Raw genomic sequence first — 133394 nt, forward strand, 5'->3', positions numbered from 1 at the left:
TATATCTTGACGGCAACAATTTTCTATAGTGAATAGCCTCACAGGTTGAAGCTCCTGTATGTTGTTGGTGATACACTGTGTGTGTGTGGAGACTGCAGAGCCCAGGTGTACTGTTTAGAATAATGTAAGTGGTGATGGGGTTCAGAGCAGGACATGGCAGTGGGGTGGCTACTGCTAGCTTCTGGCTTGGCTAGGCTTTTGACCAGAAGGACGAGACACAGGTGGGCAAACCCCCACGCCTCCGCTGTCACTAACCACTCCATCCTCTCTTCCTCCTCTTTTTCTCTCACTCTCTCACTCTCTCACCCTCCTTCGCTCTCTTTCTTTCTAGCTCTCTCTTTACAGTCCCTTATTCCCTCAATCTCCTTCGTTCTCTCTCCCCTGTCTCTCTCTGTCTCTCTGTCTCTCTCTCTCTCTCTCTCTCTCTCTCTCTCTCTCTCTCTCTCTCTCTCTCTCTCTCTCTCTCTGTCTCTCTCTCTCTGTCTCTCTCTCTCTCTGTCTCTCTCTCTCTCTCTCTCTCTCTCGCTCTCTCTCTCTCCTTGTGCCTTCTTTCTTTGTCTTTTTATTTGGATCACTAATATCTCAAATTATTTTTAATGCTTAATTCCTCATAATGAGAGAAGTCACAGTATTTTACAGATTAGTGAACCCGTCACAACACCTATCACACCCTGTGAGGATTTAGCTGTATAACTGTGATGCTCTGCCATCATTGTGCCCTGTAGGCCAGGGGTGTCAAACTCATTCCATGGAGGGCCAAGTGTCTGCAGGTTTCTGGTTTTTCCTTTCAATGAAGCCCTAGACAACAAGTTGTGGGGAGTTCTTTACTAATTAGTGACCTTAATTCATCAATCAAGTACAAGGGAGGAGCGAAAACCCGCAGACACTCAGCCCTCCGTGGAATGGGTTTGACACCTGTGCTGTAGGCCTACTCAGTGGAGGCATGGGGAGCTGTAAGCTGCAATGGCTTTACATCACACTGTGTAACATTTACTGCAGTGCAGTCTGGAAAAGTGACTGTGGGAAACTCTGGGAGGACAATAATCTCAGTGAAGCCAAGGTGAAAATACTTAAGAATGCAGGTTTGTGTCTTGACAGGGAAAGGGGAAGGCAGAAAAATGTGTTGCAATACATATGAGCTGCCTTGTATTGCTTTTGGCAGCAAAATTAAACTCCTGCTATCAGAACCACCACCATTTTGACTGTCTATAGCCCCGTTTATACCTGGTGCTAACATGAGTCCTTTGTCCTGATCTTGTCTACATTCTGATTGTGCCCACATTTCCAGAAGTGTGTCTACACATGGTGTTAAAATGAGTCTGTTATCCATCCACTGTGTCTGCATTGTGACCAGAGTTCCTGGTCCCTTCCTTTATGCAAATTATTTCACAGCTATTCTTTCAAAATAATATTTATTTATGTATTTACTGTAAGACACATATTGATGTAATCAGCCATGATTTTGGAGGGCGGAATAATTATTATTTAAATGGTTTCTCTGTCCAGATCTCTCTACACTTGTAAGATGTACAGACACAATGAGAACACAATCAGATCACAATGTGTCTTTTGATTGTCTACACCTGTTAAAAACTGTTGTCACAATCAGAATGTGGACAAGATCAGGACAAAAGACGCAAGTTAGAACAAGGTATAAATGGGGCTTACTTCACCTCGTCTCCCCACCTTTGACCTTCAGTGTAGCTATCTCCTTTGTTGAAATATCCTTGTTAACTCATTTGGAATAAAATATGAAACGTAATGTAAACTAACTGTAATAATGACTGATCGTGGATTGGCACAAATTATTATTTTAAGGTAACTTCTGTCCAAATACATGGAGTTAAACTATGTAATGAAAGACTTGTCAGTAATGCAAACGGTGTCTAAAACTTCCATTTTCCTATATGCTGAGTATATTACACGGATGCTAACTTGTATGTTTGTTTCATTAACAGTCATTCAACGTGCAAATAAAAAGTTATACTCCAGTGTTTGCAGCAATTTTTTGAAACAGCTTTACATCACCAGAATCTTGACACACATGCATGCAGGCATGCGCGCACACAGGCTTGTACGCATGTGCACACACTCACACACTCCTCATAACTGAGCTATAATAAGCACAATATGCAACATTGATATATTGGAAATATTATGACAATCAACACCCTCTTGTGATGTAATCTAGTTCTAAACCCTGTGACTGAAGCAGCACTAGTCATCTGTAATGTAAGAAAGTTGTCACATAGATCAGTGGTATAAAATTGTTGATCATCGGTCCGTCACAATGTTTTTTTTTAACCGTTACAATCAACAACAAAAAACAACCAACAATATTCATACAACTGTAATAGAGTAGCAACGAGGATAACTTCAATGATCATAGAAGCAGACATCAAGGTCAAATTTAACAACAAAATAATCATGCAGCAACAGGATGTGAATTATTTTGTGGATTATAATCAAGGGGTTATTACATTTTTCCTTAGTGTAAATCAAATCTGAAATTTTAAAGCTAATTTAGCCACACCCGTTGCTGACAGGTGTATAAAAACGAGCACACAGCCATGCAATCTCCATAGACAAACATTGGCAGTAGAATGGCCTTACTGAAGAGCTCAGTGACTTTCAATGTGGCACCGTCATAGGATGCCACCTTTCCAATAAGCCAGTTCGTCAAATTTCTGCCATGCTAGAGCTGCCCCAGTCAAATGTAAATGCTGTTATTGTGAAGTGGAAACATCTAGGAGCAACAGCGTCTCAGCCGGGAAGTGGTAGGCCACACAAGCTCACAGAACGGGACCACTGAGTGCTGAAGTGCGTAGCGTGTAAAAATCGTCTGTCCTCGGTTGCAACACTCACTATCGAGTTCCAAACTGCCTCTCGAAGCAACAGCACAAGAACTGTTCGAAGCAACAGCACAATAACTGTTCGTCGGGGGCTTCATGAAATGGGTTTCCATGGCTGAGCAGCCGTACACAAACCTAAGATCACCATGTGCAATGCCAAGCGTCGTCTGGAGTGCTGTAAAGCTTGCCACCAATGTTCTCTGGAGTGATGAATCACGCTTCACCATCTGGCAGTCCGATGGAAGAATCTGGGTTTGGCGGATGCCAGGAGAACGCTACCTGCCCCAGTGCATAGTGCCAACTGTAAAGTTTGGTGGAGGAGGAATAATGGTCTGGGGCTGTTTTTCATGGTTCGGGCTAGGCCCATTAGTTCCAGTGAAGGGAAATCTTAACACTACAGCATACAATGACATTCTAGATGATTCTGTGCTTCCAACTTTGTGGCAACAGTTTGCGGAAGGCCCTTTCCTGGTTCAGCATGACAATGCCCCCGTGCGCAAAGCAAGGTCCATACAGAAATGGTTTGTTGAGATCGGTGTGGAAGAACTTGACTGGCCTGCACAGAGCCCTGACCTCAACCCCATCGAACACCTTTGGGATGAATTGGAACGCCGACTGCGAGTCAGGCCTTATCACCCAACATCAGTGCCCGACCATACTAATGCCCTTGTGGCTGAATGGAAGCAAGTCCCCACAGCAATGTTCCAAGATCTAGGGGAAAGCCTTCCCAGAAAAGTGAAGGCTGTTATAGCAGCAAAGGGGGACCAACTCCATATTAATGTCCATGATTTTTGGAATGAGATGTTCGACGAGCAGGTGTCCACATACTTTTGGTAATGTAGTGTAGCTATGGTGATTAATGGCAATGCCAAGTTGGAGAGGAGGTCCAGGAAAATATATATCATTGTGGATGCGGCGGAGCGGTTCCTTGGACTGAAAGATTTCTCGGTGGAGGAGTTGCATGGAGTATTGTCACAAGCCGTACCACCCTCTCAGGCCCTAGAGCCTGAGAAGGGATATATGGAGATTGGAAGTGGGAGTTATTTACTTTTATTTTGTATGTACTATTTTTATTTGGAGTGATTAAGTTAGTTTTCTTTTAAGTATGGATATTCTTTTTATGTTGTTTTTTCAACCCGTCCAGTTAGTGGCGGCAATACACCTTTTTGGGTTGTAGTCCGCCATAAAACCCACAGAAGAAGAAGAAGAAAAAGTAGAAGAAGAGTCATGGGGCGTGAACAATGTTCCCTCTAGCGGCCGTGCAGCTCCCCTCCGACTGCCACGCAGAATAAATATGAGCCCCGGCAGAGAAGCACGAGATTGAACTTCACTCAACTTTCTAAAGTTTCCCCTTTAGTTAACACTATCAACTTATGTGGGAATTGTGATCGAATCAACGCAATATTAGCCACTTTGAATGTAATATACCAAAACAAAACGAACTATGCAAGATTTAGCATGCAAAACTAACTGCAAGAGCTTTTCTTGTAGGCAGAGCGCATTGGAGTAGGATTCTATTGCATTGACAGGCACGACTCGGGCCTGTACTCGACACAGACTGGTGCCCTTAACCAATCAGAGCTGCAGTAGCCATCTTTGAAAAGGTCGTCAGGTAAAGAGGTTTTTTATGTCTTAAAGGGGAAGGGTTGTATTTTTTCTTGAATGAACTAAGTAGCCAACAGGCACAGCGTAGCATAATTTGTCTGATTCTCTGTAATAATGGAATTGGAATAATGATGCATTTTCTTTTGTAAAGTAGTTTTTGCATCAAACACAACATTTTCAGTCACCTCCTTGTCTGAAGGACAAGTGGATAAACAGGTTAATGTCAAGCCCTGCATTTTTTTCTCCAAAAGTCTCATGGAAGGTAGGCATTGAAGACCACACATTGGCTGCTACTGTAGGCTGAATGATAGAACAGATATTTCCAGGTTAAAATGTTATGGGATGCATTTTTCTCTATTGTTTTTGATGGTAGGCCACTCTGGTAGGCCTACATTATGATCAAATAGCCACAGTAGCCTACTTGACCACTGTTAAAACTGTAACTTAAAGCAGGTACAGTGTCAGTGTTCACAGTAAACGTGCGCTGGAAGTTTCACAGAATTTTCAAACATTCAAGTTTGCGGTCAGCAGACCTGAAATTTGCTCAGAGGGAACATAGTATGTGAGTAGCTCTGTTTTGTACAGACAAAACTGTGGTTATATGTAGAAACCAGACAACAAAGTTTAAATTAAGCCTCTAAAATCGATAAATCAACATACAGTATCCCCAAGCAACTAGGAGAGAATGAGCGGTCAGTTATTTACAACAGTGAACCAATCAGTTGGTAAAGCGGCGCGGCGACACAAGGCCAACAAGCCATGGTTTCCCCCAGAGGAAAAGACAAGGAGCAACTAGGAGATGCCATCAAGACTAATGAATAGTTAATCGATATCCAGTAAAACATAGCTAAAATTATCTCAATGCACACCAAAACAAACAAACTGCTACAATCTGTTGTTAAAAAAGTAGATTCGCTCAAAGAAAAAAAAAGTAGAGGCTATCGTGTCAGACACGCACAAACAAGGCGTGCGTATGAACAAACAAGACAACAAAATGTGCCTTTTGGAAACAAAGTTGCAAACTTTAGAAGATGAATTGGACCAGCAAAAAAACAGAAGCAGCATGAGAATATTGTCCTTACCAGAAGACGAGGATAAAGGAGACCTTTCCAGCTACGTGGTCAAGCTGATATCAAAGGAACTTGGCATGGGTATATCACCAGACAATCTGGAACGATGCCATATGATCAGCGTGAAACAGAAGAACGCTAAATACCCTCTCATGGTAATCTTCAAACTGTGGAACTATCAGACCAAAATCAACATTCTGAAGGCACAACGGCGAAAGGAGATCAAAATCCACGGCCAATCCATTCAATTCTCACAGGACCTGTCTGCTAGGCTGAGAATAAAATGCAAGGAATACATTCCGATCAGACAATCACTGGAGGAAAAGGGGATCAAGTCTCAGCTCCGCTTCCTGGCAGTGCTGTGGGTATGGAAGGAAATGCAGAGGATGGAACGCACAAGCGCCAATGAAGCCCTAGTCAAACTGCAAGAAACCTTTCCAGTTAAAAGAGGAGAGCCCCCCCCCCATACTGAGGAGAGGACGAAGAGGGAAAAAGCGATAAACAAACTAGTCTAAATACAGTGATGCCTAATAACAGATTATCGTAAATTGAGACAATATTCTTTCCCGCTCCCTCCAATACAGTATACTCTACTTTCCCCAAGTAACTGTTCTTCTCTATGAAGTAACAATAGAAGTAGCCGATGCCAATATGGACACCGAAAATACAATAGAAAGAGGGAAATATCAACCAGCTCTCACAGTCTCATGTCAGAATTATACGTTCATACATGTTTGTCAAACGTCAAATTTCGAAGTGTTTAAGGTTAAGTTCAGGCATTTTTAAGGTTAGGGTTAGTTTAGGCATTAACTCTGAAATCTTAAGGTTGGGCATAAACTCTGAATGGGTAAGGTAAGGATTAAGGTTTGGGATAGGCTTAAAAAAAAATTGTCTATCGCTGGATTCAAACTTGCAACCTTTGGAATCAAAGGCAGATGCTTACGCCCATCCACCATCCCCATTCACAACACGCTTGCAAAATCGAAAACCTACTTGAAGGTAACAGCGCTCACTGTTGCTCCTAGCGGCAGGTTTCCACGTCATCTCCCGATGCCCACAGACATGGATGGATGTCGAATATTGACTTGTATCACGGATTACCTGGATGGAAATATAGCATGTATGTCAATAACTCTTCTATGTGTGTGTGGGTGTGAGTGTAGGTGTGTGTGGGTGTAAGCGTGTGTGTGTGCATGAATGGGAGTGTGAAGGATGGTGAATATGTGTAGGAGGGTGGGAGAGAATGGGTGTGTGGATGCATAGAGTATATGTTGTGTGGGAATGAATGAGAAGGGATGAGTTAGTAGATGGATGGATGGGTTTAAGTGTGTCTGAGAGGAAGGGAAGGTGGGAAAAGATGGGAGGTTGGGACAAGCTTGGCTTGGTTGGGCAAGAGTGGGCAAAGATGGGAGGTTGGGACAAGCTTTGCTTGGGTGGGGTAAAGGGGGAGGAAAACTGGGAGGGAGATGGGGAGAGGGATAAGTTTGGGTTGGGAGAGAGGGAAGGAAGGATTTATCTATACTGAAATGTATTTGTATTTATTTATGTGACTTGAAAACCTGCTGTAAAATGAATGAGTTTTGGACAGATTAGGAGAGGATGTCGAGTCATTATTATTCCTTGTTTTGCCTTTTATAGCTAAGATTCAATGGTGGTTATTGGTTATTGAGTGGAGATGGGTTCTATCCAAGGGATTGGGACGGGGTGGCTGGGAGGGCATCAGACACTTATTTGAAGTACAGTGGGGAGAACAAGTATTTGATACACTGCCGATTTTGCAGGTTTTCCTACTTACAAAGCATGTAGAGGTCTGTAATTTATATCATAGGTACACTTCAACTGTGAGAGACGGAATCTAAAACAAAAATCCAGAAAATCACATTGTATGATTTTTAAGTAATTAATTTGCATTTTATTGCATGACATAAGTATTTGATCACCTACCAACCAGTAAGAATTCCGGCTCTCACAGACCTGTTAGTTTTTCTTTAAGAAGCCCTCCTGTTCTCCACTCATTACCTGTATTAACTGCACCTGTTTGAACTCATTACCTGTATAAAAGAGACCTGTCCACACACTCAATCAAACAAACTCCAACCTCTCCACAATGGCCAAGACCAGAGAGCTGTGTAAGGACATCAGGGATAAAATTGTAGACCTGCACAAGGCTGGGATGGGCTACAGGACAATAGGCAAGTAGCTTGGTGAGAAGGCAACAACTGCTGGCGCAATTATTCGAAAATGGAAGAAGTTCAAGATGACGGTCAATCACCCTCAGTCTGGGGCTCCATGCAAGATCTCACCTCGTGGGGCATCAATGATCATGAGGAAGGTGAGGGATCAGCCCAGAACTACACGGCAGAACCTGGTCAATGACCTGAAGAGAGCTGGGACCACAGTCTCAAAGAAAACCATTAGTAACACACTACGCCGTCATGGATTAAAATCCTGCAGCGCACGCAAGGTCCCCCTGATCAAGCCAGCGCATATCCAGGCCCGTCTGAAGTTTTCCAATGACCATCTGGATGATCCAGAGGAGGAATGGGAGAAGGTCATGTGGTCTGATGAGACAAATATAGAGCTTTTTGGTCTAAACTCCACTCGCCGTGTTTGGAGGAAGAAGAAGGATGAGTACAACCCCAAGAACACCATCCCAACCGTGAAGCATGGAGGTGGAAACATCATTCTTTGGGGATGCTTTTCTGCAAAGGGGACAGGACGACTGCACCGTATTGAGGGGAGGATGGATGGGGCCATGTATCGTGAGATCTTGGCCAACAACCTCCTTCCCTCAGTAAGAGCATTGAAGATGGGTCGTGGCTGGGTCTTCCAGCATGACAACGACCCGAAAACACACAGCCAGGGCAACTAAGGAGTGGCTCCATAAGAAGCATCTCAAGGTCCTGGAGTGGCCTAGCCAGTCTCCAGACCTGAACCCAATAGAAAATCTTTGGAGGGAGCTGAAAGTCCGTATTGCCCAGCGACAGCCCCGAAATCTGAAGGATCTGGAGAAGGTCTGTATGGAGGAGTGGGCCAAAATCCCTGCTGCAGTGTGTGCAAACCTGGTCAAGATCTACAGGAAACGTATGATCTCTGTAATTGCAAACAAAGGTTTCTGTACCAAATATTAAGTTCTGCTTTTCTGATGTCTCAAATACTTATGTCATGCAATAAAATGCAAATTAATTACTTAAAAATCATACAATGTGATTTTCTGGATTTTTGTTTTAGATTCCGTCTCTCACAGTTGAAGTGTACCTATGATATAAATTACAGACCTCTACATGCTTTGTAAGTAGGGGAACCTGCAAAATCAGCAGTGTATCAAATACTTGTTCTCCCCACTGTATGTGTGGTGCCGCCCTCCACTCATCTCACTTCGGTCTCTTGGTGGACTCACTCTCCCCAAGTAGAGCCCACCAGCCACTATACTTTAATTTAATTCACAAGGTATTACAAACTGACCAAAGTACTTAAGTGGCAGTCTTTCTCCAATGTATTTACAATGACATAATTCACAGATTTTTGTTACATTAGGAGAGGAGTTGGAGCTTAAATGCCCTAAAAAGGCACAGCGGCTCAAAGTACAAAGAAGTACTTTGCTTTATGTTTTTTGTTTTTGTTTTGTGTGTTCTCGGTTAAATGTCTGCCCAGCCTATATGTTCACATGTTCTATATATGTAAAGTATACAATAACTATTCATTCATACTACACTACCAGTCAAAGGGTTTTTCTTTATTTTTACTATTTTTTTACATTGTAGAATAATAGTGAAGACATCAAAACTATGAAATAACACATATGGAATCATGTAGTAACAAATCAAAATGTATTTTATATTTGAGATTCTTCAAATAGCCACCCTTTGCCTTGATAACAGCTTTGCACACTCTTGGCATTCTCTCAACCAGCTTCATGAGGTAATCACCTGGAATGCATTTCAATTAACAGGTGTGCCTTGTTAAAAGTTAATTTGTGGAATTTCTTTCCTTAATGTGTTTGAGCCAATCAGTTGTTGTGACAAGGTAGGGGTGGTATACAGAAGATAGATCAAGTCCATATTATGTCAAGAACAGCTCAAATAAGCAAAGAGAAACGACAGTCCATCATTACTTTAAGACATGAAGGTCAGTCAATATGGAACATTTCAAGAACTTTGAAAGTTTCTTCAAGTGCAGTCGCAAAAACCATCAAGCGCTATGATGAAACTGGCTCTCATGAGGACCTCCACAGGAATGGAAGACCAAGAGTTACCTCTGCTGCAGAGGATAAGTTCATTAGAGTTACCAGCCTCAGAAATTGAGTTCAAGTCACAGACACATCTCATCATCAACTGTTCAGAGGGGACTGTGTGCATCAGGCCTTCATGGTCGATTGCTGCAAAGAAACCACTACTAAAGGACACCAATAAGAAGAAGAGACCTGCTTGGGCCAAGAAACACGAGCAGTGGACATTCGACCGGTAGAAATGTGTCCTTTGGTCTGTAGTCCAAATTGGAGATTTTTGGTTCCAACCGCTGTGTTTTTGTGAGACGTGGTGTGGGTGAACAGATGATCTCTGCATGTGTAGTTCCCACCGTAAAGCATGGAGGAGGAGGTGTTATGGTGCTTTGCTGGTGACACTGTCTGTGATTTATTTAGAATTCAAGGCACACTTAACCAGCATGGCTACCACAGCATTCTGCAGCGATACGCCATCCCATCTGGTTTGGGCTTAGTGGGACTATCATTTGTTTTTCAATAGGACAATGACCCAACACACCTCCAGGCTGTGTAAGGGCTATTTTACCAAGAAGGAAAGTGATGGAGTGCTGCATCAGATGACCTGGCCTCCACAATCCCCCGACCTCAACCCAATTGAGATGGTTTGGGATGCGTCGAACGGCAGAGTGAAGGAAAAGCAGCCAACGACTTCTCAGCATATATGGGAACTCCTTCAAGACTGTTGGAAAAGCATTCCAGGTGAAGCTGGTTGAGAGAATGCCAAGAGTGTGCAAAGCTGTCATCAAGGCAAAGGGTGGCTATTTGAAGAATCTCAAATATAAAATATATTTTGATTTGTTTAACACTTTTTTGGTTACTACATGATTCCATATATGTTATTTCATAGTTTTGATGTCTTCACTATTATTCTACAATGTAGAAAATGGTACAAATAAAGAAAAACCCTTGAATGAGTAGGTGTGTCCAAACCTTTGACTGGTACTGTATGACTCTCCAATTCCATGGAATGTCCACCACCCTTATATGACATGTCTGCTAAAATGTTTTATCTGGTTCTTCAATGATAAATGGAACAGACAAGGTTAACTTTGATTCTATAGAAGTAAAGACAAACAAAATCCAACTTATTACATGGAATGTGCACAGGCTCTATGATTGCAAAAAAAAGCACAAGGTTCTTGAATATTTAAAGAGATTGTCAGCAGATGTGGTTTTTCTGCAAGAGTTACATAAAAAAAAGAGAAATTGAAGATTTAAAGAGGAGCTGTGTTGGAGAGGCTTATGCTGCCTCCTACAGTAGTAACAGCAGAGGGGTAGGCATCCTGATGAGAATAAGAATACACCTTTTTCCCTTATATCCCAGCACACGGACCAAGAAGGCCATTTTCTAATGTTGAATTGTACCTTACGTAGTGAAAAAGACGCATTGATTTCATTGTATATCCCCCCAGGGGCAAATCTGGTGTTTTTAGATAGAATTCAAGCTATATTCGATCAAATCCAGACTGGAGCTATTATTTTATATGGAAACCTAAATCACACATTTGACCAGTTAAACCAACATAGCAATAAAAAAGGCAAATTCAAGGAGCCTCCAACGAGGCTGAAAAATGTAATATCTTCAAATAATTTACAGGACACCTGGAGATTATTATTCCCAACTACAAAAGACTACTCCTCTTTTTCTCAAAGTAAGAAAAGCTATTCAAGAATTGACTACATTATTTTTCTCAAAAAATGCACTCAACAATTTACTGGGTTAAAAATCCATTACATTGTGATATCGGATCATTCTCCTGTATCATGCTTAATTATACCAACAACAAAAAAAGACACTTAGCTACAGATTATGGAGAATGAACAGAGCACATCATCAAGACCCGAAATGTATTATATACATCAATGAATACATTTTAACCTTTACAAATATAGACATAGAGGACAGAGAAAAGCCCAACCCCAACATAATTTGGGAAGTTTTTAAGGTGTACATTAGGGGAATGATAATCTCATACAGCAAAAATTTAATCTGAAGTAGAAATTCAATAAAAATAAAAATATATCACTATCTTATAATTTTAAAAGATAAGGATACAAATTCTTTAATTAGAAACAACAACACTATTAATAACAATTTTAAAAGCTTCTACGAAAATCTATACAAATCAGAATTAAACAATAGTTGGACTGATCCTACAGCCTTATTAGATTCAACAATCCTGAAGCAACTATAAGCAGACAAAAACTTTGCACAAAAAATAGAAATCACCCAAAAATAAATATTAGACACTGTTAAAACATTCGCATGGAGAAAATAACAAGGTGTGGACGGCTTTCCCATAGAATTGTATTTAACATTCTGGGACAAAGTAGTGCCCCTATTTAAACAGTTATTTCAGCTATATTAAAACCAGGAAAATCTGCAGAGTCCACTGCAGACTACAAACCCATAAGTTTAATAAATTTGTCACTAGAGATCCTGGTTCGAATCCAGGCTCTGTCGTAGCCGGCCGCGACCGGGAGACCCATGGGGTGGCGCACAATTGGCTCAGCGTTGTCCAGGGTAGGGGAGGGAATGGCCGGCAGGGATGTAGCTCAGTTGGTAGAGCATGGCGTTTGCAACGCCAGGGTTGTGGGTTCGATTCCCACGGGGGGTATAAAATAAAATAAAATAATGTATGCACTAACTGTAAGTCACTCTGGATAAGAGCGTCTGCTAAATGACTAAAATGTAAATGTAAAATAATTACAAAAGCTTATACAGTGGGGGAAAAAAGTATTTAGTCAGCCACCAATTGTGCAAGCTCTCCCACTTAAAAAGATGAGAGAGGCCTGTAATTTTCATCATAGGTACACGTCAACTATGACAGACATATAGAGAAAGAAAATTCCAGAAAATCACATTGTAGGATTTTTTATGAATTTATTTGCAAATTATGGTGGAAAATAAGGTAAGCAGCTTGGTTTGAAGAAATCAACTGTGGGAGCAATTATTAGGAAATGGAAGACATACAAGACCACTGATAATCTCCCTTGATCTGGGGCTCCACGCAAGATCTCACCCCGTGGGGTCAAAATGATCACAAGAATGGTGAGCAAAAATCCCAGAACCACACGGGGGGACCTAGTGAATGACCTGCAGAGAGCTGGGACCAAAGTAACAAAGCCTACCATCAGTAACACACTACGCCGCCAGGGACTCAAATCCTGCAGTGCCAGACGTGTCCCCCTGCTTAAGCCAGTACATGTCCAGGCCCGTCTGAAGTTTGCTAGAGTGCATTTGGATGGTCAGATGAAACCAAAATAGAACTTTTTGTTAAAAACTCAACTCGTCGTGTTTGGAGGACAAAGAATGCTGAGTTGCATCCAAAGAACACCATACCTACTGTGAAGCATGGGGGTGGAAACATCATGCTTTGGGGCTGTTTTTCTGCAAAGGGACCAGGACGACTGATCCGTGTAAAGGAAAGAATGAATGGGGCCATGTATCGTGAGATTTTGAGTGAAAACCTCCTTCCATCAGCAAGGGCATTGAAGATGAAACGTGGCTGGGTCTTTCAGCATGACAATGATCCCAAACACACCACCCGGGCAACAAAGGAGTGGCTTCGTAAGAAGCATTTCAAGGTCCTAGAGTGGCCTAGCCAGTCTCCAGATCTCAAAGTTGAAAGTCCGTGTTGCCCAGCGACAGCCCCAAAACATCACTGCTCTAGAGAAGATCTGCATGGAGGAATAGGCCAAAATACCAGCAACAGTGTGTGAAAACCTTGTGAAGACTTACATAAAGAGAAAATGGCCTTCAACAAAGGGTATATAACAAACTATTGAGAAACTTTTGTTATTGACCAAATACTTATTTTCCACCATAATTTGCAAATAAATTCATAAAAAATCCTACAATGTGATTTTCTGGAGAAAAAAAATATTCTCAATTTGTCTGTCATAGTTGACGTGTACCTATGATGAAAATTACAGGCCTCTCTCATCTTTTTAAGTGGGAGAACTTGCACAATTGGTGGCTGACTAAATACTTTTTTCCCCCACTGTAAGCAACCAAATGGCAAAAGTCTAACCAGACAATTATTTTCGGTAATACCAATTACCCCACCGAAGACATTCTTTAAAAAAGTATACTCGGCCAACAGACTTTACATGGGCAAATAAAATCTTCCAACGTCTGAGGGTGGTTTTAACCTCCCAGACTTGGAATTGTATCAACTTGCCACCCAAGGCTTTTACTTGAGACATATTGTTAAATGCACTAAAGAAGACTAATGCGTAAATATTGAAGATTTGCATGCTCACCCCCAGAATCATTTCACTTGTCTATTTTCAAATGATAAAGCTAAGAACATTAACAACTTCAAAGTTAAGAACACTATAACAATATGGAAGAAGATTAAATGGATTATACAAGAACCAATATCACTCCAAAATATCACAGTCCTATGGAACAATCCTTGGAGAGCTTTTCAGAATGCACCAATAAAATGGTCCACATTGAATACTAAAGGCATAGAAACCGTAAATGACTTGGGAATAGGAAATACATTTATTTCCATAACAGAATTAAAAGCCATTTGCACTGACCAAATCAAATCAAATTGTATTTCTCACATGCGCTGAATACAACAGGTGTAGACCTTACAGTGAAATGCTTACTTACAAGCGCTTAACCAACAATGCAGTTTTAAGAAAGAATATCCAAAAAAATCACACAAAAATACAATATAAAATAATGCTAAATAAAAGTAACAAATAACCAATGTAACAAGTAACCAATGTAGATATTTTCAAATACATACAACTTAAAAGTTTAATATCACAAAATGTCAATTTGTACATCAGAACAATCTTGAGGGTATCCTATTGAAGTCAGAATAATATATTCATATGATAGGTAAGATATCTTAGAAAAAAATATAACCAAGACCTAAAAATAACTGATATTGGCACACCATTGAGGGAATGTTGCAACATAACTAACGAAATTACAGTAATGACAATTTTTGCTGAATCCAGTATAAACTGATTTATAAACTGAGTGGTTCCAGCCCTGAATGCTGATTGGCTGAAAGCCATAGTATATCAGACCATATACTACAGGTAAGAAACAATTTTTATTTTTACTGCTATAATTATGTTGGTAATTAGTTTATAATAGCAATAAGGCACCTCGGGGGTTTGTGGTATATTGCCAATGTACCACAGCTATCGTGCTTAAGAACAGTCCTTAGCTGTGGTATATTGGCCATATACCACACCCCCTCGGGCCTTATTGCTTAAGTATAGAATGTATTAGACAACATTCACAAATTCTACAGCACAACGACAGTCATGTCTTAAGTGTGAAACTAACAATGACTCAATAATCCATGCCTTCTGGGAATGGTAAAGTCCAAAAGTCCAAGAATTAGGGGCAGAGATAGAAATGGGGCTGTCAGAAGTATTACAATGTAAATGTAGGCCTACTTTTAATCTGTCTGTCTGCATATTTCAAGACATGCCATATGAGGGGGGCAGTGAGATAGCCGATGGGTTGGACGATACTCTTCTCGTCAATTGTCTTCAAAAAACGTATACTTAAAAACTGGAAATCAACCAATCCTCCATCATTAAGACAATGGAAAAATAAAATGCTTCATTATCTGAATATTGAAAGAACGTGGGCGACGGGAGAGGAACAAAATGGTGCAATTTAAGGACATGTGGCGGAGAGTAGTGTAGGCACTGGAGATAACGGTGAGAATAGGTGGGTCTGGGAAGGAGTGATGTTGTTGATGTTTGTGTGCTTCTGTATGTTGTTTTTTATAGGCTCTGTGTATGTTTTGTTTTGTACTATTTGAAGAAAATTAAGATAAGACACCTGTGTACATGCTATTTACCTTCTCATGCCAAAATGAATCTGTAGTGTACAGTTCCTCTTTTTTTTTGAGCTCATAAAGAATGTTGGTCTTTTGACTCTATTTACCCCATAAAAGCACACAAATGAAAAATGTCTGTGTTAATGCGTTTACACCACTTTTTACAGTCATGTCACATGGACTTTATTGCATCTTCATTACTTTTAAGGAAGAAGCTATTATGTGCCCTGTGGATATGCTTAAGGTTACCCATGTGTTGCATCAAGGACATCTTCCATGCTTTTTGGGGGGATGGAGTCATCTGTGAAAGTCAGCAGGGCTTCTGGGAACTTCCACTATACAGAAGTCCATTCCTGTAAAGTGCATTCAACTCCTTGGAAATGTAAATGATCAAAATTTCAGATTTGGCTTGAAATAAGAGAAAGTGTATTATGTGAATAACCTTTGCCTTAAGCTAGCATCTTGCCCTCTAAACTAAGAATCAGTCTTCAACTGTGATAGAAGGATTTTATTATTAGAAAGAAAATATGAAAATGTTCTTGAATGTGGGAATGAAGTTCAATAAAGATGCCTCCTTTGCTCTATAATGGACGAGATCGGGGAAAGTGGCAGTAACAGTGTTGAAAAAAGTTTTACCACAGTTTCTTTGTTCAGGTCAAGTAGTTAAGCCTAATCAAATCCAATTTTACTTGTCACATGCGCCGAATACAACAGGTGTAGACCTTACCCCTGAAATGCTTACTTACGAGCCCTTAACCAACAATGCAGGGTTTTAAAAAAGTAAGTAAGAAAAACGTGTTAAATAAACTAAAGGAAAAATAGTAACACAATAAAAATAACAATAACGAGGCTATATACAAGGGGTACTGGTACCGAGTCAATGTGCAGGGTTACTGGGTAGTTGAGGTAATAAAGGTAATATGTACATGTAGGTAGGGGTAAAGTGACTATGCATAGATAATAAACAGAGAGTAGCAGCAGCGTGAGTGAAGAGTGTATAGGAATGTGAATGTGTGTGTGTGTGTGTGTGTGTGCGTGTGTGTGTATGTGTGTGTGTGTGTGTGTGTGTGTGTGTGTGTGGCATCAATATGCATGTGTGTGTGTGTCTTGTGTTGTGTGTGTGTGTGTGTGTTGGAGTGTCAGTATAGTATGTGTGGGTGTGTGGTTAGAGTCCAGTGAGTGTACATCGAGCCTGTGCAAGAGAGTCATTGCAACAAATAATAATAGAGAATAATACAATAAGGGGGTCAATGCAAATAGTCCGGGTAGCCATTTGATTAACTGTTCAGCTGTCTTATGGCTTGGGGTTAGAAGCTGTTAATATCAGTGAAACTCTGTTCAATGATATCTGTGGCATTTCGTTGAAATTAGCTTCGGGAAACTAAGAACATGCAAAGACTGTAGGTTTCACACAATGTATCCTCTGTTAAAATTTGGAAATGCCCGGAGATTAGTTAACCGGAAAGTTTCTTGGGTTGTTTTTCCCATATCGTCAGACGTCATTTCTAAACTGGTTCACAGAATTGAGTCAATAGAGCTGACCAACTTTAATAGCCTCCTCAAGTGGGGCTCTGTGTACATTGATGGTGCTGTCAATGTTAGCCTACCAACCAGGACCCCTAGGTCATGGGGTTAACCTCTTAAGGATCTGACCCTTTTTTTCAATTTTTGCCTAAAATGACATACCCAAATCTAACTGCCTGTAGCTCAGGACCTGAAGCAAATAATACCATTTGAAAGGAAACACTTTAAAGTTTGTGGAAATGTGAAATGATTGTAGGAGAATATAACACATTAGATCTGGTAAAAGATAATACAAACAAAAAAACATGTGTTTTCAATATTATTATTTTTTCATCATCTTTGAAATGCAAGAGAAAGGCCGCAATGTCTGCCCAAATGTGGCGAATTGGTCAATGAATACATTTTCAAGTACATAACTATAGAGAACATACAAAAATGATATGGTAATACAAAATGTAAGTTTACACACTCCCAGGAATGTCATACATGATGGATCATTAGCTTATAACTTTCACACATCTAGATGGCCGGGCGGGGTGGGTGTGGAGCCAGAGACAGCAAGGGTTCAAACTGTAGAACCCAGTTCCTACATTTGAGTATAAAAATTGATTTTATCAACCAAAACTATGCTACATTTTATCTCTAGGACCCTCAGGATGACAAATCAGAGCAAGATTACTGAATGTAAGTACATTATTTACCTTCAGAGGTGAATGTATCAAACCAGTTGCCGTGATAAGTTTTTTGTTGTTGTGCACTCTCCTCAAACAATAGCATGGTATTTTTTCACTGTAATAGCTACTGTAAATTGGACAGTGCAGTTAGATTAACAAGAATTTAAGCTTTCTGCCCATGTAAAACATGTCTATGTCCTGGAAAGTTTGCTGTTACTTACAACAGTCATGCTAATCACATTAGTGCACATTAGCTCAACCGTCCCGTATACGGGACACCGATCCCGTAGAGGTTAAGCGGCATAGCTATAGTTGGCCATGTTTAGCTAGACATTAATCAATATATTAGTCTACCTAGACTACTAATAGGTTTGTAGTAAGCTTTCAGACACTTTTAAAATATTTTCAAAAGTTGTAACCATCTACTATGTCAAGGTCAAGCCCTTTTAAGACCTTGAGCAACTTAATCTCAAAACAATTTCAGTAGTCACAGAAACTTGACTCAATCTTGTGCCTGTAGGCCATTTTATGTTTTCTGGTTGAACAGGTGTATGGGGTTTCCAATGATGCTTTGGAAATCAAATCACTTATGCATGTTTAATTTATTTATTCAGTGACTGTTGCAAGGGATAGGAGATTAAAAGCCCCTACTTCAACATTAAGTTTCTAGTACAGTTTTTGGAGGGCTAATTAGTAGGCCTAGGCTATAATTTAGACTGAGCACTCAGGCTTTATAATCCTGTTCAGACGTCTTGGAATACCTGATGTTCAAATGCCGACTCTTCTACCTCCCGAGGGCGTTTTCAGCGGTTATCGTGACTGTTGTAGACATTCCACCACAGAACAAGAAAAATAACAAACTCGCACTTAACGAACTGTACAAGGCTATAAACAAGCAAGAAAACCTACATACAGAGGCTGCTTTTTCTGGTGGAGTAAAGCTTAATGCATGAAATATCAGTGCAGAAGCAACGTATCCGTCAATTTGCTATGCTCTGCTAATTGCTGTGAGCAAAACTGTGATTCTCAGTTTGATCACATGCGCATCCTTTCCAAATTGCAAAGATGTCATAACCCGCGCACTTCAGCAGAGACACTTATTTCGTGCTGAACGGTTCTGGAAGCTCAGGAGTTGATAGGCCTAATTGAAAGTTTTGCAAGCCAGACCTACATAAAAACTTGGAGAAGAGTTTGTTAAATTTCATATTATACTTCAAATCGTTAAAACTACAATTTTCTGAGGTAAGAATGTTATTCCATCGTTTTTATCAGCCTTCAAGACATTTTTGCTTATTTGCCTAGGCAAGGCTACCTAGTTGGTCAATCTTGAGGCAGATTGAGTCATTATCCCAGGCTACAGCAAGGTGTTAGTGGTAGCCTATGTTGGCATATAGTTTTATATACAGTGAGCTCCATAATTCACTGGACAGTGACAATTTTTTTGTTATTTTGGTTCTGTACTCTAGCACTTTGAGTTTGAAAGGATACAATGACAATGAGGGTGAAGTGCAGACTATTAGCTTTAATTTGAGGGTATTTTCATACATATCGGATGAACCGTTTAGGAATTATAGAAGCTTTTGTATATGCCCCCCCATTTTCGGGCATAAAAAAACATTGGACAGTTTAACATAATGTAGAATAAAGTCATCATTGTTAATATTTGGTCGCATATCCTTTGCATGCAATGACTGCTTGAAGTCAGCGATGCATCGCCATCACTAGACGCTGGGTATCTTCCCTGGTGATGCTCTGCCAGGCCTGTACTGCAGCCATCTTCTGTTCCTGCTTGTTTCGGGAACTCCGGTGATTGACTCGGCCAGTCAAGGATTTTCCACTTTTTGGCCATCAAAAACCCATTTGTTGCTCTAGCAGTATGTTTAGGGTCATTTTCTTGTTGCATGATGAAGTGCCGTCCAATGAGTTTGGAGGCATTTGGTTTTATCTGAGCAGATAAAATATTTCTGTAGACTTCAGAATTAATTGTTCTACTTCTGTCTGCAGTCACATCATCGATGAAGACAAGTGAGCCTGTTCCACTGACAGCCATACAGGCCCAAGCCGTAACACCTCCTCCAACATGTTTCATGGATGAGGTGGTATGCTTTGGATCATGGGCATTTCTTTTTTTTCTCCACACTTTTGTCTTTCCATCACTCTGGTACATGTTAATCTTTGTCTCATCTGTCCACAATACTTTTTTCCAGAACTCTTGGGGCTCTTTTATGTGCTTTTTAGCAAACTGTAATCTCGCCTTTCTGTTCTTCAGGCTTATCAGTGGTTTGCATCTTGTAGTGTACCCTCTGTAGTCCTGCTGGTGTAGTCTTCTACGTATGGTAGACTTTGACACATCTACACCTGCATCCAGGAGAGTGTTTTTGATCTGTTGGGCTGTTGTCAGGGGTTTTTTCTTCACCATAGAGAGTATTCTCCGGTCATCCACTACAGTGGTCTTCCTCGGTCTACCGGGTCTTTTGACATTATTGAGTTCACCGGTTGTTTTTTTCTTGTTAATGATGAACCAAACTGTTGACTTGGGCATGGCCAGGGTTTTTGCAATGTTCCTGAATGATTGATTTTCATTTCTGAGCCTTATGACGGCCAACTTCATTTGCATCGACACTGCTGTCTTCCTCATGTTGTCACACCCCAACAACAACCTCCAAAGGCAATAGCAAAGTCTAGAATCATTACTATTCATCAACAGCTCTCTTACATTCACTAACGACACAAATGAATACACCTGCCTAACGACACACATCTGTGAAGCCAATTTAACAAATACTTAGTAGTACCTTAAAATGGGGGGACCATGTACAAAAGGTGCTGTCATTTCTAAACGGTTCATCCGATATGTATGAAAATACCCTCAAATTAAAGCTGACAGTCTGCACTTCACCCTCATTGTATCCTTTCAAACTCAAAGTGCTAGAGTACAGAACCAAAATAACAAAACAATGGTCACTGTCCAATGAATTATGGAGCTCACTGTATATATATAATTGACAGTAATTCTATCCAAAGCTCTGCTTACTTGATCTCATTCCAAGCATATACATGCCTTGTCTTTCAATATTCTCCTTTACATTTGATATTCTGAGCAGAATTGCTTTCTGTGGTCATGTTTCTGGTCAATACCACTAGGCTGTGGCTTAATATTTGATCATACTAAAACATTGATGTAAGGATGGATGACCTCTGGTTTATGTAAATATTTATTGAGTTCCTTACTGTTGCTTAAATTAATTAAATAATTGTTTGAAATTGTTTCATCATTACAGCACTGCTGAACAGTTCATTCCCTAATCATGACTCCCATTGTTCACTGTCATCTTCCTTGGGTATGGTCAGCACCCATTGAAGGGATAACTAGATTTCCATGCTAGGAGCATAGAACAGCCGTTGGCATTGTGGCACCCTAGCAGCTGACATTACCATGTAAACAGGATGCTAGATTCAAGATAAGGAAGTCATTATGAAACAGATGTGGGAAAGACTTCTTGGGGCATTCTGCTTTGCCCCCTGTGTCCCTATGAGGTGTTTGCCTGACAGTCACTAAGGTAATTCACTCTTTCTACATATTCTGTTTCACAGGATTGGTGAAAAGGACATGTCGTACACAAATAATCATTACATTGAGGTGAGCTGGGAAATATATAAAAACAATAACCAGGGGTTAAACCTTTGATTCCAAAATTGTCCTCTCGGCTCTCCTCCTTTCTCCAGGCCAACGCTGTGAAACGGGTGGCTCGTCTGCCGCTCTTCGACTCCGCCCTGAAATCTGTTGTTTCAGTTTACACGGATGTGAAGGGCCGTTACCCGCTCCTGGGTGTGGTGGGTGGCGTGGCTGAGATTGGGGTGCGTAATGTGTCCCAGGCTGCCATTCTCCGCGCCACCCCCCTCCTACTTAGTCTGGAGCCCCAGAGTGAGTCCACTGAATACTGAAAACTCTACTGATTGATTCTACCCTATTGCCTTATAACTCTCATCTGCCATCAAATATAAAATGTAAATAACTTTAACATGGATGCCACCGCTGCCACCAAATAACTCTAACTTTTGGATCTCATCCCTCACCATTGCTTCCCTCCTCCATATTGCAGTTGAGGTTGTCAATAACTATGCTTGTATGGGCTTGGACCAGCTGGAAAAGAACTTTCCCGTCCTGCACCAGTCTACAGAGGAGGTGGGTGTCTCCTCTCTTTGTCTCTGCTCTGTCTGGCCCAGTGGGTGATGATACAGTGTGTGAGCCTGACTGACTGGTGTGTCATCGTAGACACATCCTGCTTGTTCCAGCATGTTGAATTGACCTTTCACACAACTTTATAGTCTATTAGATGCATTACCAGAGTTTCATTCGTTTTGGCATTGACATTGAGTTTTAATGGCGGTAGACTATGTTGGAGGTTACTGCTACTGATCATTAATCATGTTGGATGGATTCCATTTATAATATCCTACTATTGCTCTGACTGATTATTCTTCCTTTTTCTAAATTCCAAACTGCTCCTCTCCCTTTCTTTCTGCCTTATCATTAGATTAGAGGCTGCTGCCTATATACATAGATTAGAAATCACTGGCCGCTTTAATAAATGGAACACTAGTCACTTTAATAATGTTTACATATCTTGCATTACTCATCTCATATGTATATACTGTATTCTATACTATTCTACTGTATCTTAGTCTATGCCGCTCTGACATTGCTCGTCCATATATTTATTTATATATTCTTAATTCCATTGCTTTACTTAGATTTGTGTGTATTGGGTATATGTTATAAAATTGTTAGATATTGCTTGTTAGATATTACTACACTGTTGGAGCTAAAAACACAAGCATTTCGCTACAGCCGCAATAACATCCGCTAAACACGTGTATGTGACCAATACCATTTGATTTGATTTGATTATCATCTACAACTATTCTACCACTCCCACCTCCCCCTTTTTCTTCACTCTCTATCTTTCACTTCTTTCATTATCTCAACACCCTGCTACCTCTTTATCACCCTATTCCCTGCAACCCTCCTCTCCTCCACACCCCCCCCATCCTCCCCACAGGTATTGGGTCACCTGAAGGATGCCTTCTTCTTGACCCTGGATGACGTGCAGCTGCGTGTGAATGATGAGCTGGACGGGATGCAGGAGCGCTGGGACAAGCTGACCGATGCCACCTGGTACTACCTCCTGGCTCTGCAGGAGTCACAGCTGGGTCAGATGGCCACCTCAGGCCTGGACGACATCCTCACACGCTCAGAGGAGGCCATGGCCAAGTACATGCCCCTGACGTCTACACTGCGTGAGTTTGGGTGGAGGGTAGTGGAGGGGCTAGTGCACTTTACACAGTCTTTGCCGAATGGTGGGTTGGGAGGCTGTCTTTCCACTGAAGTGTATTCATGAATGCTTTATGAGGTCTTTGGTCTAAAGTCAGGTTACAGTATACAGTGTACACCACAATCGGCATCGTCATCATATTGCTGCTTCCTGAACTTTACCACAGGGGGGCGTTAATGCTCTTCAAGTGTTTGATAATGTCCCAACTAATTTTCTTTGAGGCTGTTCTAATACACAATGATATCCATAATAACAGATTAGAGAATAAAAACGTATTTTCAAATCTTTCTATTGTGTTGTTTTGTAAATATTTTAATCATAGGAAAAAATATAAGAAATAACTCATTAAAATAGAGTAGAATTGATATCCTGCTGTCTGGAAAGGAGATCAAATCAACATGAAAACGGTATTGGTGTGATGCACTGTCTTGGTAACATTGCAGTACAATATCAAATCTCGCCCTCATATCCTCACTTGAAATATAAAGTGTGCTTGAAAATTAAATTTATTTTCATCATTCATAAACTTGTAAACAATCAAGCATGTTTTTAGATGATGGTGTTTAATTGTAGTGTGCACAGACTGTGTTGATCAGACAGTGTGTCACACTGATGATGCTCTGTGTGTGGGGGATGAGGTGTTTGGAAGGGGTGATAGGAGTTGTGATGTCTGTGTGAAAGAAATGACACAGCCTACCGTGCAAATACAACCAACTACAAGTAACCCACTGGGCACAGACGTCAATTCAACGTCATTTCACATTGGTTCAACGTAATTTCATTGAAATGACGTGGAAACAATGTTGATTCAGCCAGTGTGTACCCAGTGGGAAGTACAGTGGCTTCCGAAAGTATTCACCCCCCTTGGCATTTTTCCTAGTGTGTTGCCTTACAACCTGGAATTAAAATGGATTTTTTGGGGGTTTGTATCATTTCATTTACACAACATGCCTACCACTTTGAAGATGCAAAATATTTTTTTGGGTGAAACAAACAAGAAATAATACAAAAAAAACCTGAGTGTGCATAACTATTCACCCCAAAGTCAATACTTTGTAGAGCCACCTTTTGCAGCAATTACAGCTGCAAGTCTCTTGGGGTATGTCTCTATAAGCTTGGCACATCTAGCCACTGGGATTTTTGCCCATTCTTCAAGGCAAAACTGCTCCAGCTCCTTCAAGTTGGATGGGTTCCGCAGGTGTACAGCAATCTTTAAGTCATACCACAGATTGTCAATTGGATTGAGGTCTGTGCTTTGACTAGGCCATTCCAAGACATTTAAATGTTTCCCTTAAACCACTCGAGTGTTGCTTTAGCAGTATGCTTAGGGTCATTGTCCTGCTGGAAGGTGTACCTCCGTCCCAGTCTCAAATCTCTGGAAGACTGAAACAGGTTTCCCTCAAGAATTTCCCTGTATTTAGTGCCATCATCATGAAAATCTCCCCACAGCATGATGCTGCCACCACCATGCTTCACTGTGGGGATCGTGTTCTCGGGGTGATGAGAGGTGTTGGGTTTGCGCCAGACATAGCGTTTTCCTTGATGGCCAAAAAGCTACATTTTAGACTCATCTGACCAGAGTACCTTCTTCCATATGTTTGGGGAGTCTCCCACATGCCTTTTGGTGAACACCAAATGTGTTTGCTTATTTTTTTCTTTAAGCAATGGCTTTTTTCTGGCCACTCTTCCGTAAAGCCCAGCTCTGTGGAGTGTATGGCTTAAAGTGGTCCTATGGACAGATACTCTAATCTCCGCTGTGGAGCTTTGCAACTCCTTCAGGGTTATCTTTGGTCTCTTTGTTGCCTCGCTGATTAATGCCCTCCTTGCCTGGTCCGTGAGTTTTGGTGGGCGGCCCACTCTTGGCAGGTTTGTTGTGGTGCCATATTCTTTAAATTTTTTAATAATGGATTTAATGGTGCTCCGTGGGATGTTCAAAGTTCCGATTTTTTTTTATAACCCAACCCTGATCTGTACTTCTCCACAACTTTGTCCCTGACCTGTTTGGAGAGCTCCTTGGTCTTCATGGTGCTGCTTGCTTGGTGGTGCCCCTTGCTTAGTGGTGTTGCAGAATCTGGGGCCTTTCAGAACAGGTGTATATATACTGAGATCATGTGACAGATCATGTGACACTTAGATTGCACACAGGTGGACTTTATTTAACTAATTATGTGACTTCTGAAGGTAATTGGTTGCACCAGATCTTATTTAAGGGCTTCATAGCAAAGGGGGTGAATACATATGCACACACCACTTTTCCGATATTTATTTCTTATAATTTTTTGAAACAGTTATCTTTTTCATTTCACTTCACCAATTTGGACTATTTTGTGTATGTCCAGCACATGAAATCCAAATAAAAATCCATTTAAATTACAGGTTGTAATGCAACAAAATAGGAAAAACGCGAAGGGGGATGAATACTTTTGCAAGGCACTGTTTATAACCCTAACACCTCGCTCTGTCTATATGGCTATGTCCAGTCTGCTTACTACAGTTACGAGGGCAAGTTTTGACAACAAAGACACATCTTTCTCTTGAGTTGACCTTTGGCTTGCCTCTGTGTGTTCCCCAGGCCTAGAGTGGGAGAGGAGGATGCAGCAGTATGAGGATGAAGATGGGGAGGATGAGCCTGGGTTGTGGACGCGGTTCCGAGGCCTCCTGCTCTATCTGAGCCTGCAGCTGTACCACCGCCTGCTGAAGCTCAGAAACAGGCTGGAGTGGGCCATGGGGATGCTACAGGATGCTGCCGACAGGGTGAGAAATACCTAGAACCCTCTCTATGGCTGTGTCCCTAAAACTAACCTTTGTCTGCTTTCGTCCCCTGTGGACTCAACTACAGGCCTCTTGCTTTTCACTTATCACGTCCTAGCCCAGGTCAATCTGCTCTCTCCTCTTCGTATTTTCACACACTCTCACTCTCATTCGTTTGAACCACCCATCCTTTGCCACCCTCCGTGTCTCACTCCCCTGTGTTTTTTTACACCTTTCTCTTCTCGTTTTCCTCCACACACCCATCTGTTCCTCATTTTTGTCAGACCTCTCATCCATCATGATAAACTATACCGCCTCCTCTTTACTCAATCAAGGTACAGCACAAAATCAAACAAGGTATTAAATAAATTTAGATGTACAGTTATAATAGTCTAACATTCAGACAATATATAATAATTTATACTAAAAGTGTAACGTAATGATAATAACAATGTAATAATAAAATAACGAAACAACAGAATAACTTTAAATGGATGAATAAAACAGAGCATTTTCAAATCACTTGATGCTAGGTCCTTCGGGAGGCTCTCTAACCACCACAACACCCTCTGCTGTCTCTGTCTGCCTTTATTGGGTTTGGCGTAAATAGAAGCAGGCTACGTGCCCAGAGACATGGTCAGTGCACTCTGTGAAGGCTCCAGGGCACTCCCTGCATTTCCTGTCTACATGGGCAGAGGGCTGGGGCTCAGTGTTACCCTTACCCGGGCACGGAGTTCTGAGCACGGAGAACCATCATTAAGATGTACCAGACTCAAACCTCCTGGGGGTATAGCAGACTCTATGGTTTGAGAGAGAGAGAGAGAGAGAGAGAGAGAGAGAGAGAGAGAGAGAGAGAGAGAGAGAGAGAGAGAGAGAGAGAGAGAGAGAGAGAGAGAGAGAGAGAGAGAGAGAGAGAGAGAGAGAGAGAGAGAGAGAGAGAGAGAGAGAGAGAGAGAGAGAGAGAGAGAGAGAGAGAGAGAGAGAGAGAGAGAGAGAGACGACAAAATTAGAATAGAGGGCTTCATAGATCACATAAAACGTTTTTGTTATCCTTGTTATCTTTTGAGGAATTGATTTGGAGCATGCACAGGGAAAGGGATGGAAAGGGACATCAAATCTGCAACAAAAATGTCCACAAGAGACATATAGTACATCAACATGAAAAGCATGATGACGATGGCACCACTGCCAACAGAATGAACAACTTGAAAGGCACAGTGAGAATGGTCCCTGTGGGATTTGGCCTACGTGAGGTTTTGAGCCTACCACTGCCCCTGCAGCACACACTCAGACAGACAAACACACAGAGAGATGAGGAGATATGAGAGCTGGGGGGCAAGACTTTGATGGACCGATAAAACACAGACAGTAAACATACACATCTCTCTGAAAGCAAGAGTTGTGGAAACTAACAAAAAACAGTATGGTGGCATGTTTAGGAATTAATTCATTGTGAGGCTTGCTGTTGTTATGAAGCTTAAACTGGGTTTAGGTCAGTTGAAATTGGGGGGTATATTCAATAACAGGGTCACTATATGGGTCACCGCAAGGAGGCTTTTAGGAAAGAGGATGAACATTGAGAAGAATAACTACTAGATATTTTTTTTTGGTTTACGGTTCTATGAACTCAAATTGGGTTTATAGTGAAGCTGTCGAGGTAGTTACTGAATAGAAAAACATAAAAGACTAAACAGTAACACCATGAAATTGTTTTCCTTTCTTTTTTACAGACAATTGTAATAAACCACATCAAATTTGTAAGGATTAGAATTTTACAGTTCAGTAAAGTGTCAAAGCAATTTGAAATGAAAAACCCCAACCTTACAACTATAGGGTTTCCAGCAGCCTCTTTGCTTGAACCTCTTGTAATGTGCTGTGAAGGAACGACCTTAGTCCCCATTTTCCCCACACTTTGGTTCAGGGGTAATTGGTGCTAAATGACCCTAACTGCTGCTGCAGGCTGCTGGCTGGAGAGAGAGGAGAATAGGCTGGTGCTGAGAGCCCACCAATGAGGGTCGGCCTCATCAGACAAACACCCTCATTAACGCTCCTGCACTCTCTCCCATAGATACTGAGGCACTGGGACAGAAACAAGTGTTTGTGAGAGAGCGTTTGTGTGTGTGTGTGGTGTCCTCAGATGTCCTACATCGATGAAATTTGCAGCGGGTACCATGCTGCATTGTTATGTTTGCCCTGAGTCTGTCCCCTGTCTACTTTGGGCCAGTGTCCTGTCCCCTCACCAGAATCATTGGTTTGTTTTCACACAGCAGGAACAGAAGGGTCTCTTAGTGGACCCAAAAACCTCTCCCACCTCTTTTTGTCTACCCCACCAAAACTGTGGAACTTTTGGCCTAGTTCCAGAGACTTGGTAAAACGTGTTTGCCTATATGGAGCCGTTGATCCACACCACAAGCTCACATGTAAAAGCCTGGAGGATGGTGTGATTTGATCTGCTTCTAGTTCCACGTGACTGCTGCGGTAAACAAGATACGCTGCCAGGCATTTTTGTGATATGTTAGATCTTATAATAAAGAAGAGAACAGACATATAAAGAATGAGGCATTTCAACAATGGTCATATTCAAGTGTCCTCCAGATCAGATGATATCCTCTTGGCAGTGGATAGACATTGGTTGTTTTTTATGGGTTAATGACTAGTTTTACAGTAGCTGTCAGTTTGTCATGTTTGTTTTTTCAACTTCACAAATAGTGGTGAGAAATCACTTTAAAGGGTCCTTCAAAAATGTCCCCAAAAACAGATGAAATTCATACAACTGCCATTATACGTCTGTAAGTCACATTGTCTAAGCCGCTTCAGCTAAGTGCCTTATCATTGCATCATCAGATGGGCCTGAGCAGGCTGCTGGAGGTTGTGGGCTCTGTGCTCCAGAGGCTGCAGCTGCTGTACGTGTCCCAGGTGTTGCGTCTGGAGGCCCTGAGGAGGCTGGCCCTGGACCAGCTGAAGGCCCAGGCCCGGGTCCTGGCTGAACTGGGGCCCGTCAAGCAGCTGCTGGTACTGCCTAATCAGGTGCAGCTGGTGGTGGCTGACCTACAGGAGCTGGGCAAGATCCTACTGCAGCTGCTGGTCAACAGCACCCCGCTCTACAACATGGTGAGCATTCTAGATTATAGTTGCACCCTTCCTTACTAGCTTACTTAACCTTCCTCTTTGAATCATCTCCCCTCGTCTAATCTCTCCCTTATTTGCCCTTATATGTCTCTCTTGTATGTCTTAATCCCCTGTGTACCCCCACCTTTTATCTCTTTCTCTCTCTATCTCTGTCTCAGCTCCAGCAGCCCAGTGATCAGGAGGTGGAGGACTTCCTCAACCAGCAGGATTTCATGTCCTCTAACACCACTCACTGCAGTTCTGCCAACAGCCTCTTTCTCAAGGCCATGGACGGCCGCCCACACAAACGCAAGAGCTCGTATGCCCGCTCCCAAAGGGGCTCATCCAGTGCCGGCAACTCCCCGGCCTCCAGTCCAGGCTCAGCCAACCCGCCCAACGGCCACCGTGGCAGCCAGAAGCAGGATGACCAGACTCTCTCTCTGGAGCTCAAGAACCTGGATCTCCCTTCCACCATCGCTGTGCGCTGTCGCTCTTCGGTGTGCAGGGGTTCATCCAGCGGCACCAATCTCCCAGACCCCAGCCCAGTCCCCGACCCATCCCCGGCCAACCCAGCCAATGGCAATGACCAGCCCCTCTCTCGCCGGGGCAGCCAGAAGCCTGATGACCAGCCTCTCTCTGTAGTGCTGGACAGCACTCTGCGTCGGCGCTCCTCAGCCATCGAGTTCCTCTTAGCCCCCATCATTCAGTACCTGATCCCTGAGACACCCTCAGATGAGACTGTTATGCCTGAGGTGGAGACCACCGAGTTCCATGCAGACACAAGAGACGAAAGCCCATCCAGACGCCAGAGCCTGTCTGCCCGCTACCGCTGGAGCTCGTCCAGTGCCGTTGCACCCGAGGTGGAGACCACTGAGGACCTGAGCCCTGAGCAAGTCTCAGATGAGGCCATTGCACTCGAGGTAGAGCACACTGAGTACTACTCAGACGCAGACACAAGAGACGAGAGCCCATCCAGACGCAAGAGCCTGTCTGCCCGCTCCCGCAGAAGCTCATCAAGTGCTGACAACTCATCCAACGTCCACCAGGGCAGCCAGATATGGAACGAGCAGCCTCTCTCTGTGGAGTTCAACATCCTGGAGGTCTCTTCTACCAGTGCTTTGCGTCGCCGCTCCTCGGCTGACAAGGTCCTCCTTGGCCCCATCCTCCAGTACCTGAGCTCTGAGACATCCTCAGACAAGACCATTATACCCGAGGTGGAGACCACAGAGAAGAACGCAGACGGAAGAGACGAGAGACCACCCAGACGCCAGAGCCTGTCTGCCTGTTCCCGCAGAAGCTCATTAAGTGCTGTCAACCCAGACAACCAGCCTCTGTCTCACCGGGGCAGCCAGAAGCAGGATGACAAGCCTCTCTCTCTGGAACTGGACCCCCTGGAGCTCCCTTCTACAAGCACCATGCGTCGCCCCTCCTCGGCTGCCGAGGTCCTCCTAGGTTCCATCCTCCAGTACCTGAGCTCTGAGCCACCCTCAGATGAGCACGTTATACCCGAAGTGAAGACCACCGAGAACCACACAGAAGCCAGAGACGAGAGCCCACCCAGACGCAAGAGCCTGTCTGACCGCTCCCGCTGGAGCTCATCCTGTGCCGTTGCACCAGAGGTGGAGACCACTGAGGACCTGAGCCCTGAGCAAGTCTCAGATGAGGCCGTTGTACTCGAGGTGGAGAGCACTGAGTACTACTCAGACGCAAGAGACGAGAGTCCATCCAGACGCAAGAGCCTGTCTGCCCGCTCCCACAGAAGCTCATCAAGTGCTGACAACCCATCCAACGTCCACCAGGGCAGCCAGATGTGGAACGACCAGCCTCTCTCTGTGGAGTTCAACATCCTGGAGGTCTCTTCTACCAGTGCTTTGCGCGGCCGCTCCTCAGCTGCTGAGGTCCTCCTTGGCCCCATCCTCCAGTACCTGAGCTCTGAGCCATCCTCAGACGAGACCGTTATACCCGAGGTGGAGACCACAGAGAAGAATGCAGATGCAAGAGACAAGAGCCCACCCAGACGCCAGAGCCTGTCTCCCCGCTCCCGCAGGAGCTCGTCCAGTGCTGTTGTGCCTGAGGTGGAGATTACTGAGTACTACTTTGACGAAGGAGACGGCAGCCCACTCAGACGCAAGAGCCTGTCAACCCGCTCCCGCAGGAGCTCATCCAGTGGAGGCAACGCCCCAGCCCCCGGGATATCCCTGGACAACCCACACCATGTCAGGCGGGGCAGCCAGATGCAGGACAGCCTGGAGGAGTTGGACACCCTGGCCCTCCCCTCTACCAGCGCTGTGCGTCGCCACTCCTGGGCTGTCGAGGTCCTCCTAGACCCCATCCTGCAGTACCTGAACCCTATGCACTCAGAAGAGGCCGATATAGAAGAGGCCGAAATACACGTGGTGGAGACCACAGAGCACTAAGAAGTCATCAGTGTCCTAGAAGTTGCCCCCCTTTGCAGGCCCAGGTGCCTCCTAGGGGGGCCATCGTTCAGATAGGTCCATGGGAATACAAATGTGTCAATGTATGTTACTGAAAGATTCAGGCGCTCTATTTCATGTACAGACGCCAACCCAAATTTGTTTTGGTTTCCTAACTGAGCATCATGTAACATTATACACCTTGTACCCCATTATATATTAGACCTCTAACTATTCTTAAATTATGTGCTAACCTGATGTCGCATTCTGTTTTCTGTTACACTAAGTAGTCGTGAGAAACAAAGCTTGTCATGATTAAAGGTAAAAATCTGGATTGATTAGTTTAAATATGGATGATGGAAAGAAGTTGAATGTGTTGGATTGAGGAATGAGCAACAAATAGACAGTAGAAAATGTGTATGTCTTTATTACAATCACATAACATGTAATATTTCATAACATATAATAAATGACACGTTTAGATTGTCCTATAGTATGCAGCAACATAATATTGGTTGTTTTCAAGAAAGAAATAACATTTGTATTGCTGAGGTGAAATGGATTGAGATTATGAAGAGTGAAATAAAGTGTAATTTCCCTATCTACTGTACAGTATTCAGCTCATACATGTACTTTCCCAGATTAACCCATTCCTATTTCATGCATTACATAAGTTAAAATTACAACATAACTTTTCCCCAAGATTTATTACACAGAAATTCAATTGTTTTATCCACATTTCAATATATTCATTATTATTATTTATTTTTTACAATTTTCTCAAACAACGTGTGCACAGCACATATAAGCATCAAGTCTGCTAGAACTTGTAACATAGAATTGCTAAGTTTCAAGTTGTTTGTTTTCAGATAAAGTATAATACTGCAATTTAATTGTTTGCCGTTTTGCATTGCTGATTATACACACATCAAGCCTTCACCATTTTACAAACTTTGTGTACATTTGTCACTGAAAAGAAATTCCCTAACAATTGTCAATGGGTAGGACCTCAATCAGATCAACAGTATTGTCAGATGTCAGCTACTCCAGATTCCTGCTCATGCTTCACATTGAATACCTATTGAGTGAAGGATGGCATAGCACATGATTTCTCATACAGTTTATCTACAGTACTGTAGACCTACTTTTCAACATAAAAAAAGTATAAGAAATTATTTAATGACTGCTTCCATCTGCAATTCAACTCTACAAGAGAACGAACCAATTTCTCCTCTCTGAAAACTGTCCCAATTAAGTTCCCTCTCAAAACCTCTTGAAGTTGTTAGAACGCACCTGCTGTTGGACTACAACCTGCCATAGACAATTTCTCACTTGCCCCTCCAAGCCTGCATTGGCCAACGGCGTAGCCTACCTACATGTTGACTACCCAAATCCCATTGCGCATAATGTCGCCTTTCCTGTGGCAGATTACTCTGCACGTTTCTTCCCGAATACAGCTGACATGTTTCTCACTATACTTTTAATACCCGCGGCACCTTTCCGCAGAGCTCTCGACTCTTTGATAAGATCTATCAGTCCATGGAACACCAGCAAAACACCGTGGTATGTTTCAGCTGCGGATATCTCGAAAAATACACAGTCTTCCGAGAGAGCAAGAAGTCGGCCCTCTTCACTCGAGACTGACCGTCGGTGCTGCAAATCGCGTTTGTTTCCAACAATGATGATGGGCGCCGTTGCAGACATCTTCCTACTGGCGTGGCGGATCCGCTGCACTTGTTGACACACTACCTCGAAGCTGGAGCGGTCGCAGATGCTGTATACCAGTATCACACCGTCTGCCCATTGAAGCTGTTTCTCACTTATGGACTCAGTTATTGCAGTGTCCTAAAAACACACAAAAACATGACGTATGAGTGGTCACTATGGTTAGATGATAAGCATTTGCCAATGGCCAATGCGTATTGATGAGTGGCGACATTTGGTTAGTCCAAGAGTGTTTACCTGTGGGTAGAGCGAGTCCCATATGTTGAAGGATATTTCCCTCCCGTCAATTTTGTCAATATGACTGTAAATTGATTCTGACAGAGAAACATATTAATTAAATAAAAAACATAATAATGTATAAAATGGTCAGCATTACGCACGCATTTGGCAGGCTTACCTATTTCACCGTACTCGCCAATAAATCTTCTGGTAATAAATCGGACGGTGAGTGCTGGAAAATACAAAAAGTTGTGTACAGTTGAATCAAAATGTATTTTAAGAGCTTGTACAAACGTTGAGTGTACATTGTCACTGAAAATAAATCCCCTAACAATATGCAATTGGAAGGCCTTCCGTCAGATCAACAGTATTGTCCATACTCCAGATTCCTGCACATGCTTCACATTGAATGCCCATTGCGTGAAGGATGGCGGAGCACATGATAACTCGTTAACTGTTGAAAATACATTTCTTTGGGAACATTGCAAGGTGCACAAAGACAAGATCACATTCTCACCTGATTTCCCAACATTTTCAGCCCCAAGTAATAAGATATTAGCTTCCAGTTTTTGCTGACTTCCCTCAATTGGCTTGCTGCAGTGGTGCGAGCTGGGATTGACCTGGACAACCATTTGGACTGGAGTATGTTTCAAAATGCTCTTGGAATTATGCTATTTTGATATAGGCGACTGTACAGTGACTGTACAAATATATACAGTTTACAAGTGCTGGAGGATAGGTGGAGCCATTTATGAACCAATGAGAAGATAGCATGTTTAAGTGGGCTGGGTCACAACTCTGATTCATTTCATAAGGCTGACTGTATAGCCTACATGTTGAGTTGATAATAGAGCTCATACAGTTATGTGTAGCTGTGCCACTAGACATCCTGGTTCGAATCCAGGCTCTGTCGTAGCCGGCCGCGACCGGGAGACCCATGGGGTGGCGCACAATTTGCCCAGCGTCGTCCAGGGTAGGGGAGGGCATGGCCGCCAGGGATGTAGCTCAGTTGGTAGAGCATGGAATTTGCAACACTAGGGTTGTGGGTTTGATTCCCACGGGGGGCCATTATTAAAATAAAATAACGTATGCACTGACTGTAAGTTGCGCTGGATAAGAGCGTCTGCTAAATTACCAAAAATTATCATGATGGCTAGTTTTCTTATGATAATTCAAATAACTGTTTCAGGTTGGTTTAAATCTTACACTCAACATTTTTCATTACTTTTGATCTATTGTTAAATCCCCTCTAACATGAGTAGTTACACAAACCTACTGAAAATATGAACATATCAGACAAATGCGAAACACTAACCAAACCACTTTAGACTGTTTTAACTCTGGGAGGGCAAATGTGTGCACTGCACACACCATTGACAGTTAGTACACCCCTGGGGAATCAGTGATATTAATTGATCAGTTAGGGGAAAATCAAAAACCATCAGGACTGCAGCCCTCCAGGACAGCCAGAAGTTGTTCACCCCTGATCAGTGAGCTTTTACTCAGGCGCCATCTGGTGGGGTTGTTTCAGCATCACCAAGGCCACTGGTTGAATCTTTCATTGCAGTAGGCTCATGCAGTGCACCTTTCATCCAGGCCAACTTTAGTACGTTTGAAACACAGGCATACATAGAATCGTACAGTACAAAAGGCTACAGTATTGCATAGTATATTGCATAGTTGTTACAAATGTCCCAAAACAAAGCCGAAATTGTCGCAACCCCTATTACTAGCCTGTTCAACCTCTCTTTCGTAACGTCTGAGATCCCCAGAGATTGGAAAGCTGCCGCGGTCATCCCCCTCTTCAAAGGGGGTGACACTCTAGATCCAAACTGTTACAGACCCATATCCATCCTGCCCTGCCTTTCAAAAGTTTTTGAAAGCCAAGTCAACAAACAGATCACCGACCATTTCGAATCCCACCGTACCTTCTCCGCTATGCAATCCGGTTTCCGAGCTGGTCATGGGTGCACTTCAGCCACGCTCAAGGTCCTAAATGATATTATAACCGCGATCGATAATAGACAGTACTGTGCAGCCGTTTTCATTGACCTGGCCAAGGCTTTCGACTCTGTCAACCACCGCATTCTTATTGGCAGACTAAATAGCCTTGGTTTCTCAAATGACTGCCTCGCCTGGTTCACCAACTACTTCTCAGATAGAGTTCAATGTGTCAAATCGGAGGGCCTGTTGTCTGGACCTATGGCAGTCTCTATGGGGTGCCACAGGGTTCAATTCTTGGGCCAACTCTTTTCTCTGTGTAGATCAATGACGTCGCTCTTGCTGCTGGTGACTCTCAGATCCACCTCTACGCAGACGACACCATTTTGTATACATCTGGCCCTTCATTGGACACTGTGTTAACAAACCTCCAAACGAGCTTCAATTCCATACAACACTCCTTCAGTAGCCTCCAACTGCTCTTAAACACTAGTAAAACTAAATGCATGCTCTTCAACCGAACGCTGCTTGCACCCGCCCACCCGACTAGAATCACTACTCTAGACGGGTCTGACCTAGAGTATGTGGACAACTACAAATATCTAGGTGTCTGGTTAGACTGTAAACTCTCCTTCCAGACTCACATTAAGAATCTCCAATCCAAAGTTAAATCTAGAATCGGTTTCCTATTTCGCAACAAAGCCTCCTTCACTCATGCTGCCAAACATGCCCTCGTAAAACTGACTATCCTACCGATCCTTGACTTCGGCGATGTCATTTACAAAATAGCCTCCAACACTCTACTCAGCAAATTGGATGTTGTCTATCACAGTGCCATCCGTTTTGTCTCCAAAGCCCCATATAATACCCACCACTGTGACCTGTACGCTCTTGTTGGCTGGTCCTCACTACATATTCGTCAGCCAAACCCACTGGCTCCAGGCCATCTATAAATCACTGCTAGGCAAATCCCCGCCTTATCTTAGCTCATTGGTCACCATAGCAACACCCACCCGTAGTCTGCGCTCCAGTGGGTATATCTCACTGGTCATCCCCAAAGCCAACACCTCCTTTGGCCGCAATTCCTTCCAGTTCTCTGCTGCCAATGACTGGAACAAATTGCAAAAATCTCTGAAGCTGGATACTCTTATCTCCCTCACTAACTTTAAGCATCAGTTGTCAGAGCACCTTACCGATCACTGCACCTGTACACAGCCCATCTGAAATTAGCCCGCCCAACTACCTCATCCCTATATTGTTATTTATTTTGCTCATTTGTACCCCAGTATCTCTATTTGCACATCATCTCTTGCACATCATTCCAGTGTTAATACTAAATTGTAATTATTTTGCACTATAGCCTATTTTATTGCCTTACCTCCATAACTTGCTAAATTTGCACACTGTATATTAATTGTATTTCTGTTGTATTTTTGACTTTGTTTTGTTTTACCCCATATGTAACTCTGTGTTGTTGTTTTTATCGCACTGCTTTGCTTTATCTTGGCCAGGTCGCAGTTGTAAATGAGAACTTGTTCTCAACTGGTTTACCTGGTTAAATAAAAGGTGAAATAAAATAAAAATAAAAATAAACAAAGTCACACACTTAATCCCTTCTGTATTTAATTTAATGAAAAAAAGTAAAATGTCAGTTGTATATAATTGACTAACAACATAGCATTTCTGAGTCTCCACTTTAATGGCCATTATTCAGTCTGCATCTTTTTTCAGTTTTTTCGTATTTGTTTCATTTTCATCTGCTTCAACTCTGACCTGGGAGTGATGTTTCTTAGCTTTAGGCACTTTGAACACGTTCAGCAACTCCCTCATCCTCTTCAGAGTCTCTGCAGCCGTTGGTTCCCCCGTCTCAGTCCAGCTGCTGTTAGAGTGGCTGAGGAGGGAGGGGTGGAGAGCTGTCCCAAACACTTCACCTAACTTCATCTGAAAGCTGCCCCGTAGCTTGATAACCAACTCCTGGTCCTTTGAGATGAGAAAAAAATTGAGAGGTGAATAGATGTACAGTCTCCCACAGATTACATTTTTTGTACATTCAATGGAATTTGCCTGGTATTTTTTCTGTAAATCCTCTGGTAATTTGGTAGTTTAGCAAATGCTTTCATTAAAATTACATTTTAAAAGATGTGACAACCTTTGAGTTCATCAACATGGTGTCGAAAAGGACCCAGACGTCAGAGACAAACTCGGAGGGGGTACGGTAAGGGGGTGATCGATGTTGTAGCAGCCTTCCATGTATGGAGTCAAGACATATTGAATCTGAGGGGGGCTGAAGAGACAAAAGTATGAGAGCTCTCATTATAAATGTGCTAAATAATAGCAACAGATAAGATTATTTACAAATATCACTAATGCCATTGAGTTACAATATGCCATTTTGGCCAGGACAGAGTGATCATAAAAAAATTACATGTTTTTAATATATTTTTTCATACACACCTCAGCCGTGCTGCAAAGGATGTTTCTGTCATTCTCACACCTTAGAAAGAGTAGGAGATGCTCACATTTCTGTTAGCAAAGGAAGGAAAAAGATCTGGTTAATGCCACCATTGAATCTAAGACGTTACAGGTCCAAAAGCTCAATTTAAATGCTATCCGACTTAGCAGGAGGATCCAAATTCAAATCCACAACGGGGTGAATCTTACCCTCTGGTCTGCTAGGCTGAGGCACATAGTCCTGTGCCTGTCATCACTGTAGGGGTCTGTGGTGTCGGCCAGGTCCTGACAAAGAGAACACTTCCACTCCTCCCTACCAGAGTGGGAGACAGACAGCACACAGCTTTAACACAAGGAACTCAGACTAGAGTATTCCCTCAATATCAACTCCACCAAACTGGAACTTTACACAGAAACTATTACTTTAAGTCTTTAGAGAGATTACCAGAAGGAAGGACCAATCGGTGGGATATGACAATCTTGGTGGTAGCCCCTCCCACACTCCACACAGAATAGCGAACCGCCAACAGTGTGGCAGGCCGCACAGCTCACATACTGGAGCAGTGGGGGACTCTCTGGGGAGGACAGGGCCTTAGTCCAGAGGAGGTTGTCTGACTCTGGTGGTGTGATGTCATCGCCATGGGACTGCAACAACAGCGGAGGGGATAGATCATCATCACTATCTTGCTAAGCTAGAAAGGACAACGTAAAGTGCTTTATCACTAACCTTAACCCAGACTTTAAATCAAGAACAAAACATGTAGTGCAGCAGTGTGCTTACCTGGTGGTCTTCTGCAATCTCTTGTAGAATAATCTCATCTTTGCTGGTCCCTGGGACGAGCAGAAACTGAGGAAGAGCGCATCCAGGAGTGGGGGTGGGGATGGGTAACCGAAATATCAAGACCCTGGGTTGCCAGGACCTTGAGTTGTTAACATTGTTGCCATTGGTCGAGCTCGGTGGCTGGGTGGTGTTGGGTTGCCTGGTTGGCATTTCAGTGGCCACCACCGAACCTGTCCTGGTGGGGCTTGGATAGGGGCCCTCCAGTAGCTCTCTAATGCGTGTTGGCAGCTCAGTTCTCCAGTTGTTCACACGCTGATGAAGTGACCTGATATGTTTAGCTTCCTCATGTTGTTGGTCATAAACTATCTTGTTATTGTTGTGGGGGGAAGTATGGGTCCAACGCACAGAATGGGGTTTACTGTTAGGGTCCGTGTCAATTTCTTTTTTGGGGTGGTGGGTTTGGGTTAAGACACTGTGAGAGAGATGATTAGAGGTCCTCTCAGTAGACAAAGTCCCTGTGAATGGCAGATCTGAAGAAGTACTGTCCGAGCAGGCATCTGCATTTCTATCACCCCAGGCTGATGGGTCCTCCAACTCCATAGCACGGTCTGCCTCTGTGTCAGTCTCCAACTCAGTGACAGTAGAGGTGGGCTCATTCTCTCTGGCCTGAGAGTTTGGGTCAGGGTCTGCCAGACCAGTAGAGGGCAGGCTTCTATCACAGGGGGAGTCTGCTAGGGCTTTCACCGGGAGGACAGGGATGGGGTTTACAGAGGGAGGCTGATGGAGGATCCACAGTAGCTGCGATTCTGGAAAGTTCCTATTCTGATGCTGAGCTACGGGTGCAGGAGAGGGGGAGCCAGAAGGTGGGAGGCAGATCTCTACAGGTGAGTATGAGTGGAACGTCCAGGACTTTCCATCCTTAGCTCTTCGAGATCGTCCAGGTCCAGGTGGAGGAGTTGCCTTGAACATACCATAAAGTCTAGGTGTGGCCTCGATCAGTGGTTGGAGAGATGGGGAGGTCGGAGGCTGAACAGGGGATAGCTGGGCATGGTTTGTGGGGACCAATGGTGACTGGACATGAAGTGCAGGGACAAGTGATGGCTGGGCAGGGTTTGATGGATGACAGAATGGTGGATTATGTTTATTCAGGGAGGAGTGAGATGGGGCTAGTGTAGATGGGTGGGGCTGGGGTGCCACAGGATGGCTCAATGGAAGGTTTGAAGGGGTGTAGACAGGCAGGGAGCGATAAGGAGGAGGCTGCTCACGGGAGGTGGAGGGCTGGGAAGTGGAGGGCTGACTGAGGGGACTGGATGGGGCAGTGTAAGAGGGGCATGGGGGCTGGAAGACAGGGGTATGTAGAGGGGGAACAGAATGGATGGAAATGTGAGGACCACTGGACGAGGTCTGGCCAGAGGGACCATTGGGTCTTTCTTGGTTTTCCAGAGGGTTGCTGTCTTGACTAACATCTGATCGGGCAAAGGGGACAATATCACCCAAAAGTTTAACTGGAAAAAAGGAAGAAAAATAATACTATTGTAGGAGCAATGATATAAATGTGATGGTCAAGACCAGACGGTCTCAAGCTTGCGTCCTAGGTCCCCATGCCAAATGACAAAATTCCTTGGGTTGAGTTTGGCACGCTATTTTAACAACACTAAATGGGCATCACTGGACTACCACATCGTTACGTTGTAATCAATGCAACAACAAAAAAGTTTCTGATTTTATCTAAGGATTTTGTTAAATCCAAGACAGCACTGCCTACATTAATAGGAGATTGAGTATCTTGACTTACCAAAGGAAGCAATTTGCTTCTTGAAGTCATCAGTAACCACCAGCTGCAACTTAAGCATGGTCCCCGGGGGCTCAGTACTCTGAGTCAAGAGATGCTGTAACTGGGATCCAATCTGTGGATGAGAGGACCATGTGTTGATAGGGTTGTGCATGTGTGTTGATGTGGTAATGTTTGTGAAGCAGGATTGGGGTCAATTCAGAATTTCTGAAGTTAATTCAATACGAATAATACATTTGAATTGAATCGGCCGTATCCCACAGAAAGCGAAATTTGAATTGAATTTGAATTGAAGGAAGTAGAATTTAATTCAAACCAATTGAACTAAGACATGAAACATGAAAGTCTCATTCATTTGACAAATATTTTATCAAAAAGGATATGCCACTTATTAATTCAAAGAATACACACATACCATTTCAAATATTAGTTTAATTATAACTCAAAGATGTCAAACAGTATCTTTCTTTGTCATGAGATACTGCAGTGTTTGACCTAATGCATTCTGGGAAATGTATTCTGATATTTAAAAACATTAAGGGAATGATTAATTATTATAGACAACCCACAACATGATCTTAGAATATTTCCAGACCACTGTAATTATTTTAAATGGTTTTAGGAGAATGAGTTTTAAAAATGAAATGTTTCAACCTTATGCTACATGGTATTGGTAACCATACATTATGTCAAAATAAACATTTCTATGGTGATTTGTTGAATAAATAAGCCATTTGAATTTCATTGAATTTTATATAATTAAATTCCACTTCCTTTCATTCAAATTCAATTCAAATTCTGCTTCATGTGGGGTGCGGCCAATTCAAATTCAAGAATTTTAATAAAAGAGCAATTCGTAACTCAATTCAGAATTGACCCAAACCCTGTTGTGAAGTGTCTTTGGGGGAGATGGGGGATAAGGCACTCTCATATAAGCCAAAAGAAAAACAAAGAAATGTGTGAGCAGCCTTGTACAGTCAGAACAAGTGGGTTCCTACCTGCCCTTTGCAGGAGAGCAAGGCAAAGAAGTCCTCCACATTCAGGGCTTTCTCAGCAAAGTCAGCAACATACTCCTGCCTCTGCCCCAGTCTGTTTAGTGCACTCCGTCTCGTCTCGATCCCCGCCACCTCGGCATTACACATAGTCTGAGTGGACATGAGCAAGCATTTTATCAACTCAAACCGAGAGTAAAATCACACACACACACACACACACTTTCTTTAGCTTTCATGCAGGGTGTTAGTCTTGGGTAGCTGAAATACCTCTATGTTGCTGTAGATCGACAAGGCTCTCGATTTTAAGAGTTGAACAGTGGCAAGAAGCATTCTCTTCAGGCTCTCCTTCAGCTTTGACTTGAGTTCTGTTATGTCCAGCAATCTGCGAGTGGGAGAGAACATGTGGGTCGTTCCACGAAATGAATGCCTTTTGCATCCCTTTGATATATAAGTAGAACTTGTTTACCAATACTGAATTTTAAAAGCCTGTTATATTAAATGAAGTGCCCTTTAATATAGACCACATGGAGAATTAAATAAATCAGATTTTCAATATGAACAAAGACTTGCTAAAGTGCCAAAATTCTGCATTTTGACATGTCCCTCCGTGCACCCTCTGTGACTTCTAGGAAGATTTTAACCCATTTAAATAAAAAAAATCTCTACGTTCTCACCATCATTGTAAAGCCCTAGTTATTTTTTTGCTTTGACAAAGTCATTTCTGAAGATTATTATTTATTTAATGTGATTAGAGATTCATTTACGTCTGTCCCTCATTTTAAGGTCATCCAAGTTACTGTACTCTCGTTTTAATATGGTGAAACTATTCCTTTTGAAATCTTTTTTCAAAAGAAACATTGAACATTTCATAGTCAAATCATAGTGTAAAAGCAGGTGAGCTAGTTCTACTCTTTTTGGCCATTTTCTGGTGTTTTGTGGTGGAAAACTGAGTGGGATGAGTATAACACATCAACCTGTTACCCATGGATAGACAGGCTAGAAATGTTTTAATTTCAACAACAAAAAATTAAGCTTGCATTCAATTGCCTCTCCCTGTTGCACACAACACGCTTCCTTTCCCCCTGTCACAAGGGGATTTATGGCTGATTTATGATGAAATCAACAACCCTGCAGCAGCCTAGGCTACACCTAAACATTAGAGATCTGACATGCTGTATGGGATGAAAACGAGACAATTTTTCAGTCTGATCAACTAGTCTGTAGGCTACTAATAAGAGCAGCTGCATACAGTCTATGTGCGCTGTCCAGTTGGTCAGGGTAACTAATTGGTAACGTTACGTATTTATAGTCCATTTGTGTGTCAAGAGAAAATGTGAATGTGATTAAATGAGGTCTATATTCAAAATTGGGCTGGCTAGGCTGCCTATACGTTTTCAATCCAAAATTATTAACTGGAATTAATCATTCAACATAATAGTGATGACAGATGTGAGTTAATTTTTTATAAGGCCTACAGTTGCATAAGCCTGCATGATCTCCCGAGTGGCGCAGTGGTCTAAGGCAAACTAGAGATCCTGGTTCGAATCCAGGCTCTGTCGTAGCCGGCCGCGACCGGGAGACCCATGGGGCGGCGCACAATTGGCCCAGCGTCTTCCAGGGTAGGGGAGGGAATGGCCGGCAGGGATGTAGCTCAGTTGGTAGAGCATGGCGTTTGCAACGCCAGGGTTGTGGGTTCGATTCCCACGGGGGGCCAGTATGAAAAAATAAAAAAATAATAATAATGTATGCACTCACTAACTGTAAGTCGCTCTGGATAAGAGCGCCTGCTAAATGACGTAAACATTTTTTTAAAATGATGCAAACATGCATAAAGCAAGCTCAGCCATGTGAGTTATATTGTCTATCAGTTGTTGTCTCTGGGTAGAGGAAATCCCCCTCCTAATCTAGTCTAAATATTATTAATATGAACAAGTATAAGGTTGCTGCAGTTTGACAGGGTTTTCATCCCCCCCAGGGCCAGGAGTTTCCCACCCAGTTTTTTAAAACCGTGTGACCTGATTAGGAAAAACTGGTCCCATCATAGCCCTTATAAAACCTTTTTACAACTGATTAATCACTGTCATGCCTTATAGGGTCCAGAGTTTTCCTGGTTAGGTCAACAGATGAGGAAAAACAATTTTTCAAGTAACTAGCCTCCACTGACTGACAGTTTCAATTTGCAGCTGCAGTCTTGAGAAAATAACTGCATTGCAGTGCTAGCTGTGCCACTAGATCCTGGTTCGAATCCAGGCTCTGTCGTAGCCGGCCGTGACCGGGAGACCCATGGGGCGGCGCACAATTGGCCCAGCGTCGTCCAGGGTAGGGGAGGGAATGGCCGGCAGGGATGTAGCTCAGTAGGTAGAGCATGGTGTTTACAACGCCAGGGTTGTGGGTTCAATTCCCACGGGGGGCCAGTATGCAAAATAAAATGAAAAAAATGTATGCACTCACTAACTGTAAGTCGCTCTGGATAAGAGCGTCTGCTAAATGACTAAAATGTAAATGTAAAAATGTTTCTGTTCCAACTAAGATGCAGAGGACGTAGTTGTAAACAATATAGAAGATTTACTTCTGTGACATGAAGTTCATGCCTTGTGACAAGAAACTCCTGTTCCAATATTGTAATTTCATTCCAGTGTAATTGACTAGTTATTACCTGCCATCCATGTCCAGGAGGCTCTGCTTCACTGCAACTCTCTGCTGCCTCACTCTCTGCACCAGGGACTGAAGCTGCTCTTTCTGGCTGGCCATCGCCTCATGGAGGAACTGGAAACTGCATGGGAATAGAAGAGGAGACTCAGGAGAACAGCCTTCGGCCCTGTTCAAATGCTTAAAGAATCCATCTCATCCTCTTCCTTTAAGTAATCACTTGACTGGATCCTTATTTTTACCTATCTAATTGTGTTTTTAGCGATTACTTTAAGGTAGGTAAGGATGCTTCTTCTACAGTATTTGAACTAGGCCCAACCTCACCTTCCATGATACTGTGACTGTATTTACAATATGCAAGGAAACGTACCTGTGGTTCCTGTGATCCATTAGTTGGCAGTCTCGACAGGTCAGCTGATCGCAGGTCAAACAGAAGAGCTTGATTGGCTCATGTTTATGGGAGGGACAAAACACTGTGGGGGTGGAGACTCCTGCAGGGGAATACAAAAATGTGATACATTCTAGTATATGAACATGCTATTTCAGTAAGTATGTCCTGGTATTATAAACTAAGTGTTTGATAGCTGTGTCTGGCTCAGTCTGACCTCTAAGTGTATGTTTGGGAGGCCCAGGTATTTTGTGTGTGTGTGTGTGTGTGCAGTGACCAGATAATAAAATATAACTTGAATATTACAAGGTGTTTGCATAAGATGGTATGATGTTTGTACGACTCTTTGAGCAGATAAGCCTAATTCTCCATGTCAAAAGAATAGCCATAGTGTTCAATAGCATGGTATTGAGGCTATATAATTCCTGATGTTGATTTTCTAGGGCAGACCTGTTGGGGGTTGGAGCCGGATGGTGTGGTCCTTCGTCACTTTCACTCTCCTGTGTGCAGATACACACTCCGAACACAGCGCCTCTCCACACTCCACACACCAGCCACTCACCACGAACCCCTCACAACAGGTACACTGCAGTCACAGAGGTGATGATGGAATACACAGAATGAATAAAGGCATTCACAGGCTATGGGAACAGCACTATCATTGACTGCGTTATTATTGATGGGAGATATTCATATTAGCCCCAAAAATTTCTCACCTTGACATTACTAGTCCAGAGTTCGTTGGAAAAGTTCTTAATAAAGAGATTATCTTTGACTTTCAGAATATTGAATGGCAGGTCACAGGACGGACATGCTGGAGAGATAGAGAGATCTGAAGATAAGAAATAAGACTTGTTGTAACGTTTCCCTTCTCAATGTTTCCTGTCTAAAACACTGTGATTGTCTTGTCTGGCCTCTCCCCTAGACAATGATACTGTGACCTTGGAATTATAAGGTTCTATCTGCCAAAAGTCTACTTATGAGATATTAAGCATTCTCATCTGTGGGTTGAGTAAAAAGGTTATATCTGGCACTGAATGATAAGATTAACTTAAAAAGAAAAGTAAAGCCATTTAAATAGTTAAATAAAGAGTATCCGCTCCATCCTTCAAACCACATAAATACATTAATTCATGTTCACCATATATTTGTTAAAGGAATAGTTCACTAAAACGTCAAATACACCATGGATAACTAGCAACATGGCTAAAGCTTAGCTCTGGATGAGTAAACTAATATATTTTTCTGGTCTTTGATGCCCAGAGCAAGCAAACTACTTGCTAGTTATCCATGAAATGTATGTATTTCAGTGAAATACTCCTTCAATATCTATATAGAACAAGATAAAACAGGGATGCCTCTCCAATGGGCCTTTAACATGCTCCAAGGTACCTGTATTTACTTATTTTTGCCATAAAGAGCAGAAGTTGTGGCCAGGCATTATTCTACAGAAGTGGTGAAAAAAATCTAAATAATTGCAAAGGAGCGTCATGATACGAATAATCAATAATCAACTATTGGTTCTATCTGCGGTAGGTAGCTTAGTGGTTAAGAGCGTTGTGCCAGTAACCGGAAGGTCGCTGGTTCTAATCCCCGAGCCGAATAGGTGAAAAATCTGCCGATGTTCCCTTGAGCAAGGCACTTAACCCTAATTGCTCATGTAAATCGCTCTGGATAAGAGTGTCTGGTAAATGTAATCTGCAAAATGTATATAGTTTTGAGATATGGGGCGGCAGGTAGCTTAGTGGTTAAGAGCGTTGTGCCAGTATCCGAAAGGTCGCTGGTTCTAATCCCCGAGCCGACTACATTTTTACATTTACATTTTAGTCATTTAGCAGACGCTCTTATCCAGAGCGACTTACAGTTAGTGAATACATATTTTTTTTATACTGGCCCCCCGTGGGAATCGAACCCACAACCCTGGCGTTGCAAACGCCATGCTCTATCAACTGAGCTACATCCCTGCCGGCCATTCCCTCCCCTACCCTGGGCCAATTGTGCGTCGCCCATGAGTCTCCCGGTCGCGGCCGGCTGCGACAGAGCCTGGATTCGAACCAGGATCTCTAGTGGCACAGTTAGCACTGCGATGCAGTGCCTTAGACCACTGCGCCACTCAGGAGCCCCAGGTGAAACATCTGCCGATGTGCCCTTGAGCAAGGCACTTAACCCTAATTGCTCCTGTAAGTCGCTCTGGATAAGAGCGTCTGCTAAATGACAAAAATGTAAAATATGGAGAGTCTCAGAACTATTTACATTTTAGTCGTTTTGTGATGTCTTCCTCTTTCATGACATCACTTTACATGCAATTATTTTTCATTGGAAACCTAGCATTGTGTGATTGAATTGCAGATAGAACCTTATAAAACCAAGTTCAAAGCAAAGCTGTTTGTGCAGATAAAAAGTCTACATTTTTATTTTTTTCCGACATGTCTCACATGTGAAGGACCATCTAAAGAGCAACTCAGTGAAGCCACTCTAACTAGCTATGTGAATAACTCATTTTTGACCGAAATGTCAGATAGAACCGTCCTTATTCCAAAGGCTCGATACAGTAAACTCACCAAACCCACAGTTGTGTTCAACAAAAGTGTTTCATACCTTTCTGCATCCCTGGATTGTCTGGGGGCAGGCATGCTTGACAAATAGAGTGCAAACAGGGAAGAAGTTGGGGATATCGCTCATGGCTTAAAGTTATCCCACAGAGGACACAATTTCCATAGGTTCCCGATTCTTTTACTACATTCGGCCCCAACGGAAAGTCACCGTCGCTTCGCCCGCCATTGTACATCTGTGTGGAAGAGTCGTGCCAGGATAAATAGCTTTTAACGAGAGAAAAACGAGCCTTGCATTATTATTCATAATCATAATGTATGCCTATTTAAGGCGAGACTTACCTCTTTTGATGATTATTCGCACGCAAACGACAATAAAATCCGTTAAACTGTTTTTGCATTTAACGGAAGAAGTTTGAGCATGCATAAACTGGTTCTTGTCATGGCGACGTTGGCTAGCTAAGCTCATGCGCAGAAACACGTCATCCGGTCTAACAGTCGTCTTGCGCCGAACTGCGCATATATACATTTAGCAGACGCTCTTATCCAGAGCGACTTACAGTTCGTTAGTGCATACATTTTATTTTGTTTATACTGGCCCCCCGTGGGAATCGAACCCACAACCATGGCGTTGCGACTTGTGCGCCCATGGGTTTCCCGGTCGTGGCCGGCAGAGCCTGGACTGCCGTACTGCGATGCAGTGCCTTAGACCACTGCGCCACTCGGGAGGTCATATAAAGTTGTTTTTGACGAAAATGTGTCAGTTTGTCACTTTCACGAGGTTGGAGTTATAACATGTTCAACTACTTAAGACATTGGCTCGAATCTAGGTTGTGCCTTTAGATTTCGAGGAAATTAACAACTAAGGAATTTAGATTTCGAGAAAATTAACAACTAAGGAAGAATGTTTCACTTCTCTCATTGGACTTGTTCGACGTTGCAGCAGACAGTGCAGGCGACTGCCGACTGACTGATCTACAAATCACCTTCTATCATAAATAACTACTGATTATTATTTGTATATCAGTCAATTTACCCATGATACATTACAGTTTTGATCCTCTCGAGCACGTCCATTGACTTCTCAAACCCAAAGTCCAGGCCTGGTCTGTTTAGCAAGCGTTCCCGGAAGTCTCGCAATGTTCAACCTCTGGGTTTAGAAACTCTGTGGTTCGGTTGTTTTGAGCGAGACGTTGCCGCATAACCACAGATCTAGGATCAGATTACCCTTCCTCTAATTCTGACATTAGCACTAGGAATGACAAATTATCAGATCCAGAGTCAGTAGGTGGAGTCAGACCTACATAAAGGAGTAGACTGAATAGTGTTGTTGTGTATTCTAGAGTTGGTAGCGTCCATGATATAGGACTAGCCTATAGCCTATTCAACAATTTTCATGAAAATAACACACATACTATGTTTCATTTCTAGTCATTTGACATGTTGGTTTTAATAAGTGTGACAACAATGTAAATAATGAAAACATAAATAGCATGCTATTATCCATAAAAACAGACATAACAAAGCAGTTGAAATAATAATGTTGGGTAATTGCAGATGGAATAGAAGACTATAATGTAAACCTTTCATTTAACCATCCAATAGGCCTACAACTTTATTAACCCCCTCTGCGGCAGACGGCAGGTACATAACAACCAGGTGTGAACAGCCAGGGAGGAGGGGTTAGGAAGTTAGAACACTAGGTGTAAACTGTTCCCTTAAGTGGTAGGTTTCCTAAAATAATGTTTGACCAGGTCCTCACTGTAGAACGCAGTTACACTTGATGGTCTTCTCCTGGCTCCTCTGTCCATATTGTATGGTGGCCAGTGTCTGGACTAAGTTCCAAAAATTCTCAAAGGAGACCCCCTTTCCATCCTTCACTCCAATCTGCTGCAGCAGCTGGCTCAAGCCTTGTTCATCTCCTGCTGGCTATTAGAAAGGGTAGAAAGTTATAAAGTCCAAAAGTTATGGGTGGAGTTAGAAAGTTGTCTGTCAGAAGTATTACAATGTAAAATTATTTTAATCGATCTGTCTGCATACTGTATTTCAAGACATGGCATATGAGGGTGCAGTGAGATACCCAATGGGTTGGACGATATTTTTCTCGTCAATCATCTTGAAAAAACGTACACTTAAAAACTGGAAATCAACCAATACTCCATCGTTAACACAATGTTGAAAGTGTGTGGGCGACAGAGAGAAACAAAATGGTAAAGTTTGAGGCCATGTGGCAGAGAGTGATGTGGCAGAGAGTGATGCGGGCGCTGGAGATGGGGGTGTGAGCATGTGGGTCTGGGAAGGTGTGCTGTAGTTGATGTTTGTGTGATGTTGTCGTTTGTATGTGTATGTTTTATTTTGTTAAAGGATAGAACAATATAACGTCAACATAATTTATGGTCCATATTTAAATAGATCCATCCAAACAGCTCTTATTGAACCCTACCCCACCCCATCAATCCACCCACCATGAATCAGTACTGGCTGGATAGATGTAAGAATGTAATTATGCAATATATCCAGTTGAACTAGGTGGAGCCACAATCTAATTCCAATCCTCTCAGCTCCACAAGGGGGAGGCAACACACAGCCAGATGGGAGAGATTAGACTGCTAAAGGATCATTTTGGGATTGCACTTCTATTTGTTCACAGAGGTTGCCATGGGAGGGAAGAATCTATCATGCAAAATGAGGGACCTCTCCCTGGCCCAATACATAAAATGCATTCTTCCTTCCTCCTTTCCTTGGGATAAAAATTGATATAACATGGCTGGATAGGTTTAAACTAGGGTGTCCTGTGTAGCTCAGTTGGTAGAGCATGGCGCTTGCAACGCCAGGGTTGTGGGTTCGATTCCCACGGGGGGCCAGTATGAAAATGTATGCACTCACTAACTGTAAGTCGCTCTGCTAAATGACTAAAATAAAAATGTTAAACTACACAGATTTCCTGAATTCAGATCAGTGATTACCTGAAGGAACATATTGGAACAGAGTCATACTTTACTGTGGGGTTTCATATTACCTTGACAAGGGTGGGTAGCTGTGTGGAGACCAGGGTCTGGAACTCCTCTGTGGTTAGCGTGGGGGCATTGTTGGCTGCAGCACCATGGAACTGAGTCACCAGGGTGTTCAACGCCAACTCCAGATCTGAGTACTTGGGGTGTGTGAGAGAGAATAACACAAAAAGATTAAGAGCAGATTTGAGGGGAGTATCCACTTTTTTAATAGTTATGACAGATAAGTTGTACTATGCATAACACAACATAATCATGAGTGTAAGTTACTCATTTGCAATCACATTATGATCAGTAACCTGCACAGTGCACACCTGGTAGTAAAAAATAGATGTGTCACCCACAATACTGTTAGGCTAATGTTTACCAAAGAACAATACCACTATGAGATAAGGCTCAGGGCTAGTCATGAACATTTGTTTAGGGCTTGTCGCATGACACACCATTATGATAAAATGACCTGTACTTTTGAAGCATTTGAAGGAGTTCCCCAATTGTAATGAATTAAATTGCTATTACACAGCAGACAGATTGTCATGGAAAGAGCAAGTGTTCCTAATGTTTTGTACACTCGTGTGAACAAATTACACACTTTAGAATCCTATACAATCCACCCTCAATTGAATTTTGGAATTGTACCAATTCGTTCTGAATCTGAGATTATGCAATTCATTTTTTTCAAATGATGATGCAGATATTGTGGCAGATAAATCAACATTTGCTGAAATATCAAATCAATTAGGAAATGTGAACTGTCACAGACCGACCAGGTGAAAGCTATGGTCCCTTATTAATGTCACCTGTTAAATCTACTTTAATTAGTGTAGATGAAGGGGAGGAGACAGGTTAAAGAAGGATTTTAAAGCCTTGAGACATTGATTTTGTATGTGTGCCATTTAGAGGGTGAATGGGCAACTCAAAATATTTAAGTGCCGTTGAACAGGGTATGTAGTAGGAGCCAGGCATACCGGTTTGAGTGTGTCAAGAACTACAATGCTTCAGTTTTTTTTTTTTTAACACTCAACAGTTTCCCGTGTGCATCAAGAATGGTCCACTACCCAAAAGAACATCCAGCCAACTTGACACAACTGTGGGAAGAATTGGAGTCAACATGGGCCAGCATCCCTGTGGAACGCTTTCGACACCGTGTAGAGTCCATGCCCCGACGAATTGAGGCTGTTCTGAGGGCATTTGGGGGTGCTAATGTTTTGCATACATAGTGTATATTTCAGCAGAATTCTATTAAACTAATAATTGACTGACTGATTCATTCATTCATTTAACAATCTTACTCAAGCGTTGCAGAACCCCCTGTCAGTCTGCACTGGCAGCTCTCACATATTTACCTTCTGGGTGTTGGCCAACGCGTTAGAACGTTACTCCTATTCATCTCGGGTAGCGTTTTGTAAAACATTGCATATCCCTGCGCTGAACTCTGGGCTCATTAAATCCCACTGTACTGCACCTATTCTATATGCGAGGCGTCTACTTTTACTATCAATGGTAGCTGTAAACCAAATTTCAATGAAATAAATTCAGATAGTATTCAAATAGCCAAGCAAAAATGATAGCCGTGCATGCAATGGACCCCATTCCAACGTTTCCGTAGGAAGGGATGCGCGAACCTGATTGATTCCCCGTGCTTTCTATTACACTGCGTCGACTGTCGAGGCACAGGACACTCAACTGCTCCAAAATAACTGGCACCCAGATTGCGCATTCCGTGTGGAAATGAAATGCACAAGACCAGTGAGCATAACGTAGGCTAATGATATACTCTGGTTAAATCACAAAATTGGTTTCGATTTGATGCGCTCTAACATGTTAGCGCTTTAGCGTACATCATGCGCTGATGTCAGTTTGCACTAAAGTCCTATAGGTGAGAGCCGGCGCCCTAGTTTATAACTTGATGACAGTCTCCTGTGCGTTTGAATCAAAATTCTGGATATCAAAATAATAAACAGATTATGAATTACTTAGAAAGATTATTAATGGCAAGAAAACAACTCTTACAAGGTGATATATCATACCTTCGTCGCCATTGAGTCCGTTTTGGTATGTCCAGTCAAGAGGAAAAGGACTTAACTTTTCTTATCAGCGTTCCATTGACATCCTGGCTGGAATCTCATATCCTCCCACAAAAAAAAAAACTGGATTCCACCCCAGCATCAGACAAGGAATGGGGAGGAGAAACACTGAGCTTCAACAAAAAAAGTACCCAAATTTAACACTGGGACTGTATAATGAACTGAGAGTGGAAACATGAGACGTGTGTGTGTTGTTATTCAGTTTACTTATTTATTGTACTTTTTAATACAAACTTTATGGGCGTTTCCACCCCATTTACAAAGTCATAGTGTCCTTATCTGTTCCCAACTTTCCACAGAGACATACAAATATGAATATCACAAAACAGTCTTTGACTAACATTATAAAATGTAAATATTAAATAACGTATTTATTCTCTTAAAATATTCCTAAAATGGTCAATCCACAATCCATGACATCACCTTGTTGTAAGGGTTGGTGTGAGGTGTGACCCAGTTGCGGTGCAGGATATACAGCAGACAGAGATGGTGAAACAAGGATCTTTACTGGTGGTCCTGAAGCCAAAACACAAAATAATGGACTTATCACGATAAAAGAAAGGCGGAGCAAATAAGTCTCCAAAAACCGTCTGACAGCCAAAATACGAAATACTACCTATGACTGAAACAAATAACGAAACAGGGAGAACACCATGTACCTGTACATAGGTCTCCGATCAGACACTGAGTAGTGATTAAAAGTTTTTATTCAAAAATCCACAACATACATCATCATACACATTACACACACCATTAATTCCCAACCCCAACATCACTAAAAACAACAATACAAAACTACCTAACACTATATATATATCAAACACCCACAAAACCGAACAATAACAGAAATTACACCCCAGGGGAGCACCTCCCCTCCCCCTTTATACCCAGCTAAAAACACACACACAAATCCTAAATCCCTACCCCTCTACACTAACCCAAACCCTAAACCCCCCTTCCACCTCTCCCGAGCAGCATGCTGCCCCCACTTCCTCTCCTCTCACTTCATTCTCCCCCTCAAATTCTGCTCCACCCTACTCACTATCCCCTCCACACCCCCTTCTCTCCCTGTCCTTTCCATTTTCTGCCTAGCTTCCCACAACCCCCGTTTAAAGAGGCTTATGAGAAGCCAGAGCAGAAACCTGTCCCTAACCGTCCCCCTCGCTTTCCCTACACCTCTCTCTACCCTAGCCCATGTCACAACAAAATCCCCCCTCACCCTGCCTATCAACACCTGTGCCCTAGCCCATACCACCCCGGCGAAAGCACAGCCCCAAAAAACATGGCGCAATGTCTCCTCACTGCCACAAGTTGGTCTTGGGCTGGTGGGGGATCGTGTCATACCACGCCCATACATGATGGAATGCAGGGGCAAGCACTTATGGAGGCTCAACCAATTCAGGTCCTTGAGCCCGTTGTCCAGACCACGCACCAGCACTCCTTCCCAGACCCCAGCCGGGATACCCACTACGGGCCCTGGACACCCTCCCTGTCTCACCACCTCGTACAGGTGCCTGTGATCTAAACCTACTCGGGCAACTTCAACCTAGGGGTGGGCACGCAGCCACTTGGCCGCATAGCCAAAGTGCCACGGCAGCTGTTTCGCGCGAGGACCCGTGTTAGACCACACCATTACGCTTCTCGCCTGGTAAGAGAAGAACACCCGCAGGAAGTAACCAGACGGGGGTATCACCGGATGAGCCAGCTCTGTCAACAAAAAAGAAACAAAAATCGAGTCCAGCTTGAGGGGGAAATGTGGTACCCCCCTACCTCCCTCCCCGATGGGACAGAGCATGCGAACCCTCGCGACACGCTCAAGCCTGCCACCCCACATGAACTGAAACACTAGCCTCACTAGAGGCCTCCTCAGACTAGCTGGCAATGGGTAGACGTACGCCATATACAAAAGAGACAGCAACACATCCACCTTGAGGACCAGGACCTTGCCTATAAAGGACAACGACCTAGCCCTCCACATCCCCAGCTTCCTCTGTACCACTGCTCCTGTTCCAGTTCAGCGTCGCTGAGCTGGAGGTCTCAAACAAGACCCCGAGAATCTTCAGGGCCCCAATACAGAGAGATAACCCCCCAGGCACATCCGTCCTCCCACGCCATCTTCCAAAAAACTTAACGGAAGACTTAGCGTGATTGAGAACCGCTCCCGACGCTCGGGTGAATTCCCCAATGATGGCAAGGGACCTAGTCAGGCACGAGTCCTTGCATAGTAACAAGGAAGTGTCGTCGGCGTACTGCGTCATCTTAACGTGCAGCCCACCGCTCCCAGGGATAAGCAAGCCATCCACCCCTGTGTCTGCCCTAATGGCAGCCCCCAGAGGCTCCATGTACAGAACGAAGAGGAGTGCCGAGGGCGGGCACCCCTGCCTGACCCCCGACGCGAGGTCAAAAGCATCACCCATGTGACCGTTTACATTAACCGACATATAAAGCACGGATCCACCCTATATACTTCTCCCCAAAACCTAACCTACCTAACACCCTGAAAATAAAATATCTATTCACTCGATCAAAGGCTTTAGCCTGATCAAGTGCTGCTACCATTAACGGCAGCACTCTATCCTCTACCCAAGCGATGGAGTCCCTAATCAAACTCAGGTTCCACCTAATAGAGCGGCCCTCTATCCCACACGTCTGATCCTCATGAACGACGTAGGGAAGGGCTGTGCGCAACCGGTCCGCTAGAACCTTCGCAAGCAGCTTATAATCTACGCACAGCATGGTCAACGGCCGCCAGTTGCCAAGGTCTGTTGCGTCCCCCTTCTTGTAAAGAAGTGACAGCACACCTACGGCCATCGATTCCCCCGGGACCCCCATCTCGAGGATGGCCTTCAAGACTTCAAGGACTACCGGACCAAATTTCCCCCAAAACTTCAGGTAAAACTCTGCCGGCAGCCCATTCATCCCGGGCACCTTCCCTTTTTATCATCCTCCTGAGGGCGCTCTCAACCTCTTCGAGGGAGATCTGAGCCTCCATCGCTTCTCTAATGTCCTCTGGCACTCGCCGGGACAGGTGTTCTAAAAACACGTTTCCCTGCTCTACATCTACTGCCCTTTCTTGAAAAAAACCTTGGAAATGTTCTGTGGTCACCTTGACCATTTCCTCAGTTTCTCTCACTACTCTACCGTTTTCTTCCCTAACCCCGTACATTACCTTCCTACTCTGTCTTCCCCTAACTGATTTAAAGAACACAGCGGAACAAGTCTCGTCGTGTTCTAAAAACCCACTATGCGCACGCTCCAGGAAAGCACAAGCCTTCCGCTCATGCACCTCCCTAAATTGCGCCTTTAGGGCAGAGGATCTCTCCCAGTCTACCGACCTGCCGAGGTTGCCTGCCTCGAGCTCGAGTTCGAGCAGCCTTTGGATATGATCCACCTCCCTCCTTTCCTCCCTATTTTTCCTCTTACAATATCCTATTATAAAAACCCTAATCCTCACCATTGCTATTTCCCACCACTCTAACACCCCCTCACACATGGACCGGAGGCCCTCAAGCCCCCTAAAGAAATCAACACAACCGTTAACGAAAGCCTGCTCATCCAGTACCTCCCGATCTAACTTCCAGTACCCCCTACCGAAGAGGCAGACTGGTGCCGTGCCCCCACCTGCAGCAGCACCCCTCCGTGATCGGAAAAAAGCTCCATCTCCTCCTGTAGGGACTCCGACTCCCCCCAGAAGCCCCCCCCCCCCACTCCCCTCCAGCTCTCCAACCCAGGATGCAGGAATGGTGTTTGGCTCCTGGGTTCCCTGCATCCTGGGCTCACCACCATCCACCTCCAAAACCCCAATCTCAAAACAGGTTGGGAACAGTGCAGGGGATCCTGAGCCCTCCCCCGTTGGGGGCAGCGAGGACACAGGAGATTCTTCCCCCACAGCGCCCTTCTCCCCCATGACACGCTTGCCCCCCCTCTCCCCCACCACCTATTTCCCTCTTCCTGTCCGAGGATCTCACCCTCCTCTTCCCTCTCTTCTTTGGAGACACCGGCAGTGGGGAGACCCAGCCCCCCTTGATCACCAGCTCCTCCATCATCTCCCTCACCTCATCCCCCTGGGCACTCAACATCTCGCTTTCCCCCCACTCCGGCCCCCCCTCTCCCCCTTCTCCTCTCCTCCCAGGGTTGTGGCTGGCTCCTCCCCAACCTCCTCTCCCTCTGCCGCCTCCGTCTCCGGCACCTCCTCTCCCACACTCCCCTACGTCTCCATCTCCGGCACCACCTCTCCTTCCGGAACTGCTACGGCAGTCCCCTGCCCGTCCCCCTCTCCTCTCGCTGCTGTTCTCGGCTCCTCCTCCGTCGTCGCTGGTATTGCCTCTGGCCCTGCGCTTGGGTCTGGAACTCCTCCTCCTCTTCCTCCCTTCCTGTCTCCCACCTGCTCCCCCACCGGCTGCAGCTGCATACGACTTGTGACGAGCCGTACACTCCCTCCACAGGTGTGCTGACGATCCACATCCGTGGCACTTCTTCGACTCGTCACAGTCCCTCGCCTCGTGTGCCTTAGACCCACACACCCTGCATTTCTTCGCCCCACATGAGGCAAAATTATGGCCATAGGCCATGCATCATCTGCAGAAAGGGGGCTGACGGGCATAAAACAATGTCCCCCTGTCAGCCCCCAGGGAGAACAGAGCTGGAGGATGAAGGTAACCTCCCAGGCCCTTTGGGTCTTCCCTCAACAGAGCCTGGAAGCTTCTCCTCTCGTCCCAGAACCCTAGCAAGTCTTTGAGGAGCCTTGCCGAGGAGACATTGTCCATATACTTCCCCATAAAAACCCTCACCTCCTCATCCTTAACATGCGGGTTATACATGTTTACTGTTATTACCCTGAAGTTGTTCTTGGCCAAGCTTGTCACCTCGTAGTGGCACATCAGCCTGGCCTTCTCCACCTCCCTCGCCTTTTTCATGACCTCTTCAGAAGATTGGAAGTGATGCAGACAATTACATTGATGGAAGTTACAATCTATCTGCAATATTAAAGCTGATCTACCCCCTAAAAATATATATAAAAATAAATAAAAATAAAACAGTGGCCCCCCGACAAACGGCCCCAGCCGTTCCTCTCGGTGCCTCCGGGTGGAGGCGACGGGATGTTGTTATCAGCCCTGGTTCCAGAATGTCCCTCCTGAGCACCCAGGACCGCTCCTCTGGCCCTCAACCCTTCCAGTCCACCAGAAATTGGAGACCCCTCCCCACCCGCCGGCAGTCCAGGATCCGGTCCACAGTAAAAGCCGGCTGTCCTCCAACGAGGCGCAGCGGGGGAACAGGACGAGGAGGGGGAGCCAGGGGACAGGTGGCGACGGGCTTGAGGAGGGACACATGGAATGTGGGATGCACCCGCATGGTGAGGGGAAGTTGCAGGCGGTAGGCCACTGGGTTGACTCGCCGGACCACTCTGAATGGCCCGACGAACCGGGGACACAGCTTCCTGGACTACACGCGGAGGAGAAGATCCCGCGTGGAGAGCCACACCCTCTGTCCCGGGCGAAAAACCGGGGCCGGGCGACGCCTGCGGTTGGCCTGATATTGAGACCTGACCGAGGCCCGCTTAAGTGCCGCCCGTACCTGCCTCCAGGTGCGGCGACAGCGACTGATGTGGGCCTGGACTGACGGGACCGCCGCCTCCTCCTCTTGCTCAGGGAATAGGGGGGGTTGGTACCCGTATTGGCACTGGAAGGGGGACAGGCCGGTGGACGAGCAGAGAAGGGTGTTGTGGGCGTACTCCGCCCATTCCAGTCGCTGACTCCACGTAGCTGGGTTGCTGGAGGCGTAGCACCTCAGCACCCCCTCCAGATCCTGGTTGACGCGCTCCGTCTGCCCGTTCGACTGGGGATGGAAGCCGGAAGACAAGCTGACGGAGGCGCCGAGGCAGGTGGCAAACGCCTTCCAGAACCTGGAGGCGAACTGAGGGCCCCGATCCAACACCACATCTTGGGGAAGGCCGTGGACCCGGAAAACATGCTGCACCACCAACTTAGCCGTCTCCCGGGCCAACGGGAGTTTGGGAAGGGGAATGAAGTGGGCAGCCTTCGAGAACCGGTCCACAACGACCAGGATGACTGTGTATCCATCAGAGGGGGGTAGGGCAGAAATGAAATTCAGAGAGATGTGGGACCAGGGACGCTTGGGGATAGGCAGGGGTCAGAGCAGCCTTGCCACGGGCTGACGTGAGCTCTTCGTGCGCGCGCACACCGGGCAAGCAGCCTCGAGGCGCACGTATCTCCCTCAGCAGATGGCCACCAGAACCTCCTATGCAGGAACTATAACGTCCTGGCGCTCCCCGGATGGCTGGTGAGGTCGGACGTGTGCGCCCACTGAAGCAGTCTCGAGCGCGCAGCCTTGGGTACGTATATCCTCCCCAATGGACCTACCTACCACCTGGATCGGGCCCCTGCCGTAGCGCTGCTCTGACCAGCCTGTCAATTCCCCACAAAACTGGTGCAGCATTCAGGGCGTTGGGGACAATGGGGTCGTTCCTCTCCACCAGGTCCACTGGGTCGAACTGCCGGGAGAGCGCGTCAGGCTTGGTGTTCTTCGACCCCGGACGGTATGAGATGGTGAACCGGAACCTGGCGAAGAACAACGCCCACCTGGCCTGGCGCAAGTTGAGCCTCTTGGCCCTCTGAATGTAGGCTAAGTTCTTATGGTCCGTCCATACGACGAATGGATGGGCGGCCCCCTCTAGTCAATGCCTCCAGTCCCCCAGGGCAAGCTTGACCGCTAGCAACTCACGGTTCCCCACGTCGTAATTCTGCTCCGCCGGGCACAGCCGCCGGGAGAAAAACGCGCAGGGGTGAGTCTTACCGTCCGTGAGGAACCGCTGGGACAGGATTGCTCCCACCGCAACATCTGAAGCATCCACCTCCACAATGAACGGCAGGGACGGATCAGGATGCCCTAGGACCGGGGCTGATGTAAAGCGCCACTTAAGCGCATCAAACGCGTTCCCCGCTTCCGGGGTCCAGGCAAAGGAGCGCACGCTCGTCTGGGTGAGGGCTGTCAGGGGAGCGGTAAGGGAGCTACAATTGCGAATATATCACCTATAAAAATTGTGCGAACCCTAAAAACCGCTGTAGTTGCTTGAGGGATGAGGGCTGGGGCAAATCCAGTACCGCGCTGACCTTGGCTGGGTCCTTCCGTTGGTCCCCCTGGGTGACGATGAACCCCAGGAAGGAGACTATCTCTGTGTGGAACACGCAGTTCTCCGCCTTGACATAGAGCTGGTGATGGAGAAGGCGTTGGAGGTCCTGCCGAACGTGCTGCTGGTGTTCACTCATGTCCTTTGAGAATATTAAGATGTCATCCAAATACACGAAGACACTGTAGTCGAAGAGGTCCTGGAGCATGTCATTGGCCAACGCCTGGAACACCGCAGGCACGTTGGCTAGACCGAACGGCATGACTTTGTACTCGTAATGCCCACTGGGTGTGTTTAAAAGCCGTCTTCCACTCGTCCCACTCCCGAATCCTCACCAGGTTGTAGGCATTGCGTAAGTCCAGCTTGGTGAAGACCCGGGCTCCCTGCAATAACACGAATGCCGTCGTCATCAGTGGGAGTGGATAGCGGTTCTTAACCGTGATGTCGTTGAGCGCCCGGTAATCAATGCACGGCCGCTGCCCACCGTCCTTTTTCCCCACGAAGAAGAAGCCCGTGCCCGCGGGTGAGGTAGAGGGACGGATGTGACCCTCGACGAGTGTCTCGTTGATATACTCCCTCATGGCCAGCGTGTCCGGCTGGGACAAGGAAAAACAATCGCCCTCGTGTGGACATGGCGCCCGGCAGGAGATTGATAGTGCAGTCGTATGGCCTGTGAGGAGGTAGGCCCTTGGCACGCCTCTTACTAAACACTTCCCCCAGATCCCAATACTCCCGGGGAACGCCTGACAGGTCTGGGCCGGTGACGGAGTCTGTAGCCGCCATCCTCCCGGTGGCAACCGCCGCTAGGGCGGTATGTGGTTCGGAGTGCGGGACCTGGGGAAGAGGTGAGGACTGGTAGGTGGTCTTGGACAGTGGTTTGGGCTGATGAGTGGTCGGTGGCGACCGGAACAGGACGGGGGCGGAGCCTCCCTCCAGGATGAGCTGCCCCATGGACCAGTGTATCCGGGGTTTGTGGGCGACCAGTCAGGGGTGCCCGAGGACGAGGGAACACTCCGGAGAGTCCACAATGAAAAACTGGATATCCTCCCATAGCCCCCCCCCGGACACGAACGGGGACAGTCGCCGGGTGATGAAGCCCGACCCCAACGACCCGGCCGTCCAGGCCCATGACCGGAACCGGCTCGGAGAGGGAGAGGAACGGAACGCTCCCCCCTTGGGCCAGCGGCCCCAGAATCCACCAGTGCATGCGTCCGACACGCAGTACGGGCCCACTGAACCCTGACGGGGAGAAAAGTCTGGGAGTCTCTGGAGTTGAGTTTCGGTTCCGGCTCGCTAGCACCCCTCCCGATACTAGCGAGCCCTCCCGTTTCCCGGCTTCTCCGGGCATGAGTCGCAGTGGTGACCTGCCTGGCAGTAGTACAGGCATCGTCCTTGGCGCAGACGCCTCTGCCTCTCCATCCTGGATAAGCGCGCCGCCCTCAGCTGCATAGTCTCCTCCTGAGGCATCTCCTCCCTGAATCGGCGGAAAGCCTCCAGGTTGATAGGGGGACACAGAGGCGTGCCTTGTGTCATCCCTCTCTCATGCGCCCTCTCATGACGCCGATTGTCTACCCGCACGAGAGTTCGACGAGGCCGTCCAGTCGCTCAGGCGGCTCCCTGAATGAGAGTTTCGTCCTTCATCCCCTTCGATAGCCCCTGCGCGTAAAGGATGAACAGGGCGGCTTCCTCCTATCCTGCCTCTCGAGCCCGGGTCCAGAACTCCACGGAGTAGTCCGTCACCGAACGGTCACCCTGCCGACAGGCCGTGAGCCGCCTCCCGGCCTCGTTCCCCGACACCACCCGAGAGGTGTCGAACATCTTGCGTAGCTCCCGGGTGAATTGGTAGGAGTCGGAGCACGCCGGAGTTTGGCTCTCCCACTCCGCAGTAGTAGCCGGGGCTGCTGCGGCTTCTGCTCCGCCGGCTGCCGGGGCTGGTCGGGTGTCTATCCGGCTCTGCACAGCGATCGTCAGCTGGCGGAGATTCTCGATGATCTGCTGCAGGCTGCGGTCGTGTTGGTTCAGCATAGCTCCCTGTATTGCCAATGCACTCCGATACTGTGCTGCCTTCGCTGGGTCCATATTGGCTGAGTTTTCTGTAAGGGTTGGTGTGAGGTGTGACCCAGGTGCGGTGCAGGATATACAGTAGGCAGTAGGCAGAGATGGTGAAACAATGATTTTTACCGAAGCCAAAATACAAAATAACGGACTTATCACGATAAAAGAAAGGTGGAGCAAATAAGTCTCCAAAAAACGGCTGAAAGCCAAAATATGAAATACTACCTACGACTGAAACAAATAACGAAACAGGGAGAACACTTCTCAAGTACCTGTACATAGGTCTCTCCGATCAGACACTGAGTAGTACTGCTGGACATAGAGAAACTAACAGAGAAAACTGAGCAAGGGAACACAGGGAAGTGAGGGCATAAATACACAGGTGAACAGGTAGAAACAGGTGACATCAATAGGATACTGATTAGTCCAGACTGTGAGTGGGGAGGTGCCTAAGGTTGTTGGAGGATGACACCTAGTGGGTCGCTCCGGAACTGCAACCCCCTCCTGTAACAGCTTGTACTATTTATCCTTCAAATAACTCTATAAGGTCATGCAGGTGATTCATGCAGTGCATTCCAATGGTACTAAAGCATAAATGGGGGGAATTTAACCAAAACCAAACAAGCCATTCACATTCTAGATTTGGAGAACACTTCAAATGCATCTACTAGTTCACTATGAAGTTCCCCTATTTTTTATCTCACTTACATATGGAAAATAAATGGGCTTATGCTTTGATAACATGGAGAACATGTATTTGAATACTAAATGAAATTGATATCACTTAGAAAGTCATTTGCTTATCCCTATAAGCATCTGCAGCCTCTTTATCACAGACTGAAGTGTTCTGAGCTGAGCACAATGAGTTCCTTCTGAATGTCAGGGGAGCTGGTTGGTTAAGGTGGTCATCCCTGAGAAAGTTGCGGTTGTGAGTTGTGGACAAGGCTGTGGACTGTGACCGTTCTCAGGGATCCATCCTGAGAATGGTCAATCCGGCCAGAGGTGACAGAGTGAAAAGAGGCGTCACTGTCTGAAGTGTCACTGTCGAACCCTTGGGTCTCCAGGCCCCCTCTCACACAGACGGCCGAGAGGAACAATGTTGGGTTGGGGTTGTGGTCTAAATAAACAATAAATAAACAATAACGAGGCTATATACAGGGGGTACCGGCACCAAGGCTTGTGGGTAGAAGCTGTTAACGAGACTTTTGGACCTAGACTTGGCGCTCCGGTACGCACTACCCTCTGTAGCGCCTTACGGTCGGATGCCGAGCAGTTGCCATACCAGGCGGTGATGCAACCGGTCAGGATGCTCTCCATGGTGCAGCTTTAGAACATTTTGAGGATCTGGGGACACATGCCAAATCTTTTCAGTCTCCTGAGGGAGAAAAGGTGTTGTCATGCCCTCTTCACGACTGTCTTGGTGTGTTTGGACCATGATAGTTTGTTGGTGATGTGGACACCAAGGAACTTGAAACTCTCGACCCGCTCCACCACAGCCCCGTCGATGTGAATGGGGGCGTATTCGGCCCTCCTTTTCCTGTAGTCCACAATCAGTTCCTTTGTCTTGCTCACGTTGAGGGAGAGGTTGTTGTCTCTGACCTCCTCCCTATAGGTGGTCTCATCGTTGTCAGTGATCAGGCCTACCACTGTTGTGTCGTCAGCAAACTTAATGATGGTGTTGGAGTCGTGCTTGGCCACTCAGTCGTGGGTGAACAGGGAGTACAGGAGGGGACCAAGCACGCACCCCTGAGGGGCCCCCGTGTTGAGGATCAGTGTGGCAGATGTGTTGTTGCCTACCCTTACCACATGGGGGTGGCTCGTCAGGAAGTCCAGGATCCAGTTGCAGAGGGAGGTGTTTAGTCCCAGGGTCCTTAGCTTAGTGATGAGCTTTGTGGGCACTATGGTGTTGAACGCTGAGCTGTAGTCAATGAACAGCATTCTCATATAGGTGTTCCTTTTGTCCAGGTGGGAAAGGGCAGTGTGGAGTGCGATTGCATCATCTGTGGATCTGTTGGGGCGGTATGCGAATTGGAGTGGGTCTAGGGTTTCCGGGATGATGGTGTTGATGTTACAAACAAAGTGTAACATGATAGATAAAATCAAATCAAATGTATTGGTCACATACACATGGTTAGCAGATGTTATTGCGAGTGTAGCGAAATGCTTGTGCTTCTTGTTCCGACAGTGCAGCAATATCTAGCAAGTAATATCTAACAGTTCCACAACAAAAACCTAATACACACAAATCTAAGTAAAGGAATGGAATAAGAATATACACTGCTCAAAAAAATTAAGGGAACACTTAAACAACACATCCTAGATCTGAATGAATGAAATAATCTTATTAAATACTTTTTTCTTTACATAGTTGAATGTGCTGACAACAAAATCACACAAAAATTATCAATGGAAATCAAATTTATCAACCCATGGAGGTCTGGATTTGGAGTCACCCTCAAAATTAAAGTGGAAAACCACACTACAGGCTGATCCAACTTTGATGTAATGTCCTTAAAACAAGTCAAAATGAGGCTCAGTAGTGTGTGTGGCCTCCACGTGCCTGTATGACCTCCCTACAACGCCTGGGCATGCTCCTGATGAGGTGGCGGATGGTCTCCTGAGGGATCTCCTCCCAGACCTGGACTAAAGCATCCGCCAACTCCTGGACAGTCTGTGGTGCAACGTGGCGTTGGTGGATGGAGTGAGACATGATGTCCCAGATGTGCTCAATTGGATTCAGGTCTGGGGAACGGGCGGTCCATAGCATCAATGCCTTCCTCTTGCAGGAACTGCTGACACACTCCAGCCACATGAGGGTCTAGCATTGTCTTGCATTAGGAGGAACCCAGGGCCAACCGCACCAGCATATGGTCTCACAAGGGGGTCTGAGGATCTCATCTCGGTACCTAATGGCAGTCAGGCTACCTCTGGCGAGCACATGGAGGGCTGTGCGGCCCCCCAAAGAAATGCCACCCCACACCATGACTGACCCACCGCCAAACCGGTCATGCTGGAGGATGTTGCAGGCAGCAGAACGTTCTCCACGGCGTCTCCAGACTCTGTCACGTCTGTCACATGTGCTCAGTGTGAACCAGCTTTCATCTGTGAAGAGCACAGGGCGCCAGTGGCGAATTTGCCAATCTTGGTGTTCTCTGGCAAATGCCAAACGTCCTGCATGGTGTTGGGCTGTAAACACAACCCCCACCTGTGGACGCCAGGCCCTCATACCACCCTCATGGAGTCTGTTTCTGACCGTTTGAGCAGACACATGCACATTTGTGGCCTGCTGGAGGTCATTTTGCAGGGCTCTGGCAGTGCTCCTCCTGCTCCTCCTTGCACAAAGGCGGAGGTAGCGGTCCTGCTGCTGGGTTGTTGCCCTCCTACGGCCTCCTCCACGTCTCCTGATGTACTGGCCTGTCTCCTGGTAGCGCCTCCATGCTCTGGACACTACGCTGACAGACACAGCAAACCTTCTTGCCACAGCTCACATTGATGTGCCATCCTGGGTGAGCTGCACTACCTGGGCCACTTGTGTGGGTTGTAGACTCCATCTCATGCTACCACTAGAGTGAAAGCACCGCCAGCATTCAAAAGTGACCAAAACATCAGCCAGGAAGCATAGGAACTGAGAAGTGGTCTGTGGTCACCACCTGCAGAACCACTTCTTTATTGAGGGTGTCTTGCTAATTGCCTATAATTTCCACCTGTTGTCTATTCCATTTGCACAACAGCATGTGAAATGTATTGTCAATCAGTGTTGCTTCCTAAGTGGACAGTTTGATTTCACAGAAGTGTGATTGTCTTGGAGTTACATTGTGTTGTTTAAGTGTTCCCTTTATTTTTTTGAGCAGTGTATAAATATATGGATGAGCAATGTCTTAGCATAGGCTAAGATGCAATAGATAGTATAGAATACAGTATATAGAATAGATAGTATAGAATACAGTATATACATAGCTGACCACAGTTAAGTGGTCAGCTAGAATCTAACAGGTTAAACAAGTCATGAGTAATGTGCCCCTGTGGAAGACTCACAGCTCTTCCTCACAGTCCTCCTGAAAAGTCAGGGGTCCCATGCAAACTGCACACACCTGGCCCATACTCTGGAAGCACTGCTTACAGTATACCCCTGTGGACGTTAAAACAGCAAATGGGTTAGAGTGCAACAAACCACAGTGGAGCAGTTGAATGGAACAGAAAAGTCAGATTTCCAAGGGGAACATAAAACTAATCAAGACCAGGGGGTATTTCACAAGATAGTATCAAAGATATGGCTCGCAAACATGGGTTAACATTCTGAAACAACATGTAATCCTTAAGTTGTTTCAAAGAGTTGCAAATCTGGCTTTGAGAAACACACCCCTCGTGGTCCTTCACCAAAGGTGTTAGCTGAATTCTTATCCTTCTAGGCTGAGTCAACAGTTTAACAGAGTCAACTCCCTCACTGTACACACAATAAGGTCAAACTCCATTTCATTTCACAAGGAAAAATATAAGATTTTATGACACTCAAAGAAAAGCGGTACATGAAAGGCTGGTAACATTTATGAGCTTGTAGAGTCTTTAAAGGAAACAGATGTATCTACTTTTCAAGGGGGTCCTATAAACAAAAGCAACATAAAGCAAATACCTTAAAGGCCTGAGTTAGGCTGCTGTACCTTTACACTGAGGGGTGATGCATGTGACCATGCGGGGGTCGTCATGTCCCACTCCTCTCCTTCCACAGGCCATGCAAGAGACAGAGGACACCCCCAGAAACTCAGCCAGGTAGGACCCACCTGGGAGGCTAGATTAAAGAACACATCATTAGCTGTAATAACATTAGTGATGTGTCAAAGTTATCTGTACACACATCCACTATAAATATGTGTAATGTGTTACAGTCCTCAACTATTCTGGATTTACATGGTCAAAATAAATGCACTAGTTAAAATACTAATATGGTGAAAAGATGGGAAATGGCTTCAAGAATGGGAGATTTAGGAAATGGACATTCATTTATTGTCTGGAGGAAGTTGGTCCCCTCTCCGTCTGCCCTGTTCCTGGCTACAGACCTCAGCAGGGCTTTACCTAGAGACGTACGCTGGCTCTGGATCCTCCTGTGGAGGAGCTGCACCCGCTCCTGCCCCACAGAAGAAAGAGAAACACCTTTACCTGCTCTATGTTATGTTAAAAGTGTTGAAGTGTCTGGATCTGGAAAAGGTGCTGGACAAATAGAATGTATCTGCAGCCTGGCCCAGTATATAATCTATAGAATTTCCTGATCATGCTTTGTCAATCTCAGAGAGGAAATTAGATTGTCACCAGGGCAAGACAAATACCCATTGGCAGACAATATACATATACAGGTAATTGCAAAAATAAAGGAAACACTTGAGTAAAGGAGGGATACAAAGTACACTGCTCAAAAAAATAAAGGGAACACTTAAACAACACAATGTAACTCCAAGTCAATCACACTTCTGTGAAATCAAACTGTCCACTTAGGAAGCAACACTGATTGACAATACATTTCACATGCTGTTGTGCAAATGGAATAGACAACAGGTCGAAATTATAGGCAATTAGCAAGACACCCCCAATAAAGGACTGGTTTTGCAGGTGGTGACCACAGACCACTTCTCAGTTCCTATGCTTCCTGGCTGATGATTTGGTCACTTTTGAATGCTGGCGGTGCTTTCACTCTAGTGGTAGCATGAGACGGAGTCTACAACCCACACAAGTGGATCAGGTAGTGCAGCTCATCCAGGATGGCGCATCAATGCGAGCTGTGGCAAGAAGGTTTGCTGTGTCTGTCAGCGTAGTGTCCAGAGCATGGAGGCGCTACCAGGAGACAGGCCAGTACATCAGGAGACGTGGAGGAGGCCGTAGGAGGGCAACAACCCAGCAGCAGGACTGCTACCTCCGCCTTTGTGCAAGGAGGAGCAGGAGGAGCACTGCCAGAGCCCTGCAAGATGACCTCCAGCAGGCCACAAATGTGCATGTGTCTGCTCAAACGGTCAGAAACAGACTCCATGAGGTTGGTATGAGGGCCCGACGTCCACAGGTGGGGGTTGTTCTTACAGCCCAACACCGTGCAGGACGTTTGGCATTTGCCAGAGAACACCAAGATTGGCAAATTCGCCACTGGCGCCCTGTGCTCTTCACAGATGAAAGCAGGTTCACACTGAGCACATGTGACAGACGTGACAGAGTCTGGAGACGCCGTGGAGAACGTTCTGCTGCCTGCAACTTCCTCCAGCATGACCGGTTTGGCGGTGGGTCAGTCATGGTGTGGGGTGGCATTTCTTTGGGGGGCCGCACAGCCCTCCATGTGCTCGCCAAAGGTAGCCTGACTGCCATTAGGTACCGAGATGAGATCCTCAGACCCCTTGTGAGACCATATGCTGGTGCGGTTGGCCTGGGTTCCTCCTAATGCAAGACAATGCTAGACCTCATGTGGCTGGAGTGTGTCAGCAGTTCCTGCAAGAGGAAGGCATTGATGCTATGGACCGCCCGTTCCCCAGACCTGAATCCAATTGAGCACATCTGGGACATCATGTCTCACTCCATCCACCAACGCCACGTTGCACCCCAGACTGTCCAGGAGTTGGCGGATGCTTTAGTCCAGGTCTGGGAGGAGATCCCTCATGAGACTATCCGCCACCTCATCAGGAGCATGCCCAGGCATTGTAGGGAGGTCATACAGGCACGTGGAGGCCACACACACTACTGAGCCTCATTTTGACTTGTTTTAAGGACATTACATCAAAGTTGGATCAGCCTGTAGTGTGATTTTCCACTTTAATTTTGAGGGTGACTCCAAATCCAGACCTCCATGGGTTGATACATTTGATTTCCATTGATAATTTTTGTGTGATTTTGTTGTCAGCACATTCAACTATGTAAAGAAAAAAGTATTTAATAAGATTATTTCATTCATTCAGATCTAGGATGTGTTATTTTAGTGTTCCCTTTATTTTTTTGAGCAGTGTATATTGAAAGCAGGTGCTTCCACACAGTTGTGGTTCCTGAGTTAATTAAGCAGTTAACATCCCATCATGCTTAGGGTCATGTATAAAAATGCCCAGTTGCCCATTATTTTGGCTGCCGTGGCTAAAAGAAGAGATCTTAGTGACTTTGAAAGAGGGGTCTCAAAGCAGTATAGGGGGTTTAAAGGGTATTTGTGTGTCTCAGTCACCAGATCTCAATTCTCAACCCAATTAAACACTTATGGGAGATTCTGTTGTGGCGAATGTTTACGACGCCCCGTTTATATGGTGACGTATTTGATTACGCCGTACGTCATCTTCACGGAGTCTTGCCCCTTACTGAACGGACAAGTGTAGTGTTTGTAATGCAAGATGGAGGAGAGCTGTCTCTCGTCAGAGATTGCATTTATTTTGGGAGATTGTAAAATGTGACCTTTACATTCAAGACAGGATAAATATATTGTTACAGGTGATAATAAACATATTTTGTTTAGTTACAGTGAGGGAAAAAAGTATTTGATCCCTGCTGATTTTGTACGTTTGCCCACTGACAAAGAAATGATCAGTCTATAATTTTAATGGTAGGTTTATTTGAACAGTGAGAGAAAAAAATCCAGAAAAACGCATGTCAAAGATGTTATAAATTGATTTGCATGAGGGAAATAAGTATTTGACCCCTCTGCAAAACATTACTTAGTACTTGGTGGCAAAACCCTTGTTGGCAATCACAGAGGTCAGATGTTTCTTGTAGTTGGCCACCAGGTTTGCACACATCTCAGAAGGGATTTTGTCCCACTCCTCTTTGCAGATCTTCTCCAAGTCATTAAGGTTTCGAGGCTGACGTTTGGCAACTCGAACCTTCAGCTCCCTCCACAGATTTTCTATGGGATTAAGGTCTGGAGACTGGCTAGGCCACTCCAGGACCTTAATGTGCTTCTTCTTGAGCCACTCCTTTGTTGCCTTGGCCGTGTGTTTTGGGTCATTGTCATGCTGGAATACCCATCCACGACCCATTTTCAATGCCCTGGCTGAGGGAAGGAGGTTCTCACCCAAGATTTGACGGTACATGGCCCCGTTCATCGTCCCTTTGATTCGGTAAAGTTGTCCTGTCCCCTTAGCAGAAAAACACCCCCAAAGCATAATGTTTCCACCTCCATGTTTGACGGTGGGGATGGTGTTCTTGGGGTCATAGGCAGCATTCCTCCTCCTCCAAACACGGCGAGTTGAGTTGATGCCAAAGAGCTCCATTTTGGTCTCATCTGACCACAACACTTTCACCCAGTTCTCCTCTGAATCATTCAGATGTTCATTGGCAAACTTCAGACGGGCCTGTATATGTGCTTTCTTGTACAGTGGGACCTTGCGGGCGCTGCAGGATTTCAGTCCTTCACGGCGTAGTGTCTAACCAATTGTTTTCTTGGTGACTATGGTCCCAGCTGCCTTGAGATCATTGACAAGATTCTCCCGTGTAGTTCTGGGCTGATTCCTCATCGTTCTCATGATCATTGCAACTCCACGAGGTGAGCTCTTGCATGGAGCCCCAGGCCGAGGAAGATTGACAGTTATTTTGTGTTTCTACCATTTGCAAATAATCGCACCAACTGTTGTCACCTTCTCACCAAGCTGCTTGGCGATGGTCTTGTAGCCCATTCCAGCCTTGTGTAGGTCTACAATCTTGTCCCTGACATCCTTGGAGAGCTCTTTGGTCTTGGCCATGGTGGAGAGTTTGGAATCTGATTGATTGATTGCTTCTGTGGACAGGTGTCTTTTATACAGGTAACAAGCTGAGATTAGGAGCACTCCCTTTAAGAGTGTGCTCCTAATCTCAGCTCGTTACCTGTATAAAAGACACCTGGGAGCCAGAAATCTTTCTGATTGAGAGGGGGTCAAATACTTATTTCCCTCATTAAAATGCAAATCAATTTATAACATTTTTGACATGCGTTTTTCTGGTTTCTTTTGTTGTTATTCTGTCTCTCACTGTTCAAATAAACCTACCATAGAAATTATAGACTGATCATTTCTTTGTCAGTGGGCAAACGTACAAAATCAACAGGGGATCAAATACTTTTTTCCCTCACTGTATATGACCAGAACCTACAACAAAATGGATATACAGTTGAAGTTGGAAGTTTACATAAACTTAGGTTGGAGTCATTACAACTCGTTTTTCAACCACTCCACAAATTTCTTGTTAACAAACTATAGTTTTGGCAAGTCGGTTAGGACATCTACTTTGTGCATGACACAAGTAATTTGTCCAACAATTGTTTACAGACAGATTATTTCACTTATAATTCACTGTATCACAATTCCAGTGGGTCAGAAGTTTACATACACTAAGTTGACTGTGCCTTTAAACAGCTTGGAAAATTCCAGAAAATGATGTCATGGCTTTAGACGCTTCTGATAGGCTAATTGACATAATTTGAGTCAATTGGAGATGTACCTGTGGATGTATTTCAAGGCCTACCTTCAAACTCAGTGTCTCTTTGCTTGACATCATGGGAAAATCAAAAGAAATCAGCCAAGACCTCAGAAAAAAATTGTAGACCTCCAGAAGTCTGGTTCATCCTTGGGAGCAATTTCCAAATGCCTGAATTTACCACGTTCATCTGTACAAACAATAGTACGCAAGTATAAACACCATGGGACCACGCAGCCGTCATACCGCTCAGGAAGGAGACGCATTCTGTCTCCTAGAGATGAACGTACTTTGGTGTGAAAAGTGCAAATCAATCCCAGAACAACAGCAAAGGACCTTGTGAAGATGCTGGAGGAAACAGGTACAAAAGTATCTATATCCACAGTAAAACAATTCCTATATCGACATAACCTGAAAGGCCGCTCAGCAAGGAAGAAGCCACTGCTCCAAAACCGCCATAAAAAAGCCAGACTACGGTTTGCAACTGCACATGGGGACAAATGTTGTACTTTTAGGAGAAATGTCCTCTGGTCTGATGAAACAAAAATAGAACTGTTTGGCCATAATGACCATCGTAATGTTTGGAGGAAAAAGGCGATGGCTTGAAAGCCAAAGAACACCATCCCAACCGTGAAGCACAGGGGTGGCAGCATCATGCTGTGGGGGTGCTTTGCTGCAGGAGGGACTGGTACACTTCACAAAATAGATGGCATTATGAGAAAGGAAAAGTATGTGGATATATTGAAGCAACATCTCAAGACATCAGTCAGGAAGTTAAAGCTTGGTCGCAAATGGGTCTTCCAAACGGACAATGACCCCAAGCATACTTCCAAAGTTGTGGCAAAATGGCTTAAGGACAACAAAGTCAAGGTATTGGAGTGGCCATCACAAAGCCCTGACCTCAATCCTATAGAAAATGTGTGGGCAGAACTGAAAAAGTGTGTGCGAGCAAGGAGGCCTACAAACCTGACTCAGTTACACCAGCTCTGTCAGGAGGAATGGGCCAAAATTCACCCAATTTATTGTGGGAAGCTTGTGGAAGGCTACCCAAAACGTTTGACCCAAGATAAACAATTTAAAGGCAATGCTACCAAATACTAATTGAGTGTATGTAAACTTCTGACCCACTGGGAATGTGATGAAGAAATAAAAGCTTAAATAAATAATTCTCTCTACTATTATTCTGACATTTCACATTCTTAAAATAAAGTGGTGATCCTAACTGACCTAAAACAGGGAATTTTTACTAGGATTAAATGTCAGGAATTGTGAAACTGAGTTTAAATGTATTTGGCTAAGGTGTATGTAAACTTCCGACTTCAACTGTAGTTTTTTATCTGGTTTAATAGTTTATCTACCTTTTGCACGACAAGAAGAGAACGTGATCAAACTGTATTCACTTTTTAAGCATTCAATTTCTGTCTGTTCTTTTGTCCTGAAATCAAGACAAGCACATCTGTATTGCAGTGCAGTGCTGACCTGCCTGTTCCCCTTAAGTCTTGACATTGTTTAAATTCTATGCATTGCTCACATTCCTCTTTCTCCTAGACTCCCAGACCAGTAGACTACTGCAGAACAAGTTATATTGTGCCTGTCCCAAACCACAACCTGAAGTGGCTATTGTGAACAAATCTGTGGATCTTTTTATTTCAGTGTAGTTTTTATGTAACTAACAGCCCCTAACTCGTCAGTGATTGCAGATCTAAAGGAAATGGATAGGTGTAAGCGACAGCTAAGCCCACTGTAAAGGTAGACATCTATTACTACACCTAACTGGTTCCTTCAGATCAGCAAAACAGAAGTGGTAGGGGCTAGACGCAGGACTGCCAACCCTGTTCCTGGAGAGCTACCGTCCTGTAGGTTTTTGCTCCAACCCTAATCTAGCACCCCTGATTCTAATAATTAGCAGGTTGATAAGATCAATCAGGTTAGGAACACCTGGGGTTGGAGCAAAAACCTACAGGAGGGTAGCTCTCTAGGAACAGGGTTGGGCAACCCTGGGCTAGAGGATGGGGATTGGGACTGGACAGATTAGGAGAAAGGTGTGACTGGGTCATAACGTACCCGTTCTCATTTGGGGTGGACCTGGCACACACAAGCCTCCTTAACCGCTTGACGTAGCTTCCAGCGAACACAATGAACAAGGAGAGTCCATAGAGGAATCCTGTGATAAGAGAGAGGAAGCGAAGCAAACCGGTTATTTTGGCCACTGGGTGTCAGTGTTAAACAGAAAAATATCTATATTTCCTCTCACAGCAATTGTCGATTACAGAGACCCTGTAGAACAGGGTTCTTCAATTCCGGTCCTGGAGGGCCGAAACACTTCAGTTTTTTATTTCTACCTGGTAGTTAATTGCACTCACCTGGTGTCCCAGGTCTGAATTAGCCCCTGATTAGAAGGAGAGGATGAAAAATAGAGGTGTTTCGGCCCTCCAGGACCGGAATTGAAGAACCCTGCTGTATAATTTACTCCATATCCCTTGGCCAAGGGCGAGATACAGGTAACTGCCAAAATAAAGGAAACCCCAACATAAAGTGTCTTAATAGGGAGTTGGGCCACCACGAGCCAGAACAGCTTCAATGCACCTTGGCATAAATTGTAGTGTCTGGAGCTCTATCGGAGGGATGAGACACCATTCTTCCACAAGAAATTCCATCATTTAGTGTTTTGTTGATGATAGAAAATGCGGTCTCACCCAACGCTCCAGCATCCTCATATGTGTTCATGTGGTTGAGATCTGGTGACTGACACGGCCATGGCATATGATTAATATCGTTTTCATGATCATCAAACCATTCAGTGACCACTCTTGCCCTGTGGATGGGAGCATTGTCATCCTTTTGGGGCATAGCCATGGTAGCAAAAATAATGGCCTGCCCAGCATTTTTAGCATGATGGGATGTTAACTGCTTAATTAACTCAGAAACTACACCTGTGTGGAAGCACCTGCTTTCAATATACTGTGTATCCCTCATTTACTCAAGTGTTTCCATTATTTTGACAGTTACCTGTATATTAATGTTAGGGGCAAGTTCTACCAGATATTTTAATGTTAAAAGTCCACAAAAAAGATATACAGTACCAGTCAAAAGTTTGGAAACACCTACTCATTCAAGGGTTCTTCTTTATTTTTTTACTATTTTTTACATTGTAGAATAATAGTGAAGACATTAAAAACTATTAAATAACACATATGGAATCATGTAGTAACCACAAAAGTGTTAAACAAATCAAAATATATGTTATATTTGAGATTCTTCAAAGTAGCCACCCTTTGCCTTGATGGTAGCTTTGCACACTCTTGGCATTCTCTCAACCAGCTTCATGTGGTACTCACCTGGAATGCATTTCAATTAACAGGTGTACCTTGTTAAAAGTTAATTTGTGGAATTTCTTTCCTTCTTAATGTGTTTGAGCCAATCAGTTGTGTTGTGACAAGGTAGGGGGGTATACAGAAGATAGCTATATTTGGTTAAAAAAAACAAGTCCATATTATGGCAAGAACAGCTCAAATAAGCAAAGAGAAACGACAGTCCATCATTACTTTAATAATAATAATAATAATAATATGCCATTTAGGAGACGCTTTTATCCAAAGCGACTTACAGGACATGAAGGTCAGTCAATGCGGAACATTTCAAGAACTTTGAAAGTTTCTTTAACTGCAGTCGCAAATACCATCAAGCGCTATTATGAAACTGTCTCTCATGAGGACCGCCACAGGAAAGGAAGACCCAGAGTTACCTCTGCTGCAGAGGATAAGTTCATTAGAGTTACCAGCCTCAGAAATTGCAGCCCAAATAAATGCTTCACAGAGTTCAAGTAACAGACACATCTCAACATCAACTGTTCAGTGGAGACTGCGTGAATCAGGCCTTCATGGTCGAAATGCTGCAAAGAAACCACTACTAAAGGACACCAATAAGAAGAAGAGACTTGCTTGGGCCAAGAAACACGAGCAATGGACATTAGACCGGTGGAAATCTGTCCTTTGGTCTGATGACTCCAAATGTGAGATTTTTGGTTCCAAACGCTGTGTCTTTGTGAGACGCAGAGTAGGTGAATGGATGATCTCTGCATGTGTGGTTCCCACCGTGAAGCATGGAGGAGGAGGTGTGATGGTGTGGGGGTGCTTTGCTGGTGACACTGTCTGTGATTTATTTAGAATTCAAGGCACACTTAACCAGCATGGCTACCACAGCATTCTGCAGCAATACGCCATCCTATCTGGTTTGCACTTAGATGGACTATCATTTGTTTTTAAACAGGACAATGACCCAACACACCTCCAGGATGTGTAAGTGCTATTTGACCAAGAAAGAGAGTGATGGAGTGCTGTATCAGATGACCTGGCCTCCACAATCACCCGACCTCAACTCAATTGAGATGGTTTGGGATGAGTTCGACTGCAGAGAAGGAAAAGCAGCCAACAAGTGCTCAGCATATGTGGGAACTCCTTCAAGACTGTTGGAAAAGCATTCCAGGTGAAGCTGGTTGAGAGAATGCCAAGAGTGTGCAAAGTTGTCATCAAGGCTAAGGGTGGCTACTTTGATGAATATAAAATATATTTTGATTTGTTTAACACTTTTTTGGTTACTACATGATTCCAAACGTGTTATTTCATAGTTTTGATGTCTTCACTATTATTCTACAATGTAGAACAATTGTAAAAAATAAAGAAAAACCCTTGAATGAGTAGGTGTGTCCAAACTTTTGACTGGTACTGTATATGTCACGGTTCAGACAGACGACAAGAGGACCACAATTGCGTCACACCAGAAAGTTTATTTAAACTTAAGGGGAAAGGGATGTAGGGGTGAGTGAAGGCTCCACGGGTTATCCCGTCCGATGTGCTGGGTCTGTGCCTCCCCCAAGTGGCAGCGATGCGTCCGATGACGCCGGTGGTTGGTGGTCCAGAAGTCCTGGGGGAGGAAACACAGACACAGGCGGCGGAATGAAACCAGGCAGCAGTACAGTTCAAGGGAAATCCAAAATACGTAGTAGCAAGGCAGAAGGCTGGTCAGAGTTACCGGGATTGAAGAGTAGTCAGAAGTCGTAATGGCAGAAGCAGGTCTGGATCTCCTGAGGCAGAAGAGTATCCAAAAACCAGGCAGGTCCGGGGTCACAAAACCAGGGTGAGCCAGAAGCGCGAGCAAACAGGTTCCGGGTGTGAGCTTTGCAGACGATCTGACACAGGAGAGCTGAAAGACAGGGCTATAAATACTGGGAGAGGTTAGTGGGTAATGCAGCGCAGCTGGCAGAGTAATTAGAGCCGAGCAGAGCAGGGACAGGTGGAGCTAGTTAGGCTGAGTAGAGAGAGGTGGTGAGCAGAGTGGAAACAACTTAAGGTGGTAACCCAGTGGAGTGAGAGGGCTCATGACAGAACCCCCCAAGGAACGGCCCCAGAAGTCCCAAGAGCAACACCACGCCGGGCGGGAGGAGGGAGCCGGAGGAGGGCTAGAACTCCTCCGACCGGTCCGAGCGAACGTCCTCATCCTCGGAGGAAGCCGGAGGGCCGTGGTCGGGAGATGGGACAGGTCCCGAGACAGGATCAGGCACAGGACAGGAAGCCGGGCGGGCAGGGCGGTTAGAGACCCCTCTGGGGCGGCCCCTACGGATTGCAGGTTGATCAGGATGCCGTTGGTGGAAAGCGGTGATGAGAGTCCTATCCACAATCCGACTAGCTGGCACCCAGGTCCTTTCCTCAGGTCCATAGCCCTCCCAGTCAATGAGGTACTGGAGACCCCTACCCCTCCGTCTGGACCGAAGCAGGCGGCGGACGGTGTAAACCAGACCACCATCGACGAGCCGTGGAGGAGGAGGACAAGGCGCAGCAGGGACCAGCGGACTCCTGGGCACAGGCAGGGGCTGCAGCAATCCGGCTGGGGGCTGGCAGGACGACTTGTGTTGGTTGCAGATGGGGCAGGCTTGGACGAATTCCCGTACATCCTTCCTCAGAGAGGGCCACCAGAACCTCTGGGCGAGCAGGTTGGTAAGTGCGGGTGGAGCCAGGGTGACAAGCTAGGCGGGAGTCATGTCCCCCACTGAACGACCTGGGACCTCAGGTCTTCGGGGACAAAAAGGCGGTCAGCTGGGCAAGTGCTGGGACCTGGCTGGTTACGGAGAGCCTCCAGCACCTGTTCCTCAACAGCCCAGGTCAGAGCTGCAACGATGCAGGGACTTGGCAGAATCGACACAGGGTCCTTGGAGGGGTCAGGAGCGGAGTTAGTAGGTACTGGCCGAGGGGTAGTGCGGCGGCAAGCAGGCAGGTTCGGTGGCAGTCCTCTCCCCACTCCCTGATCACCCCGGTCACCCAGTCGAGCTGAGGGTTGTGCCGGGCGGAGCCATGGGTAACCCAGGATGAGGGGTTGGCCTGGAGAGGGGAGCAGGTGAAACTGGATAGTTTCTTGATGGTTTCCGGACAGACCCATCGAGACCGGGGCCGTGACATGAGTGACCGATCCGAGTAAGTGTCCGTCCAGTGCCCGGGCAGGAATAGGAGGTGTCAAACGGAGGTTCTCCAGTCCCAGTTGGCGTGCCAGCTTGATGTCCATTATGTTGGCTTCGGCGCCCAGAATCACACCAGAGCAGCCAGGGTGTGAGTTGAGTCAGGGGAGGCGGAGGTGAACTTGCAGCAGGGGTTTTCGGTCGGAGGACTGGATGGTCATTGAACTCAGCCGGACTCCCCCTATGCCCGGTGAGCTTCGGCCCTTTAAAGGGCAGGTTACCACACGATGTCCATCACCTCCACAATAGAGGCAGAGGTTTGAGGTGAAGCGTCGCTGGCGCTCTGCAGGAGTGAGAGAGGCTCGCCCAATCTCCATAGGCTCAGACTGATCAAGCTGACCTGGGTGAGTGGCAGTAGATGACAGGAACCCAGTCGGATCTCTCCGAATGCCGGTAGTAGGTGGACCTTGGCGCCCCCTCTCACGACGACGGGTCTGTATCCCTCTGTCGATCCTGACAGTCAGTGCGATGGCTTCATCAAGAGTGGAAGGCAGTTCATGGGAGACCAACTCGTCCTTGATATAGTCAGCCAAACTATGGAAGAACGCGTCCACCAACGATGGTGTGTTCCAAGAACTTCGTCTAGCCAGGGTTCCGGAAGTCGATGGAATGGTCTGCGACTGTACGTCTGCCTTGTCGAATACTGAACAGTTCACGAGACGCCTCTGCGGTTGGTGAATCCAGGTCAAACACCTTCAGCATCTCCTCGGCAAACCGGTCGAAGGTTGCACATGCGGGGTTTGACGTTCGAACTCTGCTGTTCCCCAGAGTCGAGCTCGGCCCGTCAGGTGAGTGATGGCATACCCAACCTTAGCCCCCTCCGTGGCGAAGGTCCTTGGCTGCAAGGAGAACTGAAGTCGGCAGCTAGTCAGGAATGGCCGGACCTGGGTAGAATCGCCGTTGAACCGCTCGGGGTTTCCAATCTTGGGTTCCGGCACGCGGCTGCAATGACCGGGCAGGTAACTCGGGGGCAGGGCTGGTGGGCAGACTGGCTGGGGTCAGGTTGGTGAGGAGTTGAATGATCATGGCGAGTTGTTGTTGCTGCTGCTGGGACTGCTGCTGGTGCTGCTGGAACTGCTGATGCTGTTGGTAGCCGGCCTGAAGCAGAGAGGTGATGTCGCCGCTCATGCGGCTTAGCTCTCTCTCAGTGTGTTCCAGGCGTGGCATGGCGGTGGGTTGCTCAGGTTCTTCGGTTTCCATGTCGGGGGAAGTGTGCGCTGAGTCCATAATGGTCAGATCGTACTGTCACGGTTCAGACAGACGACAAGAGGACCACAATTGCGTCACACACCAGAAAGTTTATTTAAACTTAAGGGGAAAGGGATGTAGGGAGTGAGTGAAGGCTCCAGGGGTTATCCCGTCCGATGTGCTGGGTCTGTGCCTCCCCCAGTGGCAGCGATGCGTCCGATGACGCCGGTGGTTGGTGGTCCAGAAGTCCTGGGGGGGAGGAAACACAGACAAACCGGCGGCGAATGAAACCAGGCAGCAGTACAGTTCAAGGGAAATCCAAAATACGTAGTAGCAAGGCAGAAGGCTGGTCAGAGTTACCGGAATTGAAGAGTAGTCAGGAGTCGTAATGGCAGAAGCAGGTCTGGATCTCCTGAGGCAGAAGAGTATCCAAAAACCAGGCAGGTCCGGGGTCACAAAACCAGGGTGAGCCAGAAGCGCGAGCAAACAGGTTCCGGGTGTGAGCTTTGCAGACGATCTGACACAGGAGAGCTGAAAGACAGGGCTATAAATACTGGGAGAGGTTAGTGGGTAATGCAGCGCAGCTGGCAGAGTAATTAGAGCCGAGCAGAGCAGGGACAGGTGGAGCTAGTTAGGCTGAGTAGAGAGAGAGTGGTGAGCAGAGTGGAAACAACTTAAGGTGGTAACCCAGTGGAGTGAGAGGGCTCATGACAGTATAATGTTGTCTATCAATAATCTAATAAAAAGCATGAGCTGGCGCACACCCCCCAAAAAGTTGGTAGAGGTGCTGACTAACGGCGAGTAAACTGTATGCTATAAAAATATATAAAGAGAGTTGCACACTCTATATACAAGCTCCCGGTAATTTATTGGGTAAACCCCCAACCTTTCGGCATCACTGCCTTCTTCAGGGTAATGTCATGAATGCTTGAACCAAGTTATGTAGACAGTACAATTAGTGCAACCAATGACAATAGTCAGGGGTGTGTCATAGTTATTAGGGTGTATCAATAATGACAAACCACCTGGTACTGACAACTTGAATGGAAAATTAGCCACTCCTACTTGCCATCTCTTCAAGCTAAGCCTACAGGAAAGTGTGTGCCCTCAGACCTGGAGGGAAGCAAAAGTCATTCCACTACCCAAGAATAGCAAAGCATCCTTTACTGGTTCAAACAGCCAACCAATCCTGCTACTGACCCTTAGTCAACTTTTGGGGAAAAAATTGTGTTTTACCAGATACAATGATAAAATTTAACCAGAGAGCGCCCTTAGATCATGGGAAAAGGCTGCACTTGACCGTTGCACATGGTGAATGGCTAGGCCCGCTACGCTATGAAACCACACACTATTGCAGAGACTTTGGTATTACCGGCCAAAATTGATATGGTGAAAACAATGTGTGGGGAGGCAGAGGCAAAGAAACTCACATCAATACCTTTGTCAGATAACACTGTTAAACAAATAATTTAATTTATGCTATTGCTATCAATCAAGAGGAAACTGACTGAACGACTCAAAGACTCCCCAGCATATGCTCTCCAAAGGGATGTTAGCTGTGAGGGCCGAGATGCCCATGCATTGACGTTTGTTTGCTCTACATGTCGGGGGATGCTATTCACAAGGATTCACAAGGACAGATTAAACGGCATTTGGGATGTTCAATGTGCTGCGTGGCTATATTGACGAAAAACAGATTCCATATGGGATCAAATGGTGGGCTTTTGCACAGATGGGGCTCCATCTATCACGGGACAGCGGGAAGGCCTCAGCACTCTAGTTATGAATGTGTCTCCCTCTGCCATTTGGACGCATTGTATGATACACCGAGAGCAACTGGCGGCAAAAGAGCTGAGCACAGAACTTGGAGATACTGTACACTGCTGCAGGTAACTTTGATTGTAAACTACATCAAACCACATCCACTGCGCGCATGCCTGTTCGAAAAACTATGTGATATGGGATCAGAGCATGACAATGTTCTATTTCACACCGCATCATTAGTAAGTGTCCCACATGACTGAAGACTGCTCACCTCCAACGCTTGGAAGAGCACTTTGGGACAGACCTACTTCCCAATCTGTTTGACTGTGATCCTGGCTCAGTTGAAATGCTGGAAAGTGAAATCGAACAGCTGATCGAGCGGTCATGTGACCGAACACTGCAGACAATGCATTCACGGGTAACTACGGATGTGTTTTGGTTCCTGACTCAAAGGGAATACCCTGCTGTCTCCCTCTGAGCATTAATGCCGCGTTCAAAACAACTGGGAACTCGGAACTGGGAACTCGGAAATCTCCGACTTCCAACTTCAGTGCGCTGAAGACAACTGGGAACTCGGAAAGAAATTAGCTCCGACTGGGAAAAATAGTTTTGAACGGTCATCCAACTCGGAATTCCAACTTTGGAACTCGGGCCTCTTTCTAGAGCGCTGACTTTCCGACCTAAAGATCACTGACGTCATGATTTGAACTTATCTTTTTCAGAGTTCCTAGTTGTCTTGAAAGCACCATAAAACTCATGGTAGGCTACCCTTCGCCAGTTCATTTATGTGTGAAGCTGGATTCAGTGTTCTCGTCTGCATTAAAACCAAATATTAATCCAGGTCGACCACGCCCCCTGACTTTGAGAAGCTCCGACGCGACATGCATCAAGCACACCCATCTCATTAGTGGTGAGATAAGAGACATTATGTCAGATTCATTTGCAATTGACTGCCCCACATTAAAAGTATGTGATGGTGAGTTGAGAAGACAATCAGAAATACTGTTAGAATGTTTTTCATTTGACAGCCATAGCCCCAAATAAAATGTTAACATTGGCTGTTAATTACATAATTATTTTCACATGGGTGGGGTCGCGAGAATTTTCAGATATCAAAATGGGGTCGTGGGCCAAAGAGGTTTGGGAACCCCTGCGCTAAACCCTAAACCTAATCTAAATATTGTAATGAACAAGTTGAGGAGACTAAATTGCTTGGTGTAACCCTAGATTGTAAACTGAAATGGTCAAAACATATTGATGCAACGGTAGCTTAGATGGGGAGAGGTCTGTCCATAATAAAGCGCTACTCTGATTTCTGACATCATTATCAACAAAACAAGTCCTACAGGCCCTAGTTTTATCACACCTGGACTACTGCCCAGTTATATGGTCAAGTGCCACTAAGAAGGACATAGGCAAATTACAGTCCCAGAACAGAGCAGCACGGCTGGCCCTTAAATGTACACAGAGGGTTAATATCAATAACATTCATGTCAATCTCTGCTGGCTCAAAGTAGAGGAGAGATTGACTGCATCACTACCGGTCTTCGTGAGAGGTATTGACGTGTTGAAAGCACCGAACCATCTGTTCAAACAGCTAACACAAAGCTCAGACACCCATACATACCCCACAAGACATGCCACAAGGGGTCTCTTCAGAGTCCCCAAGTCTAGAACAGACTCTGGGAAACGCACAGTACTAAATAGAGCCATGATTACATGGAACTCTCTTCTACATCAAGTAACTCAAGCGAGCAGTAAAATCAGATAAAAAAAAACCCAGATAAAACAACACCTCACAGCACAACACGGACTGTGAAAAGACACACACACACACACACACACACACACACACACACACACACACACTCTCTCTAACACACAAACATTGTAATGTAATATTGTATTATACCATGGCATTCTTTTCTGATTGCCTTTAAGGGCACGGTATATTTGCAAGGTAGAATTCAATGGCTATAGTTCATTTTTACACGTTTTGTTTGAGCTGTTTTTGAAAGGAAAGGTCGAATTGAACACAGTATTGGTATTGTTGAATTTGATTTTCATAATAGCAAGCTAGGACTGATGGTTTGGTTAGTTAAACTAGCAAGTCTGTTTGTTTGGTTACCATGGACACTACTGTAGCTATCTAGTAAACTTGCTAGCTACTTTAATGGATGTTGAACACATTTCTACAAACAAATGAACACATTTCTAGTGCCAAATGTGTTAAATTATAGCCATGGTATGAAAGGGATAATCAACTCGGGGCTCTATGCGTTCTCTGGAAAATAATGCAACTCCATGGAAGGTCAGTTCCACTCCACTAGCGCTTGGTGGAACACACCTTCCACGTCGTTCATGATTTTCCATAGAACGCATAGCCCCTCGTTGATTATCCCTTACTTAATGTAGTATTGTAAATGTTATATTGTACAATTGTAATAAGAGTAATAATGTAATAATGTCTTGTATGAAGTATTATTTTATTTATAATGTAGGCTGTTGTTTTGTTTTGTTTTGATGTAATTGTTTTATTCCTGTTTGGACCCCAGGAAGAGTAGCTGCTGCCTTGGCAGCAACTGTGGATCCTAATAAATACTAAATACTACTAGTCTAGGTGTTACCTATGAGCATGTATCCTGAGTGGTCTGGCTCTGAAGGCTCCATCAGACACTTGCTGAGAACGGTGATGTTGCCCTTCTGCAGAATGTCAAAGGAAGCCACTATGTCCTTGAAGATGTCAGAGGCATAGCCTGTGCCGTTTACTTCAACAGCCACTACGATGGGTGCTAGAGAGAGCACAAAGAGAGAACACAATGTCTTGGATGATGTTGTTTGTTCCAAATATAGTTTGATATACAATTTCATTAGAATAATCTGTACTGTAGTATTTAATTGGAAACTGATGTCCAGTTTAATTCCTTTATTGTACTGAATAGAATGGAGTAAACTGATGTTCAGGACAACTCTTCAGGTTTCAGGCAAGGTTACTCATCACACCGAACAACCACTTTCTCTCATAAAATAAACTGTTAATTATGTCTAAAATAACTAAGTCCAAAATAGCAGCCCAAACAAAATATGTACAAACAAAATAGCTGTACAAACATGTTTTGAGACTCGGTTTGTTTGCAGTGTTTCTGGTTTCATTCAGGTAAATATAGTTTTTGGAAGCAATTATGAATGCAGACATTATACCTCTCGTCTATTCCTGTTTTTAACCATGCACCTGTGAGTACACTGATGGGTAGGGTGGCTAGTAATATTTCCAATGTATTTATTACAGTAAATAACCTTGAACTGAACATAATCTATTTTCCTGTAGCCTGACTCAATCTCACCTCTAGCCACAATGCCCCCCTGGGCTTGGTGGTGCACCAGGTCAAACATCCAGAAGACCACCAGGTCCAGCGCCACCACCAGGCATCCCATGGCTATGTGTCTGAGGATGGACACTGCGCTGAGGGCAGCCGTCCGCCGCTCCCTGGTCGTCAGGTACACTGAGACTAGAGGACAGAGACGGGTGTGGGGGAGGGGAGGTTAGGTGGGTGTTTTCACTGCCATGACATTAATGTAACACTGACTTTCTCTTTTCACCTTTCTAGATGTTTTATTTTTATTTTTGTTCTCTCTCATTTTCTAATTTCTCTATATCCTTTCACTCCCTACCTTTTCTCTCAACACCCACACTGCTTCCCCCCTACAATCCATGTATCTTTTCTTCTCCTCTTTCCTGTGCATTCCCTCTCTTCCTGCTCCACTCACATGGTCTGATGTAGGTGCGGGCCTCTCTCTGGCTGAGCGGTAGGACAGGGGGTTATCCCTCTCTAGCCAATCTCTGGTCCAGCTCCTCAAACTGCTCTGTGATGTAAGTGTTGTCAAAGTCATCCTGGTGCAGGTACTTGTGTTTGTACAGGACAGACCTTTAAAACACACACACACAGTATAGAGCAGAGTTTCCCAAAATCGGTGCACGTTTAGTTTTTTTCCCTAGCACTGAGTTTGGGAAACCCTGGTATAGAGTATACCGCTCCTTGTCAAACCTTGTTTGCGTGACCCATGTGAATGAATATAGGCTCACTGTAGGTACATAAGCAGCAGAAGGAAGAGGCCTATGTAGGCTAGCAGCCCCATCACTTCCTGGAAACGTCCCAGCTCCACCGACACTTCCTCCATCATATCCTGTGACACCTGCTGCAGCGACTGACTGCTGTTCACATTCATGTCAAAGTGCATAGAGGCCGATATGTTGAACTCAAACTCCTTCATCTTCTCGAAAGCTGCTATGGTTGCTAGAAGAGAGCAAGGAGACATGCACTTCAAGAATGTGCCACTGTGCATTTGTGACTGTTTAGTGTGGCCATCAAAAAGGAGTTACAGTAGAATTATGGTATTGAAGAATGTTCTACCTTTGAAAAGAGAAGTAGTACAAACTATTATTTTGTACCTCTGCACTTTACTTACGGGCAGCAATCTTTGTCTTCATGTGGCCAACAATGTAAGAAGGGATGATGCAAAACAGCTGACCAACTGAAATGAGAGGAATGTATTGGGAATTACTGTCCTCATACCTACAGATGACATGACCTATAGCTAATTTACGTGACAAATGCATCTCTGCATCACAGGCTCCATTTATTGACTCATAAAAAACATTGTGAACGGTCATTAAAAGTAAACCCAAGTGTCATGTCAGGTTTATAAAACAGCATTATAAAGGATTTATGACCCATAGTTCAAGAAAGTGAAATGTCACCATTCACTTTATGCTGAGAACAGCATTATAGATCTCCCAAGGGCCAGGAAGTGTGTTTGATCTTTTACATTTTTTTTAAACATTTTTTTTTGTCATTTAGCAGACGCTCTTATCCAGAGCGACTTACATGAGCAATTAGGGTTAAGTGCCTTGCTTAAGGGCACATCAACAGATTTTTCACCTAGTCGGCTCGGGGATTAGAACCAGCAACCTTTCGGTTACTGGCACAACGCTCTTACCCACTAAGCTACCTGCCGCCCCGCAGTACTCTTACCCACTAAGCTCTCCTCCTCCTGTCTCTGGCCCTTGGGTCATGTTTGGATTAAAAAGTCACCAGTGCCAGAGAGCAGCGGCGCATATGAAACAATAATTCATTTGAAAAGAAAACAGGGGAGGCAGATGGATGGAAGGAGGAGACAAAGGGATGGAGGGTGACTCACGGCTGCGCTCCTCCTGGGGAATGTGACAGGAAACCTGAGAGCGGTGTGGGGCTGCAGGGTTTTAACCAGGCCTTGGCCCCTAAGTTACCCTGGCCTCCTAAGCTAAAGAATAACACTGAGCACTGCAGAGCTACCAGAGAGGAGGGCTGTGCTGTACCTCCACACTGATGTCAACCTCACAACAATGGGTGATCTATTTTTCCATGAGCTAACATATTTGTAGTCAGCACTTTTTCGCCATTATTATGAAAATCGAAAAAAACAGGCTTGGGTGCGAAAAAAGGGAACATTTTAACTGAGTTTCAAAGATTTTAAACCACTGACAACCCAGCTAGCACATTCATTTTTTTATTTAACTAGGCAAATCAGTTAAGGACAAATTCTTAATTACAATGACGGCCTACCCCGGATGACGCTGGGCCAATTGTGCGCCGCCCTATGGGACTCCCAATCACGGCCGGATTGTGAAACAGCCTGGAATTGAACCAGGGTCTGAGATGCAGTGCCTTAGACCACTGCGCCACTCGGGAGCCCAATGTTCTGAGAACCATATGTTTCTTAGAACCTCCCCGCAACCTGAAAATGTACGTTCCCAGAACAGGCAAACTTGTTCACTTCTGTTCTCAGAACGTTTAGACAATGTTCACCCTCAACAGTAAGGAAACTTATGGCTTCGTTCCCACAACCAATGGGAAACCAAAAATGTACGTTCCCATAACTTCTAAGGAACCAAATGTGCTAGCTGGGAATGACTTAAAAACAGAGAACAAACATCTCAGATAAAATATGTAATGGTTAGGTGCCCTAACAAAGTTGTACATCAAAATGGCTCTTTAAGAGAAAACTTAAGCTAAGACTGCGACAATGACAATACAGATATGACAACCTAACTACAACACTACCATAGATGTTATTATTTATTAAACAACAGACACCTTCCACAGTGATTGATGTCCTTTTCACATTTCCTTTGTTCTATTGATACAGCTGTATATGTGCTAAAGCCTCTCAGGTTTCTACTCTTGCGATTTGAAGCTGCTTCTTTGTGGACAATCATTTATCCCTCTGACACTATTACAAACAGCTACCCTTCCTCTACTACTGACAGCTGTGGGAAGTAAGGGTGAGAGAGGATAGTGATTCTACTGTATGATGGAACAACATGTCAACCAACCTCGAGCGAGACCACAGAGGGGGCGGAACCCATCCACAATGTGACAAAGGAAGTTGAACACGGACAGGAGCTCCATGCAGTCATCACGGGCATCATCAAACAGCTTGTTACACTTCTTATAAGGGGTGCCCAGTTTGTCATTACACACCTTGCCAATGCCGACCAGGAAGTGTAACACGTTTCTCAGGGAACGAGCTGTAACAGGGGGCAGAGGGAACAGAAATCAATGGAAGGGTTCATTTGGAGAGTTAAATTGTTAGATACAGTAACTGTACTAACAGTGTCTTCAAATAATGACAGCGTTAGAATAAGCATGGCCCACAGACGTACCTACATGGCGGACAGACTCGGTCAGGGCCTTGATTAAGTTCTGTACCCTCCCAGCCACAGAGTGGGCATTTTTGGTGATCTCTTTTATCTTGCCCAGCACAGCTGCAACAAGTGGACATTAGGAGCTTGTAAGGGTGTGTGACATTGCAGAACACTTAGATAGATTGTGTAGAAATGGTATTGTAAAAGGAGTCATCGGCCATATTGTCTCCACCGGCCATGTCCTTCCAGTTCAGTGACCATGGAGAAAAAAAAGCTAGCGTGAACTATTTGAGACATCATGTATAATGAGTGTAATTACAGCTGTGTTGTGTGATTTTATGGAACAGCTGGACTCACAGAGAAGAGGTGTAGTCGCTCGCTCCATCAGCTGCTGGGTCTGGTTCATGGCCAGTTCGGCCCCACACACCACGCTGTCCGCTGCACGGTCAAAGTTCTCCAGGGTGTTGGTCATGGGGCCCTGGACCAACATGGAGAACATGAGGAACAAGATGAAGTTCTTGCCCTTCACTGTGAGGAAATTCATAAAAAGGTGCGTTAGTGATACCCAGAACAAGTTGGCCTACTGGCTAATGCATTGTAGGCCATTCCTTCCACCCAAGGGCGTTTCTCTGATTTTTTTCTGGGATGGCCAAGGGAGGGATCAAGAGCCAATCATGATGGCTGGCAGGCCATGGGAAATCAGCAAACTGTATCACAAATAGCATTGAATAACTGTTTAAACTGATTTGTATCTGCCCTAATTTATTCAAAATAATTAATTTGAAGTGATCGCTATGAATCCATATTCAAGTTATTGAGGATCTACACTGATCTCAAAAACTACCTCTCAGAATCCATATGATGGAAAACTTGATGGAGAACTTTAAACCCTAAATGAACGTCTTGTCGGGTTCTTTTGGCTAAGCAAAACCCAATCAAAAATGACTCCAGCCATTATCACCTTGGCTGCTGTAGCTTTATTCACCCATAGCCTACAGCAATTAGCTGCTACACACTAGCTCAGCACCGCCACAGATTGTTTGTTTACATAGCAGGTTAGGATAACTAACGTGGTAGGTTAGGATAATTAGCGTGGCAGGTTAGGATAACTAATGCAGCAGGTTAGGTGAATTAACGTAACAGGTTAGGAAAAGGATGAGGGTTAGCTACAATGCTAGTTGTCAACAATTGTAGACCCCGACGTGACCATTAGATGGCGCTGTAGGCCTACTCCGTCTAGCCACAATGGAGGAAATGTAAACAAACAATTTGTGGAAGACAAATCATCAGTAGCGTAACACCACGGTAACCATTTTGGAACTGTGAGCTTATTGGTCCGTTTGAAATAATTGTTTGTGTGCTCTAATTTAGGAGTACGCGCCTCCACCTGTTCCGTACAAAAAGGTGGTATTTCCCTTCTCATTCAAGTTCCTACACCATCATGGGAAACAATATATCCAGTTTGCAGCAATCCCGGTTCAGTCGTTGTTTAGACAGGCAGCCCAATTCTGATCTATTTTCCCTCTAATTGGTATTTTGAGAAATCACATCAGATCTGATTAGTCAAAATACCAATTAGTGGAATAAAATATAAGAATTGGGCTACCTGTCTAAATGTTGCCAAAGTGTTGATTTGAATGGGTAAATGGGTGCATTTCAACGCACATAGGCATTTTTGGGGGGTATAGTTAAAACAATCTTCATCTGGTGTAGACTACTCACTTGAACACAGCATTGGCATCATGAGCATTATATTCGCTCGCACGCGGATGGAGAGGCCCATGCCAAATGCTGTGAGGAACGCTATGGCGATCGTGGTATACACGCAGTACCACAGTCCTTGGTTCTGTACGAACAGTGCAGTCATTCCGTACACAGAGGCAAGGAATAGGCCAAACAAAAAACCGCCCAAACTCCGCACAAGCCCACGCAGACGAGGATCACGGAAAGGTTTGGTCTTGCTTCATGGACGACGCCTTGGGAATCTGGGAACCCTGTCAAAAAGGTTAGATATTTAGGCTAAACTCACCAATGACCACATTATGTAGTAGGCCTATGCGTGTCAATAATGCCAATTTGTACAATGCATTTACTTACTGCTTGAGGACCCCCCTCAAAAACTCCATGGCGGCTTGGCCACTTTGCACGAACCTTTGAAGACCATGTATGCTATGCTATGCTATCACCATAGACATAAGATTTGTTTTCTTATTTCTAAGTCTGTCACTATGGAATTGTCATTGTTCTTGTAGCAGGCCTCCACAGAATTAAGTTTCATTATGAGGTCACCAAGATGGAGTTCTTCTTCCCTCTTCTAGAAGTCTTCCTCTTCCAGATTGTAAAAAACTAGTGGATACAAAATTACAAAACCAGCTAATTATGTAATGGCAGTGACGATGGTTAATTTGAGTGAGCTCAGAAGATTTAATAAAGCACCACATTCCAGTTAGTAGATAATGAGTTGGTGTTTGTGCCACTGAGAATCAATTTGATACACATAGACAACTTCAATGTACTTACCGTTTGTGTGTGTTTTGTCACAGGCTTGGAGAGGTTCAGTAAGTGGGTTCTGCCAGATTTTGCCCACCGGTTCCTCTTTAGTCAGTCTCAGGATTTCCCAGTTGCTCGTTTCTTCCTGGGAGCATTATTTGGTGCTGTCAGTGGTGCAGGTAGGGTTGACAGATTTCACAATGCTACAATGTTTCAGTTTATAATTTGGCCAATTCATTGTATTAAAACTTGTCTTGTGAATTCTCCCTTCCAGGTTTATTTTTGGGTCTCTTCCACAATGTCTCAATGACCACTGTAAACAGGTTCTTAGCAGGATATGCTTTTGTTGGTGAGTAGATTGTGGTACTGCAATTGAACGCTGTTTGGAGTCAATCGGTAAAGTGAAACACGTTAGTCATGCTCTATGTATGTGTTTTTCAGCTGTATCTATTCTGGGTGGGGCGTTTTCCTCCTACTTTCGCTGCTCGGTCCTCCTGATCTTTCCCAGCATGCTCGGCTCCCGTGGCAGGGCGTACCTCATGCTGTTTGTCCTCTATGGCCTGTATAGGGGTAAACTGGAAATAGTTCTTGAAAAAATGTATTGCCTTGCTACATGCCGAATGGGTTGCTAGCAGTATGGCTTTGCTGTGGTGCAAACCGGCAATCCTCTGATCACCGTTTGTGTGTGTGTTCTCTTATCCTGTCAGGCCCAATCGCCAACATCCACCGTAATGTCCAGGATGTGACCTTCTCTATGGGCTGCAACATTGAGCTCCAGATCAAACACAGCAAGGTCATGTGGAGGGTGGTGATGGAGCCCTTCATGCAGGTGGTGCAGGGTATTGTGGTAAGTGGCACATTATCATGGTCAGTGGATCACTATTGGCAGAATAGCATTAGTGGAAACCAAGACTGTTCTCAGGGCAGGCATGATTTTAGCGAGATTCGTTCGAGACGTGAATTCTGGCTAACCCTTTTCCTAACCTAAACCTAATTATCCTAACCTGCCACGTTAATTATCCTAACCTGCAGTGTAAGTTCTCGAAACCTGCTACGAAAAGTCACTTCTGCTAGTCGAAACCGCCAGACCTGCGCTGAGAGCAGTCTGAGTTCCACTAATGCAATACAGTTCACTATTGTATTAGTTCAATAGGTTTGTTTCACATTATCGACTGATATTTCAAGGATATGCCCCAACGTTTCCTTCATGTTATTACTGGGTCAGGAGGATAATTGGGAGTTCCAGGACGAGGCTAAGAGTGTGAGCAGGAAGTTTCAGAGCATCAGGGATGAGGTCATGGGGCAGTATGGCTATGACTCCATGGAACAGGGCCCTGTTGCTGCCGGCAACAGCACCCAGGATTTGTATGCAGCAAAGACGATGATGCGATGTGACTGTGAGTGTTGGTTTGCGTAAATAAAAACCTATTCAGCAGATTGAAGTTGGTTGTTATTGGTCGATAATTCGTTGTGAATGTACTGACATTACTCACCGTCTGTTTTTCTGCATTGTGGAACAGATGTGGTGGAGCAGGGGATAGAGCGCTGTCGGGAGTGGTTTGAGGTCAAGTGGCAGGACTGCATGGATGCCATCAAGGCCCCAGTCATCAACCACATCCTGTGTGTGTCCATGAGATTCCACTTCCTCTGTGACATCATGAGAGGTAGGGGTTCAACTTCATTGGTAGCCCAGGTGTTTTAGTTACGTGGGATGATATACTTTTCTGAATACAGTGATGTTTGCTTGGTTGCTTTTCCTGTCAGTCATGAAGCCCTGGTGCAGGGAGGAGATCCCAGTGGAAGGGAACTTTGGGCAAACTTTTGACAAGCTCAACTTCTCCATTGACGCACTGTCCAGAGAATTCAGCACTAACGTAGTGCTCCAGGTACAGCCCAACTCCTCTGTCTCATCTCACTAAAACCAAGACGGTTAAATAATGAAAGAAATACAAGACTGCAGTTTATACATAATTAGGTCATTTGGAGGTTTTCTCAACTCAAAATACATGTATAATGCCTTACTCTTTTGACGATACACCTTGCACAATACTTTAATTTGATGTTCTGTACAGTTCCTGAGCTCCACCTTTCCGTCTCCTGTGTGTGTAGGAGGAGGAGCAGCAGTCTGTGTTTGGTGTCTCAGCCCTACAGGGGGATTTCACAGAGGGTCTGAGTAAAGCCTTCGAGGAGACCAAGGTCATCCTGGACCAGTTTCTGGTCCTCATCCAGCTCCTCCTCTCCTGCACCTTCATCACCATCTTCACCTCGTGAGCCTACTCAACCACACAGCAACTAGATATGATGGAATTACGTGTATTTATGCTATCTAATGTAGGGGAGTGTCAGATGTTCTATTTTAGTTCTTCAAAGTGGCAGTGTCATTTTTGGGGGGGGTTTTCCGCCTGATTTAAAAGGTATGTCGATGATTGGCCAGAGTCCATACATCTAGTTTCCCAGGTCTGAATCAGTCAAGGTTGAAAGTCAGCCTACTGCAGCCCTTGAGGACTAAAGTCATGCACCCCTGCATTAGACTCACAGCAGTACCATGATGTAGTTTATTTCTATAAAGTGTTTATACAGTATCTAATGTAATCAGCGCTTGTGTGCCTCTCTTTGCTCTCTGTCATCCTGTGAAGAGCGTTTGGATATGCGAAGCAGTATACCCAAGACATTCGCTTTGACAACATCTACATCACCACCTACTTCAGACAGATTGATGCCAGGAGAAAGAGAGCAGTAAGCAAACAAAAGATAAGGAGATAAGTATGTATACATGTGCTTATACAGTATACTATTTATTTGGACAGTGAAGCTAAAACGTTTAATTTGGCTCTATACTCCAGCATTTTGGATTTGAGATCAAATGTTTTATGAGGCGACAGTACAGAATGTGACCTTTTTATTTGAGGGTATTTTCATACACATCTGCTTTACTGTTTAGAAATTAATGCACTATATACATCTAGTCCCCCCCATTTGAAGGTGTCATAGGTCCCATATTCCTAGCACACAATGACTACATCAAACTTGTGACTCTACAAACTTGTTGGATGCATTTGCAGTTTGTTTCAGATTATGTTGTGCCCAATAGAAAGTAATGGTAAATAATGTATTGTGTAATTTTGGAGTCACTTTTAATGTAAATAAGTATAGACATGGGTGGGCCTGGCGGGCAAGCTTGTACGAGCCAATCAGAATGAAAGTTTTTCCACAAAATGGCTTTTATTACAGACAGAAAATACTTCGCCAGCACTCCCTCAGACGATCCAGGTATGAAGCTGATGTGGAGGCTGCGGGCTGGGCGCAGGACATGCGGCTGCAGTTGTGAGGCTGGCTGGACGTACTGCCAAATTCTCTAAAAACGACATTGGAAATGAACATGCAACAGCTCTGGTGGACATTCTGCAGTCAGCATTTCCAATTGTACGCTCCCTCATCTTGAGACATCTGGGTGGCATTGTGTGGTTGCAGGGCACAACTGCAAATTTTAGTGGCTTTTTATTGTCCCTAACACAAGGTGCACTCATAAAAATGATCATGCTGTTTAATCAGCTTCTTGATATTTACATTTAGCTTAGCAGACGCTCTTATCCAGACGACTTACAGTTATATATGCCACACCTTCTAGGTGGATGGATTATCTGGCAAATGAGAATGGGCTCACTAACAGGAATTAGTCTCCTGAGTGGAGCACAGTGGTTCAATGCACTGTATTCAGTGCTAACTGTGCTTACCAGAGATCCTGGTTCAACCCAGGCTCTGTCGTGACGGGCCATCAGAGACCGCGGGCGGCGACAACTGGCTCCAGCGCTGCCAGGGTAGGGGAGGAAATACGGCAGGGATGTAGCCTGCTGATAGAGTGGCGTTTGCAACCAGGTTGTGGGTTTGATTCCCAATGGGGCCAGCAAAAAAAAAATATGTATTCACTAACTGCAGTCAGCCTGGGATAAGAGCCCTACAATGACTAAAATGTAAATAAATGTAAACAAATTCCCAGTTTTCAATTGAGAAATCAGCTATCAGTGTAATGGACATCGTGAATCTTTTCAGGCTCATGAAAACATGTAAATTCAACACTTGATATTGCCATGCTTTTTATATTTTTGTTCAATATAGTAATAAAGGTCATAATATAATGTATACACATAATCAAGCTCCAAGAAGACACCCACCGTGAGTAGAACATCAGTAGTAGCTACATTAAAACTCTTGGGAGCTCCTCTACACAGCATGCACATATTCATACAGACAGGTCCAGCCTATTTACCAAGTTTTAAATAGGCAGACTAACATTTATTATTCCTCTCCTTTTTCATCCCCAGAATTTGGCACAGGAAGGTTTGTACAAACTGTGTGGTCCTGTTGGCCGACCCACATCCAAATAAACAAAGAATACAATGTCTCCTACAAAGTAGAAGCCACTTATACTGTTACATTATTAAGCCCATCTGGATATCACAAAGGGTGGATTTCAAGAGTTCTTATAGGTGGTAAACGAATATCTCTAGGAAATTGAGCAGCTACTGGTCGACTGAGTACAAATGGGAATAAAACAAATTATTGTTCAGAGAAAGCTTTGCCTCTACTTACATCATGCTCTATTTGTGTGGAAATTCAACAGCCAAGCTTTGAGCTTACCCCATTACATTTATAAGTGCATTCTTGTTTTTCTTCTAATTCCCATGGTTTCCAAATGAAGCAGTAGGGTTTAATGAAATGAACACATGAAAATCAAGTCCAGGAACTCTATGGCTAATAAGATGCCGTTCCTCACATAAACACCACCTTATATGCATATAGGAACGTGACTAAAAGAAAAGAAACCTTGCCTAATCCAGACGTGAACTATATGTAATTGTTGATGCAAACTTGTGCACCATTGCTGGTTGAGGTATATTTCAATGTATTCAATAGGCTTTAGCACAATGTGTACAATCCTGTAAGAAATGCACTGCTCGTGTGTCGAGTAAAGCAGTGTTTAGCTGAGAGCAGCTTACTGTAATAGCATTAGACACTACGTATTCTGGTCATACTGAAGCCCCTACCTACAGTACTGCACAGATAGGGGCGAAATGATGAGTATACTGTTTATTTTATTTATTCATTTATTTTCACCTTTATTTAACCAGGTAAAGCCAGTTGAGAACAAGTTCTCATTTACAACTGCGACCTGGCCAAGATAAAGCAAAGTAGTGCGGTAAAAACAACAATAACACAGAGTTACATATGGGGTAAAAACATAAAGTAAAAAAAATACAACAGAAAATATATATACAGTGTGTGCAAATGTAGCAAGTTATGGAGGTAAGGCAATGAATAGGCCATAGTGCAAAATAATTACAATTAGTATTAACACTGGAATGCTAGATGTGCAAGAGAGATTATGTGCAAATAGAGAGATGCTGGGGTGCAAAATAGCAAAATAAATAACAATATAGGGATGAGGTAGTTGGGTGGCTAATTTCAGATGGCTGTGTACAGGTGCAGTGATCGGTAAGGTGCTCTGACAACTGATGCTTAAAGTTAGTGAGGGAGATAAGAGTCTCCAGCCCCAGAGATTTTTGCAATTGCGTTCCAGTCATTGGCAGCAGAACTGGAAGGAATGGCGGCCAAAGGAGGTGTTGGCTTTGGGATGACCAGTGAGATATACCTGCTGGAGCGCAGACTACGGGTGGGGTGCTGCTATGGTGACCATTGAGCTAAGATAAGGCGGAGGATTTGCCTAGCAGTGATTTATAGATGGCCTGGAGCCAGTGGGTTTGACGAGCGAACATGTGGTGAGGACCAGCCAACAAGAGCGTACAGGTCACAGTGGTGGGTAGTGTATGGGGCTTTGGAGACAAAACGGATGGCACTGTGATAGACTACATCCAATTTGCTGAGTAGAGTGTTGGAGGCTATTTTGTAAATGACATCGCCGAAGTCAAGGATCGGTAGGATAGTCAGTTTTACGAGGGAATGTTTGGCAGCATGAGTGAAGGAGGCTTTGTTGCGAATAGGGAAACCGATTCTAGATTTAACTTTGGATTGGAGATTCTTAATGTGAGTCTGGAAGGAGAGTTTACAGTCTAACCAGACACCTAGGTATTTGTAGTTGTCCACATACTCTAGGTCAGACCCGTCGAGAGTAGTGATTCTAGTCGGGTGGGGGGTGCCAGCAGTGTTCGATTGAAGAGCATGCATTTAGTTTTACTAGTGTTTAAGAGCAATTGGAGGCTACTGAAGGAGTGTTGTATGGCATTGAAGCTCGTTTGGAGGTTTGTTAACACAGTGTCCAATGAAGGGCCAGATGTATACAAAATGGTGTCTGCGTAGAGGTGGATCTGAGAGTCACCAGCAGCAAGAGCGATATCTTGATATACACGGAGAAAAGAGTCGGCCCAAGAATTGAACCCTGTGGCAACCCCATAGAGACTGCCATAGGTCCAGACAACAGGCCCTCCGATTTGACACATTGAACTCTATCTGAGAAGTAGTTGGTGAACCAGGCGAGGCAGTCATTAGAGAAACCAAGGCTATTTAGTCTGCCAACAAGAATGCGGTGGTTGACAGAGTCGAAAGCCTTGGTCAGGTCGATGAAGACTGCTGCACAGTACTGTCTTATCGATCGCGGTTATAATATCGTTTAGGACCTTGAGCGTGGCTGAAGTGCACGGCTGACCAGCCGGAAACCGGATTGCATAGCGGAGAAGGTACGGTGGGATTCGAAATGGTCGGTGATCTGTTTGTTAACTTGGCTTTCAAATACTTTGAAAGGCAGGGCAGGATGGATATAGGTCTGTAACAGTTTGGATCTAGAGTGTCACCCCTTTGAAGAGGGGGGATGACCGCTGGCAGCTTTCAATCTCTGGGGATTTACGAAAAGAGAGGTTGAACAGGCTAGTAATAGGGGTTGCGACAATTTCGTGCTAGTTTTAGAAAGAAAGGGTCCAGATTGTCTAGCCCAGCTGATTTGTAGGTCCAGATTTTGCAGCTCTTTTAGAACATCAGCTGTCTGAATTTGTGTGAAGGAGAGCGGGGGTGGGGCGGGGGGGGGGTGGGGGCGCATGGGCAAGTTGCAGCGGAGGGGTGCAGAGTTGATGGCCGGGGTAGTGGTAGCCAGGTGGAAAGCATGGCCAGCCGTAGCAAAATGCTTGTTGAAATTCATCGATTATTGTAGATTTATCGGTGGTGATAGTGTTTCCTAGCCTCAGTGCAGTGGGCAGCTGGGAGGAAGTGCTCTTATTCTCCATGGACTTTAGTGTCCCAAAACTTTTTTGGAGTTAGTGCTACAGGATGCACATTTCTGTTTGAAAAAGTTAGCCTTTCCTTTTCTGACTGCTTGTGTATATTGGTTCCTAACTTCCCTGAAAAGTTGCATATCGCGGGGGCTATTTGATGCTAATGCAGTACGCCACAGGATGTTTTTTGTGCTGGTCAAGGGCAGTCAGGAGTCTGAGGAGAACCAGGGGCTATATCTGTTCTTAGTTCTGTCTTTTTTGAATGGGGCATGTTTATTTAAGATTGAGAGGAAATTACTTTTTAAAGAACAACCAGGGCATCCTCTACTGACTGAATTAGATCTATATCCATCCAGTATACCTGGGTATATGCAGAGAAACTAAGAATTAAAGGCAAGAGATTAACAGAGGGGAAAGTGGGATACAGACATTTTTCATGCTGGCATTTCCACCACAGGGATAGCGTTTCAAAGGTATTTTGAGCATTTCAAATTCTGGCCCGGGTTGAAAAATGCATGTGTGGAAATCTGGCCCATGAGGTCCGATACACTTCTGGTTTTCATTCTTCTCTAATCAGGGACTGGTTTAGACCTGGGACACCAGATGAGGTGAGTGCAATGATAGATGAAGTAGGAACAAAAACCAGAGGTGTTTCGCTATTCCAGGATCGTAATTGAATAGCCCTGCTGCCTGGGTTGACTAAGGGTTGAAAATGCCAGTGTGAAAGACCTATAGAGAAACTACAGCGAGGGGGAGAGACTGGTGTAGTAGATAGTGAAGGATTGCCATCTGTGTGTTTCACTTAGCACTAAATCAGCTGAAGTGTCATTACTGTTATTAGTCCTCCTTATGCTCTCTGAAGGGGATTCGTTTCACAAATCACGCAAAATTAAGCTGCTGCACATTCAGCATGTGGGAGAGAAGTGCAACATGGTGGAAGTGTGCAGTGCACAGACTCTAATCCAACTGGCCTCGGGAGTTCAAGCGCTCCAGAATCATCCTCATGATGGACAGTATTGAGTATTCATACAGCAGTGGTGACGTCTAGTACCCATGGTCAGGGTGATTCAAATATCTCACTCAACAGAGAAAATATATTTTCATGTCTTGTCTCGACTTTTCTACGTCTTGCCGGTCTGTGGCCATACTGTTCTACACACTATATTAACCCTTTGCCCATTGTCATTTATCTGACTGCCCCATTTCTCTGTCTGTCCACCCTTTGCTGTGGCTGCCTGTCTTTAGCGGGAGAAGAGGCGCACTCTGTTCCTTTATAACCTGCAAATTCAGAGGCGCATCTCATACACCAAAAGGCAACGCACACGACTCATGCAGCTAGGAACAGGAGAGAAAACGGTGCGTACTGTGTGTATTTAACTACTCTCTCATTAAACAGTTTTAAATATCTTTATTTTCCTAAAGGCCTTTGAACCCTTCTATTTCCTGATTTAGTTGATGGGATGGCTCTTGGATGAACTCATGACAGAATGACAGTGCCTTTAATTTTGAAGTCAAATGGGCTCACTCTTTTCCGGGAATGATCTCCAAGACAAATCTAAACAAACACAGACAAACTCTTTGGGACGCAGCCTCCCTCCCACTCTCTTTCCTGGGCCCTTCTCTCTCCATCCGGTCTTGCATGCTGTCGTATTTTCTTCTGTTCTGTCTTCTTCACTAATGCTTTTCAATCCATGGCCTGTGACCCCCAATAATCTAATTAGGGCAAATATGTTCCTTTCACTGAATTGTACTGTTATTTAACACTGCCCCTTCTACCTACTGTACTACCTCTCTATTCCTCCCACTTTTCTACTCTCTCTACCCTTCACCTCCACTCTCTCCCGCTCAGGTGTTGTCTGGTGTGTTGTCCAGACTGGAGAGGCTGGGCTGCAGGCTGCGGTGGTGCTGTGTGTGTGGGGAGAGGCAGAGGGGTGACCGGGCCGTGGAGTGCACAGTCCCAGGCGGCTTACTGTCCCCAGTGCTGGAGGGACCTGGGCAGGACCTGTTACGCCTGTGTCCCCACTAGTAACTGGGACCCAGAGGAGAGCTGTTCAGACACAGACATGTACTATGTCCATTAGGGCGACCACCTAAATCACATGCAGACACATTAAAGGCATTTAGCATATTAGTCCACTACAGGTTTTGGTCCTCCATTTTTTTCAATAGCAATAAAAGCAAATTTGCCGAATGAACAGCTGATCAGCACCCACTGTTCAATTTTTATTATGGCTCATTTCTTTTAAGTATTGTTCTGAAGAAAATGGTTTCTTTCCTTGAATCCCTGTCCGAAGTTTTTTTTTTCCTGTGACTAATTCATTGTTAAATCGACTAGACATATATAACAATAACATCTGTTCTCCAGAGGTTTTAGCAGATTGCAGTTGTTATTTAGCAATGCTGACAATTTACACAACTGGAGATCCAGCAAATCCTTTGGGATGTTCAGACAATAGGATGACATGATATTATCAGATTAAATAGCCTATGTGTAAGGGATACAATTGCATAATAGTTTAGTAACACTTAATTAGCTTAAGTGCATGATTTTATAAATGGATTTTGTATTATTTTTTAGAACTTCCTATATAGAAATCTTGTGTAAGGTTTGTTAGAATACGCGGCTCTCTAGAATGTGTCCGCAGAAAGATTCAGGCAGTAAAGAGTTAAAGCCCAAGAGAAAATCCCGCCTTGTACTGGGGTTGAAATGCGATTACACCATCGCTGTAAACACGCACTCAGTCTTGTGCCCAAATGATTTGCGTGTTCGAAGCGGTCTGCCTTTCAGGAATTAAGATTTTCTAGATCGCACTTGGGGAGTTTAACGACATCACAGTGGGCCTATCTCTGCTACGGAAGGGACATATGTTGTAGTAGCACTGTGTGTAAAGGTACTGGAAATATGACCCTGAGATAACTGCAGCCAGAAGCTACGGACAGCGGGTCGGTCTTGTTTAGAGGCTTGTTACAGGACTTTATGGTGTGGGCTAATGGCGCAGGTGAATGAAGCCTCTTGAACTAAAGTTACAAGTTCGATTGACTGGCCCATGCAACACTTCTGCTCTACGCGTGCCTTTGTGGATGCCTATCATGGACTTTCGCTTGACATTTGCATCTGTAGGCAAATTGAAGTAGCCATATAGTTGCCTCCGAAAGAACCTGCTGCCTTTCTCCGTTTCTGAATGCCTTGTTTTACACCTTTTACGTGGATTAATTGATGGACACGAGCCAATGTCACTGCGCAACAATGTTTCTATCTCGAGCTTTGATAACGTTGGTGCTACTCGAGACTGTAACATTTCGCGGTACTCAATCAAATACGTTACCTAGTAGCGGTTTAGGATTACTGGACGATGCCGACTCGCAGGAATATCTGCTGGCGGAAAGTCATTTGAACTCAAATAAGACCGAGATGGAGAAGACAGAAGAGAAGCTGTCTCCTTTGAACGCAACAACAGAATCGTCTCACTCCTCACTTACAAGTAGGTATTTGTAGTAGCCCTAGTTTAGCCTAGGCAACTTCAATGGAACTGTCATTAAAATGTAATTTCAGTCCTTGCCTGGGCACTCTCAAATTCACCCAAAATGACCCTAAATTGTAGGCCTATCCTACAGTAGGGATAAACCTCCTCTCTATATACTGGAGCCTAGCATGCATGCCAATTACAATTGTTTATCTGATACCTTTACTTTCTAAAAACGTATAACACGTTTCTAGTGAATTCGGGTTTAGGCCCGACCGGGACTCGAACCCTGGCCCAGTGACTGTCAAGTCCAACATCTATCTACCTCGTGAAGAGGTTCGGACCTTTTCGCTTAACTGTTAAGTTGTTGGCTTGACAGTCACTGGAGTCCCAGTTGGGGCAAATTCTCTAGAACGATGTTGGTGGCTTATGGTAGAGAAATGAACGTTCAATTCTCTGGTGGCATTCCTGCAGTCAGCATGCCAAATGCATGCGCCCTCAACTTGTGGCATTGTGTTGTGTGACACAACTGCACATTTTAGATTGGCCTTTTATTGGCCCCAGCACAAGGTGCACCTGTGTAATGATCATGCTGTTTAATCAGCTTCTTGATATCTTGGCAAATGAGAAATGTTCACTAACATGGATGTAAACACATTTGTGCCCGCAATTTGAGAGAAATAAGCTTTTTGTGCATATGGAACATTTCGGGAATCTTTTATTTCCCGCTCATGAAACATGGGACCAACACTTTACATGTTGCATTTTATATTTTTGTTCAGTGTAGATAGATAGGCTATTGTAAAATGGGCACTGGGAGGTGGTCTGCTGCTTTTTAGTCCTCGAGATACCTGCCAGCCAGTCATCTACAACTAACCTACTACAGGCTCTGGACAACAGCTGTACTAGGAACAGACAGGGGACACAGAGCCTCTTGTACTGATGTTAATGCAGCTGTGTCTGTTTTACGTGTGTGTGGAAGAAAGGAGTCAGAAGATATGCCGGCTGAGAAAGAGCATGAGCTGTTATAAGCACATCCATCATCACTGATTGGTTTGTGCAATTAGCTTGAATTGTCCATGCTTAGTTTAGATTGTGATGCTGATCTTTTTTCCTGGCATATTGAAACCATTTAATGGAAACTGTAGGTTTCCTGCATTTCCTAACCTAAACCTGTATACCAAGTTAGTTTTTCCTTACTACTAAGGGATATCCGTCTGGGATATGGCTGACTTTATCTTAACATTAGCATTGCCCAATGGGGAAGGGGGTTCACGGACTACTAGAATGTAACTTTTAGGGTCACTACTAGCACTAACAAAATAGTTTCTCCATCCCCTGATGTTAGAGTATCAAACTGATATTTATGAATCTGAATATAGCGACTCAAGCGACATAAGACAAGATTTTCCTATGAATCCCATCTCTCTCTGTCCCTAGGTTCAGAGCACCACCACGGCAAGCCACTGGAGAGGACCAGGCCCTTTGTGGTAGTAAACGGACACAAGAGAAGTCTCAGTGAGGCCCTGCAGGTGAGACTACAGACATCAAGAGAATGTGTGTGAGAGACTATCGTTCTACACAGAGCCATACACAAACATTATATTGCACTGATCCTACTTCCATTATGTGCTTTCTATTTCCATGCTTACATGTTAGCATTCTTCATTCAGTGATCCTGGAGCGCTTTTATAAAGTGGGCTTTATTTTTTTAGATAGTGTCAGAGGTTAATAGCCATTCTATTTTTACAGGTCCCATAGGAACTCAAATTTTAAACTGTAGTTTTATGTCTCAAACTAACATCAAACCCACACCTGGTTATTCCAATTGCTCACATTTTTTCCATTCGAAGGTCGTCCATGTTACGATGTTCTCCTGTCTGGGTGGAGTCAGTGATATGGGGGAATTCTTCAGGATATGATTTCAGACCTCCTGTCAGCTGCACAGGAAGTGTCCGTCCCCTTAAAGTGCCCCCCACCCCCCCCCACCTTCTTCAGATCATAGTTTTTATTCAGGAAGCTTCCTGTAAAATATGTCAAGGCGCCTACTTCCTTCCTCTGTTATATTACCACAAAAAAGGAAGCCAGACAGCAGACCCCCCCCCTTTTCCACACAGACACACGGACAGAGAGAGAGGAAAGTAGAGAATAAGAGCATGACAGGGCTACATTTTGGCACATTCACTTTTTAAGCCAGCTACTGGATCAGAATGTTAACTTTCAAAAGGTTGAATCCCATTGGCAAAACAGTCTCCATCAGGCACCAAGATGTTTGTTTGCTGGTTGCAAAGCCAACCAGGGCACTGCACTGTCATACAAATAACACAGTTGAGTGGGCCTCATTGGCTACGACTCAGCAGAGAGTCACTCCTAATTCCTACATTATTGTGTGGTTCATCCTCTGAATCACTCCAGTCATTGATGAATGAGTAGCCATTTTTCACTTGTCCTGAGGTTACTGCACCCACAGCCTACTGCTCATACTGACGAACATAACACCAGTGATTCACATACTCACTCAAAATACACGCAATGTGTAACCATGGCAGTTGGGAGCTGTTTTTAGATTGTTTGTCAGAAATTAGAGGAAATGTGGGGATGGTGCCATATGGGAGGGGTGTGACTGTGTATGGCTGCATCTGTGATACAAACTTTGTCCGTCCACCCTCATCAACACCCACCCATCCCCTGAACAGTGTAATTCCTGTAATGTTCCATTTCCCAGTCCAGGGAATGCAACTTCATCACGTTAAGTGTAGATCTTTATTTGTCTAGCAAAGCATGATTAGCTATAGATAAGACGTTCGTAAATGTTCTCTTGAGGCAAAAAGATCTGAGGGTATATTCTTTGCATATCACTAGTTAGTTCAAAATAACTACGATTTTCTTTTGATGAAATGCATGTAACTCCCAGCCCAATTAGGATCTCAGATTGATTATATGTGTGTTAGATATTAAAGAAGAAAACATGCCAGTGACCACAGTGTTACAGTTTCATTTCTTATGGTGGAGCAGGCGACTTGTGTCCTCTTGGGAGAGGCACTTGACTTGGCCTGAATAGCTTCTGTCAACATTAAACCATGAATAGATCTACTTTGTCAAACACACTTTTAGACAGTTGCCACATTAAGAAGAAAATAAAGACGTGGGAAATGCTTTATCAGTTTACAGGTAACCCTTTATTTCTGAGTTGTGTTCTGCTGCTCAGTGCTCACCTCTCTGGTCCCTGCTATTATTTGCCTCCACACTGTGTCTCTGATGAGGTAAGTTCAGTCCCAAACCAACTTGGCTTTGAATGGATTTGTGACTGGGACACACATGGGGAGCTCTGATGTGTAAGGCGTGCAGCAGGGAGCTTCACCTTAATACAGCTTAAGGAGGGGATCTCAGCTAATTCGTATTCTGTATTGACAGTAAGCATTTCTGCCACCCCAACCCCTTACCCTACCATTAAGACGGCCGTGTGTGATGGGGGACATTATTGTCTTACACCCAAAGCATGGTAAGACTGATTCTTTACGTGAGGGGGGTGCCTCTTATCTACTTAAGAAGGTGTCTGTAGGGAAAGTGTTTCACTAGGGTGTGTGGTGGATTGAGCCGGTTTAAGAATGGTCTTGAGTTAATCCCCAACCAGGGGTCCTGTTTATATAACCAGATCATTAATTATACCCCAAAAGTAATTCAAATCACTGAGTACTTCTCTGAGCCCAAGTGAAGGTAATGCCAGTAGGCAGGCTACTAGTTAAATGGGAATGAATCACTTTTCCTATTGGTGAGGTAAGTTCTGGATATCCACGCACAGCAGTAAAGAAACAGTCAGAGGCAGACATGAGTTCCAGTGAAATGGTTTTCACTCTTGCCTTCATACCAGCGTCTGTTGAACATCTATAAACCAGGAAGTGTTGACTCTGGTCCATCAATATTAATCAGTCAACTGCTAGGGAAGAGGAGAAGAGCCAGCAAACACCACATTCCCTTTGGGACTGGAGTTGATGCAAAACTCCTCTACCTCGTGTTGCCCGTTGTGCATTAATTAACTTGGCTGTTATTGTAATGCAAAGGGGATACACAAGTCATGAACTGACCCAGAGCTTTCCCCCAGATAGTGGACAGGCACACTCCACTGACATGTCCAGACTTGATCCATAATCAGGATCCAGGGCTGCTCTGGGTCAGACTAAATAACAGAGAAGCACTACAGGGACTGAGGAAGACAGACAGACATCCCAGGAGCTGACTGATTGTATTTCCCTCCCTCGTACTTCCGTTGAGCTGAAAGAGCTGGAGAGGAATCACGACTCGCCCTGTCCCTCCCTCTCTCCCTTCCTCCGTTACACCCCCTCCGCCCCTTTCCCCCTCTCCTCCTCCCTGCTTTCTTTCTTCTGCTGTGGGTCACAAGCAGCTCTGGGTCTGAATGGACCCCACCCATCATTCATATGGCGGTGAGCTCATCTTGTTACTGGTAGGAGATCATGGCCTGGGACATTACCTCACTGAGGGTTAGAAGGAGAGGGGGCAAATAAGAGGGTGAAGGTAGAGAGTGGCGGAAGGAGAGGTAATGGCAGCAGAGATGGAGTGGACATGGTTGTCGATAGGATAAAGAGTGACAGAGAGAGGTGTAAGAAGCCAGTGAGAGTGAAACGAGAGACCAGTTGCGAGTGTGAGGTAAGGGTTCAGAAAGAGGAAGAGGGGGGAGAGAAGAGATAAGGTAGAGACGAGGAGAGAAATGGAAGAGAAATTGTAATGAAGCTCAAAGAAGAATGACAAACAAAGCGTGGAGAGGGTGGGTGTTTCTTGGCTGAGCTCCAGATATTTGGGTGTGATCCTGTACTAGAGCCCTGAACAGATGTAGCTCTGGAAGGAGCCCTGTTTCTACTCTGACCTCTGACCTCTCACCCCAAAACCACAATCCAAGACAGCTGGCCAAAAGCTGCAGATGTTTGAGAGAATGTGTGCATCTCTTTCTCTCCCTTTTTTCTTCTCTTTGGTCACATAACTGACATGACTGTAGATTGCTTGTTTTTTTGCCTTGTCGTGTGGCGCCAGATCTCCACCCAATGTGCCTGGAGTCTTTGTTGGTCACCCATTGGACTCTCTCAGTACAAAAACACAGACCCACCCAATGTAACTCAGTCACACTCTCCTTACATACTTTGGTGAATGACCTCACCAAAGCCCTCTGATTATAATAAAGACTATAGAAACTAGAAATAGACCGAGTTATGTTTTCATTCAAATGTATTGGAAATCCCCCTCAATTATCAGCTTCTACTTCTGGGATTCTTCTTGGATTATGATATTCTTGGATGTGGAACCAGTTAAATTTTTTACATATCCAATGACTGGAGAATGCTGGATTCCAGTGTGAATAGTTATGTTATTACTAATAGCCTCTTAGAGCCTATGGTAGAGGGACACAGTTGTGTGTGTCATATGAACCATGATGTTGTTAAAGTATTTCTGGGACTGTGGACAGTAGAATGCTTCAGAGTGAATTAGGTGTCAGTTGTTGTTGTTGGACTTGGGTACCCGGCAGTGACATTATCCAGCATGATTTCACCGGTCAACAGAAGAGGTAGTCTCTCGGGTTCCTCATAGTCACTAACTGCTACTTGGAACTGAACAGACCTCTCTGGCATACTGTCACCACCCTATTACCTTACTGCCTGTGCTCCTAGTCTTAGTCCCATTTCCAAGCCTGATCCTCTGCCAATTCCTGTCAGTTAGCTGGAGAGGAGAAAGCGAGGAAGTAGCACTCTGTGGTGGGGAAGGAGGGAAGCTCCAACAGGAAGGGTTTCACCTACTTACTGTCTTCAAAGGTGGAGCCGCTAAACGGGCTAGAAAGCGACAGAATGGCAGGAAGAGAGAGGGTGTTGAGATGGAAGCCAAGGGGAAACTGACAGGAAAAGAGGGAGAGGACGCAATTTACCCACCGCCGCCTCGGCAGTTGGTGAGAGAAATGTGCAGCAGGCAAAGGAAGTCCATTTATAGCCTGGTCCTTAGTGCCTATGAGGGGTAATCCTGGCTGACAGTCTGTACACTGATTCAGCTCATTTGGGCTCTAGTATTGTGCTTAGGTGTCAGTGCCAATCAAGGACTGGGTGCTGCCCGCATTTAGAGACTTTGGGTTTATTTTAGAGAGCATGCAGGTGTTGACAGGTATTGCTAAGGGGAGGCTGCAGCCATAGACTAAGTATAACTTTAACCGCACCATCTTATTTCATGTCTGCTGAGTGGTTTGATGGGATGAGTATTGATTGGCTGAAGGGATTAATAGTATATAGTGTTAACCAATTTGAGCGTTGCGTAATAATGGAACTTTAGTGAGGAGAAAGGATGAGAGCTCCATAGCCGTCTACTACATCTGAAATGTTGTCCATCAGCCTCTAAAGGAGAGAGGTCATTGTGTACATAACAGCCTCAATCCTTTAACCTTCCCCAGGTTAATAAGAAAGACCACATGGTGGTCCTGTATATTACTGCTGTTTCACTAAGAAGATTGTCCCTTTGCCCCGTTTGCCACTTCAAGCTGCTCTTGGCTGCATTCACTCATTAAGGCACTCATCACGCGCTAATCATGAATACACCATGTTGCAACATTGAGCAATTACAATAACAACAGCTAACAAAGTAAGTGCTGGAAAATTGTTCGTTGGACAATGAGTCAAGAAAAAGCATGAACATAATGATGGTTAATTTGGCCACACAGGGTCATTGCTCCCTTTTAGCACATCAGTTGTTAAGGGGAAGTGTCCAACCAGGTTTTAGTAATACAGTTAAATTATCCACTGACTTATGAGGATAAAAATCACAGTACACATTCATTATCATGTGTATGTTTCTTTCCCATTCCCAGAACGGTCACCCAGACAAGCTACAGTGTGGTCTTCAATTTGGAGGCAGCATCTATATTTTGGACCTGGAGAAAAACCAGTAAGCTCACCTAACAAAATAGAATCCATTTTGAAATATCATATATTTTAATCTTAGGCTTTAGCTATCTGAATGGGGAGTTGTGATGCAGAAATCCCCCAACCTTTGAAATCGTTGAGTTAAGACTTCATAGTTTCAGAAAGGGGTTTATCATCAGCAATAAAACATAGTCTGAATGAATGTACAGTAATCCTGTCCTCTCCCTGCAGTGATCTCCTGCCCAAGCCCCCCAATGTCTTCTACTACCTCCCTAATGGCACCGGGGTTTCTTTAGAGGAGAGCACAGTGGTAAGTATTGTATCTACATTTAACATCACTGCATTTTAGTTACTATACCACAAATGTGTTGTCAAATGTTCTGGTTGTTATAGGTAGGATTATTCTAGGGATAGTTATGAAATCGGCAAGTTAGTTCATATGAGCTTGGATAATAATGTCATTATATGATGTATTATGTTGTCTCCTAGACTCACTGCTACTACCACGGCTCAGTGAGGGGCTTCCCACAGTCCAGGGTGGCTCTCAGTACCTGCTCTGGACTCAGGTATTAATATCAACTTGACTATGACCTTACGCATATGCATTTCATTCTCTGTTATGTAATGGTTAATGCATTTAAAACAGTAAACTGATCTAAACAGGGGTCAGCCTTATCCCACTTAATTGCCCCCCTCAGTTAAACCGTTTGTGGTGCACTATATGGTAAACCTATTATTATAAATGTGAAGTCTTTACTAAGGGCACTTCACCTTTTCCTGCAGTACGGGCAACGTCATGGTTACGTGAATGGGGCGGAGTGATCGACCGTGAGGTGGCTTTAATCCAATCCAGATTAATCAGAAAGATCTTTGACCTCCTAAAGCATACTAATCCTCCGATTTGAGAAAGGACCAGTGTTTTAATCTGGGGTCCTTTCCGTTGGCTTGGATACTTTAGGGATATCCAAATGAACTTGGCGGAAATCCATGGAAAATCCTCTTGACCTTTATTTAGAGTTGGATTCAAGAGCTCTTTACTTGCGTGGGCAGACCGTGTGGCCATATACTCGGTTTAGGGTCATGTTTATGTAGCGAAGGTAATCTGATTGCTAGCAGAGCCTTGCACAATGTCCTCACCTGAAGTAACTGTATTTACTTGGAACTTGGACGCCATTTTGTGTCCCTGTTGAGTGAGTCCCTGTTTATTCCCCCCCCCCTCAGGGGCGTGGTGGCCATCAACTCCACCCTGAGCTTTGAGCTGCAGCCCGAGGAAGACCACAAGGACGAGGAGGGGGCAGAGGAGAGTGGAGGGGAGGAGGAGGAGGGGATGCACCTGCTCTACTCCACCAGACCTCTGGAGAGGGCTAGTGTTGGGGGCTGTGGGGTGTCCCATACGCCTGTACCCCCCATCCACGTCCCACCACAAGTCCCACACAGGGTGAGAGGGGCTTGAAGCACAATCAAATGTTTGTTTATCCTGGGATTGGAACTACTGATGGTTTTTGCCACTGCTGGAAATATCATACTGACTTCCCTGAACTGTCGACAACATACTGTACATTGGCCCTAATGTATTTTGTTTTCACTTTGCTTTTTTTTGCAGAGTAAGAGGGACATTCTCTCAGAGACCAAGTACATAGAGCTTGTGCTTGTAGCTGATCACAAAGAGGTAATGTACGATAAGGCTAATGTACGACAATGACCCATAGTGTAAGCAAGGCACTGACATAGCTGCACTTTGAAGAGACCCCAGTACATTTAGACCAATCCCATCATGTTCGGTCTCTGTTGTCCTAACCAATAACTGTTATTTTTACAGTACCTTAACTACCAGAAAATCAACAAGACTATCATCTATCGAATGCTGGATGTGGCCAACCAAGTAGATTGGGTATGTAACCTAACATTAAAGTGGCACTCCAGTCTCCTTTTCACATCATTTAACACCTGATTTACTTAACAAAAGCCACATCTCAATAAGTGGTCCAGGTAAGTCATGCCATGGCACAAGTGGGGGGGGTCTATTGCTCCTCTATTGTTCCTCAAGCAAGCGGGAGGCCGACGATATCACGGATTCCCAATAGACCAACTCCTTGAATGCCCTACTCCTTGAAGTTTGCGGGTGTCTAAAAAACATTCTTTAGCTAAAAACACATGTTTTCACCCTTTAGTGTGTGTATTTTACTGTATTTATACTTGGGATATCGCTTTTCAACAGTAAAAGTAAAACAAATCGCTGGAGGATGTCTTTAAGTATTTACCATATACACCCAGTTTATGAGGTACAGCACCCCGTTCACAAAAATGGTTCGCTCCTACAGACAGTGAGTAACGTGGCTGTGGCTTGCTATATAAAGCAAACAGACTGGCATTGAGGCATTCAGTTACTGTTCGACCACACCGGGTTCTACTATCAGCTAAAAACAAGAAGAAGCGGCTCCAGTGGGCACGCATTCTCCAACACTGGACAATTGAGGAGTGGAAAAACATTGCCTGGTCCAAGGAATCCCGGTTCCTGTTGTGTCATACTGATGGCAGAGTCAGGATTTGGCGCAGGCAGCATGAGTCCATGGCCCCATCCTGCCTAGTGTCAACGGGACAGGCTGGTGGTGTAATGGTGTGGGGAACGTTTTCCTAGCACACATTAGGTCCATTGATACCAATTGAGCAACGTTTCCATGCCCCAAATAATTCATGCTGTTCTTGAGGCAAAGAGGGGATCCGACCCGGTACTAGATGGGTGTACCTAATAAACTGGCTGTATATTTGTATTAGATTTTCATTGGTTTGTCATGGTTGGCCTCATCTACCCCTCTCTAGTTCTACCGGCCGCTGAGTGTGCGCGTGGCTCTGACTGGGCTGGAGATCTGGAGTGACCAGGATAAGATCCAGGTTGACAAGAGTCCCACAGACACCCTCAACCGCTTCCTGGAGTGGCGCACCAGAGAGCTGCTGCCCCGCCTGCGCCACGACAATGCTCAGCTCGTCATGTGAGTAGTCAAATGGACTTGGTTGAAGTTAATCGGTGCCTTTCTCACACCTGTACGTTATGGAAGCAGATTCATCCCAAATACATGTATTTACCAATAGTTTGTTTTGGCAAGAATCTGCTTCCATTGTGGATGGCCTCTTTGTGAAAATAGACTAACTATAACTGTATGTGTTTGTGATCTCTTCCAGGGGGGACTCATTTGACGGAACTACAGTGGGAATGGCATCTCAGTCTTCCATGTGCTCCAAGGACCGGTCAGGAGGGGTCAATGTGGTGAGTTAGTTAGCTTCAGTTAGGTTTATCAGTGGAGTACAGGGGTAACTGCCCCACAATGATAGTATGAGTCTGTGGTAATTGACTCTGTGTGTGTGTGTGTCTCTCTCTCTCTCTCTCTCTCTCCCTCTCTGTGGGCAGGATCACCTGGTCAGTGTGCTGGGGGTGGCGTCCACCATTGCCCATGAGCTCGGGCACAATCTGGGCATGAGTCACGACACAGCCGACCGGCGCTGCCAGTGTCAGAACGAACCACGCATGGGAGGCTGCATCATGGAGCCATCTACTGGGTGAGGGGCTAGGGGGCTATGGTGGGCTAGGTTTGACATACATTATAAATGCACCAGGCCATGCAAAGTCATTGATACAATACAGAAAGGATCAGTTCTGTACAGCTGTGATCCTCACCTGCCTTGTATTATGTTCGTTTTTAGGCACTTCATTTGAATGCACTTGTAAAAAGCTCTGAATAAGAGCGTCCACTAAATGTCTTGTTCTCTTTGCCCCTCTGTCCCAGGTTCATGCCAGGCCAGCTGTTCAGCAGCTGCAGTGCCAGAGACCTGTCCCTCAGCCTACTCCATGGTGGGGGGATGTGCCTCTTCAACGTGCCCCAGCCTGAGAAACTGCTGGGGGGGCCACGCTGTGGAAACCTCTACGTGGAGAAGGGAGAGGAGTGTGACTGCGGCCTGCTGGATGTACGTAGGACAGTAAATTGGATCCTCTTAGGGAGTACAGCATGGCTCACCATAGATGCAGGTTAAAGTTTATTGGTATGAATCTTGTCCTGGAGGCAGCACTGAGCAGTTTCCTCTAGATGGGCCAGCCGTTAAGTCAAAATTGGCTATATCATACAAAATTAATGGAAACAAAAATGTGCTTTTTGGTCTTAATATATGGTTAGGTATAAGGTTAGCAAGGTTTGGGTTAGGTTTAAAATCTGATTTTATGACTGTGACTCTGCCAGCTACTGACCAACCTGCAGAGCTGCCTCCAGGACAAGATTCATCCCAATGAATGCCAGCCTGCCACCATAGATGATCATTCAATGAACAGACTAAGGCTTTATGATTTAGGGCAGGGGACCCTCATCATACTAACGTATGATGGGGGTCCCTGGGTCGCCAGTTTGCCTGGGAGGGGGTCCCTGGGAAAGAAAAGGTTGAAGACTCCTAATTTTAGGGTTTAGGATTCATTGTATCACAATTAATTATGTATACAAATGTCTCTGTCGCTCTGCATGTCCAGGAGTGTAACGATCCCTGCTGCAACGCCACCACCTGTAAACTGGTTCCTGGAGCCCAGTGTTCCTCCGATGGTACCTGTTGTGACAACTGCAAGGTGGGCAAGCCTCTCTTCCTCTGTCTCCTTCAGTGGACCCTTATTGACACACACGCTCACTCAGTCACTCATTCAACCCCATCACTGAACACTCTACTGTACACCTACATTTTAATCAGCTCAGTTCGTTAGTCTCATATTTATTATAGCTAATTATATATGTTATAACTCTGATTTAAATTTAATGTAATATCTTATGTTGTTCTTGTCTATTACTGTTCTGTATTTGTCTATTACTGTTCTATATTTTGTCATGTATTTGTATGTTTTATGTGGACCCCAGGAAGAGTAGCTGCTGCATGTGCAATAGCTAATGGTGATACAAATAACTAAACTATTACATGATCTATCGCAAGAAGCTAAACAAAGATCCAAAGCATAAACCCCTTCACTAATCTACTGTCTATTTTCTCTCTCTTTGACCAGCTGCGTACAGGTGGATGGGTGTGTCGGCAGCCCCTGGGGGAGTGTGACCTCCCAGAACACTGCACCGGTACCTCTCCCTACTGCCCCCCCAACGTGTTCCTGCAGAACGGCGAGCCCTGCGAGGAAGGCTCCTCCTACTGCTACAGCGGCGTCTGCGCCAGCCTCAACACACAGTGCCAGATGTTGTGGGGACCTAGTGAGTTACACTGTTTGTCATATTGTCTGGACCCGATAACCATTGGGATTGATACCACTGTGGGGAGCTAGTGGCTAGTTATTGACTTGTTTCAGTACATTGACCAAGTACTGTAGAACCTCAAGAGATCCGAACCCCAGAGTTCTGGACTGAATGGTCAGCGGAACTGGAACTTTGAAAAAGCAACAGAGAATACTTCCCCAGACAAAGGGTTCCTATATATCATGTCACCACTAGTGTTTGATTGAAGAAACTGTTTTGGCGAGTTATTACGGTACATCATATCAAATCTTCATATGCCAAATGTTGCAGAGTTGGAGAATTGAGAATGGCTCATAAACTCCGGAGGCGGTGTTGTTCAGACACTTTTACTGTAGAATCTTTGATACATTTATGGTTGTTTAAACTCCCTTTTTTCTTTTCAGATTCCACCAGGGCTCCACCGGTCTGCTTTTCCTCTGTCAACAAACAGGGCAACAAATACGGCAACTGTGGCCAGATGGCCAACGGAACCTACATCCCCTGCCCTAGCAAGTAGGTACCACGTTCATTAGGGCACATCGTAGCAAAACGTTTTGCAACAGATAACAAAATAAGCATATTTTATTGGACAAGTTCATGTAGTCCCGCCCTGTTTCAGTCCTTTTTCTTCCATTTGGTGCCTAATGAACAATTCCATATGTCTGACTGTGTCTGACTTTTCAGAGATGTGCATTGTGGGAGGCTCCAGTGCCAGGGAGGCAACGACCGTCCGTTGCTAGGCACCAGTGCTGAGATCCTGACCACCAAAGTCAAATTTAACTACAGCGACTTTGTCTGCCGGGGAACCTACTTCCACCTTGGCGACGACGTCTCCGACCCTGCCATGGTGGCACAGGGCACTGCGTGTGGTCTTGGCAAGGTAGGCATCTCCTCAGCTATAGAAGTACAATGCAGAAGACTTTTGTTTTTGTGGAACGGGTAATTTGACCCTTTGGAATAGGGATATAGGAGATCTTTTCTCTGTTATCTGAGCTTACATAAATATCTAAAATGATGATTGGTATTACTGACCATGTAGTGGTTGTGTTTCAGGCATGTTGGAACCAGCGTTGTCAGGATGTGTCTTTGTTCGGCGTCGACAAATGTCAGAGCAAATGCAACGGCCACGGGGTGAGCAAGCCAGCTGCCAGTCTTCCCTTATAGGAGTTATATTGTATTGCTCACAATGGACTGGCTCATACTGTTGTTGATGTTAAATGAATAATATGGCTCAATATCCTCTCTCTGACATTGCCAGGTGTGCAACAGCAATAAGAACTGCCACTGTGACGTGGGTTGGGCTCCTCCAGACTGTAGGTACACGGGCCATGGAGGTAGTGTGGACAGCGGCCCTGCTAGAGTACCTAGAGGTACCTCACCCTCCCTCACCCTTCCACTGTTAACACACAACTTGACTGCACTCATAGATATACACTCCTCATCTTAATCAAATCCTTGAGAACTTGGGACACCGTATCAATAAAACTAGGATGAAATAAGTAACATGCACCCAGCTGTTATTCTATGTCTGCCATGATAACCATGACCACAATTTTTTCTGTATCTCCAGGTTCTGACCCGGCACGTGTGGCCTTGCTGGTCATCTTCCTCTTCGTCCTGCCGGTGGTTCTCCTCTTCCTCGCCCTGCGTTTCCCCCGCTGTCACCGCAACCTGCCCTGCCTGGGCACTGCCAGCCCCTTCCACAAGGGCACCGGACGCCAACCGAGCCGGTGAGAGCCCTGACCCAAGGGACACCAACTATGTGTTCACATATTAGTTAAAATTTTTATATAGTATGTATATGTTTGCGCAGTGCAGAAAACCGGTATCTGTATGGACATCATTTTGGCCATAGTGTTTTTTTTTTATAGCTATAATGGAATGAAAGGGGCTATAGCCAGTATGTGCAAGTTGGAATTGGACATGCACAAGGTTTATCTTGCACTTTATCACTCAATGGAGGTTAGAGTTAACTGTGTTTTTCCCTACCCATGATTCAATGGGGTCAGTGTGGCCCATAGTGAGAATTGGGGCTTGGTGTTTGCCGCAGAACAGGATAAAAGGTACTAAATGTTAAGGGTACAATAAAGCCATGGAATTAGTTTCCAGCTGCTCAGTTCTGGGCTGTGTCTTTACGACAAATCGTTACTGAAGTGCAACGTTAATACTTAGTGTTCCATATAACATCCAAGAGGCTCTCTAGTTTGCAGTTTGCAAAAATATCTGTGAACTTTGGTCCATATAAAAATTACTCACTATAATCTAAAGAGAGAGTGACTATATTTGATTGATCAGGTTTGGACACACCTACTCATTCCAGGGTTTTTCTTAATTTTTACTATTCTCTACATTGTAGAATATTAGTGAAGACATCAAAACTATGAAATAACACATACGGAATCATGTACAGTCGTGGTCAAAAGTTTTGAGAATGACACACATACTAATTTTCAAAGTCTGCTGCCTTAGTTTTGATGATGGCAATTTGCATATAGTCCAGAATGTCATGAAGAGTGATCAGATGAATTGCAATTAATTGCAATGTCCCTCTTTGCCATGAAAATGAACTTAATCCCAAAAAAAACATTTCCACTGCATTTCAGCCCTGCCACAAAAGGACCAGCTGCCATCATGTCAGTGATTCTCTCGTTAACACAGGTGAGAGTGTTGACGAGGACAAGGCTGGAGATCACTCTGTCATGCTGATTGAGTTAGAATAACTTCCCCCCTTCATGATCAGACTGGAAGCTTTAAAAGGAGGGTGGTGCTTGAAATCATTGTTCTTCCTCTGTTAACAATGGGTACCTGCAAGGAAACACGTGCTGTCATCATTGCTTTGCACGAAAAAGGGCTTCACAGGCAAGGATATTGCTGCTAGAAAGATTGCACCTAAATCAACCATTTATCGGATCATCAAGAACTTCAAGGAGAGAGGTTCAATTGTTGTGAAGAAGGCGTCAGGGCGCCCAAGAAAGTCCAGCAAGTGCCAGGACCGACTCCTAAAGTTGACTCAGCTGCGGGATCGGGGCACCACCAGTGCAGAGCTTGCTCAGGAATGGCAGCAGGCAGGTGTGAGTGCATCTGCACGCACAGTGAGGTGAAGACTTTTGGAGGAAGGCCTGGTGTCAAGAAGGGCAGCAAAGAAGCCACTTCTCTCCAGGAAAAACATCAGGGACAGACTGATATTCTACAAAAGTTACAGGGATTGGACTGCTGAAGACTGGGGTAAAGTCATTTTCTCTGATGAATCCCCTTTCCGATTGTTTGGGGCATCCGGAAAACACCTTGTCCAGTGAAGAGCGCTACCATCAGTCCTGTGTCATGCCAACAGTAAAGCATCCTGAGACCTTTCATGTGTGGGGTTGCTTCTCAGCCAAGGGAGTGGGCTCACTCACAATTTTGCCTAAGAACACAGCCATTAATAAAGAATGGTACCAACACATCCTTCGAGAGCAACTTCTCCCAACCATCCAAGAACAGTTTGGTGACGAACAATGCCTTTTCCAGCATGATGGAGCACCTTGCCATAAGGCAAAAGTGATAACTAAGTGGCTCGGGGAACAAAACATCGACATTTTGGGTCCACGCCCAGGAAACTCCCCAGACCTTAATCCCACTGAGAACTTGTGGTTGATCCTCAAGAGGCGGGTGGACAAACAAAAACCCCACAAATTCTGACAATCAGCATTGATTATGCCAGAATGGGCTGCCATCAGGATGTGGCCCAGAAGTTAATTGACAGCATGCCAGGGCGGATTGCAGAGGTCTTGAAAAAGAAGGGTCAACACTGCAAATATTGACTCTTTGCATAAACTTAATGTAATTGTCAATAAAAGCCTTTGACACTTATGGAATGCTTGTAATTATACTTCAGTATACCATAGTAACATCTGACAAAAATATCTCATAACAGTGAACTTTGTGAAGACCAATACTTGTGTCATTCTCAAAACTTTTGACCACGACTGTAGTAACCAAAAAAGTCTTAAACAAATCAAAACATATTTTATATTTGAGATTCTTCAAAGTAGCCACCCTTTGCCTTGATGACAGCTTTGCACACTTGAATGAGTACGTGTGTCCAAACTTTTGACTGGTACTGTATGTTTTTTGAGGAAACAGCTCAGATACTAACGATGCACTTTAAGAAGGATATAACGACGAATTAAAGGGAAACTCACCCCAGTTTAGTTCCCCATTTCTTGAATGTTTTATATAGGACTCCTTTTAGAGCCGGTTTCCCGTGTAGTAATGCTTACTATTCTGGAGAGTTTCAGTTCTATAAGCTTATTTTGAGCATTACTTCTGTCAACCTCATTTTTATTTATACTGAACCACTACAATGACCTCTGACTCTTCAGAACCAGAACTGATTATTCCCCTAGGCTGTAATAAAATGTATATTAACCTGTGTATTGTAATCATACACCCATTCTTTGAGGGCTGGACCAATGTTATAGAGAAACGTCATATTCTTAACTCTTATGACATTGCCCAGCACCTCCATTATTGAAATTGTGGTATGAACTTTATGTTAATGTATGTGTGTGCTGTCTCCCAGGACCCCGGCCACAGAGCGAGTGGATGCTCGTAACGGGGAACAGGTCCAACCTCTGAGGTACCACTGGAGCCGCCAGAGTGACATCCAAATGACCCTGTCTCCACCTTCTAACAAGGTACCACGATGACCCACCCTGGCCTTCCCTGGCTGTCACTCAAATTGTTTTTCCACCTACACTGTTCCTATGTGCCCCTTGTTACAGGTACATGGAATAGATAACACTGACTAATATTAGCCATTTAGCAGACCTCAATCGCTCTGCGTTGACCCACATGAAAAAATACTACCGTTTACTATAGAATACTATAGTACTTACTGTAGAATTCTGTAGTAAACTTTAGTAAACTGTAGAATAGGGATTAACATGGGTTACCGGGATCCCTTGACTGTCCCAGGAACACACATTTCCCGAAAAAATTTAATGACGACCCGGAAATTTACAAAAATTGTCGGCACTAATGCAATTCCACAAAATACACAACATGTGCAGCATCAGATTAGCAACATATTTAATAGCACATTATCCAAACAGGTTGTCGCATGGTAGCCTTTAGTCTAGCATATTTACTTCACACAAAGTCGCCATAAATTCAAAGCACACGCATATTTGCCACTGCTTGACTGCACACGCAACCCGAATTTAGTTAATGAACCCTACAGGAAACCCCTACAGTATAGCCTATAAAAGAACGTGTGCCTCTTTGAGCTGTCATTGTGACTCTTCAGACAGTCACAAATTTGATAGGCCTATGCACAATTTATTACATAGTCATCTCTGTCACAGACATTAAGTCTGTGGGTAGGCATGAGGGAAAATATATTCTCCTGTCCTAAATCCTGACTCCTGTCTTGCATGAACTTTATTCTGTAATCCGTAGGTTGCATTATCAAAGCACGTCTCTCGCCTGTGCATGTCAAAATACCGCTATAACATTTCCCCTGCTTCTCGGACTTGCTGCCCATATGAGAGCTTTGGTAGAGAATGTGTGCTCAACAAACAATATGAGAGTAGATACAGTGCCTTGCAAAAGTATTCATCCCCCTTGGAGTTTTTCCTATTTTGTTGCATTACAACCTGTAATTTAAATGGATTTTTATTTGGATTTCATGTAATGGACATACACAAAATAGTCCAAATTGGTGAAGTGAAATGAAAAAGATAACTTGTTTCAAAAGATTCTAAAAAATAAATAACGGAAATGAAGCCCCTAAATAAGATCTGGTGCAACCAATTACCTTCAGAAGTCACATAATTAGTTAGATTGCACAAAGGTGGACTTTATTTAAGTGTCACATGATCTGTCACATGATCTCAGTGTTATATATACACCTGTTTTGAAAGGCCCCATAGTCAGCAACACCACTAAGCAAGGGGCACCACCAAGCAAGCGGCATCATGAAGACCAATGAGCTCTCCAAACAGGTCAGGGACAAAGTTGTGGAGAAGTACAGATCAGGGTTGGGTTATAAAAAAATATCAGAAACTTTGAACATCCCACGGAGCACTGTTAAATCCATTATTAAAAAATTGAAAGAATATGGCACCACAACAAACCTGCCAAGAGAGGGCCGCCCACCAAAACTCACGGACCAGGCAAGGAGGGTATTAATCAAAGAGACCAAAGATTACCCTGAAGGAGCTGCAAAGCTCCACAGCGGAGATTGGAGTATCTGTCCATAGGACCACTTTAAGCCGTACACTCCATAGAGCTGGGCTTTACGGAAGAGTGGCCAGAAAAAAAGCCATTGCTTAAAGAAATAAATAAGCAAACACGTTTGGTGTTCGCCAAAAGGCATGTGGGAGACTCCCCAAACATATGGAAGAAGGTACTCTGGTCAAATTAGACTAAAATTTAGATTTTTGGCCATCAAGGAAAATGCTATGTCTGGCACAAACCCAACACCTCTCATCACCCCGAGAACACCATCCCCACAGTGAAGCTGGTGGTGCCTCTCTTGGTTTTTCATCAGCAGGGACTGGTTAACTGGTCAGAATTGAAGGAATGATGGATGGCGCTAAATACAGGGAAATTCTTGAGGGAAACCTGTTTCAGTCTTCCAGAGATTTGAGACTGGGATGGAGGTTCACCTTCCAGCAGGACAATGACCCTAAGCATACTGCTAAAGCAACACTCGAGTGCTTTAAGGGGAAACATTTAAATGTATTGGAATGGCCTAGTCAAAGCCCAGACCTCAATCCATTTGAGAATCTGTGGTATGACTTAAAGATTGCTGTACATCCAGCGGAACCCATCCAACTTGAAGGAGCTGGAGCAGTTTTGCCTTGAAGAATGGGCAAAAATCCCAGTGGCTAGATGTGCCAAGCTTATAGAGACATACCCCAAGAGACTTGCAGCTGTAATTGCTGCAAAAGGTGGCTCTACAAGTATTGACTTTGGGGGGGTGAATAGTTATGCAATTTTCTTTTTTTTTAATTTATTACTTGTTTGTTTCACAATAAAACAATATTTTACATCTTCAAAGTGGTAGGCATGTTGTGTAAATCAAATGATACAAACCCCCAAAAAATCCATTTTAATTCCAGGTTGTAAGGCAACAAAATAGGAAAAATGCCAAGGGGGTGAATACTTTCACAAGCCACTGTATGGATACTTTGAAAACAGAGTTGTTTCTCGTTAAGATACTTTGATATTTAAACTATTTCCACTCTTCATCTACCTGTTATTCATGAGCTGATCTGCTATCCGTATAATCATCAACTTGATTTTTGCCAAATATAGGAAATATTCTGTCATTCGTTGAAGGTTATCTAGCAAGCTTAGCAACTTTAATCATTTGACTTTTGTTTGACTTTTGTTACAAAGTTTGTATGATTCAACAACGCTATACTCGGGGTGTGCTCTGTGCGTCCTGAGCGCGCTCTGTGTCTAGATGGCCTACTGCTGAAGTTTGCTGAATTAATTGAGGTACATAAGGCTCAACATTTATGAACGGCCTGTTTCGCAACTCACAACAATGTAATTGGTGATCAGACAGTTACTCTATCATTACTAAATATCAGTGTAATTTGCTCTGAAATCTTTACTCTCTTATTTGGGGAGAACCCTGGCATAGTGACCATATCTTGGTTTGAATCTTTTTTATATGGACACTTCCAATTTTTGCGCTATTTCCCGGGACTTTCTCGGGGATAAATATGAATTATTCCCGGTATTGAAACTTGTCTGGAAAATATTAATACCTACTGTAGAATACTATACTACACACTGTAGTACAGTGGGTAAAAAAAGTATTTAGTCAGCCACCAATTGTGCAAGTTCTCCCACTTAAAAAGATGAGAGAGGCCTGTAATTTTCATCATAGGTACACGTCAACTATGACAGACAAATTGAGATTTTTTTTCTCCAGAAAATCACATTGTAGGATTTTTAATGAATTTATTTGCAAATTATGGTGGAAAATAAGTATTTGGTCACCTACAAACAAGCAAGATTTCTGGCTCTCACAGACCTGTAACTTCTTCTTTAAGAGGCTCCTCTGTCCTCCACTCGTTACCTGTATTAATGGCACCTGTTTGAACTTGTTATCAGTATAAAAGACACCTGTCCACAACCTCAAACAGTCACACTCCAAACTCCACTATGGGCAAGACCAAAGAGCTGTCAAAGGACACCAGAAACAAAATTGTAGACCTGCACCAGGCTGGGAAGACTGAATCTGCAATAGGTAAGCAGCTTGGTTTGAAGAAATCAACTGTGGGAGCAATTATTAGGAAATGGAAGACATACAAGACCACTGATAATCTCCCTCGATCTGGGGCTCCATGCAAGATCTCACCCCGTGGGATCAAAATGATCACAAGAACGGTGAGCAAAAATCCCAGAACCACACGGGGGGACCTAGTGAATGACCTGCAGAGAGCTGGGACCAAAGTAACAAAGCCTACCATCAGTAACACAATACGCCGCCAGGGACTCAAATCCTGCAGTGCCAGACGTGTCCCCCTGCTTAAGCCAGTACATGTCCAGGCCCGTCTGAAGTTTGCTAGAGTGCATTTGGATGATCCAGAAGAGGATTGGAAGAATGTCATATGGTCAGATGAAACCAAAATATAACTTTTTGGTAAAAACTCAACTCGTCGTGTTTGGAGGACAAAGAATGCTGAGTTGCATCCAAAGAACACCATACTTACTGTGAAGCATGGGGGTGGAAACATCATGCTTTGGGGCTGTTTTTCTGCAAAGGGACCAGGACGACTGATCCGTGTAAAGGAAAGAATGAATGGGGCCATGTATCGTGAGATTTAGAGTGAAAACCTCCTTCCATCAGCAAGGGCATTGAAGATGAAACGTGGCTGGGTCTTTCAGCATGACAATGATCCCAAACACACCGCCCGGGCAACGAAGGAGTGGCTTCGTAAGAAGCATTTCAAGGTCTTGGAGTGGCCTAGCCAGTCTCCAGATCTCAACCCCATAGAAAATCTTTGGAGGGAGTTGAAAGTCCGTGTTGCCCAGCGACAGCCCCAAAACATCACTGCTCTAGAGGAGATCTGCATGGAGGAATGGGCCAAAATACCAGCAACAGTGTGTGAAAACCTTGTGAAGACTTACAGAAAACGTTTGACCTGTGTCATTGCCAACAAAGGGTATATAACAAAGTATTGAGAAACTTTTGTTATTGACCAAATACTTATTTTCCACCATAATTTGCAAATAAATTCATTAAAAATCCTACAATGTCATTTTCTGGATTTTATTTTCTCATTTTGTCTGTCATAGTTGACGTGTACCTATGATGAAAATTACAGGCCTCTCATCTTTTTAAGTGGGAGAACTTGCACAATTGGTGGCTGACTAAATACTTTTTTCCCCCACTGTATACCTTGGTCATGTGTAGTAGTTACTATAGAATCTCGTAGTATACTGTAGAATACTATAGTATTATCCGCAAAAACACCACAGTTTAACTATAGTAATACTACAGTATTTAATTTGCATATACCTCACCCATTCACATTCCCATCCCCATATCCCAATTTGTGCCACCCATGAGTGAAAACCTACATGCCAAGTATAAACTGTACATTCTGTTCCCTACAGGTTATAGATAAGAGCAGAAGCTCTAAACTATCCGTTCAGACTCCAGTCCTACGTACAGGTTATGGAAATGTTTTAGTATTTGTCCAATAGGTTTCCTCAAGGAGAAAGCCGCCAATTCTATGTCAAAGATAATAAAACAAAAACACTATAGTATTTTAGGCTTGGGCAGTATATTGTATACTGGGGTATTTGGAAATAGCCATGGGATGGTTTTTCAATACTGTCAATATCGTTGAAACCATTTCTTTGAATTGTTTTATACATTTGAATATTTGTAGTTACTTTTTAAGGTACCTGCAGTCAACTTGTGCAATACGTTAGGAGATAAAGAAGATCGCGTTCTTCATTTCACCTGTCACATTCTTTTTCATTATGAAGCTTACCGGTAGTCCCAATCACATGGTGTTTGTTTACAAGCACTCAATGAAGAGACACCGGAGCCTTGTGAGTCACTCACTGTTGCGCAGCACACGCCAGGTGATCTAGTTACAGTATGGAATTCATAACTAAATGTTTGACAGCTAGATATCTTATAACAATGAACTGTCTAAATGTGCTCAATACTCTGTAGTTGTGCATTTGGTTTGCTAATTTAATTGCTAGTTATCTAGTAGCCAGCAGATCCGACCCGCTTGCTTACAGTTGCAATGGGGTCAGACAACATTCCTGTGTAGATTAAAACGTACCTCAATCCAGGGATGAGAAATGTGTTGTACTCCAAATTGTCCCACAGTTGGGATAATAGGATAATTCGGAGTACAACGCATTTGTCATCCCTGGAATGAGGTACGTTTTCTGAGCCATATCTTGTGCGTACTCCGTGGTGTCTTAATATACACAGGAATGCTGTCTGACCCTAGTGCAGCTGTAAGCCAGCAGGTAGAATTTTCTGGATAGTTATCTAGCTAAGTGGTTAGCTTCTTGCAAAGTCAGCATTGCTAACCTTTGGATTACAGAGGCTCAATGTGGTTTGAAAGTAGCACCCCTTGTGTTCAGTGACGGTATTACAGAATATCCCAGGATGGCACAAGGTCGGGATGACAATCTGGATACCACCGAAGCCTATAGTATATAGTATTATGTTTTAACTATAGTAATACTACTGCATTTATACTATAGTAAATACTACAGTCCTGTCCACAGAAACAGTAAAGTCCGCAAAAACACTACAGTGAATACTATAGTATATAAATATAGTAATACTACAGTATTTACAGTGCCTTCGGAAAGTATTCAGACCCCTTGACTTTTTCCACGTTTTGTTAAGTTACAGCCTTATTCTAAAATTGATTAAATTGTTTTTTTTCCCTCATCAATCTACACACAATACCCCATAACGACAAAGCAAAAACAGGTTTTTAGCATTTTTGCTAATTTATAATATAAGCTGAAATGTCATATTTACATAAGTATTCAGACCCTTTACTCAGTACTTTGTTGAAGCACCTTTGGCAGGGATTACAGCCTCGAGTCTTATTGGGTATGACGCTACAAGCTTGGCACACCTGTATTTGGGGAGTTTCTCCCATTCTTCTCTGCAGATCCTCACAAGCTGTCAGGTTGGATGGGGAGCGTTGCTGCGCAGCTATTTTCAGGTCTCTCCAGTGGCTGGGCCACTCAAGGAAATTGAGACTTGTCCCAAAGCCACTCCAGTGTTGTCTTGGCTGTTTGCTTAGGGTCGTTGTCCTGTTGGAAGTTTAACCTTCGCCCCAGTCAGAGGTCCTGAGCGCTCTGGAGCAGGTTTTCATCAATGATCTCTCTTACTTTGCTCTGTTCATCTATGCCTCAATCCTGACTAGTCTCCCAGTCCCTGCCGCTGAAAAACATCCTCACAGCATGATGCTGCCACCACCATGCTTCACCGTAGGGATTGTGCCAGGTTTCCTCCAGACGTGACGCTTGGCATTCAGGCCAAAGAGTTCAATCTTGGTTTCATCAGACTAGAGAATCTGTCACCTCCCTGACCAAAGCCCTTCTCCCCCGATTGCTCAGTTTGGCTGGGCGGCCAGCTCTAGAAAGAGTCTTGGTGGTTCCAAACTTCTTCCATTTAAGAAAGATCCTTCAATGCTGCAGAAATGTTTTGCTACCCTTCCTCAGATCTGTGCCTCGACACAATCCTGTCTCGGCGCTCTACAGACAATTCCTTCGACCTCATGGCTTGGTTTTTGCTCTGACATGCACTGTCAACTCTGGGACCTTATATAGGCAAGTGTGTGCCTTTCCAAATCATGTCCAATCAATTGGATTTACTACAGGTGGACTCCAATGAAGTTGTAGAAACATCTCAAGGATGATCAATTGAAACAGGATGCACCTTAGCTCAATTTCGAGTCTCATAACAAAGGGTCTGATAATAAGGTATTTCTGTTTTGTATTTTTTATCAATTTGCAAAAATTTCTAAAAACCTGTTTTTGCTTTGTCATTATGGGGTATTGTGTGTAAATTGCTGAGGATTCTTTTTTTGTTGATCCATTTTAGAATAAGGCTGTAACATAACAGAATGTGGAAAAAGTCAATGGGTCTGAATACTTTCCGAAGGCACTGTATACTATAGTATTTTTTCATGTGGGGAGCTATTACTGAATGTTGCTATGTTCTAGACAGGTCTATCTTGTTCAAGACTCTGATGTTTTTGAATTTGTAGAGGAGGACGAGGCTACATGCGTAGTGGGCTGTAAATTGTACCATCTCAGATTGGCCTGAAGAAGGGGAGCGTAAAGAAAAGGAAAAAAAGCATCTAGCACATTAACATTAACTACACTGAACAAAAATATAAACGCAAAAATGTCAAAGATTTTACTGAGTTACAGTTTATATAAGGAAATCTGTCAATTTAAATGAATTCATTAGGCCCTGATCTAGGGATTTCATATGACTGGGAATACAAATATGCATCTGTTGGGCACAGATACCTTAAAAAATTAAAGGTAGGGGCATGGATCAGAACCAGTCAGTATCTTGTGTGACCACCATTTGCCTCATGCGTCACATCTCCTTCGCATACAGTTGATCAGGCTGTTGATTGTGGCCTCTTGTTACACTCCTCTTCAATGGCTGTGTGAAGTTGCTGGATATTGGCGAGAACTGGAACACACTGTCGAACAAGTCGATCAAGAGCTTCCCGAACATGCTCAATGGGTGACTGGTGAGTATGCAGGCCATGGAAGAACTGGGACATTGTTAGCTTCCAGGAATTGTGTACAGATCCTTGCGACATGGGGCTTTGCATTATCATGCTGAAACATGAGGTGACGGCGGCGGATGAATGGCATGACAATGGGCCTCAGGTTCTCGTCACGGTATCTCTGTGCATTCAAATAGCCATCAATAAAATACAATTGTGTTCGTTATCCGTAGCTTATGCCTGCCCATACCATAACCCCACCACCACCGTGGAGAAACTGTTCACAACATTGACGTCAGCAAACCGTTCGCCCACACGACGCCATACATGCTGTCTGCCATCTGCCCGGTACAGTTGAAACCGGAATTAATCTGTGAAGAGCACACTTCTCCAGTGTGCTGGTGGCCATTAAAGGTGAGCATTTGCCTACTGAAGTCTGTTACGACGCCAAACTGCAGTGAGCTTCCCTGATAGTTTGTGCAGAAATTATTCAGTTGTGCAAACCCACATTTTCATCAGCTGTCGGGGTTGGCTGGTCTCAGACGATCCCGCAGGTGAAGAAGCCGGATGTGGAGGCCCTGGGCTGGTGTGGTTACACGTGGTCTGCGGTTGTGAGAAATTAACATTAAATTATCTGGCAACAGCTCTGGTGGACATTCCTGCAGTCAGCATGTCAATTGTATGCTCCCTCAACATGAGAGATCTGTGGCATTGTGTTGTGTGACAAAACTGCATATTTTAGTGGCCTTTTATTGTCCCCAGCACAAGGTGCACCTGTTTAATGATAATGCTGTTTAATCAGCTTCTTGATATGCCACACTTGTCAGGTGGATGGTTTATCTTGGCAAAGGAGAAATGCTCATTAATAGGGATGTAAACAAATGTGTGCACAACATTTTAGAGAAATAAGCTTTTTGTGCGTATGGAACATTTCTGGGATCTTTTATTTCGTCTCATGGAACATGGGACCAACACTTTACGTGTTGCGTTTATATTTTTGTTCAGTGTATGTTCTCAAGTAACCAACTCATATTTTCTCAATCTGAGAGTTGCATATGTTCTGCTTAATTCAAATAACTAACTTACCCTCCAATGCATGTTTCCATTGGCTGTCAAAATCCTTTGCCTCCTGTTTTCTCCTATCAGGTTCAGGACAGACCTGCTCCGCCTACTAAGCCACTCCCCCCTGACCCTGTCTTAAAACAAGCCCAGGTAACCTGGCCTAGGCCTGTGAGGTGATGGGTAGCTTGAAAAATGCCTGTGTGTTCAATGCAATGAGAATCTCTAACTTACTAATTATTATTTATCTATAAGCATCCTTATGTTTTCTAGAACTAACATTCTGTGTCTTTATGTATGTGTAGTTGCAGTATAATAGTGAAGTCGTGTTTGTTCCATATATCCATCATTAGATGTGTATTAAGTTTTATTATGAGTGATTCCAGCCTAAATATTGAACATCAGACCGTCATTGAGGATCTTGGTTAAATGGTCCTAAATGTATCACAGATGTTTTTTTGTTTTTTTGTGCTGCTTCAGTTGGCCAAGAAACGGGCAGCCCCCACCAAGCCCCTGCCCCTCGACCCCAGCCCCCCTAACAACCAGGTACAGTCAGAGGCTGCCATTAATGATGAGGTTAGGGGCATTGCAGTGCTTGAGGTGTCACTACAGACCCGGGTTCGATCCCAGGCTGTGTCGCAGCCGGCTGCGACCGGGAGACCCATTAGGCGGCGCACAATTGGCCCAGCGTCATTAGGGGAGGGTTTGGCCGGCTGGGATGTCCTTGTCCCATCGCGCTCTAGCGACTCCTTGTGACTTCGGTCGCCAGTTGTACGTTATTTCCTCCGACACATTGGTGTGGCTGGCTTCCGGGTTAAGCGAGCAGTGTGTCAAGAAGCAGTGCGGCTTGGCAGGGTAGTGTTTCGGAGGATGCATGGTTCTCGACCTTCGCCTCTCCCGAGTCCGTACGGGAGTTGCAGCGATGGGACAAGACTGTAACTACCACTTGGATATCACAAAATTGGGGAGAAAAAGTAAAATAAAACATTTTAAAAAAGGATTCTATAATGATATGACATGTAAGTCTGAATGGAAACCTGCATGTACAGGGTGACTTAAATGTATGTTGAAAACCAACCACAGCATTACTTAGATTACTTAGCATTACTTCCTGGCATGGGGGGAGCATGTTCCTCCTTTTAGCGCCAACAGTAGCCACAGTGTCTAATGGTTAATTAACAAGGGTTTAATTTGGACAAGATTAACTGTTTAGATGTGTAAATCTGTCACTTAGCGAAATAACCCTCCACATGAGCAAACTCTCTATCCCCAGCTTAGATCTGGAAGAGTAGCCTATGTGCTTAGACACAATGATTTAACTAGTTGACAAAGATCATGGCTCCACACACCAGAGTTGTTTCTCTCTTTATTTCTAATCACTTTCATAAATTGTAATACTTTACTTGAATCTTCTGTGACGATGCCTACAAAACACTGTAGGCATTATTACATAACATTAAAATCTAGAACTACATATTTAATTAGCTGAAGCTCTAGAATCAATGTACACTGAGTGTACAAAACATTAGGAACAACTTCCTAATATTGAGTTGCACCCCCTTTTGCCCTCAGAACAGCCTTGAATCGTCAGGTTATGGACTCTACAAGGTGTCAAGCATTCCACAGGGATGCTGACCCCAATGCTTCCTATAGTTGTGTCAAGTTGCCTGGATGTCCTTTGGGTGTTGGACCATTCTTGATACACTCTGGAAACTGTTGAGTGTGAAAAACCCAGCAGCGTTGCAGTTCTTGACACACTCGAACCGCTGCTCCTGGCACATACTATTATACCCTGTTCAAATTTTTTGTCTTGCCCATTCACCCTCTGAATGGCACACACACAATTCATGTTTCAATTGCTCAAGGCTTAAAAATCCTTCTTTAACCTTTCTCCTCCCCTTTATCTACATTGATTGAAGTGGATTTAACAAGTGACATCAATAAGGGATCATAGTTTTCACCTTGATTCACATGGTCAGTCTGTCATGGAAAGAGCAAGTATTCCTAATGTTTTGTACACTCCGTATATATTCCCTACCACTGTTCCTCAAAAAGTATCTTATGGTCATTGGTCAAGTTGCTGATTTTTAAGGTTTGTTCAGTGTGGGTAAATTCATCTAATCTGTATGGCTTTCAGGAGCACTGGTGTCGATCATCTTTCCCCCTCATCTACTTTCATGATTGGAATCTGTCTTGTCAATAGTAGCGTAATGGATACTATTCCTTTACTTTAGAGTGCATTTGTTTCCTGCATGGAACTGAGCATGATGGCGAATGAATAGAGGTAGCTGTCTCATCTCTGTGGTTTGCTAATAGAAATGATTATTTGTGTCTTTGATGTCTCATTGCATGAGAATTCATCTGACGTTTTGTTGTTTTCATCGTAAAAATGTAACATTTTTGGAGTATTGTGACACTTCTCTGTGGAGTCTAATTCAGTACTCTGTTGGAATACCTGAATAGTCCCTTTCCATTGATTGGTCTTTTCCACCCCTCACTCTTTTCATTCTCTCCATCTATTCCTCCTGTTCTTCTGTTTTCCGTCCGTTATTCTAGCCATCGTTGAGTCGGCCGGCTCCTCCCACCAAGCCTCTACCCCCTGACCCTGTGCTAACAGGCAGCCAGGTACCAGAGTAGCATGTGGGCATTGGCAGTGGGTCTGATTGGTTGATTAATGTGATATGTGTGGTTGGTTGGTTAATTGATTGTGGCGGGATTGAATGGTTGATTGGTGGGATTGTGTGGTTAATTGATGGGTCTGTATAGTTGGTTGGTTGATTCGATGGATTGAATGATTTGAGGAAATGAATCTAATCAGACTAATCAAGCTTTAGTGCAGTATTGTATTGCTTAATTTACAGTTCTATGCAAATGCAGACTTCTGATAAAAAGTATTTAATATTCACTCCAGTGGAAGTGTCTCTAAAAAGTTGGTTAAAAAAGAATGCACAGCTAATCTATAGCTATAGCTAATGGCAATGTTGGTAACTATTTGGAGAAAAAATATATATTTTGGTGAAATTAGCATTTTATTGTTAAAGTAGAAACTGCATTGTATTAAAGTGTGATACTTCATTTGCATAATAAACCATGCTTAATATATTGGTGCCGTGTAAATACACTCACCGGCCAGTTTATTAGGTACACCACTCCGTTCACGAAAATGGATCGCTCCTACAGACAGTGAGAGTCATGTGGCCTTGGCTTGCTATATAAAGCAGGCAGACAGGCATCCAGTTACTGTTCGATTGAACGTTAGAATGGACAAAACGAGTGACCTAAGCGACTTTGAGCGCGGTATGATCGTCGGTGCCAGGCGCACGGATCCTGTATCTCATAAATGGATGCCTTCAAGGGCTTTTCACATACAACAGTGTCTAGGGTTTACCGAGCATGGTGCGACAAAAAAAAACATCCAGTCAGCAGCAGTCCTGTGGGCGAAAACAGCTTGTTGATGAGAGAGGTCAAAGGAGAGTGGCAAGAATTGTGCAAGCTAACAGGTGGGCCACAAACGGACAAAAAACAGAGCAGTACAACAATGGTGTGTAGAATGGCATCTCGAAATGCACAACTTGTCGATCCTTGTCACAGATGGGCTATTGCAGCAGACGACCACACCAGGTTCCACTCCTATCAGCTAAAAACAAGAAGAAGCGGCTCCAGTGGGCAGGCGATCACCAACACTGGACAATTGAGGAGTAGAAAAACATTGCCTGGAGTGGCCTGCGCAGTCCCCAGACCTCAACCCAATAGAGCATCTTTGGGTCGAGAATGAACGGGCTGTTCGCAACATGAATGTACCGTCGTCCAATCTGCAGCAACTGCATGATGCCATCGCGTCAGCATGGACCAACGTCTCTGTGGAATGTTTCTGACACCTTGTGGAATGCCCCAAAGGATTCAGGCTGTTCTGGCGGCAAAGGGGGGTCCGACCCGGTACTAGATGGGTGTTCCTAATAAATTGGCCGGTGAGTGTAGTTTGCATCGTCCATGTACAAGCAGGCAACATTCAACACGTCAATGTCAGAGAGTCGCATACATTATTTATAGTTCTATTGGCGGAACAGTTAACTAAACCAAAAGTGAATCAATTATATCTACATTTGGTCTAGAGCAGGGATGGGCAACTCCAGTCCTCGGGGTTGGAGTGGTCACATTTTCTTCCCATCTCTAGCAAACACATCTGATTTAAACTAATTGCATTTTAAACTGAAGATCATTACTTGATTATTGTAGTCGTGTGTTAGCTGGGGCTGGGGCAAAAGTGACACCAATCAGGCCCCCGAGGACTGGAGTTGCCCATCCCTGGTCTAGAGCCCTCAATCTTCAATTGTCTTGTCTCTGTTACCAAAACTCTATGTGATGAGACGGCTATAATCAACTAAATTCATCCTGTGTCACACCTGGATTCTATTATATGTTTCTGTTGTATTTTATTCAGGCCCCTGGACCACCCAAAAAAACACCAGCCCCCAGGAAGCTCTTGCCTTCGGAACCGCCGTCACATCCCACCCACCCTGGGTACGCTGCATCTTGTTCCCCCCTGCAACATGGAGCAAGTATAACTTCAGTTCCAGCTGTTGGCCCTCCTGTTGCAGCCGTCCCTTCCAGGTACTTCAGTGACTGTATTGTTCGGCTAAATTGATGAATGTATAGATGTCAGATGAATGAGCAGATAGACATATACAATTGGCGTTGTGTAGTATTGTAGCAAAAGCTGGAGGTGACCTTCTTTTCCATCTTTCTATATCCCTCTCTATCTCACATAGACGTGCCCCCTTACCTCCCGTACGGACGTCACAACCCAGAAAACCCAACTCGACACTTCCGGTTTAACCGACAAAGATCCACAAAACCAATAGGATTCTGAGATTCTCTTAAACCGGACCTGACAGCACGAATTGCACTGATTCAGCCAAGTGTTTTATTATGGAGACCCTTATAGGACGGCTCAGAACCCAGATGTCTCCAAACGAATGCTGCATTTCACTCTCCCTGCCCCCCAAAGTATTTCCTATTGTCTTCCTCCTGAGAGACTGATAGGTGCCTTGGTTGGTTGCCTGCCGTGTTGAGACAGATTGGGGCTCCGAGCAAAGCGGAGAAGGTCTGGAATGTTCAGTCGGGTAGATCCGTTGGCCATTAAGAAACTGGATGGATGTAGTTAAGTATCCATCAAAGAAGTAACACTACATGAAAACTGTGTGGCTTTTGACATTAACTGACAATTACAAAAACGGATGTCTACACAGAGGGTAAACTCAATAGAGATTAAAGGCCCAGTACTGGTTTTATGGCACTTGCACATTTGAATGTGCCCTGTGATGCTTCAGAACAGCTTATTACTCTTCTACTTATAGGTTGAAGCCCAAGTCATCCTCCCAATCTGACTGTGGCCACCACTTTTGCACCATTTTGCAGTATTTTATTTTAAGTGGCTTGGCTAATGCAGGTCTCAGGAAACGAGTCCTGACCACCTCTTGCTCTCTTTCTGGAATAAAGAAGCATATCAACACTTTCATTCACCGCAATTATTCCTTTGATCTCCATCACAATGGTGTCATTGAGGGGGAGGACCTTGCATGCAACCCTCTCTGACTAAACCTTGAGATTAAATGAGAATAGTGACACAGAACTGTAGTTGTTTTCAGTTGCAGAGCAGTACAACTAACTGTAACTGCAGAACTGTAAATACCATAGAATTGGAACTTGCCTACTAGTTTTAATTCTACAATAAGGACTATTTAAAAGCCAAAGATATGGATCTCAGGAGAAGTGAGGGGGGAAGTAGATTGAACCTTGTGAAACGCGAGGTCACTTCTTCGAAGACTGACCTACGCTGTGACAGAAGGTCGGTTGCCTTTTTTGTACCTTTGGTGATCAGTTGTGTGACGTACCAGTGTTGGCCCAAATGAGTTCATTGCACTCTTAGAATGAGGAGCTCTTTTAAATGAGTCTTCACATATTCAGGTGAATTAAAACCAAGCCATGGGATTCCCTTCTTAAACTGGGGAAACACACCGACAGAATGTAAGAAGAAAACGATAGGCTCACACTTTACATTAAGTCACAGCAATGCCATGTAGTTACACCAAATATTATTTTCTCAGTCTTATTTCATGTAACTAGATTGGAAATTAATGTAAAACATAATTTGTCACTTATCCTTTTAGTGCAATTCAAGCATTGTTGTGTGTTCCTTGTCTGCAGTACAGCTAGTTACCAAAGTAGTTTGAGTAACTACATGGTATAAGGGCAACTTAATATAAAGTGTTGTGATGGTAAACCACAATATCAGTATGACTCCTCCTGAAGTGGTGGGCCGCCAGTACAGGGGCTGTATGTCAACAGGCAACAGTATTTATTTTGCCTGGATGTCATGAAAGTGTATTTCATTTCTAGTTAAGGATTGTTTTCCAAGTCAAAACGTCCTTGTTTGTCTTCTATTTAAGGTTGTTTAATGTGATTAATTCCAAGCCTTATGAGTTTTAAGTTGATAGCACTCTCTTTCAACTCTTATGAAGCCCAAGTGGTTGAATTTGACAGCACTCCACGGCAACATACAGCAAATAGATGATTTTGAGTATCAATGGTGGCCTATTTATTCAAAGAGAACTTGGCTCGCAGGTATGATAATTGAAATTGGTAACTGATGCTCTTCATTCTTTTGAAATCTGCCAATAATTATTGGTCATTTGGATAAATTAGTACTGGTATGCAATATACATTACAAGCATTTCAGATCATTTGACTGTTAATTATTTTGATTAATTACTAAAGTTGTCAACTTTGATTATGAAAACCTCTAAATGGCACATTATGCCTTCCATCGGTCCATTTGCTTTAGAATTTTTAAACGTCCTTTTTTGACCTTCTACTGACTGATCTGTCCCAATGTTCTGAACACACTCACTCTCAAACACACTCTCCCTTTGGTTCTATTCATATGTCTTACATTTCTAATACGTCTGATTATCAGTATGAGAACACTCAGATGTAAAATGAATTGTTATGAATTTAGCTCAATGCAATGATGGGAGTGTCTTTTCAGGAGACAGTTCTATGTTGACCTCTGTCTGTCTGAAGTTTTCCTACTGTCTCAATTGAGACGTACACTGCTGCTGAGGGAAATAAAACAGACTGCGGGAAAAGTGACTGGTTTTGTTGGCTGCTTAATTTTCCACATTTGTATTAACCTTTTGGGCTGACTTACCCTTTCACACAGTGCTATCACAGCACTGGGTGTGCAACTAAGTTGAAACAACACTGAGTGCTTGGGAAGGAGGAAGGGGTTCACTGGCTGATGATGATAATAGCTTGCATGCCAATTTGATCTCATACATTCTTCTCATACATGGTGTGAGTGTGCGTACTGTATATGCATGCAGCCTGGATTCGGAGTGACTGGTTTCAGGGGATGCAGATGTAAGAAATGATGTCATGTCGCTCTCACATTTAACACCGAAGGAAACAGAACATAAATAGAGGACTTGATTCTGAGAAG

General features: G+C 44.5%; 6 protein-coding genes across 12 annotated transcripts; 3 read left to right on the top strand and 3 right to left on the bottom strand.

The window, feature by feature from the left end:
- Window positions 1-18929: 18929 nt before the first annotated feature.
- Window positions 18930-31729, top strand: LOC121570088. Its single transcript, XM_041881565.2, has 8 exons — window positions 18930-19056; window positions 21409-21454; window positions 21541-21739; window positions 21918-22000; window positions 22878-23115; window positions 25723-25904; window positions 28746-29012; window positions 29189-31729. Exons 2-8 carry the CDS (start codon window positions 21425-21427, stop codon window positions 31424-31426), a joined length of 3237 nt encoding a protein of 1078 aa, XP_041737499.1. The 5' UTR covers window positions 18930-19056; window positions 21409-21424; the 3' UTR covers window positions 31427-31729.
- Window positions 31730-31832: 103 nt separating this feature from the next.
- On the bottom strand, window positions 31833-34249 carry LOC121570089 (ras-related and estrogen-regulated growth inhibitor-like protein). The gene is made up of 4 exons (XM_041881566.2): window positions 33885-34249; window positions 33546-33599; window positions 33386-33462; window positions 31833-33268 (listed from the first exon to the last, which is right to left on the bottom strand). The coding sequence occupies exons 1-4, from the start codon at window positions 33997-33999 to the stop codon at window positions 32852-32854; spliced, it is 663 nt and encodes a 220-aa protein (XP_041737500.2). The 5' UTR covers window positions 34000-34249; the 3' UTR covers window positions 31833-32851.
- A 2669-nt stretch (window positions 34250-36918) lies between these two features.
- LOC121570086 (transcription intermediary factor 1-beta) lies at window positions 36919-47477 on the bottom strand. Of its 4 annotated transcripts, none has more exons than XM_041881563.2 (15): window positions 47259-47434; window positions 46963-47152; window positions 45081-45196; window positions 44815-44950; window positions 44347-44467; window positions 43984-44100; window positions 41595-41709; window positions 41331-41477; window positions 40336-40447; window positions 38541-40006; window positions 38205-38404; window positions 37970-38072; window positions 37763-37831; window positions 37458-37592; window positions 36919-37288 (listed from the first exon to the last, which is right to left on the bottom strand). In XM_041881563.2, exons 2-15 carry the CDS (start codon window positions 47150-47152, stop codon window positions 37019-37021), a joined length of 3297 nt encoding a protein of 1098 aa, XP_041737497.1. In that variant the 5' UTR covers window positions 47259-47434; the 3' UTR covers window positions 36919-37018. The 4 variants fall into 4 exon arrangements, with proteins under 4 accessions (XP_041737497.1, XP_041737496.1, XP_041737495.1 ...); XM_041881562.2 differs by having other exon boundaries at window positions 38541-40045; window positions 45081-45178; window positions 47259-47432; XM_041881561.2 differs by having other exon boundaries at window positions 38541-40045; window positions 47259-47432.
- An 18666-nt stretch (window positions 47478-66143) lies between these two features.
- LOC121570307 (DC-STAMP domain-containing protein 2) lies at window positions 66144-88720 on the bottom strand (the record flags this gene model as incomplete). Its single annotated transcript, XM_041881769.1, is given in 11 exon segments — window positions 66144-66335; window positions 72673-72776; window positions 82700-82864; window positions 83417-83581; window positions 83841-83998; window positions 84157-84367; window positions 84540-84605; window positions 86446-86640; window positions 86776-86877; window positions 87115-87285; window positions 88480-88720. Coding segments are annotated over 11 exon segments (1770 nt in total), but the record flags the coding sequence as incomplete, so codon positions are not given.
- Window positions 88501-92010, top strand: LOC121570677 (E3 ubiquitin-protein ligase DCST1). Its single transcript, XM_045208317.1, has 10 exons — window positions 88501-88762; window positions 89301-89426; window positions 89522-89596; window positions 89689-89817; window positions 89955-90094; window positions 90473-90644; window positions 90768-90911; window positions 91012-91133; window positions 91357-91514; window positions 91884-92010. The coding sequence occupies exons 1-10, from the start codon at window positions 88723-88725 to the stop codon at window positions 92008-92010; spliced, it is 1233 nt and encodes a 410-aa protein (XP_045064252.1). The 5' UTR covers window positions 88501-88722.
- A 7175-nt stretch (window positions 92011-99185) lies between these two features.
- On the top strand, window positions 99186-133045 carry LOC121570085 (disintegrin and metalloproteinase domain-containing protein 15). 4 transcript variants are annotated; one of them, XM_045208566.1, is made up of 25 exons: window positions 99186-99949; window positions 101372-101463; window positions 106788-106864; window positions 107074-107152; window positions 107332-107408; window positions 108064-108280; window positions 108446-108511; window positions 108662-108733; window positions 109663-109832; window positions 110023-110107; window positions 110249-110397; window positions 110625-110802; window positions 111353-111445; window positions 111872-112067; window positions 112493-112601; window positions 112773-112968; window positions 113142-113219; window positions 113347-113458; window positions 113659-113818; window positions 116650-116764; window positions 125981-126046; window positions 126374-126439; window positions 128450-128518; window positions 130335-130504; window positions 130663-133045. In XM_045208566.1, the coding sequence occupies exons 1-25, from the start codon at window positions 99685-99687 to the stop codon at window positions 130727-130729; spliced, it is 3024 nt and encodes a 1007-aa protein (XP_045064501.1). In that variant the 5' UTR covers window positions 99186-99684; the 3' UTR covers window positions 130730-133045. The 4 variants fall into 4 exon arrangements, with proteins under 4 accessions (XP_045064501.1, XP_041737494.2, XP_045064502.1 ...); XM_041881560.2 differs by lacking the exon at window positions 126374-126439; XM_045208567.1 differs by lacking the exons at window positions 125981-126046; window positions 126374-126439.
- The last annotated feature ends 349 nt before the right edge of the window (window positions 133046-133394 follow it).

This window comes from Coregonus clupeaformis, chromosome 28 (genome assembly GCF_020615455.1).
Source record: "Coregonus clupeaformis isolate EN_2021a chromosome 28, ASM2061545v1, whole genome shotgun sequence".
NCBI lineage: Eukaryota > Metazoa > Chordata > Actinopteri > Salmoniformes > Salmonidae > Coregonus > Coregonus clupeaformis.

What these genes read in the sequence shown, in the direction of transcription:
- LOC121570088 (XM_041881565.2), top strand. Translation starts at nt 21,425, where the DNA reads ATGTCGTACACAAATAATCATTACATTGAG. An exon ending in ACTTAGTCTGGAGCCCCAGA is followed by an intron (nt 21,740 to 21,917) that starts GTGAGTCCACTG and finishes TCCATATTGCAG; the next exon opens with TTGAGGTTGTCAATAACTAT. An exon ending in TACAGGATGCTGCCGACAGG is followed by an intron (nt 25,905 to 28,745) that starts GTGAGAAATACC and finishes TTGCATCATCAG; the next exon opens with ATGGGCCTGAGCAGGCTGCT.
- LOC121570089 (XM_041881566.2), bottom strand. Translation starts at nt 33,999, where the DNA reads ATGGTTGTCCAGGTCAATCCCAGCTCGCACCACTGCAGCAAGCCAATT. An exon ending in TGAAAATGTTGGGAAATCAG is followed by an intron (nt 33,600 to 33,884) that starts GTGAGAATGTGA and finishes TGTATTTTCCAG; the next exon opens with CACTCACCGTCCGATTTATT. An exon ending in GGGACTCGCTCTACCCACAG is followed by an intron (nt 33,269 to 33,385) that starts GTAAACACTCTT and finishes GTGTGTTTTTAG; the next exon opens with GACACTGCAATAACTGAGTC.
- LOC121570086 (XM_041881561.2), bottom strand. Translation starts at nt 47,152, where the DNA reads ATGTACAATGGCGGGCGAAGCGACGGTGACTTTCCGTTGGGGCCGAAT. An exon ending in GAAGCAAATTGCTTCCTTTG is followed by an intron (nt 40,046 to 40,335) that starts GTAAGTCAAGAT and finishes CCTTTTTTCCAG; the next exon opens with TTAAACTTTTGGGTGATATT. An exon ending in CCATGTTGATGAACTCAAAG is followed by an intron (nt 37,289 to 37,457) that starts GTTGTCACATCT and finishes CTCATCTCAAAG; the next exon opens with GACCAGGAGTTGGTTATCAA.
- LOC121570677 (XM_045208317.1), top strand. Translation starts at nt 88,723, where the DNA reads ATGGACGACGCCTTGGGAATCTGGGAACCCTGTCAAAAAG. An exon ending in CTGGGAACCCTGTCAAAAAG is followed by an intron (nt 88,763 to 89,300) that starts GTTAGATATTTA and finishes GTTTTGTCACAG; the next exon opens with GCTTGGAGAGGTTCAGTAAG. An exon ending in TTCATCACCATCTTCACCTC is followed by an intron (nt 91,515 to 91,883) that starts GTGAGCCTACTC and finishes CATCCTGTGAAG; the next exon opens with AGCGTTTGGATATGCGAAGC.
- LOC121570085 (XM_045208566.1), top strand. Translation starts at nt 99,685, where the DNA reads ATGGACACGAGCCAATGTCACTGCGCAACAATGTTTCTATCTCGAGCT. An exon ending in GTCTCACTCCTCACTTACAA is followed by an intron (nt 99,950 to 101,371) that starts GTAGGTATTTGT and finishes CTCTGTCCCTAG; the next exon opens with GTTCAGAGCACCACCACGGC. An exon ending in GTCTCAGTGAGGCCCTGCAG is followed by an intron (nt 101,464 to 106,787) that starts GTGAGACTACAG and finishes TCCCATTCCCAG; the next exon opens with AACGGTCACCCAGACAAGCT.